General features: G+C 36.9%; 1 protein-coding gene across 1 annotated transcript; it reads right to left on the reverse strand.

Moving 5' to 3' along the window:
- Positions 1-23,808: 23,808 nt before the first annotated feature.
- On the reverse strand, positions 23,809-86,109 carry UBE2QL1 (ubiquitin conjugating enzyme E2 Q family like 1). Its single transcript, XM_007486798.3, has 2 exons — positions 83,933-86,109; positions 23,809-25,257 (listed from the first exon to the last, which is right to left on the reverse strand). Exons 1-2 carry the CDS (start codon positions 84,806-84,808, stop codon positions 25,126-25,128), a joined length of 1,008 nt encoding a protein of 335 aa, XP_007486860.2. The 5' UTR covers positions 84,809-86,109; the 3' UTR covers positions 23,809-25,125.
- Positions 86,110-144,179: the final 58,070 nt, after the last annotated feature.

A 144,179-nucleotide genomic window follows, 5' to 3' on the forward strand; every position in this document is an offset into this window, starting at 1 on the left:
ACACTGGGTAAGGTCCAGCTAGAGAACAGACATACAGAGGCAACACCAACTGTGAACACCGGAAGCAGCTATGATGGTGGTAGCAGCAGCTTTGGGAACTGTCAGGGTAGAAACAGTAAAGGAGGTAGAGTTAGACAACTAATCAGAAAGATATTATAGGGGACCTTTTCTGACACTGGGTGCAGCTGTCACTGATTGGCAACTCATAAGCCAAAGTTCCAAGGCAGAGAGGAGCATTCATACTTGTGACAGCAGAGGGAAAGGAGCTTTTCCTGGATAAAGACAAAGCACAGACAGGAGAGCTGTGACTACCCCTCTCCCTGGATCACCTTAGAAGCACTGAAAATTTGTGGACCCTTAGAACTAGGTCTGAGAACAGCAGCACAAAAAGCCTGAAACTTGGCACAGGACTTCCCTATCCCCAGATGATCAGAGTCCAGTTTTAATATAAAATTCAAAGTTCAAAAAACAGTCTGGGAAAAGGAACAAAATAGCAACAAAAAGAATTTGACCATAAAAAGCTATTGTGGTTGGGCAGCGAGGGCCATGACACAAGCTCTGTGAAAGACAATAACATGAAAATTATTATAAGCAAGGCTTCAAAAAAAGACCCCAATAACTAATTGAACAAAAGCCCAATAAGAATTCCTGAGAAAGTTCAAGAAAGAGTTAAAGAGTGGTAGAGGAAGGGGGTGACTAGGTTGCTCAGTGGATAGAGAGCCATATCCAGAAATGGGAGGTACTAGGTTCAAATATGACCTCAGATACTCCCTATTATGAACCTGGGCAAGTCACTTTACTACAGTTATCTAGCCCTTACCACCCTCTTCTGATTTTAAGATGGAAGGTAAAGGTTGTTCTTTTTTTTTTAATGGTAGAGGAAAAATGAGGAAAAAATTAGAATGATGTGAGAGAATTATGAAAAGAATTAATAACTTGCTAAAGAGGCACAAAATTCCCCTGAAGAAAATAACATTAAAAAAAATAGAACTGGACAAATGGAAAAAGAGGCACAAAAATTCACTGAAGAAAAGCATTTCTAAAAAATCAGAACTGAGTGAGTGGAAGCTAATTTCATGAGACATCAAGAAACAATAAAACAAAATCAAAAGAATGAAAAAAATAGAACAGTGAGATATCTCATTGGAAAAACAACTGACCTGGAAAATAGATCAAGGAAAGATAATCTATGAATTATTGGACTACCTGAAAGCCATAATTAAAAAAAAAAAGAGCCTACACATTATATTTCAAGAAATTACACAATAAACTGTGCTGATTTCTTAGATCTATAGGGTAAAATAGAAATTGAAAAAATCTATTGAACATTTTTTCAAAGAGATACCAAAACAAAAACTCCCAGGAATATTATAACTAAATTGAAGAACTCCCAAGTCAAAAAGAAAATACTTCAAATACCCATGAAGAAACAATTAAAATATCATGTCAGAATCACACAAGATTTAATGGTTTCTGTGTTCAAGGAGTGGAGGGTTTGAGCTAGAATTATAACCAAGAATAATTCACCTAACAAAACTAAGTACAATCCTAATGGGGGGAAATGGATACTTAATAAAATAGAGGGTGTTCAAGCTTTTTGGATGAAAAAGTCCAAGAAAGTCTGACATTCAAACTCAGGACTTAAGAGATGTTCATAAAAAGGTAAACATGAAAGCATGATCATAAGGGACTCAAAAAAGTTAATTTGTTCACATTCCTATATGGGAAGATGATACTTGTAACTTAACAAATTTAGCATTTTTTTAAAGTATCTACATAGATAAAGGCATGGATCTGAGTCAATTATATTGGTAAGGTTTTCAAAAAAGTGAAGGCATGAATGAAATGCACTGGGAGAAGAGGCAGAATGGGGAAAATTTTATCCCATAAAAGAAGTATTCAAGGCAGAGTTATTATAATAGGGGAGGAAACTGGGGGTGACAATGCTTGAACATTACCCTCACTGGAATTGGTTCAAAGAGAGAAGGATGTGTATACACACTCAGTCAGGTTTAAAGATCTATCTTATCCCATAGGGAAATAGGAGGGGAAGAGAACAAAAGAAAGTGGAGAGGATGATAAAAAGGAGATCAGATTAAGAGAAGCAGTGGTCAGAAACAAAAAAAAATACTTTTGAGGAGGGACAGGATAAAAAGAAAGAGAGAAGAATAAACAGAAAAAATGGAGTAGAGAGAATTATACAATTAATAATCATAAATGTGAATGTGAAGGGGGTGACTACACTCATAAAATGGAAGTGGAGAGTAGAATTGATTAGAAACCAGGATCCAATAATGTTGTTTACAAGAGATACTTGAAACAGAAGGATACACATAGAATTAAAATTGAGAGTTTGAGTAGAATCTAATATGCTTTAGCTGAATTTTAAAAAGGCAGGGGTTGCAATCTTAACCCCAGACAATGCAAAAGCAAAACTAGACCTAATAAAAAGAAATAAGCAGGAAAACTAAATTTTGCTAAAAAGTACCACAGAAAATGAAGTAATATAAAAAATGTTTATAGCAAGTTTCTCTAATAAAGGCCTCATTTTTCAAATTTTTAAAAATAAGAGCTATTCCCTAATTGATAAATAAATGGTCAAAGGATATGAATAGGCACTTTTCAGAAGAAATGTTCTATTGGGTAAATTTAGGTTTGAGACTGAATATATTTTAGTTGGGTGCTAGGGATTTAAATTCTAAATCCCAATGACCAACTAAAATATATTCAGTCTCAAACCTAAATTTCCCCCTTACATTATACCACTATTGTCTGGAGAAAAGCAAATTAAAACAACTCTGAGATACCACCTCACATCTATTAGAAATATCAAATGTTGAAGGAGATGGTGAAAAGAGTATACTAATGTACTATTGACAGTTAAGAATTAGTCTGGGGGCAGCTGGGTAGCTCAGTGGATTGAGAACCAGGTCTACAGATGGGAGATCCGAGGTTGAAATCTGGCCTCAGACACTTCCCAGCTGTGTGACCCTGGGAAAGTCACAACTCCCATTGCCTAATCCTTACCACTCTTCTGCCTTGGAACCAATACAGAATTGATTACAAGACGGAAGGTAAGGGTTTATTTAAAAAAAAAAAATTAGTCCAACCATTCTGAAAAACAATTTGGAACCATGCCTATATAAACTAGGCTATAAAACTCTGAGGGCAAATTCAAGTATATTTTTTCTCATTTTCTTAATTTTTCTTTGCTACTATCTTTTATACTATGGCTAATTTAGAAATGTTTTGCACCATTTCATATGTATAATTAGTATCCTATTACTTCCTTCTCAATATGGGGGTGGAGTGGGAGGGAGAGAAAGAATTTGAAACTCAAAATTTAAAAAGAAAAGAATCTTTAAAATGAATAGTAACATATAAAACCCTGTGGAATTGCATGTCAGCTACAGGAGGGGGTTAGGAAGTAGGGAGGGAAAGAACATGAATCTTGTAACCACAGAAAAATATTCTATATCAACTAATTAAATAAAATTTTCCCAATTAAAAAATTTTTAAAAAAATAGTAAGGGGCAGTTAGGTGGCTTAGTGGATTGAGAGTCAGGCCCAGAGAAGGGAGTTCTTGGATTCAAATTTGACCTCAGACACTTCCAAGCTGTGTGACCGTGGGCAAGTCACTTAACACTCCCTTGCCTAGCCCTTACCACTCTTCTGCCTTGGAACTAATACACAGCATTAATTCTTTTTTTTTTTTTAAACCCTTACCTTCGGTCTTGGAGTCAATACTGTGTATTGGCTCCAAGGCAGAAGAGTGGTAAGGGCTAGGCAATGGGGGTCAAGTGACTTGCCCAGGGTCACACAGCTGAGAAGTGTCTGAGGCCAGATTTGAACCTAGGACCTCCCATCTCTAGGCCTGGCTCTCAATCCACTGAGCTACCCAGCTGCCCCCAGCATTAATTCTAAGATGGAGGTAAAGGTTAAAAATAAATATAAATAAATAAATAAATAAGAAGCAGTTAAATCAAGGACTCAATTTGGTGTCTACAAATTTAAACACATTATTTTGATAAGTATATTTCAGCACAATTGGTTTTCTTTACTTATGAGAAAGAACACTATCCACATCCAGATGAAGAACTGTGGGAGTAGAAACACAGAAGAAAAACAACTGCTTGATCACATGGGTTGAGGGGGATATGATTGAGGTATAAACCCTAAATGATCACCCTATTGCAAATATCAATAATATGGAAACAGGTCTTGACAAACCCAGTGGAATTGTGCATAGGCTATGGGAGGGGGTTGGGAAGAGGGCAGGCAGGGAGGGAAAGAATATAATTTTTGTAATCTTGGAAAAATACTCTAATTAAATTAATTTAATTAAATTCTAATTCAATCTAATTAAAATCAAATTAAATAAATAAAAAAAACTTAATAAAATTAAAAAAATAAAAAACAATAACAAAAAAACCCAATTGGTTTCCTTTGTAATCCTATTTTATTTTCCTTTATGTGTTTAAATATATTATTCTGAGGAGGGATCCATAGGCTTCACCTGACTGCCAAAGGGATTCAGGACACAAAAAGTTTAAGAACACCTCCATTAGAGTTCCCCAAAGTGGAATGGGATACCACCTACCAAATGAATTCCCCAAGTGGATCAAGGACCTCTTCTCTGGGATTTTGTAGAAAGGATTACTCTTGAGGTACAGGTTGCACTTGGAGGGCTCCAGAGTTCCATTTGTGGTTTTGAAATAATGGATAGAGGTGGGGAGGGAGCTCTAGCCAACTGAACTAGCTTCCCAGATGCCTGTGTGCCATATTGGTCTTATCACATCCCCCCCCCCCTTCCTATTTCCTACTCCCACCAAAACGTACTTGTTATTTGGGAAAGGATTGGGGAGATGGGGGAGCAAAGCCTATCGCTAGCATCCCCTAAATCTTTCCTGTAATCCTCCACTTGCACATCCCCAAGGAGCTCTTTTCTCCAAGGTTCTTGCTTGATTCTTTCTCAAGTGGTTCTTTGGGGAAGATGTGTCCCCAGTGCCTATCCTGTTACCTGATGGTGACATATAAACAGTGTGTTCTGCCACTACTCGTCTTTCAGCTTCATTGATTGTGGTTCGCTCAGCCTGTTTAGTCACTGTGCTGGGCCAGCTCCCACCCTCCCCCGCCCCCCATTCCCTACCTCTTCAGCTGTCACCGAGGCTCCATTTCTCAAGCTTTGCTTCTTCCTTTTGCTAGCTTTGCTCCCGCTTCAAAGCCTGGCTCCCTGAAGGGGGTTTGTGTTCTCGTCAGCTTTTAACTGTGCTTTTCTTCAGTCTCTGGCATCCTTTGTGCTTTTGTGATCAGTGTCAAAACCAAGCAGTCATTATTTGCATTTAGTTGCTTTCTACCAACACAAAATACAACGATGAAAGAAGCCACAGCTGGAACACCCATCAAGCTTTGCTGGGTTCCTTCCTAAGGAACATGGTGACCTGTGATTCTGTTCCAAAGATTTTCGCCCCATAACTGTGGGTATTCTATAGCCAATGTGTCAATTTGTGGATCTGTTCACTTGCACTAGAACATGAAACCTCTTTCAACTAATAATGGGAAATTATGGAAGGAATGCTAATTTAGAAAAAAAAAAGAGGCCTCCATTGAAGTGTCATGAGGGTGAGAGAGGGGAAGTAGTCTTCTAGTCTCTGTCCCTTCATTTATAGAGAGCTATTGAAAATCCACTGTCCGGAGTGCAAATTTACATGAAACACAAAATAGAGATTTTTAACACAAGGCTAGAATTTGGCCTCAGAGATATTATTGACAGTTGATGAGACAAAGTTTGTGCCTAGTTTATGGCCATTATAGTTGAAGGATATTCTCTATTAAAAGAAATATGTATACTTGGAGGAATCTACGAGAAAAACCCCTATCCACATTCAGAGGAAGAACTGTGGGAGTAGAAACACAGAAGAAAAACAAGTGCTTAATCACATGGGTGGAGGGGAATGGCTGGGGATGTAGAATCTAAATGAACATCGGAGTGCAAACACCAACAGCATGGAAATAGGTTCTGATCAAGGACACATGTAAAACCCAGTGGAATTGCATATGGGCTAGGGGAAGGGTGGGGGATGGGAGGGAGGGAAATAATGTGATTCTTGTAACCAAGGAATAATGTTCTAAATTGACTAAATAAATTAATTCAATTAAGAAAAGAAAAGAAATATGTATATATTGAAAACTGATGATGTTCATCCTGTAGAAGAGGAGTCTTGGGGTGAGAGCAGAGAGGGGGATATGGACCCACTAGCTGAATCCTAAGTGATAATCAGTTCCAAATACCAACCATGATAGTAGTCTTCACACATGTAAAGGGCAACCATTGTAGAGGAAGGTTGAGACTTTTTTTCCAGTCAGTCACCAGATGGCAGAACTGGGGACAATTGAGTGGATATTGCAGAGATGTAGATTCATGTAAGGAAAAACTTGCTAACATTCAAAAGTGCAATTGTTTTTCTGTAAGAGCTGGTAGGTTCTCTATTACTGAATGTGTTTGAGTAAAGGCTAAATGACTACTTGTCAGGGATGTTGGAGAGGGAATTTCTCTCCTGTGTTAAGTTAAGGATTGAATCTAATATACCATGTGCCTTCTCTTCTTTTTTTATACTTTCCTGGAATGGGGGACTCCACAACCTTGGGGGGCATTTTAATGCTTTATCATAAATCTTCCGTAGAAAAACCTACCCAATATGTTGACAAGTAACTTCTCATTTTCTATCTTTAGGATGCCAATATATCCTGAGGCTGTCTGGATTATTTTTAAATTATTATATCATTCAGAAAAGGTAACTTATTACATTGTTTAAACCTAACTTCGCATGACTAGATATTATTTAAATCCAAAATGTCACCCTGACTGCAGTAACTCTCTAGGAATGCCAGAGATAGCTACAAAAAAAATTGGGTTCCCTTAGATCCTAGATTGACCCCAAATATTCTTGTTTTGAATCTCCATACCCAGGTCAGGTTTTAGGACCACCCAAGCTTGCATTTGCGGTTCCCTTGTGTTCTGGCTTCACTCAAATTTTATTGAATGTTTACATGTATTGATATTCATTTCAATCTACTTTGCTTTCAAATTGCGCTCTTTGCAAAATTATTTAATTTCGTCTGTGTTGTTTGTGTGCAGATATACTTATCTAATTTCGATACAAGGTAAACTTCCCAGAGCCTAGGAAAAGGGAGCAACAGCTCCTTTCCACTTTGCTCTCCTCTACCCAGTGACCTAGTACATTTTAAAAATTATTTCAGATTTGGGGATTTGTTCTCACAAATAACGTTCCTTTGTTTTTTGTTTTTTAATACATAGGATCAGAAACAATGATCTGAAAAGTACCTTAGAAATCATCGAGACCAACCTCCTCACTTTACAGACAAGGAAAGTGAGGGCCAGAATTAAGTAGCTTCCCTAAGGCCACCCAGGCAGAACTAGGATGTGAAGTCAGTAACTTGAACACCAAAGTCAGCACTCTTTCCACTGCATCACGCAGCCTGTTCTTTTAATTGTACATTTATTTAATGATGACTTTTATTCCATTTCTTGTTGGCCAAGTTGTCCTGTGTTATGGGCTACAACTAACTTGTATATCCACTGTGGAGCTTTCCATTGACTTGACCAACAACTCAACTTAGCCTCAACTCTCTTATCAACTCCCTTATAGAACTGAGATAATATTTACAATTGGGGTAGCTAGGTAGCTCGGTGAAAAGAGAGCCAGACCCAGAGATGGGAGATCCTGGGTTTAAATCCAGTCTCAGACATGGCCCAGCTGTGTGATCTTGGGTGAGTCATATAATCCTAACTGTCTAGCGCTTAATATTCTGCCTTAGAACTAATAGTTAGTACTGATTACATGACAGTATGTAAAGGTTTAAAAACAACAACACAAAAATATATATAATCCTGGGGGCAGCTGGGTGGCTCTGTGGATGAAGAGCCAGGCCTAGAGGTAGAAGGTTCTGGGTTCAAATCTGATCATAGACAATTCCCAGATGTGTTACTCTTGGCAAGACACTTAGCCCCATTTGCCAAGCCCTTACCACTCTTCTGCCTTGGAACCAATACACAACAGTGATCCTAAGACAGAAGATAGTTTAAAACAATAATGTGTACAATCCTTATGCCCTAGGATTATTGAGAGGATCAACTGAGACGACTGTAGTAAGGTGCTTTGCTAGCCTTTTTTAAACACTAAATCACCTGCTATATCTTAGTGAAAATAATCAGTATCCTGCAGAGAACTCTTAGCTTTCTCTTCTCTGTATTAAGCAACCTGAGTTCCTTTAACCTTTGTTAAAGAATTGTTCTCAACCCTTGACAACCACAGGCCCAATATCTAATGAAATATTTTGTGCTCCGGAGAAGAAGGACATTTCTTCTCTGCCTCCCATCGATTTGTTCTTCACCCACTGAGAACATTTCAGATCTGAGAGTGAGTAAAACGGGGTGATGAAGTAGGATAAGCAAAGGGAGTTGTAAGGCTCTAGCACTTACCACCCATGTGACCTTGGGCAGGTTGCTTCACTTTTTAAAGCCTCAGTTTCCTTATCTGTAAAATAAGGTTACTGAACTAGATGGTCTCTAACACTATATATATCCTCACTTCCTCCAAGCATCTTTCACTTTGTCACTCACCTCAGGCCATCATTTTTCCTTTTCTTACCTCTTTCTGCCTCATCTTTCTCTTTTTGTCTCCACCTACCACAAACACACACTCCTTCAAATACACATTGGCACCCTCCCCCCTGACACACACACACATAATATCTCCTTTGGGGTTTTCCAATCATTTTTCTTTGCATTAGTCTGCTTACATTTTATTTTTTAGGGAAGAAAATATTATAGGAAATGTGTGGCTGCTATTTTTTTTCTATGACAGGGAAAAAAACAGAAATAGAATGTTAGGAAGCTCAAGTGGGCAATTTGGGCTTATTCTGTGAAAATTCTATCATCTTCCCACCCACACAAACCTCCTTTCCCTGCCAAGGTCTCTTTGTTATGACAGTGCCTGCTGGGCCCCATGTGCATTGCAGATCAAGGCCAGGCAACAGCAAGCTGGAGATGAACCTTTCAAGGAGGCATCTTTCCACACAGGGCACTAGGGAGTGCGGGTGGGCATGGGGGAGGAGAAAAAAACCCCAGCACTTCCTTATGTTAATTTTCTCTCCACTGCAGAGAAAAAGTAAATTATAGAGGATAGATACAGACAGAGATATTTTGGAAAAAGTCTGGCTTAAAGGGCTGGTTCATGATCTATTTGTGAGGGAGAAATGTCTGCTTTCTAATTTTAATTCTGTCAAGTAAACGTAGACCAGAATCTCATCGCATGTAGTATTTCTGTATACAGATGTCGTTAGCTTCTTGTCTTCTGATGGTTCTGCTCCCAATGTACAGTTTGAATGAATAATATATAAAATGTGATGGAAAGCAAACTAGACAAGCAGCCAAAAGATCTGGTATCTAATGATGGCTTTATTCCCTTAGCCAAATGACCAGTGGCTTGTCATATAAACTCTCAAGAGTGTCAGTTTTCTATGCTTGTCCATCCACCTAAGTTATCAAAGGGTTAAGGTGAGAAACAAATGAGATATTCTGTATGAAAGCACTTTTTAAATGGTCAAGCTCTCCACAAATGCATTATTAATGAAAACCATATTAATAATGATCTGATAATGGAACGTTCTCAAGGAAGCAAACACAAACACTAGGGTACATCAGCAACTTTAGAGACAGTCAAGACCTCATTTCAATTATATAAACTGGTGACACATTTTGATTGTTTCAGAAATGAGTTGGTATGACATTTTTGGCCTATATTGGCTAACGTTTGAGAAGGAAAATAATTAATATCACCAGAACTACTTACATTTTTTTTCAAATGTAGTTCAGAGGCTGCCAACCATTTAAAATGAGAAGATATTTTAAAAATATTTTTTAAAAAATATTTTCTATTCCAGCTTTCTCCTTAATTTTCTACCATTTTTACTTAACTATTCTATTCAGGATATCTACAAAATTCTCCACATGGAAAGACAGCAATGGGATAACTATAAGGTAGCTAAATTCTGTTGGACAAAAATGTGACTGAGGATATGCTGTGATAAGAAAAAGCAGGAAAAAATGAGAGCAAAGCAAAGTAATTGTAATCATAGCCAAGGGCATGCGGCCTGTGCCTACAAGAGGGAACAATCAATTGAAAGAAAACAGAAATTTCTATGGAAGTGGAGAAGAGCAATTGAAGAGAGGGTTTTTTGGCTTTCTCTATTGTTCTTTTCTGAGAAAGATGCACATGACCCTTGGCCATGTTGGATTATAATGAAATCAAGAAGGTCAGTGGAAACAAGGTTATTTCTAACAAGCAAGCATTTCTATGTGATGAATTCATTCTTTTAGTTGTTTATTTCCCTGGGAAACCAAAGCATTTTCATAATACTAATCTTTTTTTTTATGTTCAGCTCCATCCTTTAATATTTGTCAAATGAACTGTGTAACTGCTAATAGGCAAGAGAGGAGCGAGATTTCGGTACCTGAAAAGTCATCACTAGAAAGGTAGCTACTGTGGCAAGGGATTGGAATATTTCCCCTCATTTGAAGGGCCTGCCTTGCTTTAATCAAGCAGAATATTTGAAAATCCATCATGAGAATATAAATTTGAGGGATGATTATTCACTTGGCAAGTTGATTCAAGGTAGGACTTCCTAAAATTACCCTCTTGGTAATATGGAATAGGGCCTTTCCTCTCGGTGGAATTTTGAATTTTTCTTTTCATAAGTGGACTGATGGAGAAAGAACCGTGGGAGCAGAAACACAGAAGATAAACAGCAGCTTGATTACATGAGTTGATGGGGATACGATTGGGATGTAGAATCTAAGTGATCACCCTAGAGCAAACATCAATAATATAGAACTAGGTCTTGATCAGTGACACATGTAAAATCCAATGGAATTGAGTGTGGGCTACGGGTAGGAGAGGGAAAGAATATGAATCTTGTAACTATGGAAAAATACTCTAAATTAATTAATTAATTAATTAAAATTTTTTAGATTATTAAAAGTAAAAAATAAATAAAAAAAATAAGCAGACTAATGAACTCATTTTGTCAAGCCTTCCTCCAATGAGCTCACTTGACCTAGGACAAGTTCCCTCTCTGTCTCTCGGTATCTCTCTTTAGGATGGAGATGCCACTGCCTTTATCACAGGACCTTTGGAAGTAATAACACATTAACATCTGCAAAACACTATGAAATCTGGAGATGAAAGCTGATGCAGAAAACCTACCATCTGCCTTCCCCTAGGGGATGTTGTGGAGATTAATGAGGGCATGTATATTGAATGCTTTGGACTTCCTGCATGGCAGGAACCATCAGAGAATAAAATGTAATTACATTAAGCATATTCCAGGGCAAAGTTCCAGTCACATCCCAGTTATTGTTAACCCCAGAACTGATCAGGTGCTTTTAAACCATCCCTTTAAGAACCACAGATGACAGATTTGGGATGAAAGGAATGCATGTGTCTGAATATCCACAGTGGCGATGCTAAGAACATTGCAGCATCAGGGATTAAACAGATGATTAAGGACAAGGCTTCTGGTGCTTTCGATTGTTAGTTATCTTTTCTGTTGATTTCTGTGAGTGTAGGGTCATGGCTAAGCAAGATTGTGAAGTAGCTCGTTTTTCTTTGGTTTCCTGTCTCCTCGACTGCCAGACCTTCTCTTTCTGAGTTTCCATCCTTTCTATTGTCTTTCCTCCCAAACGGTGGTGACCAGTGATTCGGATATTAATCGAGACCCAATTAATAAAATCAAATAAAATCAGACCACAACAATTGTATGTCCTACATCCTCATTCTTTAGCCCTATTTTTATCACAGCTGATTTTCCATAAAATCTAGCACAAGAGAGTAGATATGATCCAAGTGAGAAAAGAACTGATTTCTTTATTTTCCTCCTTCTGTATCTTTTCAGTGATTTTGTACTATTGGATTCCTCTTGCCAGAAGGAAAATAGGTCTTAAAAGTAATTAATAGCACATTAATTTAATATTATTCTTTCTAGATGTATTTTAAGAGAAGTCTAAGGATAAATGTCTACTAAAGAATGACGTTCTCTTGATAGAATTTAATACAGGTAAGTCAGTGGTGGAGATAGTCCAAGTAAAGGGGAAGAAGTAATCTCAGTGGCTTCAGATTTACATCATATAATAATCTTTCTACTTAGAGAATCATCTCCTTAGAACTGAAAGTAATCTTAAAGGTCTTTTAGCCTAGAGATGTCAAATTTGAATCCTTCAGGCTATTACTTGGCCCACAGAACTCCTGAGTGAAGCAAGAACTAGATCAGAGTTTGGGTGCCCAGAAGGCAAATTCAAGCTGTTTGAGAGCCCCTCACCCCCACCCCAGATTACCAGAGAGAATTGAGGAAGAAAGTGCTTGACTTGGCTTGTGGGTAATGCAAAAAATTTCCTAGGGTGTTGGGAAGAGGGGGGATGGCTGCTCCCCAGTACAAAATAAAGATTGTGATTTTAATTGTTGAGTTTCTAAGTCAGTACAAGAGACAGGGATTCATTTCTCTGATTCAGTCCATTCCCATTTATTTTAGAGTTGAGTTAACTGAGAACAAGAGAGGTAATAATTGTTCAAGACCACCCGTATAGTAAGTTGTAATGAGATTTCAAACTCTTTTAACTCCAAATCCGGTGACATTTCCAATTCACCACATCTATCCCATCCTTTGCGGGCTGTTGTTTCAGGATAAAAGCTCTTATTTTAGAAATGATATAAGCTAGAGAGCACCCAAAGAGAATAAGGGCCCAGAGAGCATAATGTATGAAGTTTGGCTGAAGGAACTGGAGAAATCCAGTCTGGAAAGAGACTACTATGGGGAACCTGAGAGCCATCTTCCCAGCATTTGAAGGGCTGGCATATATTATTAGTTAGATTTGCTTGGTTTGGCCCCAGACAATAGAATGAGGAGCAATGGGTGGCTATAATTACAAAGAGACAAATTTAGGCTTGACATAAGAAAAAACTATAATGATTAGAGCTATCCAAAAGAAATGCCTTGTTTCTGGAGGTGGTGAGTTTCTCCTTACTGGGAATGTTCAAGCAAAGGCCAGATGTAGAGGTCATTGTTACTTTTTGGACTGGGTACATGGCCAACTCTGAAATGCTGTGATCCTCAGCTTTAAATAGCAGCAGCTTGGACTTTCCCGCTACATATTTTGAGCAAATCATATGTGTAATACTAATTTTTAAAAAGCATTTAACTTATTATCTTTGTGACTAGATTGTTAAGAGGACAAGGGGAAAAATTAATTGAAAAGCAGTCATTTTCTTCTACTCTGCTTATTAGCTACATTTTAAAAGGATGTTATTTTAAATTACTTTGTTCAAAGACCCTAATAGGGAAAAGATAGTTTCGAAACTCATCTATCCTAATGGACAAGTTACTAAAGGACCCAGAATGAATGGAAAATATGGTGAACTAGTATATGCATAAATAAATGTTCTAGTTAATTCTCTTTTTCTTCTTTTATTTTTTGCTTTGCAGGCCAAAAGTGAATAGCAATTTAGACTGTATGGAACTTGAATTAAACACTCTCAATTCACTCAAATATCTTCAATGTTGTGAGCAACTACTTCACAGAATCTTTGTGGCTAAATGGGTTTCTTTCTTTTTCTTGAGGAAAAGAGGTCAATATATTTGAATATTTTGTGCTCTTGGCCTACTTATAATCATTAATTGTACCCTTGTTTCATTCACCAAGAGAGCTACTAATGGTCCCAATCTGGGGGCCCAATTAATAAAATCAGACCACAATCAATTTTGTGTCCTACATCCCCATCCGTTAGCACTATTTTATTACATCTGAGATTCTGCTTTAAATCTAGCATGAAAGATAGTAAAAACATATCTTCCAAGTGAGAAGAGAATCTTTTAAAATATTTTTTCCTCTATCCATACCTTTGGTGGAGAGGATTCATTGAAGTATATGTGTATGCACGACATATTCGTGAACCACAGAATTATTTGTACTGTCTTGCAAGGCCACATTGATTTATTCATATATAACTATATATATATATACATATATATGTATATAATTACCTATATATCTTGATTTAAAAATGCTTTTTCCACAGATCAAGCCCATATGTGAATGAAAACCATGGCTTAAATCATGGACTTTATCATGAAAATAACTTATGAAGCTTTAGCTTGATGACTTGAATTAATAGATTGACCCAAGTGCAGCTACAAGTTTAGAAATTAGAAATCTTTGGTTCTATAGGTACTAGGGTCTTGCTGAGGTCCTCTTCTTAGTAGCTCCTCCTCATGAGACTGTCCATTTATAAAATAGGGGAAAGATATTTCTTATTACTATCATAAAAGGAATGAGGGATGATAGAGACACATTCTATATGATCTTAATATGCCACACATAATCAAAGGTCTGGGGAGCAATTAGCAGTATATGCAGGGATATTGGAAATTTTAAGAATTATGTATAAGAGAATCTATTGCCTGCCTAAAAAGGAGAAAAAAAATGGAAGAGTGGAATTTGAGTAATACACGTCAATAAGAATAACAGGAATTGAGGTATTTTATGGGGAAAAAACCACTATGAAACAAAACAGGAGACCGTTTATCACAGAATGCTTATGATAATAGAATTTGGAGAGGGGATTTTTTGTTAATTAAAGTGGGAAGAAAACTGAGGAAGGAAATAAGCGAAAATGAAATTAGAATATATGAAAAGGTTAATATTCTATCTAAATGCAAGATATTAAGATAGGGTAACAATTTAGAATAAGATAGACTATATTCAGCTATCACCAAGCCCTGGGTGTTGGGGATTAAGAACATCTTTTAAGTTGATGAATGTATGTTAATGAAATGGAAAGGGATTTGGTCATGCGTAATTATAAAGTGCCCAGGTGAGTCATTTAAACTTTCTGAATTAGATACTATCATCATTTGTGAAAAAAGGATGATGTCTAGGTACCTTACTTGTCCCATAGGGTTTATGTGAGAATAAAATGAGAAAGTATCTGTGTCTTGTTTATCCTATTCCTGAAGGTGTGCTGCACATAGATACACAGCAAGTGTTTATTGCATGAACAAAAACACTTTGGAAAATTAAAAGTGCTATGAAAATATAGGGAAAAGAACCCCCACCCCACTAGAAGCTACAACATAAAATATACGTCTGTGTTTTTTTTTTTAATTACTTCTTTGAATGTCTAGAGACCAAATGGGAGGAAACACATATATACACATACACTACACACAAAAACTTGTTATGACTGAGATAAAGTCTTGAAAAATGCTGGGAGATAAACAGAAAACATGTCATAGTTTCCAAATATCATTAAAGCCTATTGTCTTCTTCTGGCAAGAGTCCTACAAGTTAGCAGAGATGGGACTGGCACAAGCTAAAGAGCTCTGGGGATTTTTATTTTCATAAGCAACTAAGAATTAAGATCTTTTCACCTTGTAATCCCCCCCCCCCCAACTTAGGGACAAAATGAAATTTCAAGTAAAGTGTGACATTCACTCTAGCATAGGGACTATTTGAAGGTTCCATTATTGAGACCTTTCTTTATTTCAAAAATTAAGTTTGCAATTTATAAAGTTTTATATCTATAATGTCCAATTGAAGTTAAAAAAATAGATGAGTTTATAAAAGCATGGTGCTTAGAAAGCAAAAGCCATACTTTCTATCTTTGTAGACTAATTGTTTTGATGAGAGAAAAATTATCTCTCATTACCAGAGATTAGACAGTTACTACCTGACAAATGTGAAGTAATGTTCAAAAGGAGATGAAAGAGCATGGATGGTTCAGGACTGATCTTGCTAAAGTAAAGAGAGCATGCCTCACTAATGGTGGGGAGGTGAGTCAATATTGTCATATTCCATATGAAACAAAGAGCATATATATATATATATATATATATATATATATATATATATATGACACCAAATTAACCCTTCTATAGTTGATGCAGTTTTCCTTCTACAGTACGAAAAGTCATCAATCTTACTGCACGACAGTCCATTTTGTTGATTGACTCAGTTTGGTAACATTGATAAAGCTTGAGAAAGTTTTGCAAGCAAGTATTTGAAAACAAGAGGAGACTGTAATATTATGTAAATATAATTATCCTAAATTCCTTTTTTTACCATTTGAATTTAAAGTATGTAAATGGAAATTTACCCACTCTTTAGTGTTTGCTGCTACATATTGGTTTTCCCAAAGAAGTCTTGTCCTAATTCAGTAATACATTACACTACAGTTTTGTGCTGAGCGCACAGTTTTCAGTTTTGTTGAGAAACTTTAATGGGAATCTTTGGCAAACAAGTCTACAAATCTTTTTAATGCAAATGGCAGCTGAAGGAGAGGTCTTCTAAATCACGCAGACACTTAATTAGATTTGGTTCAGTTACATTTCATTGATTTTTATAGAGAATACCCGTGACATGCTTCAAAGCCTCCATTTGGCAAACCACAAATAAATTAAAGCACAAAAGATCATAGAGTATCACATGACAAAAAACACGGCAACAATGGACCACAAAAGATAACGAATGTCAGGAAAACAGGCAAAAAGAACTGAATTTAAACCATGCAAGTATGTAACAAGTATTCGGCATAAAGTCATTGACTAGACTGATATTCTAATAATTTAAATGCTTTCCTGAATGACCATTTTTCACTTTAGGAAACTGACCCTTAGTCTTTCTATCTTTGTCACACTTACACTTAATATTTATACATGCAGACTCTTCCTGTATTACTTGCCACTATTTTTCCAAATTTCAGTTTAAATGGCATATTCTTCCCCTCCTACTCCACTGAGGATAACGTATGAATAACTTTGGAAACAGCATACTCCAAAGGTACCAATGGAAATTATAGTTGAGATTCCCAATCTTCACAACGATCCCATTAAGGTATATCAGCATTCTTCTACTGTAATTACCGTGTAACAGTTGCAAAATCAAAAGTCCATCAAAAGGCAAGGCAAGCAGAAATAAGACAAGCACATCCGAGTTATATCATCATTTCTATTTTAGCTTAGTTAATGGCATCACCAATGATTTGCCCAAGACTATAAAGAGATGAAAAGTGTTGGGGTCCACAAAATATGACAGTTGAACTCATACATAAGTGCTGTAGAAGAAAACACAATTTTAAGTTGTAAATTGACATTGCATACCCAAATGCTCGGAAACATGACTAAAATTCAAAGTACAGGAATATCGTACTCATGCTGCAAATTTCAAAGCATAACACAAGTAGTGAGTGACTTATTTACAAAAGCCACAATCATCGTATTGTCTTTAAATCACAAGCACATCTTTAAGCACCTGCTCGATTCCTTTTACATTGTTTTCTGAAACATATTAAGGAAACTTTATTCCTTAGTAGCGTGTCTGTGTGTACAAACTATGACCTCTTTAAGGACTGCCCAAAGTGGAGGCAATTTCCTATTAGACCCAGAGCAACTTAAATCTAGTGCTCTATATAAAATCTCTAAATTCTTGGACTAGAAATTTTTTTAGCATGTAAAATCCAGGATAGGTCAAAGTCTACTTCTCTACAGATTTGAAATGAGAATAAGATGAGGGTTTCAGTGCTTTTACAAACCAGTTTTCATTTTCCACTTATTTCTTCCTTGGGGCTTAAATGGAACAATATGCCTCTTATTTAATTATTTGTTAATTGAAGGAATGGAGAAATGATGTCCCAAAGTTAGGTAAGTCTAAGAAAGCTATCCAGCAATGGAAAACAGTAAATCTTTTTACTCCTTTAGCATATATTCATTGATCCCAAATGAGGTTTTGGGCATCTGGGTTCCAACAATTCAATTCATGATTTGTATGGCCCTGTTATGAGCAGGGGAAAATTCTATTTCTCTTTTGAATTTTACTTTTTATTTTAAAATATTTGTTTAGAAAACTTTTTTGCTCATGCTTTAAAGAACATCAGCTGGAAGAGATGTTCTGAACTTGGTTGCAATTTGCGGCTTTATTTAATACTAATATTGCCCAGCCCATTTGCTTGGCAGTAACTGCTCTGCTAATTTCTGAACTTGTATCAATAACTGTTACAGAATAAATCAGTAACCTTTTCTATTAAGTTCAGAGGCTATCATTTATCTTATCATGGAAGTAACAGTTAAACTACTACACTGTCTTTCAGAAGAAATAAAACAAAGCCAAAATAAGATCATCTACTCGAGGCTCTAAAACTAGCTCCATCACACACCAAGGAGGGTCTGCCATCTCACCTACCTTGTCTTTTCTAATGCACTCTTTGACACATGATAGGTCATTTTGAAGAACTCACAAAACTTTCAAGTTCACTGCTTTTCTAATGACATCAAAAAACGAGTTCTTATAGCATGATTCAGGTTTTAAATGCTTAATAGACTCGATCTGTAATTCCATTACAATTATAGGACTCTTTCCTTACAATTTTTTTTTCTGTATGATATATAAAAGGCAGGACCCCATTATAAGTTGACTTGGTGAGAATTTGGATCAAACATGGGTATAATAATAAATGTAGCATAATGAAAAACATCGAACCTGAATTCAGCAGAGAGACCTGTGTCCCAGTGGCCACAGTATGGCCTGGGCCTCACTTTTATTTGTAAAATGGAGACATTAAACTAGCTGATTTATAAATTCTCCTCTAGCTATTATGATCTAAGAGAATAGCAATATTTGGTTAAAAAAAAAAACAAACAAGCAAACAAACAAACAAAAAGTCCAGTATCACAGCTAGCCTATTAGATTGCATTTCTGTTTTTTAGAGAAAGATAAAGCACGACCTAGAGAGGAGTTATTACTGTCGCCTGTCATCAGCATTATAATAAATAGGATACTGCTATGCATTTTCTAGAAATGGTGTTAAAATTTTTCTCAATCTTGGAAGCCATCTAGTACCAAACTCATACATTTCACAAATGAGCTAACTGAGGCCCAGAGAGGGGAAAGGATTTTCTTAAATGCCACAGTCAGTGGCAGATTATGATTTGAACCCAGGGCTTCCGATTTTTAATTCAGCGTTCTTTCCAGTGTACCAAGCTGCCTCCCAAGGGATAATCATGTTGCCTCTCTTCTCCCCTCTATGCTGGAAAGGGCATCTTTCTTGAACATGGATGTCAACAGAGCCTTCACCATTCTTGTGTCCTTTATTGTGAAAGATCATTTAGCTATCCCCTGGGGGGCTAATATGACAGCATGATCAAACTACCTCAGGCTTAGCCCACCAAGGGAAAGTGGGAATGAGGTGGGATGCAATGTGTAGATGAAGGGAGAAAGTAGGAGAGTGAAAGTGATGGGCTGCATCCTTACCCAACCCTTCTTTCAGGAAGCCTCACAAATCTATTCCAGAATTACTCTAATCTATTTTCCTGTCAATAGAATGGGGGATTGGGTTCATTACTAAAATGCCAATGAGTGTTCCACAGGATTACTTCATAGTCGAAGGGGGTAAAACAAGACAAAAAGGTCTAGGCTGGGAGCGTGACAACCTAAGTCAACTATATATTTTAGTCTCTCTGTACCTTGGCTTTGACGTATGCAACAAGAATAACAGCTGCTTCTCCTTGCTTCGTAGGAATGCTGTTTGAATAAATAATGTCTCTATCCTTCCTGTAGTCACATCAAATTTTCATGATCCTTTAAAGACATCATTCTCATCCTCATTCCTATGTCTTTTACCATTGGCTGCAAGGAAGGAATGAGAGTTTTGATGGGGGGAAACAGGAAAAGGAAGAGAGAAGGGACATATTTAAATGGAGTAGTATCCTTGGGGACTCAGAACTCTGAGATGTATCTTGACTGCCAGGAATTTCAGGAGACAAGAACTAAAAAATGGGAGTTCTCTGCTGAAAGGGAGGAAGCAGAATTTTCACTCAAGTTTATATTCTACCTACTTTTTCCTGATCCCACATATTCCTCTCCCTTGTTCTAAACCCATCTCTACCCCAATCTCAGGTCCCAGGACTCAAGATAAGCTCCAGAATGGGCTGGTCTGGAAACCTAATCATCATTCAACATTATTTTCTTTTAGAAAATCTCACAAGGTTGCAGCTGTTTTGACATATGTCAAAGGCAGGCCTTCCTTGTCCCACATTCTACCAAGTATCTCAAATTTGGCTACTACCTGGCTCTTATAATCTACTACCTATTCTATCTTTCATTGTGTGGCAAAACTTTCTGTAGTCCTGGCTGCTGATTGGGTAAATGCATAATTGCTTAAATCACTATTAATTGGGCTCTAATTCAAGGACCTGTTATTTTTCCTTTACTTAGAATTTTTACACATAAGACTTTGATAGTCTATATTTCATCCATGAATTATTTTCTCTTTTATTTGTTTTTTTGTTTTTGTTTTTGATTTCTCTTGCCAATTGATTCATATACCTCATAACTCAGCCATGCATTTCTAAGTGATCCTTGTGTTTTTCAACACCCTCTTCAGGGGGGAATGTATTATTATTATTATTCTAAATTGTGAAGTTTAAATTCTTTTTGAGAGTAATTTTAGGATAAGAAACATGCTACTTCTTCGAATCCAGAAAGTGAACTGTTTAGAGAAGTCACCATCTGGGTTCCAAATTGATTTAGAAATTAATTTTCCAGGGGACAGCTGGGTAGCTCAGTGGATTGAGAGCCAGGCCTAGAGACGGGAGGTCCTAGGTTCAAATCTGGCCTCAGACACTTCCCAGCTGTGTGACCCTCCTTAACCCCTATTGCCTAGACCTTACTACTCTTCTGCCTTGGAACCAATATACAGTATTGATTCCAAGATGGAAGGGAAGGGTTTTTATTTAAAATAATAATAATAATAATAAAAAGAAATAAAATTTCCAAATGCAATGTTTTTTTAAGTAGGGGACTGCCTGTATATAGCATTTGGCTGAAGCTAGTGAGAGAATATTTTAAGATCAGAAAAATGGAGGCTCTTCACAGACTGGTTATTCCAATGGGAAAGAATTTGGTAATCAGGTGATCCACAAGTCAATAGTCATGTTTGTCTCTGTGTGAGGTTCCCCCATTATTCTTCCAGCCTAGAATTTGTGGGGTTTGCTGCCATTAGTTCATTTGTTACCCCAAATAAGTGAATGAATGGGAAGTTGTATCTAAAGAAAATTTGTATCTACTTTACTAGGTTTTCATTTATTTCCTGTTATTTGTGGGAAGAATAAGTTACTTTGTCTCATTTGGGAGCCTAAGAAGTCATCTCTTTCATAGGATTGGAATGAAGTTTAATGTTTGTAAATTTTTGGTAAAATTTGCTTTGATCAGACAGCCAGAACATGATTACTCATGGTAGTCATAAAGAAATGAGTCAATAGCCAGGTTCATAGCTTACTAACACTGACCACATTTGCCTGTATCCAGAAAATAAGCTCTGCTCAAAACCAAGTCAGCATACTCAGATCCTGGGAAAGGGAGGACATAGGGAGAAAATTCATGAATTAAATGTATTACATTACTTTAGAGCTAGAAGAAGCCCTGGAAATCATCCCATCTCATTTCCAAAATGGAGACACTTAAATATCTTGCCTGACCTTCATAAGGAGCCAAGTCAAAATTCAGATTCAGTATCTTGGACTGGATCATCCCCTTTCCATTGTACCATACTGCCTCCCAAATTTTCTTATTCAAAGGGAAAATAAAATCTATTTCAGAACAAAGAAAGTTATTTTCCTTCTAGTCTAATGCTATTCTTTTATTTAAGAAAAAGACAGGAAAATTCTAATAAACTAGAAAACAAGGATTCTTTTAAATTAAAATTCTTTCCAGGCCTGGACATATGATTTTCAAATAAGAAAACCACTTGTGCCAAGCATTTTTATTTACCATTAAGGGGAAAAAAACAATAAAATTTGCCAATGTTTATGGGAGCAGCTCTTTTCAAAAATTTATAACCAATACAATAAATATATCATTTTGTGCCTCAGTTGACAGTGGCTTTTTAGTCAAACCAATCCATTACTTGGTTTTCTTTTGGCATACTTTTCCTTAATAGTAAGAATGACACAAAAGAGACTTTCCTTGTAGAGAGCTTTGTAAGTTCAGCATACCTAACCCCTTCTCCTAGACACCTTCCATTCACATGTAAGGAAATTAGAGGCACGGAAAACCTAAGTGACTAACGTATATTATCATACTTGTAAGAATAATGAAGGGAGTAAAGGAACCTAAACTTGTGACCTGCAGCTATAGAAAGAGCTTGGTTGTTTGTGCAATACTTCCTTATTTTTTTAAAACAAATTATAATGAAGATAATGTGCATAAAACATACATAGATGTGAAAGAAGAGGCCAGAAATCAAACCTATTTCCTCTTTTCATGTACATAATTACTAGAAAAACAATGTTGAAGATAATGATCAAAACTCTGGGTTACAACTCTTTTTTACTTCACCATTTGTACAAGGTTCAATTTGAAGTGTCATACTTTGTTAAATAATCAGTTTCAAGAACTGATAATATTTTTAAAACAAAGTAATATGGATGATCTTTACAGAATTCTTGTGTTTAATTTTTGTTTCCTTAAAGCCTTTGAACTTGCATTAGAGGTCACAATTTTCAGGAGGAATAGTTGCCTTTTATTTTAAAAATCTGAATCTGAACCAAAATACTGAGAGGAAACTGAAGAAAAAAAAAAGTTAATCATTGTTTCTTAGGGGATAATCCCTAAGCAAGAGAGGCAGCATGGCAGTGGACAGAGAGCAGACCTCTAAGTCAAGAAGGCCTGCATTCAAATCCCATCTCTGATACATACTGACTGTGATCCTGGACAAGTCACAACCTCTTAGGACTCCAGGCAACTCTCTAAAACTATAGGTTGCAAAACAGTTGTTGAACTGGATTAGTAAAAGGAGTTTCTTTGAGAGTTCCTTATAGTGATGAAACCACAGATCTATATTAACAAAAATTCATTGAAAAACTTATCTATATTTGATCGTTTAAAATAAAAATCGGATATAAAGTAATTCCATTACAATGAAATCTTCTGCATTGCCTAACAATTCCAAGCCACTCCTAAAGTTGTACTTTTCAAATAGAATTTTGCTGTAGAGGATCAAATGTGACTTCCTTTAAATTTTATCACAATATAATTTCATACTTATTTTATACGAAGCAAGTGCTTTTGAGCAGAGAACTGAACAGGGCAAATTTCTTATCTCTCTGGAAACTGAATGGTCAGGAATTTTGACAGCACTTGGGATGGTCACTTTGGCTTGATGAAAGAAGATGGCAAATTCTTTTTAATGAGAAAAAGTTTTTTAAAAGTTTTAAAAAAGTTTTTAAAAAAAAGAGTTTTTAAAAAGCAAAAACAGCAGCAGCAAACATGTGACCACCTGAAAGCAAAGACTGAATTTTGAATTTTGTCACTGAATCACACTGGATAGCTCATAACCATCTGTTCTTTGCAGCACTGTCCCTATGAACTTTAAAATCCTTAGCCCAAATAAATGAGCTCCTCAGCGGCTAAAAATGCCTGAAGCATTATAAATAATTACTAAAGAGGATTCCCTACCCCCAACCTTCCAACTCATGATAAAAATGCAATGGGCAACTGCTTGGTGAATCTGATCAAGAGCACTGCCTTAAATGCGTCAGCTGGGATCAGTCTAGCAATGTGTTTTTGATAGGACTGCCTGTTACCATCACTCAGTTTTTCTGGTATTATGAATAAAAAATTCTAATAGGATAAATACTTTAAAAAGAAGAATATCCCCAAATGATTGAATTCTTGAAACAGTGTAACAGGTATGGGTGATTTTATTTAAAATGAGTCCAATAATATTTTCCATTTGAAATCACCATTTTAAACCTCTTTGCACAGATCACTATAAACATTATTTCTTGCTTTCTTGGAGTTTTTTTTTTTTGAAGAAAGTTCTATGTAACTTAACAGAAGAGAAAAATGAAATCCCAAAGATTAAATAACAGGACATTTATATACAGCAGTGGGTTCTCTCACATATTGGGATCAAAGTACATACAATGACTATTCAGTTAAAAAAAAAATCCAGCCATGCAAATCGTCTTACAATTCACTTATTTTTACTTTTTTGAAGCTCTGACTTTCACATCCACTGGCACATGATTTAAAATATCATATTAAGTTTTGTGAATGTAAATTGACATACTTTTTCGTGTATGGATTGCCGGTTGAAAGCTGACAGGCAAACAAACAAATCTGCTGTCATAGCAATACTGCAACATACCAGTAAAAGAACAAAACAACCCTATTCTGATTCTACTCTCATTTAATGACTTTGAATCCCATCCTGAAGCACAGGCTGCAGTTTTTATCATAAGTTATCATCAGTCTTTCTCTCTAATGGCCTCAGTTGGTTTGTGAACAACAGCATACCACAAAATCAGCATAGAGAGCACATTTTGACCAAATGGGCAAGTTCACCTCACAGATGATCCTATTCCACAAGGACCTGGCAATGTCAGAATTTTTATTTTTTCTTATGAGGCAAAAGGTCATAAAGATCACAAATGAGGTCTAAATTTAGTCACAGCAGATCATAGCTTCACATAAAGACAAATCTTCAAGTTACGTTGATTTGCTAGAAAACAAAATGAAGATAAAGAGCACAGCAAACATGTACCTGCAATGCACTGCTTTTCTAGTAAAGATGAACAGCTTCATTTACATTGAAATGGACTGAGCAGAAATGGACAGATTTTTCCATCCCTGCTCTTTGGTGCAGCTGTCATGGCAAGAAGGTGAAGACAATGTGGACTCGATGGAAGGAAGGGGAATGAAAGGAAATGATAGCGTCTCAACATTCACTCTACAGCGACTTCAAGATGACCATTTATTATTGAAACATAATCCTAAACAGTAGTTTTTCTACCCAACTCTCTCCCTCCCTTTTTCTCTTCCTGTAAACACATCTGTTCATAAATAACTTAAATGTCTCCTTGACATTCATGGTACAGTATCTAACAGAAGCTGACGTAGAAAAGGATGAGTGGATGTACAGCACTGAGGAGATGTCATAGTATTTGTGTGTTTTGTTTTGTTTTGTTTTTAAGCGTCTAATGCAAGGGTTTCAAACATCAGCCATCAGAGACCGGAGGGGTGACCCAACCATACTTTTCATGAGTCTTCACCAAACTCTTAAATGTTGCTTCCGCTTCCTTGCGACTGAAGGATTTTTTTGATTTGCCAGCTTTTCTACAGATTCGGCCCTGTGGGAGAAAGGAAGAGAGAAAGAGAGAGGGGAGAGAGAGGGGGGGGGGGGAAGAGAGAGAGAGAGAGAGAGAGAGAGAGAGAGAGAGAGAGAGAGAGAGAGAGAGAGAGAGAGAGAGAGAGAGAGAGAGAGAGAGAGTGTTAGAGATTTTATTTCCATTTTATTGTTGTACATATATAAATGTCATATACCAGAGGTAATTTTTGATGTCTAAATATGTCTAGTTTAACAGCCATTAGTAGCAACAGGAGATTTCTCAACCAGAGTAAAGCCCTAAAAAGCAGAGCAATTAGCCTAAGTATGATATAGAAAGGAATATTCAATTACCTACCAATCATTTAAGACAATGGTGTCAAAATCTAACAGAAACAGAAGCCATTAAATCATATATAAGGATCCCTTTAGGCCAAATACTGACAGTTTTAAAATGTAATATTATCTTTGTTTTATTGTATTTTATTTTGTTAAATACAGTATTTCCCCATTACATCTTAATCTGGTTCAGATTGCATTCAGAAGTATTGTGGTGGGGGCAGCTGGGTAGCTCAGTGGATTGAGAGCCAGGACTAAAAGATGGGAGGTCCTAGGTTCAAATCTGACCTCAGATACTTCCCAGCTGTGTGACCCTGGGCAAGTCATTTGACCCCCATTGCCCAGCTCTTACCACTCTTCTGCCTTGGAACCAATACATAGTATTGATTCTAAGAAGGAAGGTAAGTGTTTAAAAAATAAATAAATAAATTTAAAAAAGAAAAGGAAGTATTGTGGTAATGTTCTTGACAACTCTAATTTACAGCATGGAATGGTGAAAGCAGGGTAAATGGGAGTAGGGAGAAAATAAATTGTATTCTGAGTTCATACTCAAATTTAAGATCCTAAAAACTGGGGTTGGGGGGCTAGGGTTTGGGTTTATATATTTTTCTGATATCATGAGTTTTGAGTAATCAAACACAAGTTTCTCCTAACCCTTTAGAGGCTATTCTCTCTATTTGGGCTAGAAATATCAATAGTTTCTCTAGGGATAAACTATTAAAATATTTTCTTTGGTTACAGAAACTTCATTTCTTTTATACTGTAATAAAACCCCTCAAAGGGCTATTCTAATAATGAGGTATTGGAGAATCCCAGCCTTCTCTGGAAGCTGACGCTTCACCTTCCAAATTCTATACAGTTTATCATCTAGCTTGCTCTTGGAATCAGCCTTGGTGAAACCATTCTACAATGGCTTCAAATAGGTTAGGGATAAACTGCGAGAAACGAGGCATAGAAAATAGTCAGACTTTTGTACATGAGGGAAAATGAAGGGGAAAATCCCCATAGTTGGGGACAACTCCACTTTCTGATTTTCCCCATTGCAAGGAAAAAACTACTACTACTGTGACAACTCCAATTTGGCAATGACAAAAGTTTGCCCTTTCAAATTAATATCAATTTACGCATATAACATATTCCAAGAGGATTTAAAACAGAGATTGTCTTCTGTCTCCCAAAAGGAAAAAGTGGTCATTAATTTGAGTTCTCTTTTGATAATATAAACTTTTTTTAATCATTTTATTTAATTCAAAACCAATGAAAATATGCAAATATATTTTAATTGTCTTGTTACAAACTGAGGGAAATATGTGAACTGGAATGATCTCCAGGAATTGATGCAGAGTGAGAGGAGCAGAACCAGGAGAACATTGTTCACAGAGATTGATACATTGTGGCACAATCGAATGTAATGGACTTCTTGCAATGATCCAGGACAATCCTGGGGGACTTACGAGAAAGAACACTATCCACATCATGAGGAAGAACCGTGGGAGTAGAAACACAGAAGAAAAACAACTGCTTGATCACATGGGTTGATGGGAATATTATTGGGGATATAGACTCTAAATGATCGCCCTAGTGCAAATATTAATAATATGGAACTAGGTATTGATCGATGACACATGTAAAACCCAGTGGAATTGCGCATTGGCTACAAGGGGTGTGGAGAGGGAAAGAGAGGAGGGAAAGAACATGAATCATGTAACCATGGAAAAATATGCTAAATTAAATAAAACATTCTGGAAAAAAATTTAAAATAATAATACAAAAACTGAGGGAAATGACACAAAGGCCTTGATTTGGTGGGCCATGGCCCTCTTCCCACTCTAACACACTGAACTCCAAAGAAAGACAAAGTCTACCATCTAATCAAGTTGTCAGAGAGAGATAAATACCAGGGGTAAGACATTTTATAATCCTGTCCCTAGAGACCAATCAATCTATGAAATATGGTATCACTTCAAGTTAGTCAAAGGCTAAAGGAATTCTGGGGGGTGGGGGGCTGGTGAGCCAACACTGGAGTGAATGTGAAGGTTAATAATCCAATCTAAGAGGGTAAAAGAAAGACTCAGTAAATCAGAAACTATGGATGATCAGATCAGCCTGATTGACTAGTAATGGTTCAGGTTGAGCTGTGTCAAGATAAGAAAAGGTCAACCTAATCTTGTCTTTTCATCTACAAATGGAATAATTTAATAACTATAATAATATTAAAAACTAGTAAATAAAAATAAGTTTTACAAAACGTTTTACATGTCTTATCTCATTTAATCCTCACAACCCTGTAAGGAGGTGTTATTCCTATTTTACATATATGGTTAAGCAATTTACATAGGGTCTCATAGCTAGTGAGTAACTGGGGCAGAATTTGAATTTGGGTCTTCCTAACTACAAGTGCAATGTTCTAGTCACTATACCTATACTCTCTGGACAAATGTTACTTAATAAAATACTGAGATACATCCAGTGTTTGAAGACTGTTTACCTGTTGAATCCGTATCTCTGTCTTTTCTATGGAAATGCAAGGGGACAGAAGACCCATTTCTATTCTTATTCTTTCACCAGTTATAGAAGCATGGACAAGTTCCTTCATAACTGTGTCCCAGTATTCTTCTCTCTCAAATGAGGGGAATGATAGAGTTTATATTCATTTAACTGTGGGTTTTTTGTGAGCGTCAAATGAGATTATAGATGACGAGGTGATTCAAACTTATAAGTGTTTATTATGAAGAAAAATTATTATTATACCACATTCCTTTCTCATTTTTTCTGCCATACTTCCTTCACTATTTACAATTATAATGTTAAATGCTGTCTTTTAAAAAATTCAGTATTATGCTGGGGTGATTATTAACAATGGAAATAATTTGAATTGTTATTGAAAATTATTATTGGGAATAATAATTACTTTCACTTGGGTTAATGCAATAACCTTTAAAAATTCATGAACAGAGAAAATTTTCTAAGTAGAATAGGAAAAGAGTATTATATGTGAAATTCATTTTGTACAACTTGTTTTTTTTTAAATATGTAAGATGACACATGTAAAACCCAGTGGAATTGCTCGTTGGCTACAGAGGGCGGGGAGGAAAAGGAGGGAACATTAATCACATAACCATGGAAAAATATTCTAAATTAATTAAATAAAAAATTTTCCAGTCAAAAAAATAAAGAAAGAAACAAGTATGTAAGGGGGAAGGTAGGTGGCTCAGTGGATTGAGAGCAAGGGGTAGAGACAGGAGGTCCCAGTTTCAAATCTGGCTTCAGACACTTCTCAGCTATGTGACCTTGGGCAAGTCATGTAACCCCCATTGCCTAGCCTTTACCACTCTTTTGCCTTGGAACCAATACACAGTATTGATTCCAAGATAGAAGGTAAAGGTTTAAAAAAAACTAAACTAAAAAGGTATGTAATAAGTTTAACAAAGTAGTCAGGGAAAAGAATAGTTTAGTGACTTTTTGGATGTAGTTCCAAATTGTTTCACAGAATTACTATATCAGTTGAGAGACCCTCTATGAGTGCATTATTGTGCCTATCTTCCTATAGTGTTTCTAGCAATTATAATTTTTTTTGGTCATCTTTGACAATCTGATGTGAACCAGAATTTCAGAGTGGTTTTAATGTGCATTTCTGCAATTTTTAATGATTTGGAGCATTTAAAAATATGGCTATTGATTGATAGCCTGAATCTTTAAAAACATCTCATTCCTACCCCTTGGCTATTAATCTATTTGGTACAATCCTTACATATATTGGATAGCAGATCTTTTAAAGAAAACTTATTGCAAAAATTGTTTTTCTTCTCATTTTAACTGCACTAATTTGGTGCAAAAGCTTTTTAATTTCATATAAACGAAAATGTTCATTTTACTTTCTCTTATTCTAATTCTTTCTCTCATTGTAAATTCTTCCCCTACCTAGCACTGCAAGTAAATTTTTCTATGATCTTTTATAGCTAGGCCATGTATATCCCTTTATTGTGGCATATGGCTTTGGATATTAGATGTGTGACCCAGTGTAAGTGACTTAAATCACTCCTTGTATACTTGTGACACTAAAGTCACATCCTGTTTGCCTCTGATATTGCTTGGCTTCCTTCATCCTATTAAAGAAAAAATTTCCCTTTAGCATCTTGAGTATTTATTTCCCTCCCAATGAATTTAGTTATTATTTTTTCTAGCTCTATAAAGTAATCATTTGATAATTATTATTTTCCATACCAATTAAACTAAGCATCATTGTCATTTTTATTTTATAGTCATATTTACTCATTACTTAATAAAGTAAATGTTTACTTCATGTTGTCATATTTAATTTCACAATCAATAATGTATAGTTCTGACTTTATTTCTCTAAGGAATATTCTATACTCATTATTCATGTACATGTATTAGTAGGTAGACAAATATGTTATATATTTCTGTATAAAATTTTATATTTTGAATAGAATGTATTTTTATCTCTTTCTGCTGGATTTTATTGGTAATATGTAGAGAAAAGCTTATGATCTGTGTAGCAGGAGTTTATATTTTGCTGCTTTACTTAAGTTATTCATTGTTTCAACTAATTTTTTAGTTGACTCATTGGAGTTCTCTATGTCTCTACTATAAATTTATGCTCTATTCAGTTGCTAATATGATTTTTCTAAAGCATAGATGTCCTTATTCAATGAGCTCCAAGAGCTTCTTAATATCTGATGGTTGAAATAAAAATACTGTCATTTAAAATTCTTTATAACATGGTACCTTTTTACCTTCGCAATTTTCTTACATTCCCTTCTATCTAGTTCCCCAGACTCATTGCTAGTCCTTAAACAGGACACTCCACTTCCTATCTCTTGTGGATCCTTTTCCGGGCTGTCCTCTATGTTTAAAATACTTGGCACTCTCACTTGTTTTCCTTTAAGTTTCTGCTCAAATTCTATCTTCTCTTTCTTTAAAAAAAAATGAATTTTGCTTGTGACATTAAAAGTTCCCAGGTATCTCCCCTCCCCTCCTTTTTTTCCCTCCCCCTCCAGCACTAGCCGAGGCATCATTTGACAAAAAAGATATAGGTATACACAAAAATATTTTTTGCTTAATATCAATAATATAGAAATAGGTCTTGATCAATGACACATGTAAAACCCAGTGGAAGTGCTCGTTGGCTACGGGACGGGGGTGGGAGGAGGAAAGAGAAAGAACCTAAATCTCATAACCATGGAAAAAACATGCTAAATTAACTAATTAAATAAAAATTTCCAAAAATCTAAAAAAAAAAAGATTTGAACTAATATATATATATATATATATATATATATATATTGCTTGCTTCTGTTTGTTAATTATCTCTCAAGTTGGACATACCAAGTTATTCTTCAAATACCATTTCTGAAAGGATTACTCTTTTGAAAAAATGAATCATATGGAAATAGGTATCAAGTATTTGTATAACCCAGTGGAATTGCTTGTTGCCTCTGGGAGGGGGGAGGGAAAGAAAATGAATCATGTAAACATGGAATATTTTTTTAAAAAATTGAAATTTAAAAAATATTTCCATTACTATGTAAAATGTTCTCATGGTTCTACTTATTTTGCTCTTCATAATTTCATGTAGTTCTTTCCATAGTTTTTAAAAATTATAAATTTTGCCCATAATAGTATTTCATCATAATCCTATGCCACAACTTGTCTAGTGATCTTTCCAGCTTTCCCTAGATGCTATTTCTTTCCTTTTTGGGCTACTTTCTATCTACCCTATGTTATATATACCTAGTTATTTACATGTTGTCTCCTCTGTTAAAATTTAAACTCCACCCAGTGAAATTGCCATTGGCTCCTGAAGGGGTGGGGGGAGGGGAGGGAGGGAAAGAATATGATTCTTGTAACCAAGGAGTAATATTCTAAATTTAATAAAAAAAAACAACTAAAAAAACCCATAGTATTAAAAAATGAGATTTGATGATAAAATAATGGTAAAAAAATTTTTAAACTCCATAGGAGGTTTTTATTGTTTGTTTTATTTTGTTGTTCTTTGTAAAACCAAGGCTTAACAGTTTCTGGCACATAATAATTTAATAATGCCCACTAACTGATATAAATTTTCTTTTTAAAAATGTGTTTGTTTTTATTTTATAGAAGTGATAACCCATTTTTAATCTTCATTTTTTTTCAGTATACTAACCTCCATCCACAAAGCCCTTCTGTATAGTTGTTTTTTTTTAAAAAAGAAAAAGCAATGTAGCAAATCTAGCCCACATATCAACCAAGGAAGACAAGTATTTATCCACAGTATTACACATCCAGAATCCCCCACCTCTGCCAAGTGGAGGGAGGTGCATTCTTATAAAGCACTTTCCTCAAAGAAAACAAATGGAAGTAGTTGAGGGGAAAATGTATATCATTCTCATTTTACAAATTTACAAGATGACTTGTCTGTTGTCACAGAATAAGGAAGTGACAAAATAGAAACTGGAATTCATAAGTCTCTTGAAAGTATTATAAATAGCTGATAGAGAAATATTAAATATTAGCATGTCTACAAATATAATTTTCACAATATAATAGACCTAACTGAAGCATTAAATGGCAGGGAAAATGTAAGGAATTCCACTTAGGTATAAAAATGGAAATTTAATATATTTATTTATATAGTTTATAGAATGTATATATTTATATATTATGTATGCATACATACATAATATATATATAAATACATATAATATATAATTTGCATAACCAATTTTCATAATAATGAATAATTTTGAAATGTAGTACTTAGAGAGCTATTACACATAAAAGACCTATTTAAAATGATAAATATAAAAACTAAGAACTGTGGTAAGAATAGATCTCTTCCCTTACCCTTTGTGAAAGTACCAATTGTTTACCAAAAGAAAAAAATTGAACATATAAACAAACAGCTCTTTATTACTCCTCCTCCTTCTTTGAATGAAATGATGAAGATGGAGCTCCAACAATGAAGCTTCAGTTAATTTAAGCATCAGGATACAGAGTCTATTATAAACAAATTCGATATCTAAATTCATCTCCTATACAACTGTAAATACAAAACTGAGGTTTTATCTTCTGTGTCTTACTCTATGGCTCTATTCCAAACCTTTCATTTTGTTGGTTTATTTTAAACCATAAAGCTTCACAAAACTGTCCACTCTCCCTTCCTTTAATAGTTAGCTCTTTTACTACAGTCCAGTAAAATGATTCTTTAAAACCACGGTTTCTTTCTTAGCTATCAGCCTCACAGACTTGTCCTCAGTTATTGGAATCACTGATACTTTTGAAATATGCTACTACGTGGGCTCACTGTCAGACAGGCCTAGTTTTTTGCCATGCTCTAGTATGTCTATCCTGTGATCTTGTTATTTTTAACTTGACCAAATGCTGGTTTACTCAGTTACAAAATAGAAAAAGTAGTATTTACCTCAACTATCTGACAAAGAAGTTGTCAGGGAGATCGAATCAGTACTTTTGTTCACTATAAAATGCCATAAAAATGTAAGTTCTTCATGGCTTTCACCACCATCACTATTATTAGTGATGAACTAGAGGGTGAAGCCTTATGCTACCTTATTAAATATAAATTTGTTTCAGAATAAGGACATCAGGGGGGCAGCTGAGTGGCTCAGTGGATTGAGAGCCAGGCCTAGAGACGGGTGGTCCTGGGTTCAAATCTGGTCTCAGACACTAATTTTCTGTGTATGACTCTGGGTAAGTCATACTTAACCTTGTCTTCTTCAATTTCCTCAACAGTAAAATGAGCTGGAGAAGGAAATGGAAAGCCCACAAAAATATTTTTGCCAAGAAAAAGGCACCCAATGGGGTCACAGAGAGTCCAATAGGATTGACCAGAAACAACACTGACCACATGATGCACTTGAACTAGTAATGGCTGATATGAGCACAAGTTCCATTATTTTGTCACAGCAACAGGTCAGGAGAATAATATAATTTATGATTGTAAACATGAACTGAATTAGCATAATAGAATTATTTTAATAGTAACCCTTTTGCTTTGAATTTTATAAGCTCAATCACAACAGCTAATCAGACACATACATGTTCTTTTAAAGGCACAGTTTCCTATTACCAACTTCAAGCCCACTTTCATAAGCCTATTTTTACAAAAATAATTCCCATCCCCAATCCTGGACAGCATCATGACTTAGTAGCTCCTGTTTCTTTTGGGGATAGCAATTAATTCTCTGAATATTAACAAAATCCCATTTGCTTCAGGGTCAGGGAGGGGACATACAATTGCCCAGAACACCATCTTGGTATGCCTTAAAGACTTATTATAAGTCACAAAAATCCATTATACTAAAGTAGCCAATACTTGTGGAGGCAAATGACCATGCTTTTATCAATCAGAGATCAACCTAAAAGGTGGGTAAAATGCTTCATACTATGGGTGAAAAACTTGGTGACTTTGTATTTGCCAAGTTCTAGTCTAGTGAAAGGAAAACTGAACTATGAACTAAAAAAAAAAAGCAATTATTTTCAGGAGATGTTTTAAGATGTCTGGGATTAAAAAAATAAAAAGAACTTAAAAACCATATTATTCAGAATTTAAAAACAAGTGCATGGAAGCAATGAAAAGAGCTTTGGACTGGGATCCAGAAGAATTTGTACAAATCTGGGCTTTGCCACCATTTTAAGCTATGTGATCTCAATCAAATTAGGCCCTCTGCAGGCCCAGAGAAGCTCTAGCTTCAAATCTGGCCTCAGATATTTCTTAGTTATGTGACCCTGGGCAAGTCACTTCATGCCAATTCCCTAGCCCTTACCACTCTTCTGTTGTGGAGACAATACACAGTATGGAAGGTAAGGGTATAAAGAAAATTAGTCCCTCTATACCTCAATTTCTTCATCTGTAAAATTTGGGGATAACTAGATAGAATAAATGGACTCTGAAGTTTATTCTAATTTTGGTATTCTATTATTAAATGACATTATTATTATATGATATTTAAGAGTCACAAGACTCTTAAATATGCCACTAAAATATTTTAATATTATAAACTGTATAACAATGATTATGATAAAATATACCTGATAGGCACTTTTTTCTAAAGAAAGAGTTGCAAAGAATTTCATCTAGTGATCTATTTCAACCCTCATGGGACAGATAAAGAAACTGTAGATCAATGAAATTCAATGATTGGTCCTGGATCAAAAGTTTACTGGGGGTACCTAGGTGGCTCTCGGGATAGAGAGTCAGGCCTAGAGATTTGGATCAAATCAAGTCTCAGATATTTCTGTGTGAACCTGGGCAAATCACTTAACCTAACCCTTACCACTCTCCTGCCTTTGAACCATAACACCATATTGATTCTAAGATGGAAGTTAAGGGTTAAAAAAAGGAGGGGGGTGGCAGAATAATTTTCCAGATATCTTAATTCGTATAATTAGTTTTGATTGTCTCTGATAGAGGCAAATAGTGGCACAGAGATAGAGCACTGGAAGATCGAAGTTCAAATGTGACTTCAGATGCTTGCTAGCTTTGTGACCCTGAGCAAGTTACTTTATCTTCTGTTTGCCTCAGTTTTCTCTACTGCCAAAATGAGGGAAATAATAGCATTTGTCACTCAAGGTAGTTGTGAGGAACTGTAAAGATTAAATTTTAGGGAATATGGGAGGCTGAGGCAGGTAGAAATTAGTTTCTCTCTGCAAGGAGTATTATTTTTTTTTAGAGGTTTATTAAAGGTTAAAGATTAAAGAATATACAAGTAAGAAACATGTGCCTAGGCCAGAGGCCTAGACAAAATAACCTCACATCACACAAGAGACCGCCTGCTCCAAAATGGAAGTCCAAAAAGAGCCAAGAGTGACTCAAAAGCCTTTGAATCAGCTTAAATACCTTCTTGATCTTGGCCCAGGTGAGATTACAAGGCATTCTGGGGAAGTGGAGCAAAGGCTCATGGGGATTGTAGTCCTGTATTCGAGTCTATTTTTTACAGAACAAATGACATGATATTTTATTATTTATATAACAATTAACCCAATGAATAGTTCATGGGTGCTATATAAATGCTTATTTTCTCTTTCCTCCTGAAACCATTTTAAGGGATTGAAACATATACAAATTACTTGCCCCCGTATATTTTGAAATGTGTAAAAAATACTCAGAAACCATTAGTAAACAAGAATGATTGCAAACAGTGTTGTTTTAGGTTTTGTAAATGACACCATCACTCTAGAGAACTGGGAGGCTGAGAAATGAATTGATTTAAGGAAAGAAAAACAAAAACAAAAACAAAATCCAAATGGTTTCAGAAATCAGTAGTTCCTCTCTCCCTGGAGGTTCAATTTCCAAAACAAACAAACCCAGAAAAGATGAACTTGGTTCCTTTGGAAGAGACAACACAGAATCTTAAGAGATTAATCTCTTTGCTTCAAAAACCAAAACCAAAACAAAGAAAATCAAGTCAGCTTCAAGGGAAAATACCAGGTCATCATTTAGTGGCAGGTCAACAAGGCACTAAGTAGAAGAACAGGGAAGAAGAAAAACCAGTGGAATGGATCCTGTTGTCTTTATGGGACATTACCAAAAGTCTAGGGTGGAAAAAAAAGAGATATATCAAAAACTGGAAACCAACTGCCACCATTAAGAAATGGATACTTTTTTTTTTTTTGAGGAAGAAAGTTAAGAGAATCAGACTATCAAGAAGATTTAGAATATAAAGTTTATCTAGGCTCAGAGAAGCCCTGTGGTTTTTGACTTGGCTACTGAGGCATCTTGAACTTAAGGGAGTTCTTTAAAAGATTAAACTTCTCAAGCAACCAGGGAGCCAAACAACCATGAGCACCGGAGAAGGGGATGCTTAGAAAAACAGTCAAGGAATATGTGGAGACTTCTCAACCAGTGCTCTCATTCTCTCTTAAGACATTCCAATGAGAAATTTGGAGCCATTTTCTTAAGCTCCTCCACTTAACTAAAAATTCTTACTTAATTCCTTTCTTCAACTGTCAAAGTTCCTGTTCAGCCTACCTCCCATCCTTCTGATTTCCTAATCCCCTATATTCATTATTGCTGAAATAGATGAGAGAATGAGGAGTCAAGGATGATACATTTATGTTACAAGCATGGAAGACTGGAAGAATGTTTCTTCTATGTCATACATTTTCATATCTTCCTCTCCTCTTCCTTTTCCAGCTGCTTATAAACATGCTCAGCTATAACTAGTTTTAAAAAAGAAAAACAAATCCCTTCTATCCTATCTGGCTACCATTACAATCCAAAATGGCCTTTCAATACCAAATGTATGGAAAAAATAGTCTAGAGGGCAGCTGAGTGACTGAGTGGATAAAGAACCAGACTCAGAAATGGGAGGTACTGGGTCCAAATCTGGCCTCAGACACTTCCTAGCTATGTGACCCTGGGCAAGTCACTTAATCTCTTTCTTAGAGCCCTTACTGCTCTTGGAAACCAATACACAGTTGTAATTGTAAGATGGAAGGTAAGGGTTTAAATTTCACTGCCTCTACTTTTATACCATCAATTAGATTCTTAAGCCATACAACATATCTTCTGTCTTTCACTGGATTTGACATCTCAAGATTATCAATCACTTCATTATTGAAAAACCTAATAGTATTGTCTTATTTCTAAATTCTCCCTGACTTCTTTAGCATTTGAAACAACCAACTCTCTTTTTTATATAGTAAGTCTCTTGGTTTATGCAAAATCATATTTTTCTGGTTCCCCATGTTTGGAATCTAAGTCTTTTTATTTACTACTTTTACCTAGAATGACTTTTTTTTCACTTTTGCTTGTTGAAATCTTCACTATCCTCCCTCTTCTTCATGAGGCTTTTCCTGTTTCCCTCAGTTATAATGATCTTTTCTTTAACCTCAGATGAATAAGAAATAGTTTCAGGCTTCAAAAACCTTATAATTTGATTACAAGTGGAAAAGAAATTAAAAATAATTTTTTTCAGTGTCAGAAATATTTATTGCATTGTATAAAAATCAGTTAAGCCATCAAGCTATGACAGAACAGGAATATCAGAGGATCCCCCCACTTCCAGCTGCCTTTTACCTAATTTAGTTCTCCTCCTCAGACCCTGGTGAGAGGTTAGAGACAGCAGAGAGGACAGGAGGAGGAGGAGGAAGAGAAGAGAGAACAGAGTGTGACATAGGCGGGGTTGTATAGAGAATGAGGGCTCAATAGAATATTCCTCAAAGCAGCGACAAACTGAAAAGGATGCTTCTAATGAAGCCCAAGAAGGCTAAAGGACAGGGCAGTTTTCACAGAACCTCGGTGGAGGTGCCCAGCACTGCTCTTCCTTGACTCCCCTTCCCTACAAGTCAGAAGGTCTGTAGAACATTTGGAAAGGTGATGAAGTAGGGGTAGGTACTCTCTTTTTTGGAATACAGAATTCTGGCTAACTAGGAATCTTTTGTTCAAGTAGCACTTTGGCTAGTACCATGATATCTTTCTCAGACTAGCAATCTGGCATTTTACATGTGGATTATGTCCTGGTTTTTTTTTTTTAATTATCTAGCAACTCAAAAAACATCACCATAAAATAGGTCTTGATCAACGACACATGTAAAACCCAGTGGAACTGCTCGTTGGCTCAGGGAGGGGGGGTTGGGAAGAGGGGAGAGAAAGAACATAAATCATGTAACCATGGAAAAATACTCTAAATCAATTAATTAAATAAAAATTTTCAAATAAAAAATAAAGTAAATTTGAAGGGAAAAAAACCCACCATAAACCACAAAAATGATCAGTGCAGGAATATAGTCTACCTAAAAGTTCTCACTGTCAGAAATAATCAACTCAAATGGTCATTGTTAGACTTCAAATAATGAGTCCTAAGTGAGGGTAAGATAGTCATGAAAAATACAATTTTGTGGCAAAATTTTCATGGACATCATGTTGGATCTTCCTTCAGTTGAACAGTTGAACATGCTAGTTTTCGTGAGAACCAATCAGAAAATGTAAGAATCTAGCACTATTTTCCCCAGGTATTTGACTATACATGTTATTATATATTCTCTCCCAGTCTGTGGTGTTTAATATTACCATATCAACACCAGCTATTAATTGATAACTCAAGTTATGGGAGTTGAAAAGAGAAAGGTGGCCAGTTTCTTCAATAGCATAACTAGTTGTTAGTCTTAGAATCAAGTTATTTTGGGAACATTTACAATCTCTCCATTTGTATCTGTGTCCTCTCTCATCATGAAATGATGTTGAGGGTCAGGGATGTATTTTAGTTCATGTTTGTATCTGAAGTGCCTAGCAAAATGCCATGCAGACATGGTGACTAATAAACACTGAAAAGCTTCTTCTAGGCACTCCAAGGGTTTTCATTATAGATGATGCTGTGCTTTAAGCTTTCATTCATTCATTTATTAAACAAGTAGTATATACCAGGCCCTTTGAGATGAAAAGACAAAAATAAAACTAAAAAACTAAAGGAAATTACTTGGGGGAGAGGGGTGGCTTTGGAGACAGTGTGGAGGGAAAATGTCATGAACATAGAAAAATAAACTAAATAAAAAAACAAAAAAAAACCCACACAGTCATTTCCAGAGTGAGAACATTAGCAACAAGGAGACTCATGAGAGGCTTAGAAAGCACTTGAGCTAACCTGGGAAGGAAGTGGGGAATTCTGTGAGGTGAAGGGGAGATGAGAGTGCATCCCAACTAAGATGAACAGTGGAGACAAGAGAACATCACCTATGAGTGGCAAAAAGTAGACTGGTTTGGCTGGGATAGGAGAGAAAGTGCATCAAAGAAAGGGAGGCTGGAGCTGTGTCATGACAAAATAGATGTTTGTATTTGCTCCTGGAGGCAATAAGGAGCCACTACCAGGGAATAATATGGTTAGACCTGTCCTCCAGGAATATCAATTTCTGGTTTTTAGTAGTATAGTCAAATTGTGACTTTGGGAAAGTCAGTTAACTTTTAGGGTCTCAGTTTCTTCATCTGTAAAATGTGGGTATTGGACTTAATAATAGACCAGAAGAGTATTAAAAGATTAAAACTAATCTTTTAATTTTATAGTTCTTTAAGCTCTTTCCATGTTTAAAAAGAAAGCTATCCATCTCTTTGTTATCTTACTTAGAGTTGCTTTAGTAAGTTTCTTAATGCCATGAATATCAAGAATTTTATTTACATATAAAAATGCATATTGAGGCACCATGGCATCTAGTATTACCTAATAAGGTGAATGGAAGCAAAGATTAACTTTTAAAACCCTTCAATCCACAACTAGGTTTCCATACTTTCTTTCCTGATATAAATTTATAGCAACCTATTTACTAAATCTAAAATTAAAAAGAAATTATTATAAAAAGAAAAAAAGACAAGTTACTCAGCTTCTTCATCTGTAAAAGGAAGGAAGGGATTTGACTAGAAGATCTTAAGCATGGCTAGGTGAAAGTCAGGAAGACCTGATTTCAAAACCAGCCCCGGACACTTGCTAGCTATGTGGCCCTAGGCAAGTCGCTTCCTTTTTATTTACCTCAGTTTCCTCAACTGTAAAATAGGGATATTGATATAATAGCATATACTACTAGGATGACTGTGAGAATCAAAGGGATAACATTTGTGTAAAGTGTTTAACCAAGTTCCTGGTACATGGTAACTAGGCTTTTAATAAATTCTTTTTTCCTTCCCCCTTATGACTCTGGCTCATGCTGACCCCTATGATGGAATCAGATTCTATTTTTAATGATGAAATGATTTACCACTAAAAGACAAATCCTTCCACATCAAAGATTTACAATAAGCTATTTAAAAAGTAGTTCCATATTCCCAAAGGGCACTAAAAGACTGTCTGTGCTTTGACCCAGCCATAGCACTGCTGGGTTGGTACCCCAAAGAAATAATAAGGAAAAAGACTTGTACAAGAATATTCATGGCTGCACTGTTTGTGGTGGCCAAAAATTGGAAAATGAGGGGATGCCCTTCAATTGGGGAATGGCTGAACAAATTATGATATATGTTGGTGATGGAATACTATTGTGCTCAAAGGAATAATAAAGTGGAGGAATTCCATGGAGACTGGAACAACCTCCAGGAAGTGATGCAGAGTGAGAGGAGCAGAACCAGGAAAACATTGTACACAGAGACTGATACACTGTGGTACAATCGAATGTAATGAACTTCTCCATTAGTGGCAATGCAGTGATCCTGAACAACTTGGAGGGATCTATGAGAAAGAACACTATCCACATTCAGAGGAAGAACTGTGGGAGTAGAAATCCAGAAGAGAAACAACTGCCTGATCCCATGGGTCGATGGGGACATGATTGGGGATGTAGACTCTAAACAATCACCCTAATGCAAACACCAACAACATGGAATTAGGTTCTGATCAACGACACATGTAATACCCAGTGGAATTGCGAATTGGCTATGGGGAGGGAGGGATAAATATACTATGATTCTTGTAACCAAGGAATAATGTTATAAATTGACTAAATAAAAACAGTTAAAAAAAGTAGTTCCAGCCACTTACAATTAAAGTACTAAGAAAAATTTCATATGAACTTTCAAAGTCAAAAGTTCTCTGGGTTTATGCTAATATATTTTAATTTAATTATGAAATTTCCGAGTCAATATACTCCATAAAAAGCAACAAGATGAACTATAAGTCAAGAGACTAGTTTAAGTTTTGACTCACACAAGCACATGTTCTCTGTATGACCCTGGACAAGACACGAAACTTCTCAGTGTCTGGTTACAAATCACCAAAGGGAGTTTCTGCACTGTTTATTCTTTCTACTGATAAAATCACAAGTCTATTCCCCATCAAACCAAATATATATATATGTATATATATATGTAAAATATAAAATGTAAATTAAATATAAATAATTTTCTTTGCTTTAGTCTTATTTTTCAAGATTCTTTTACTTTGACATAAATAAAATGGATCCTATGATTCTGAAATACATTTAGCATATATTTAGACTTAATGTCAGGAAAATAATTGGAAGTTTCAAAAATGGAATGGGATGCCTCAGGCATGAATGAGAAAAAGCACTTATTTAGTACTTATTATATTCCAGACATGGGGCTAAGCCCTGGGAATACCAATACAAACATGATGCAGTCTTTGCCCTCAAAGACCTTCTATTTTAATAGAGCTTTAGAAGAGAGTTTTGGTTTGGGGAGTCACAAAGATGGTGAGTTGATCCATGGGGCAGCCAATTGGCACATCCTTTCCAGAAGCAATGGTACTACTGACTGGATTATTGGGTCCAAAGCAAGAGAATGTTCAACATGTAAAACCCAGTGGAATTGCATGTCGGCTAAGGGGGGTGGGGAGAGGGGGGTGGGAGGAGGGTAGGAAAAGAACATGAATTATGTAACCATGGAAAAATATTCTAAATTAATTAATTAAATAAAAAAATTTCAGTTAAAAAATAAACAGACATAAACAACAAACAACAAAAGAGAGAACGTTCAGTGACAACGGACAGAAAGATGGTCCAGGGCAGATCTCTGAAAGGGATGTAAAGCCTGGTCTGCTGTAGTACTGGCTAAACTCAGAGAGATTCCATTGACTGACTCACAAGTTAAGACTGGTTAGCCCTGGGGTCGGAGTTCCAAAGCTGAGTGAATTGATTCTTCCTGGCATGGTCTCTGGAAGTCACTAGCTGTCTTTTTGGGATGCTGTAAAGGAGATTTCTGTTCAGGTACAGGTTGTGTTACATGGTCTCTGAGGTTCATTTTAATTCTTAGATTTGGGATTCCAAGTCAATGACCATGTTGGAACCCTTTATATATGGAGAATGAGATGATATTACATAGTGATTTGCTTTTTTATAGAGAATAAGGGGGAGGAAAGATGAAAAAGGAAATATTAGAGGACAGAAGGACGTTTCATCCACCTTCCTCTGCACAGGGAATGCTTGTTTCTCGGAGCAGGAAAGAAAAGAGTGGAATATTACCAGTAGAATGAAATGTACTAAACATAGCAGTCCGATATCTTCTCTTTGCACTATTTAAAAAGCACACCTATATAGAGTAATAAAGACTTTACATTATAGAAATCTATTCTTAATGTGTGGCAGATATTTTGCTTCCAATCATTCTGGAGAACTGTGCCTCTTTTCTCCTATGGTATTTAACAAAATTTTTATAACCTTCAGTAATCTGTTAATCAGAACACTTAATTACATACTTCCGTCATTCACTATCGCTATGGGAAAAGTTTCCACTCATGTCATAAAACAGATAATAGTCATGGCAATGCAGTCTAAAGAAAGCCCCAAAGAAATAAAGGAGACCAAGAATGTCACCAGATAATGCAGCAGGAATCAAAGCTGGTAAATTAATCTGTCAAAACAGAGGGCAGTCATACACCACTCTTCTCCCCCTCTATCATTAGCTTTTATGAGTTTGACAAAATAATTCCAAACTCACTTGCTCTAGAAGAATAAAACTAGAATGTAAAGCAAGATTTTCTCACTCTAGCAAGCTAACAGAGGCAGAACCCATCAATTTTGGGGATATATTTCCAGGTAAGAGCATATACCAATCTTTACTATTTAGCATTCAGTAGGGAAGTACAGTTTCACTTCTGCCCCCAAATAATACTATTATAATAGGAGAAAAAAATACGTTCACATGACTTGAACATTATTACCACAGTAATTTTAAAATACATCAACTAAACTAAATAATTAGTTAGCACTAATTAAATAGAACTAATTTGACTTGGGAATCATTAGCAGTCAGAGATTTGTTTTCTGGGAAAAATGAACTGTGGAACATTAAGATATGAGGGGGGAGGAAATATTTATAATATGTGTATCTAAAGACCTGAATAATCACATGGTGATCTTTTTACAAAAAGGGAAAATAGCATTAACAGAACTATTTAATGAAATAACTTTCATAAAAGAACACAGAACTTACACAGAGTTCAGTTAATCTAAAGTTTTCATTTTCCAGGAGGAAATTTAAGCACAGAAACATATGACCTTACCCAAGGTCATTCAATTCTTGGTTTACTTCTATTTTCTCCAGCAGAAAATGACCTTTAGATTAGGAAAAAACCAAACAAATCAAAATGGTTGAGAGTTGACAAAAAATACATATCTGCACTATGACCCCCAAATCTACCATTCTTTCCATTTTATATATGGAAATAAACAATTCCAAAATAATTCCAAAAGACATGAAATAATAGCCATGAAAATGAAAATATTGCCAACATCAGCTTTCCCCTAATACCTGACTCCCTTCAATTTTGAGGAACATACACTTTGGGTTTAAAGGAGACATTAAGATTTATTTGTTCTGGCCACAACCTCCTTTGTGGGGCTCAAGAAAGTGATAGTAATGACAACTATTTTCAGAATCCAAGCAAATCTACTAGGAATTGCCTAAAACTACCATTTTGTTTTGTATTGAACATTGTATATTCTGGACTAGGTCAAGAGTGAGTCATTTCCTCTATCCTAATTTTCTCTGTGGATGATTCTTGGAATCTTTTTAACTAAACCACATTTATTTCCCAAGTTATAGCTTTATACCACCAGTTTTCAACTATACATTTCCACATGGATGCTCTGGTAATAGCTAAACCTCAAGACATTTAAAGTTAGTCGGTCCTTCTACCTAGCATTTCCTCCTGACATCTCTATTTTTAGTAATGAATAGAGTAGCTATTCTTCCAGTCATCCAAGGTCTAAAAGTGGGAGTTAAACTTAAACATTGCCCTGGGGCCATGCTATTGATTGGTGAGTCAGCCAGCACAAACAGCTACTTGTGACCCACTCGATCTAGTCAGCTCCAAAACAGAGACCTGTGTTGTCTTCACATCTTTAGATCTACTCTTTTTGCAGTCTTCTACCTCATCCCACTCCCCCTTATATCTCTTGCTTTGGGAACAGTGACTTAATTATTACTACTGTTGATTCTGGAAAGAGGGTTGACTACCCTATGGTTTCATTCATCATCCCTGTGGCTGCCAAAAACAAAATATCTGTCCATCACTCCCTTGTATGCATACATGATCTCCTCCTCTGGAACCCTGAATCCTTAAAAATAGGGACTCTCTTGCTTTGTATTCATGTCTGCATCATTTAGTATGATGGTTTGGCAAAAGGTAGTGCTTAATAAATGCTTTTCATTCATTCATTTGATATTATATTCCATGCAAACTGACAAGATCTATGAAAAGCTGCAGTTTCCTTTCCCTACTCCTTTTTCTCTTTCTCTCTTCACTTTATATATTTCTATATATCTATACCATATATTAATTTGTTTCTTACATTAGAATTCAGGTACCTCCCTCCCTTTCCAGCACTACAGCAGGCATCATTTATATATATTTTATTATTATATTATTTATATATATATGTAAAACTATCTTGTTTTATTTCTATTCAATATCAGTTCTGTCTTTGGGGATGGACATATACAAGTTTTCTTGTTTCTGTTGCTGTATGTAATATTATCTTGTCATGCCATAATTTCATGTAGGTCTTTCCATGTTTTTAAAGATCAACCTGCTTGTCATATCTTCTTGGGATTATTCCATCACAATAATGTCAAAACTTGTTTAGCTATCCCCCCACTGATGATTAGCCCCTTGATTTTCCAGTTCCTTGCTAGCCCAAAGAGACAAGTTGCTATAAATAGAACATATAGCTTCTTTTCTTTTTCCCCTGATTACCTTAAGGAGCAAACCTAATTCTGATATTGTTAGGTCAAAAGGCATGCAGATGGTTTTATAACTCTGGGCATCATTCCAGATTGCTCTCCAAAATGGTTGGATCAATTCACAATGATCTTTTTGGAATCTTGTCCACCTTGAAGATCCAGACCAAATCTTTCCTTTTTTCATAAAACTTTACTACTTATTCCAGAGTACCACTTGTTTGTTCATTCATTCTAAAAATTGTGAGTAACGAGGTGCAAGGCACTAAGAGTCCTTCCTCCTCAGACTCTCCGAGCATCTTTTGTCTGCACTCCTCCTCTGCCCCTCTCTCTTCTCTTATCTCACCTAATGGCTACATGATTGGGGGAAGGCACTCAACCTCTCCAGTTTCATTTTCCTCTTTTGTAAAATGGGGATAGCGTCTCCAGTACTCCAATCATAATACAAGTGAGGTAACATGTGTAAAGTACTTTGCAAACTTTCATATTATGTAAATGTTGGTCATGTCTATTGGCCAGAAGGTCTTTCATGCCTTTATCTCATTAAGCATGTTATAAAGTCCTGATGGTAGACGCTGTCCTTACCATCATAAACACCTGATAAATATTTGTTCATGATGATAGGGGTGTGGAGAACATACTTATTTTGCAATTTTGCAATGAACCAAACACAAGAAAGTTTTTCCTGAAGTCTTTGCAAGGGGCCCTAAATTTCTCTACAACTCAAATCTACAATCTAGCTCTAAAATTTATGTTGAAATCTAGTTCCACACCAAAAACCAGTTTCTGGACATCTCCATCTATTTGTCTCAACAGCACTTCAAACTTATTTTGTCCAAAATGGAACTCAATTCTGACCCTAAGAATCCATCTATTTCCATGAAAGTCCATTTAGTTCAGTATAATTCATTTTAACAAACATTGATTAAATGTCTACAATGTGCATTGTCTTCTCCTAAGTGGTTGAGATACAAATTGATTTACGCAATCAAGGGAATTATTTCTATCAAGGGAATAAATACACTGTGATCACAGATGACATCATTTGAAAGTAAGAGCTTTCCTTTCAATGGGACATTAGAAAAGTAAATTTAAGAGATAACTCTTGAGTTAAGTTAAGGATTCTAAGTGAAGGATGATGTGCATTTAATTATGGGGGGTTCAAGCAAAGGTTTCTTAGTTCAGTTTGACTAGAGAGCCATATTGTGGAGAGCCTTAAATGCCAGGCTCTGAAAGTGGTATTTAATCCTAGAGGAAATAATAGGGAATCACTTATGATTTTTTAAAAATAAACCCGTACCTTCCATCTTGGAGTCAATACTGTGTATTGGTTCCAAGGCAGAAGAGTGGTAAGGGCTAGGCAATGGGGGTTAAGTGACCAGGGTCACACAGCTGGGAAGTATCTGAGGCCAGATTTGAACCCAGGACCTCCCATCTCTAGGCCTGGCTCTCAATCCACTGAGCTACCCAGATGTCCCCAACTTATGTTTTTTTTGAGCCAGTGAATAAACTGGTAAATTCTGTACCTCAGGTGGAAGGGAAGAGAATAAACACTTATATGGTACCTATTAGGTTTCAGGCAATGTGATGAGTACTTTAAAATATTATTTCATTTGAAATAAAATGAAAGTTGGCAAGGGGAGACTAGAGTCTGGGAGACCAACCAGGAGTTTTGTAAAATAAATAAGAACTGATGAGGGCCTGTACTGTCACTGGAGAAAACAGGGAAGGATGCAATGATGAAGAATCAGCTAAGATTCATTCATTGGCTAGGTGTTATTTAGAGCAGGGGTCCCCAACCATTTCACACAGGGGGCCAGTTCATTGTCTCTCAGACCGTGGGAGGGCTGGACTATAAAAAATACTATAAACAAATCTGTATAGCACTGTCTGGGATAGCAGAGGCTGCAGCACTGGCTGTGATGGGCCTGTCGCACCTTGCACAGGCCCCTCACTGCCCCCACTATACCAGGCAGCAGTATACACAGTGCAGAATCCCCTCCCCCAGATCGCCGCTCACCATCTTCCATTGTGCAGCCATATCATCCTTTGCAAGGCGCCTCGTTCTCATTCAGTTACTCTCAGAATAAGGCTCCACCCAAAAGATTATGTCACCGGAAGTAGTACTGTACGTGAGTGACTCTGCGCTTTGTGGCACCACCACATACAGTGCTCCTCTCACTGACTACCAATGAAAGAGGTGCCCCTTCTGGAAGTATGGTGGGGGCCGGATACGTGGCCTTAGGTGGTCACATGTGACCCACCGGCCATAGTTTGGGGACCCCTGATTGAGGGTGATCAAGCTTTTGTCTCAAGGCACCAAAACATTGCACTTCACTGGGTAGAAATAATTGAGCTTCACACCCAGTTATTGAGAAAACGAATGTTTCCAGGAATGTTTTCAATTCCTTCTAGAAACAGCTAAGTGGCACAGAACCTAGACTTGGAGTTAGGAAAACATGAGTTCAAATCCTGCTTCCACACTTACTAGCAGTGTGACTCTGGGCAACTTATTTGACTTCTGGTCTGCCTCAGTTGCAAAATGGGGATAATAATAGTACCTACCTCCCACAGTTATTGTAAGAATTGAAGGAGATAATCCTTGTAAAGCTGCTTAGCACAGAGTAGGCACTATATAAATGCTTATTTCCTTCTTTCTCCAGGTGAGCTCTTAGACAAAATGACCTATATGGAGAAGATGGGGATCCTGGGACCCTAGCTTCTATCAGAGGCCAGCGAACATAGAGAGTCCAATGTAGAACAATGGAGGGGCTAGATCAGAAAAAAATCAAAAGGGAACTGTTTTTGGAGTTGCTAAAGAATGAACCTTTTTGCTCTCATATCTGCAGAATCTACATAATTGGCAGGCACAACATATATTTTTCTCTTCCATTTTGTGTCTTCATCTTCTGTAGCTCTCCTCTAAGCTTATGGCCAGATGTAGTCCTTTTTCTCTAGAGGAGGTTTGGCTTTTAAGAATTTCCCTTGTTGCATAACTGTTTTTTACTGTTGTGATCCATGAGACCAGTTATTCTTCTCTCCTGGAGCTATGTGGTTCCTCGCTCTAATAATCAACCATATTCCTGCCTCCTCAAAGCAAATCTATCCCAAAGCTCTGGCCTCTATTACTGTTCTCCTTAGTTTCCTCCACATTCAATTATTTTCAAAAGGCTCCACTACCCAGAGCACAAATACTTCACAGGGAATCAAGATGTGACCAAAGTCTCAAATGAGGTGACAATGAAAATATTCACACCTTATGTAGGGAGATATCTTCAAGGTGAGAACAGGCTTCTTGCTTTAAATTTAAATTGATATTTTAATATTTAAAATTAAATTAAAAATAAAAATATTTAATTGATATTTTAAGTTATTGATGCTTTAAAATTTTTTATATACAACTCAATTTCATATATATCTTTTCCCATCTCTGCCTTTAACAGAAAAGGCCAGTTCATTAAAATAATCTGTGTAGAAACCACACCTGCTTTCTTGTGAAACATGGCACACCTATGACCCTCTACCTGTCTAAGTCAAGAGATCCATATGTTTCATCATTGGTCCTTTGGGACCAAGAAATGACAAGATTTCTCAAAGCACTTTCTCACATTCACTGCTTTATGATTTCAAAGACCAGGTTTGTAAATGCAGATACTGAATTTGACATGAGCTTTACAGCTCTTTTGCTTCATTAGGTTTCCCCTTTCCTGACACTTCTCCCATGCTAATAGCTAGGAGATAAAGAATATTGCCCCCCCACCATTATTTTTAAACTTCAATTTCCCAAAGTAAGAGATTGTCTTGACCTAGAATACCAACAAAAGAGCTATTTTTTCTTTTTTTTTCCAGGTACTGGTATACACATATATAAATATATGTAAATAAAAACTTTCATTAACTAAACACCTCAGGCTAGACAAGAACCATTGCTTGCCTAAAGGTGTATGTGAATTCTCAATTTTGATTGTTTTGTGCAGAAGCTGCTAATGAGGTGATAACAAGGTGCTAAGGCTGTGGATGCAGAATGGATCCAACTCAGCAAGAAAATAATTACTCCTTCACCTCTATTTCATTAGAATACTGGTAGGCAGAATGAAAAGGACCTGAATAGTGACCAAAATCATGAGTTGTTAATCTATTTCATCAAGCTGTGGTGATTTCTATCCTGTGACTGAAACACCCTGAGAATATGTCCAATTATCCCAAGGAGTGTCACAAAATTTTCCAAAACAAAATTAATTACAATTTACTTTACTTTTAGAAATGTCAAGACTTTTTTTTTTTTGGTGGCGAGGGTGGGGAATTGTGATGGAAAATTTTGGAAATTAGTGAACCAAATTGTCAGTGCTATTCCTACGTAACTAAGCAGGAAGAAACAAGCCAAGTTCCTAAAAGAAAGCTAGGTATTAACTGAGTTAGGAAATTTGAGTTCCTGTTATTAGTCTGATCATTGCACTGACATTTACCTTAGCATCTACAGTCAGTTCTGCTATAATGCTTATTTTGAAAATGCAGATTTGTTCCAATGAGATTGCTATGTTGGGGAACAATTAGAGCATAACTTGAATTTCAGGTTTTGTTTATGCAAGATTTCATCCACAAGAAATGGCAAAGAATGCAGAAAACTCGACTCTCCTTCACAATAACTCATCCATTTTTACAAGACTTCAGGTCTTTTTCAGGTAAAGTAGGTATAATTGGAAATCTGTTACCCTAAAAACTGCATTTCCCAGGAGTCCACTGACTTCCTGTTCTTATGTACTTCCTGTAGATAGAGGGATAAATTCAGTGGGGTTCCTGGTCACACTCTCTGCTTCCTGGGTTGAGACTGTGGTCATAAGCAGGGGTTTTGAACAGGTTGATTAGCTGTGGGCACGTGGTTTTATTTTGTTACCTTTTTATTCCTTTATTTCTAATGATCATTAATAAATCCTTTAAAATATAACTTTTTAATTATTGAGATGAATTTTAATTTTTAATAAGTGCCATATTTATTAGATATCTTCTGGTGCAATAAGAGCTCTGGTCTCTTATTGTGGTTCACATCTCCCTCCAAGGCTGGAGACTCCATCACAACCCTGGTGCCCCAGCTTTACTGCCTGGGTATAACACTGATGAAGGGGCCATCCCACTGGGCAAAGGAGTAGGGCTATGGGAATTCTCTGCTTCAGAAGGCTTTGGAGCACTTCCTTCTACGGCAGGGTCAAGTGAGTTTGACCTCTGACATTAAGGTCAAAGAATTGAGTTCTAAAAAGATCTAAAAAGTGTCTAAAAATAGGGGAGTATAAGGGGAAAACTGATGACAGGTTTTATCTATAATACATAATTATCATTTACCATTTTTGACAATTTAAGGCTAGAGTGTTGGTTCACTGATAATCCCAAGTCTAGTTTCTGCTAAATTTGGCAGCAGTGGAGAACTTCAAAAGAACAGTTATGTGATATATATACCATATACCAGCCTGACACTATCATTTCTATGCCATTTTCAATAAGAATCTGCATCTGTAGAAGGAATATAAACACTGACAAAATCACAGGTCTTTAAAGTATTGAAATAATTATCTGTCCAGCTATAATAATATGCCTAGAACATAACCAGTTAAGTTATTTTAGCCATCTTTAATAAAAGCAATTTGAATGGGTGCCCAGTCAATGTAATTATACAACAAATGGCCACACAGGGAATCAAAACTATGATTCAACTATATATAATGTGCTGAATAGATAATAAAGGTCAAAGGTTGCACATTAAATGGACCCATAAATATAAGGAAACAATGAGCTTTCTTAAATTAGCACTGCTGTTAGGGCAAAGAAAACCTGGATTTGGATTTAGAGACATAAGAAGTCCTAGGACACTTCCTGGGCAAGTCACTTAAGCCCCACTGCCTAGCCTTTACCACTCTCTTCTTCCTTGGAACCAATACACAGTATTGATTCCAAGACAGAAGGTAAGGGTTAAAAAAAAAAAAGAATATTTAACTTCCTGTTGAAATTTCTTATCACAAATTAACTTACTGATCAACTATTACCTTGAGTAATGGCTTTATCACAAGAACTGTATTATGTATTTTTTTTTGCATGTAATGGAAATAGCTTTAATCATCAATAATTCTAAAATCTAAATCTTTCAAACCCTGAAAAAAATAGTTTTGAAAAAACATACATTTTTATGATAGACAATGCTTCATTTTTTTAAAGGGCTACATAACAGATCTGCACTATTAAGGCAAACTATGCTAGTACATATAAAACATTAAATGGGCATAAACTAGGGGCATCTGGGTTGGATCATGATTGCACAGGTCAGAACTTGTTAGCAACTCTGCCCCATCCTCATATCAAAACACCTATGGAACAAGAAACAGTACATAAAATCATTTTTCCCTCAATTATTTATTTTACCTTTTAGCCTAAATAGAAACATACACATGGCAGGTCTAATGTCCCTATAATAGTCAAGTTCACATTTTTTTTGTAATGAAAAATCAGGATATCATCAATAAACATACATTTCAATTAGTAATAATTTGTGAAATGAGGCTTAGCAAATATATATTTTGAGATTAAAAGCCAAAATTAAAAAATCATTAAAGAAAAACCAAATAAAAAAACATATAAAGCATTTTCCCAAAATGGTGAAGAATGATGACAAGATGACTGTGCATTCAAAAGATATACCCATGAGAGGTGATATGATTTTCACCAATGTGGCCATTTTAGGAAAAGTTGTTGTTCCAAGTTTGAGACTCTTACGGCTCTGAAGACTAAAGTGTTACTTATATTTTAGTTGTAATCTATAAATAGGGGAAAAAGAATATGAAAAAAAATCCTCTAAAATTCCACCCCCTCACTATCCAAGCTGCTCCTCTCCTTATAAAGGGATATACAATTCTGAGAAAATATTTCACATTAAAAAAAGTTTATCATGAGAACTGTATTATGTGTTAGAAACGTTAGGTCATTGATACCAATGTATAATTATTAGAACTAGCAAAAGGAAACAGATCACAAATAATAACCTGCTCAATTTCTCAGAATATTAGTTCTGTAAAAGTGATGATGCATCCAGAAGGTACTATTTGCAATCAGAGAAAAGAGACTAATTCTTAAGACTTAAAAATTCAATCTGACCTTTGGCTAAGCATCACTCAGAGACCTTAAGAACGATCTTTAATGAACTAATAAAAACTTTGGAGGACGGGGGTTTTGAAAACAAACTTTCAGTTAACTATTCCATCTTTTATAGTGTGTAGAATAACCTACATGACAATATTTTCATGAAGAGTGAACTAATTTAACATCCCCCCATGTTTTCTCATATTATAAAAACCTTATAAATTAGATTCCTAAGATCATACTTTATCTAGGTCCCATATTCTACATGGTAAAAATGTTCCATGATGGTTTACATTTGCTTCTTTATATGCTATTAAACTCAGAATCATAGGAGAAGATAACTCTTAAGGAAATATTTTAATACAAAAGTGTTGGAACTATTGTGAAACTTATTCTGAGCCCCCAATGTAGACCAAGACATACTGTAAAATAAAGACAAGGGACATGAAATTGGTCCAACCATCCTGGAAAGCAATGAGGAACTATATACAAAAGTTACTAAACTGTCCACAGGCTTTGGTCCAGAGGTCCTCCTGGCTAGCTATTTAGCCCAAGAAGGTCAAAGGTAGAAATATTCATAGAAAACTTTTTTGTTTTGTTTTGTTTTCGAATGAAGAACTCTAAACAAAATAAATATCTATAACAAAGATAATATTGTATATGACCCACAGGAAAATGATGAACTCAGAGAATCATAGGAAGATTCATGTGAATTGATGCAAAGGAAACAAACCAAAACAGGAATATAAGCAATGAGTACAACAGTACAAGGTAAATTAAAAAAAAAAAAGATGCACAAGTAAAACCAAGCCCTGGATAACAATCAATCTTCATCTTGAAGAACAGAAGGAAAAATGTACTCTTCCTTCCTTTTTTGCTGGAGCAGGGGATTATAAAGTATGTTAACCTAAGACTTTGTTGATATGATTATAAATTGCTTCATTTTCTGTTTTTTATTCTTTCAGATAAGCTTGGGAGGTGAGTGAACATTCAGGAATGAAGGTGAAGGAAAAATTATAAAACAAAAAGTCTTATTAAAAAAAAAACAATGTGGGGGTATATTTTAGATAGTATATGTATAGTTCCTGAATCTTAAAATCAGAAATATTGATCCCTTTTTTCACAATAATATTTAAGTACAAACAAGTTAAAGCTTCCTTTGTTTTGGATGGCTTTTCCAGCACAAAAGATTTTAACAATAACATACCATTTAATTTAAAAAAATATTCTCCATTGATTTTATTTGAAAAGTCAATTTTTACCCATGCCCTAGCATCAATAATGACTTCCTGGGAAAATTGGCTTCATAGAATATTTGTATTAGAAGTCAAAGAATAGACATTTGAAAATCCAAGCTACAAATAAATGCTTTATATTGGTGTATTTATTATTCAAATCAGAGCTTCAAACAGTGGATAGAGTTAATGAGAAGGAAATGTTCTTTTTTGTCTTTGTAATAAATGGTAATATGTCACAATTTTTTTTTTAGAAGAATCTTATTATCGTCCGACAGTGGAAAATCTCACTTTCCATAAACTAATTTTCTTTTTTAGGATTTATTTCCCAAAGGAGCTATGTGTACTCTGACCAGCAAAAGCACAACTTTTTATGAAAATATTCAAGTGGTGATAATATTTACATTAGAGTGATTCCTATGCTACCTTTATTTTTTTCTACTTTTCTTTCCCCCTCTCCAAGAATCTATCTTACTAGATTGTGTTCCTGGACAAATCACTCAATTTTCCCTGGGCCTTAGTTCCCTCATCTGTAATAGTAGAGTTGGATTAGATGACCTTCAAAATTCTAAAATCCTAATAAACATCAATGAGGCCTGCATTCTCATGCAGCCACTTAGGTAAATATATAAATGCCTCATTTGGAAGAAAATGCCCCAAAATATGTCTCTTGACAACAAGAACAGTAACTCTTCATTTATTTTCAGGAGATTTCATAAATGATGGAGTCCAAGGACATGTGTTTGGGTCCCAGTTTCATGGCTTACCAAGAATGGATACTGACATTCACCTTCCTCCTTGAAAATGAAGATAATATTGCTTGTATGCACTTTCTGTAGGAGAGTTGTGATGAAAATACTTTAAATTGCCACACGTTTATAATACTATCTTATAAAAATTATAATTATTTCTGATAAATTCTTTCTAACCTTCAGAAGAAGAAAAGAAATAAGAAACATTTACTAAACACTTAGTATGCAGCAGGCATTAAGCCAAGAACTTGGCAAACATCTCATTTAATCCTCACAACAATCCTGGGAAGTAGAAACTGTTATTACCACCATTTTACAGTTGAGGAAGATGAAGCAGATAGAAGGTAAATGACTTGTCCTGGTTCACACTTCTAGTGAATGTCAGAGACTACAGTGAAATCTAGAAATTTAGGCATCTGAGTCTTTCCATGGTAGGTATCTAACATTTTGATATCAGTTTCCCTTTCAATCAATCCATAGTTAATATGAAATTCTAAGATTTACCATATATTTGCACATATAAAATGAGAAATTAATTTCAATAGTATAAAATAGTTTTTTATCAAACATTCTCTGTACCTCTCAAAAAGCATCTGTCCCCCATGCTGATTTCTCCACTGAAACTCTACTGATGAAAAAAAAAATTGACAAATATAAAAATCCAAAGAGAAACCAGCAGATAAGCCATATGGTGCAGTAGACAGAACAAGACAGAGATTCAGGAGCCTAGATCCTAAAACCAATTCATTCACTATTTAACTATGAGTTTTACATTTGACTTTACATCTGTGATATCAGAATATTAAGGCTGTAAGGGAACTTGGAGATAATTTTATCTATCCACTTCGTTTTAGAAAGAAGGAAGATGCTGGCAAAATTAGAGAGATGATTTGTTTAGGTCAGATGGCTACTTTGTAGAAGAACTGGATAGAAGATCATTGAATATTATACTTTAATCAATACTGAAGGGTTTCCAAAGACACCTACATTTAAAGGGAAAAAGTCCCTTTATCCAATGGGACTCAAAGATTAATCTAGAAGATCCACTTAAACATTAAGAAGTTGCAAACAGGAAAAAAAAATTCTAGTAATAAAACTCAAGATTTGAAATAAGGGTGAAAAAATACCATTTTTCCCCAATACAGGACATTATTTTAGAATTATATTTTATACAGATAAGAAAATAAAGCCCAAGAGTTAGGAAAGTGACTTCACATCTAATAAGATCAGGATCTGACTCCATATGAAATAATCTGGGCTCTATACCTTGCTGTCTCTCAAATAGTGCTTTGGTTATACAGGTTCAATTTAAAATAGTGATTTCTTGGATGAACAAATTTAATGCTAGGAATATTTTTATGGGAATTTAGGTTAACCAATCCTATTTTGTAAATTTAGGGTGACTTTTTGTTTATTTTGTATCTTATTATATTTTGTCATCATCATCATAAAACAGTTAAGTAGTATAATAGATACAGCACTGGGCCTGGAGTCTGGAAGAGCTGGATTCAAATTTGGCCTCAGACTTAATAGATGTGTGACATTGGACCAAATCATTTAACTTCTGTTTAAACTCAGTTTTCCCATTTGTAAAAATAACACCTGCCCTCCTGGGTTGTTATGAAATTCAAATGAGATAATACTGATAAAGTACTTAGCACAGTGCCTGGCAGAGTAGGCACTTAATAAATGCATATTCCCTTCCCCCTTTTTTCCTTAATAAATGAGAAGCAAGCCTAAATAAACTGTAGTCACTACTGATTGCCTCTGTTCCAAATTAAGAAATATTTCAAATAAGTTAGCAGGCAGATCTCTTGAAAAGAATGTATCTGGACAAACATTTTATGTTAAAATAAGAGATGCCATGAGTATATTGACATTTTAGGTTCTTGAATTCTAGAGAATTCTTTCAATTCCAATTAATGAAATTAACTTGAGAGAGAAGAGATTGGAAAGGGAACAACCATCTAACAGCCAAGTGAATTGCTTACTTTAACAATGCCATTTATTCATCTAAAACATTACAGTGGGTTAGTTTAGGAAGAAGATTGTTTGCAATTAGTGATTTATTACATGTTTCACTAATCAAACAGGATAACAACATAAAGTTACAAGTTTTTCCTTCCCTGCAAACTTTCTGAATATCAAGACATTGTTCTGCACTGAACTCTATTAAAATAGCGTTTGCAAGGAAAGCAGAATGATTTTTTAAAAATCAGACTTCAGCACAAGTGTTTAAATATTCCTCTGTGTAAAAAAAAATGAAGTCCCAGTTGTCCTGGAACACTAAAGGAATGTGACGGCTGATTCAGCTTTCTCTGACAAAGCCCTTCAGAACCTTTTAAAAAATGAGAATGCAAGTACTAAATTTAGATATATTAGAATTGATTGGAAGATATTTCCCATTTCCTTTTCTACTTATGTAAGAAACATGCCACGTCACAGTCTTGGACATTTTGTATGAGATGTGCAAATTTTACACAAAGCTGCACAGCACTTTCGTTTCCATTGTGTCAAGGTCCCAAGCATGTGTCCAATTTACAGATGCAGCTGCAGCTGCAAAGTCAGAACATGGTAAAGAATTAGAAGCCCATTTCTACTTTCACTGGAAATGAGATGGTAAGTGGTATTCTTCTTCAGACCTTTCCAGAAAACCTGATTCATAAATGGTCATCAAGGTCATGTTTATACATTCTAACTATATTTGTTCCTAAATAGTTGTTTTCAAGGAGCAAAAAACACTTAGCCCCTTGTGGCTAACTGATACAATATTATGGAGCAGCCCCCCTCAACTGAGTCCTGGGTGACCTGAAAAGTGGGGTCTGAATGAAGACATTGGGGTCATCTTTCAGGTCACCATGCCAACAGGGGAGGAGGTAATAGATTGCAAGCTTACACTGTTTAGCTTGTGTATATGCAGCATAGAAACACGATGGCCCCAAACCTCCTGTTAATTCATTGGCAATGCCTTGGCTTAAAAGAAACATTTTTTTTAATGATCATTTATTAGGAAGGATCATTCTTTCTCGTTAAGGCACTATTAACACTACACTTGTATTCCTTGCTCAAAGCATGTTTGTCAGAAGATGACAGTGTTTAAAATAAAAATATGGAATCTGCTTTTGAAATTCTCAAGAGGGGTTGGCTTCAAAAGATTAGTTTTCTCAAAATACATTTTAATACTCATAAATTTTCCTCCAGCATAGCTTAAACCATTTCCCCGAACAATCTATTTCTTAAAAAAAAAATATTGTGACCTTATTGTCTAGTAAAAAATGTAATTTTTTTTAAAGTAGAAGGAGCAAGGACTGAAAGCAATACGAATGGGATACAATGACTACCATTATAATTATTATCATGCAGAAAATAATCTGCATTTTCAAATATCCAGGATATCCCTGAATTTTTGGTGCAATATTAAAGCTTAAAATAACATTAAGACTTTGGGAACATCTTAGATATGTCAACTGATGATCCTGACTATATTTTCATAAATTTCATTAAGAGGTATGAGGTGCTTTTAAAAACGTCCTCACCAAAGTTCTTCTCCAATGTATGATTATGATGACTGGGGTTCTCAAGGGTTGTACCAGTGAAGTGTAGACTGTAACAGGTCTATCAAATGAGACAGGCTTGAAGTTATGGATTGTGTGCCTCTCACCGGCACAGATAAATTTAGAGAGGGCCCAAAGGTCATGAAATGACCAACCATAGCAAATTATGTCTGTGCTAAGTTATAGAGTAATTGAGATCTACAAGAGAGAAGTATTATTGATACTGAAAAAAGTTTCAGCATTTGACTTAATGAAATATATTATTTAAAATATTACTTTAGAAGGAATTTCACTTTTAGTCAATTGCACAAATCAAGTCTTGACTATCAAGGTCAACTGAATGTCACTGTATTTCTCTTAAACAAAATCTATAATCTTTTTTCTTATCTTCTTAGGAGAGAACCTTAAGAGTGCCCAGAATTCTTTTAGTATACAGGATCTTGATTTTTTGTTTAATAATTTTTTTTAATAAATTGTTTAATAAATTGTGAAAGTGAATACATGAAATGAGATCGCGAATTCCCCTTAATAGTTTTAAAGCAAATACTAGTCTTGCTCTGAATTATTTGTTAATATTGTGCTAATCTCTTATTTTCGCATGTCAGGTAGAGCAACTTCATAATCCTATTTTTGTTGGTTCTTTAAGACTGTTTTCAAGCTCATATTAAGCTTCTAAGTATGCATAACAAATATTCATTGTTGGTGGCTTATAAAATTATAAAATATTAGAAACCGAAGAGCATTCTAAATGGAAGGAGGAGGAAGAGAAGAAAGGAAGGGAGAAAAGATGATATTTTTGTGGTGCTCCTTTCATTCTGGAGCCACTAATTTAGGAAAAAAGAAAAGTGGATTAGCAGAATGCAAGACATAATCGGTAGGCATATAGCTCTTATCAGGAATGGAATTATTCTTTATTCACTTTACCTCATAAAGGGTAGTTTATTTACAATCTGCAAAAATGAAAGAAAATTTTGGATCTCTTTTTAAATTATGAGGCATATCTAACTGAAGTTATTTCTTTACAATTGAGTTCTTAATTGAAGTCCTTGGGTTACAGGTGTCAAATAATGGGCTTCCACTGTTGTTAAGGACCCTAAACTATATAGGGAAAAGTGGCATCCAGAATTTTCTCCTCTGAGTACTTACTCCATACTTCCACCACTAAAAGAACAAACAAAAAAAACAAAACAAAACAAAACAAAACCAAATAAAATTTTTTAAAAATCCAGGAAAACTGCTTATCAGCTCTGGGAGGGGAGGGAGAGAAAATGAAATGTAACCATGGGGAAATTTTTTAAAAAGTTTTTTATTGATTAATTTAGAATATTTTTCCATGGTTACATGATTCATGTTCTTTCCCTGTTCTCCTCCTTCTCCACTCCTGGAGCCAATAAGCAATTCCACTGTATTTTACATGTATCATAGATCAAAATCTATTTCCATATCATCAAATCATGTGATGGATCTTATGTTTTTCTTCTGCATTTCTACTCCCACAGTTCTTTCTCTGGATGTGAATAGCATTCTTTCTCCTATGTGAATAGCATTCTTTCTCCTAAGTCCCACAGAATTGTCCTGGGGCATTGCATTGCTGCTAGTAGAGAAGCCCATTACATTTGATTGTGCCACAGTGTATCAGTTTCTGTGTACAACATTCTGATTCTGCTCCTTTCACTCTGCATCAATTCCTGGAGGTCATTCCAGCTCACATGGAATTCCTCCAGTTCATTATTACTTTCAGCACAATAGTATTCCATCACAATCAGATACCACAATTTGTTCAGCTATTCCTCAATCAATGAACACCCTCTCATTTTCCAGTTTGTTTGCCAGTACAAAGTGTGCTGTAATAAATATCTTTGTATATGTATTTCATGGGAAAATATTTAAAAATAAAAATCATGAGCATAGTTCTCATATCCATATACATCCCAAAGGTAATCACTGTGAGAAAAATACCTCAAAATTATTAGAGATGGTCAAGATTATGTGACTATATGAGAACAGAATAAGTGATTGACTGCCATGGCTCTCTTTGGTATACAGCCACCAACATGTAATGTCTAAATGTTTTGTTTTGTTCTTTGCTATAATCTGTCTTTCAAATTCAGTAAACAGGTAAAAAAAGAAATTATTTCTGCCCTCAAGGAGTTTATATAGCCTAGGAGTGGGATAGGACTGATATATAATGTAGGATGTGGATAAGGATAAAAGGGAGGGTTTAAACTGATGACAGAAGAGTGTTTGGGAGAAATCACTTTTAGTGATGGGGAAGGAACTGTAAGAAAAGATTTCATTGAGGAAGTGGCTCCTGGGCTGGTTCTTGAAAGAAGAAAAATATTTTAAAAGGAAGCAATAAACCTGGAACTCATAACCCAGTTTGACTGGAACTTGAGACTATGTGAAAGGAAGAGAAATAAAATGAAAGAGGCCAAAAGGTAGATTGAAGTCATTTTTAGAAGGGTTTAAATACCAGGTTGAAAAGCTTGTGTTTATACTGTAAACATCTGGGAGATACTAAAGATTTTTCAACCAGGGAGTGATGTGATCAGACTTGTCTTTTACCATATTTACCATATTCTCTGTTGAGAATACATAATCTCCATAAGAGAGGTGAAGCTTTAAACTAATGGAGTCATAGTGGGAACAGAAAGAAGAGACTGAAGAGGAGGTATATTGTAGAGACAGAATTGGCATCTGAATCAAAATGGGAGAAGATGATGAAAAAGCCAACAATGGCTTTAGGGTTTCTAGGATGTGTGGCAGGATAGTGGTGCCATCAATAGTAATAAGAGGGTCAGAATACAGATATATTTAGGAAGGAAAATGAATCCATTTTGAACTTAGCTAAATATGAAGTATCACAATCTAATGTAATGGACTTCTCTACTAGCAGTAATGCAATGATCCAGGACAATTCTGAGGAACTTAGGAGAAAGAGAGCTATTCACACCAAGAGGAAGAACTGTGGGAGTAGAAACACAAAGGAAAAACAACTGCTTGATCACATGGGTCAATGGGGATTAATTGGGAATGTAGACTCTAAATGATCACCCTAATGCAAATATCAATAATATGAAACTAGGTCTTGATCAATGTCAGATGTAAAACCCAATGGAATTGTTCATCGTCTATGGGAATGGAGGGAAAGAACATGAATCATGTAACCATGGAAAAATATTCTAAATTAATTAATTAAATAAAAATTTCTGAGTTTAAATGAATAAATAAATATGAAGTAACAATTCCTAAACACATTTTCAGGAATTATTTCCAAAAAATGCTGAGCCTTTTTGCCCCAGACCTTGCTGTTAAACATACCTAAAATAAATTTAACTCTGGTGATCATCCTACTTCTTTTTCTATCTCAATATGCTTAAAGTTTGTTCTCATTCTTTCCTCTAGTTTTTGTTCCATTTCCTCTCCGCTATTTTCCCCTATTACAGTATCTCATAGGCCACTGGCATCCATGAATACTTGTTTGGCCCACTATATTTATTAAAAACTAAAGAAATTACTTAATCTTGTGCTGTTTAATGTATACATTAGCAAAAATATTCACAATATGACCAGAAAAAGTGAACTGGTCATCTTGTAAAAATTAGAGGTAAGAGATCCCAAAGTGGTGTACTAGCACCTGCTAAAGATACTAAAACAGGAGTTCTTTACCTGAGGTTCATGAATTAAAAAACACAAACAAACCTGTATTTCAATATAAGTAGTTTCATTTGTGATCTGATATAATTTATGCATTTAAAACATTATCATGAGAAGGCATGCCTAGACTTCACCATTCTTACAAAGGAATCCATAAGACAAAAAAGAACTCCTTAAAATTGATGGGTCCTAGCAAATTTTACAAATCATCAACTATTTATACAAAAATCTGAGCAAGAATCAAAGGGGATAAGAAAACAGAAAAAAGCAAATCTGCATCCACATCAATTACAGGAATTCAGACACACATGATATTACAAATCCTTCAAAGAATGAACTAAGCCATTGTTAGTTCTTCCAAAATAGTTTGGTAAGAAACAGTTTCCTTCTTATTTTTCTCATTTCCTTCTTCCTGTCCTTTCATTATGCTTTCTTTTCCCTAATCTCCCTCTTCCTATTTTTCCATCTTTCCAATTGGAAAGATTTTTCACTTTCCTATCACACTACCCCACTTCCCTGATAGCACAGTAGGATGTTTTTTACTTTATAGAGACAATTCCAACAATGTTTCCACGTCTCTCCCAACATCATTCCCTCCCAAAAGATATTACTGTTTATTCTTGGAATTTGTGGGGGTGAGCAAGTTAATGGTGTTTCCCATTATTTTCATAATAATCATCATTACTAATGAAATAAGTATTGTTTAGGAGACAGTGCAGAGTCCATTGGTGACATATGTGTGATGCCCAACAATGGAACAATTGAAGTCCTTCACAGATCATAGATTTGTATCTGGAAGCTCCATTCTTTTCCTGGGTTTTCAGAGAACAGAAAAGAACAATTGGAGAGGCTATGTCTCACTCTGTGCCCAGCTAAAAAGAACATGATGTTTATACACTGAATCAAAGTATGGCAATGTGGAGAGTCTGCTGTCATTCTGACACTAAGCCTGTTTCCCTATCTTACAAATCTGTGTCAATTGACTTGTGTGCATAGACTCCAGTTTAACCTGGCATATTGGTTGGTGTGAACTCCAATTAGAACTTTATCTTGGTTTTGCACATATTATAGAGAATTTTTATCTTAGCTATTTATGTCTCTGTTTAGGCAAACTTCCAAAGCCACAGAAATTGGATTAGGCTTTTCTTAGGCAAATAGGAGCTTACTTATATATATATGCTTACATATTTGTATATTCTTATGTAAGTAAATATTGTCCCCCACAAGGAATGTAAGCTCTGGTGAGACATGGTAAGACAGTACTTACTAAGTGCCAAGAACTTAAACATTAGAGACACAAAGAAAAGGAGGGGAAAAAGTCCTTGCCTTCGAGGAACTCCAGCATGTAAATAATAATGTACAGACAAGTTATAAGCAGGGTAGACAGAAGGTAATCTCAGAGGGGAAGGTACTGTATAAGTGGAAATTTTATATTCTTTGGACTTAATCTCCCATCATTCTTTCCTCACCCCCAAACTACCTTTACCCTTCCTGTTTACATGCATTATGGTTTTTAAATTGTAGGTAACACCTTCTTCTGCCCTCTTTTCCACGTGGGAGACTGGTGAGCTTTCTCTGAGTTATCTTGGTTTCTATAGCCTTTTACTTTCCCTTTGCTTCAAGTTAAATATTAATAAATATTACTAAATATAATACTTGGAGTATTGAATATTAATTTTTAAAATTTACAGTACCAATAGCTGAAGGAGCAAGGAAAGACCTTGAGACCCTAAGTATTAGTGTAACAATATTTAAAGAAGCAGATAGATGTTAATTATAGCCCAGTATCCCCCCTTTGACAATTAGGCACACAAGTAAGCTTCTGACCCATTAACCTCCTGCTTCCCTTCCTGGCACAAAATACAATTTCCCTTAGATAAAGATGGGAGAAGATATACCTGTCTTATTTTATCACTCTAGGAGCCATATAAAAACACTCCTATGTTTCCTGTTGGGAATAGCTCTTGTTATATCTAATTTGAAATCTTAGAGGTAGCCAGGGGGCTCTGGACCTGGAATCTAGAAGAACTGAGTTCAGATTCTGCCTAAGATACTTATTAGTTGGGGGCAGCTGGGTAGCTCAGTGGATTGAGAGCCAGGCCTAGAGATGGGAGGTCCTAGGTTCAAATCTAACCTCAGGCAAGTAACTTAACACCCACTGCCTATCCCTTACCACTCTTCTGCCTTGGAGCCAATACATAGTATTGACTCCAAGACGGAAGGTAAGGGTTTGAAAAAAAAAAAAGATATTTATTAGCTATATGATCCTTAGCAAGTCACTCTATCTACCTCAGTTTCCTCAACTGTAAAATGAGAATAATAATACCTACCTTCTAAGATTGTTGTAAGAAATGATACAATTTATGAAGTTCTAAGCATAATGCCTAGCAGAAAGTACAGGCTTAGTAAATATTTGTTTTTTTCCATCCTTTTATAATTGTCTCATTTTTGTTTTTGTATCCAACACCTAACAGTGCCTGGTACAAGAGAGGTCCCTAAAAATACTTGTTGAGTGATTGTTCTATCCCTTTTCAGGAACATAAAAGAAAATAACTTTGGGACAAAAATTCAAATTCTTGTTTCTGGTGTGAATTCTTGTTTCATTGTATGTGAGGTACTACTACTAAAAGTGTCTGACACCTGATTTCTCTGGCTCTTTGCAAGGATTATCAAGTTATTCTGTAAGCTGAATAATATCTTGGTTGCTGGTTCATCTGATTTCTATGGCTGACTGTGAGACAAGCACCTGCTCTCATCTTGAGATTCTTGAGGATTTGGACCTAACGAGATTGAACCCTCTCAAACAATAGGGTTCTGTATCAAGATCAACCAAGGGGGCAGCTGTGTGGCTCAATGGATAGAGAGCCAGGACTAGAGATGGGAGGTCCAAGGGTTCAAGTCTGACCTTGGATACTTCCTAGCTGTGTGACCCTGGGCAAGTCACTTGACACCCATTGCCTATCCCTTACCACTCTTCTGCCTTGGAACCAATACACAGTATTGATTCTAAGCCAGAAGGTAAGGGTTTAAAAAAAATAGAATATCAATCACCATTGTTTTTCATTAGACTACCAACTAGGGACAATATCAGAGGATTGGGTAAGGTTGCCACAAAACTGTGTCCGTTAGGTAGGGAATTCTCAGAGCCTGAGATGAACCCTAGATTGATTTTACAAAAAGGGGGAGGCTCTGTTTTCAGAACTCTGAGCGTGCCTATTGTGGTTTTTAACTGCAATTATGAGGTTCCAGGAGCAATGCTTATCAACTGCTCTGGACTGTCAGCATAAACTACAGCTTTGGCCATCAGAATCTGAGCTGCACATAACTTTCTCCCTAGAGTTCTTCCCACCACAAGACAAATGGAAGAATTCTAGCTACCCAGTGTGGGTGGAAATTAGTAGTACATGTTCTTACAGGAGCAAATATTTTATTCTTGTACCAATAAGGCAGTTTATTAAAGTTTCTTAAAATATACAAAGGTATGGAAATAATCTGGATATATAGTGTACAGCCCCATAGATAGTCATTTAGCAAATGAGCCAAATTTTCTCAATTCATTAGGTGTTAATCAATTAACCAAGGAGCATTTTTTAAGCACCTGCTTCATGGCAGGCACCATGCTAGGGTCTGGGGATACAAATACAAAAGTGATATAGCTCCTACTCTTAAGGAACATATATTATAGAACACTTAAACAGATTAGAATAAGAGATATCTCATGGATAAACCATTTAGCCCCACCCAAGGTGCCTAAGTGCCTAAAAATTATTAGCTTCCAAGTTTAAATGAGGATAATAAGTTTAATTACTAGAGAACAATGTTGAAGCAACCCTAAACCTCAAAGGACAAAAGATAACAAAGGGATGGGGCCTTTTTCAGGCATTTACAGATGAAATCATGGGATAAGAACTAGTAGCTGGAAGTAAGACATGAGGAAATAAAATATGACCAGAGAACAGTAAAGGTTCCTTTCACAAGATGTTCATAAGAGCCCTGGCCTCTTGACCTAATAGCTGTTACATTTCCTTCTTCCTGGAGGATGAGACAGCACACACTTCTTCAAGAAACCCAAAGTAACCATCTGGGTAAAGGAGAAGAAAAAAGGCAGGGTGAGAAGAATGCTAGCCCAAGAAGTGTATAGAAACTAAATCTCAAAGAAGATAGTCACCCAAGAGAAAGCCAAAGTCACAATTCAAGGAATCTTATAAAAAGCAGCCTCTTGTATCTTATAAAAATCTTATAAAAAGTCTAATCCCACAGGATTGATAATGGCTAAGGAAAGAGTAGCAAAATCCTTAGAATGGACTGAACTCATCCTATGTCCATGGAAGAACATCATACATATTTCATATGGAATCAGGACCATCCCTTCCCAATAACAGAGTTTTCAGATTTTTGGATGATAGAAAAAGATGGAGAGATGGATTTAGAAGACTTTGGTTTAAATCTCATCTCTATCACTTCTTTGTTTCCTTGGGGAAATAATTTATCTTCCTTAGACCTAAGTTAGCACATGTATAAAATGAAAGGGTTCAACCATATGACTAAGAATTATGGAAAGACTCTGATGACTGGACATCCTAAAACCTCCTACGGACATAAGTGACTCACATCTCCACCCACTGGAATAACAGAATTATGACAATCCACTGGAACAATGAAGCACAACTTCTGGTCAAAGTGATGGAAAAGGTAGAGTGTCCCACCATTCTGTTTCCAACCTTGTCAAAACTATTATTTGTGGATCAGGTAAGAAGTGATAAGAATAAGAATAAATAAGAATAAGAATGATGACCAGCACAATTAAATGACCTAACATTTTTAACTCTAACCCCTCAATTCTTCAACCAATATATTTCTTTGTACTAAGAAAAATTGCTTCATTTCAAAGATTCATAGTTGGGAGATTGAGGAAAGAATTGCATGAATCTGATATATTCCTACAATCCCCATGCTAGAGTAAGAGTGGAAAAATGGCATGCTTGAAGAGTAACTAACTTTGTGAACTAGAGGTGTGGAGTGGCCTGGTGGGATGGGGAATATTAGTGGGAAGAGAGTTCAGAATCCAAAGACGGAGTTATGATAGTGTATGATATGAATGATAGTGTACTGACCAATGAAGTCATCTCTTGGGAAAAAATGTATGATGAAGAAATACCATGCCATTTCTCTTCAATAGAGATTAGGAGGCACAGTGGATAGAGTACTGGATCTGGAGTCAAAAAGACCTTAACTGAAATCCAGCCTAATACTTACTGTGTGACCCTGAGGAACTCACTTAACCTCTGTCTGCTTCAGGTTCCTCAACTGTGAAATAGAGACATGCTAGGACCCACTTCCCAGGGCTTGTGAACTTTAGATTATTCCACCCTACTTAGTCTAACAAAAACAGGAATGTCTACACCCATACTTAAGGATTAAGTATTTAGGAGGATGACCTATGACAGAAATGTGCTAGCAAATGACAAATTAGAAACAACTGACAGACCTCTGGGCTGTCCTAAGTCAAGCTTAAGCTACCATTGATACATGTGAGATGCAAGAAAGTGATGCAAAAACCGTCTATATATTTCTCATCACTTCCTCTCTCTGGCCTCTTTGTCAGAGGAGAGGTGGTTGACAGAGCATGCTGAGTGTTTTAGCATCTTGGGTGGCGGCTGCTATTGTCCAGGTTTAGCAGTGAGTTTTCCTTGATGCCATACTGGAGGAAGCTGAGTAGCCTAGTTCAGGTGAAGCATCTTTACTGAGGTCTATCAGAGTTTAGGCTGATTCTTTCTCCTTTACCTTCCAAACACTACCCAGTTAGAAAGCCACTAATCTTCAGAGACCTCATGGCAGAGGACTTTGAACTCCCCCTGGCACAGGCCAGGCGGGAGAAATCCCACACCCTTTCCCTCTCCCTTCTCCTTAATTCCTTCCCTCTATATTAATTAAGCCACTATAAATTTCCAAACTGACTTGGATATTTTATTTGGGATATTCCCTGGTGACCAAAATTAATTTAGATTAGGTCACAACCCTAAAATTATCCTTACAGTCTATAATGAGGATTAAATGAGATTATATTTAAAAAGAACTTAGCATACAGCCTGGCAGATAGTAGATTCTGAATAAATGCTTGTTTTCTCTCTAATTCCTCCTCTTTTTTCTTTCTTTCCTCTCTCCCTCATTTCTTCTTTCCTTCTTTCTTTCATTTCTTCCTTCCCTGGAACCAAATATATCTCCTCTGGAGGCTTATAGAGTCTATAATGACCTTCTATGACTCAGAGAGAGGATGGGATAGTAGAATCAAAGAGTAAAAAGGAGATGGATATTGGGGACTATATCAAAACAATGATGTTATGCAATTTACTCTGTGCCATCACAGCCTGTCTTAATTAAATGGAATTAAATGACTGTCACCAAGCTATCATTACTTACCAGTGATCCTGATGGATTCAAATGCTATAGAGCTAACAAGTCTATGTCCTAAAGGAAAGGAAAACTAACAAAAATAGTCAGTCACCCAAAACATCCCCTTTCCAAGTTATAGCAATGGATAGTCTTGACCCTACTCAAAAAGTATATAGTGTATATTAACTCCCCTTGGGAAAGGGGACAAGAGGTAGACTTCTGGCTACATATAGAGCAAATGATGGTTATTAGATAATTCATTCCATCACCAATTATGTCTAAGAGAGAAGTCCTTAAGAGGCAACTTTAATGAAAATGGTGGCTTGGCTGTTAATAGAAGCAGAACAATAATAGTATTATTCCTGCTACTGAAGAATTGAAGAGAACTACTGGTATTAATAATTCATGACAGATATAGTCCCAACACCAGTGAAGTATGAGGTCATTCCATGCTGAGGATAGAAATAGCCCTTGAAGAGGAAGAAGATGAATATGGCATCATGAGGACTATGGCTATGATGACTTGGACCCATTTGATGGTGGTCTACCGCCAATGGAATAAACAATTAAGGCAGAGGTAATTGGGAACATACCAAAAGGAGGATTTGATAGGGATGTTAAAAAATAATGAAATGACCCAATTACAATTAGGAACCAGATGAGACAGGAAAAACATCTGTCATTAATGCCTGTACCATAGCAGGGTTAGACAGAAAGATGGGAAATATCCTTTCTTCCCTGAGGGCAATAATTTTTTAAAAAAATCTCTGAAATCATTACTTCAGATATTCAATTATACAGTCGGCACCAGTATAACATCCCTAACACCGATGGTAAAACTATTACCCATATTGTCTTTGTATGACATGCTACTGTTAGCACCAAGTATCTGACTTCCCTGGTTTCTGTAATCCCAATAAATGCTAGTGAAACTGATATTCTGGTGAGGGTCAGGTTGTGAGACAAATTTTTTATCTTGGAGCTTCCTGAGGATCCAGACCTTAATGGATCCCCCAAAACCAATAGGATTGTTCTATACCAAGAAAACCACTCCCTATGTTTGTCCATTAGACTAAAATCAAAACTATAAACTTGATCAAGGTATTTGCCAGACAAGAAGTAATAGAGGGAGCAGCTAGGTAGCTCAGTGGCTTGAGAGCCAGGCCTAGAGATGGGAGGTCCTGGGTTCAAATCTAGCCTCAGACACTTCCCAGCTGTGTGACCCTGGGCAAGTTACTTAACCCCCTTGCCTAGCCCTTAACACTTTTCTGCCTTGAAACCAATACACAGTACTGATTCCAAGACGGAAGGTAAGGGTTAAAAAAAAAATGAAGTGATAGAGTTTGAATTTGTCTGTGGACCAATAACCTAACTAAATATAAAAAAAATGGTATCACTGGGATATTGGCTTTTTTTAATAGCTCAGATCAAACTTTTGGCAAATAAAACTTGTTTCATCTTTTTGGTACATTTTATTCATTTTGTAGTTGTTTAAGAAGCAACAAAAAAATCTTTTAAATTTTATATAAATTGAGGGAGTGACAAATCTACATGTATCCAGCCAAAAGCTCTGGTAGAAAAAAATTCTTACATTTAGAAAAAACATTAAAGGGAATTATTAAGGAATCAAGGCTAGATGAAAAAAGGAAATCCTTTCATTCACTAAAAATGTGCTTGTGCTATCTATTTATGTTAATTTAATTGGTTGCAACTAAAGTCAAAGTATGTTCCTTAATCTTTAATTTTAAAGATTTTCTTAAATAAAGATCATCTAATAATCTGATTCAAAATAATAGATTCTTCTTCCTAAAAGAATGAATGGAGCTGGGGCAACTTGATGATTAAGGATTCCAAGACCCAATTTTTTTCCTTTCAATGTATTAGAATAACTTAGAATAAATAAAATTTACATGAGAAGGAAGATGACTGTCCACTGTCTGTATGCTGTGATTTTCCTTTCAGTACTGGTCTGGTCCAGTATAAAACAAACCTATTTAATCATCAATAGTGAAGCCCAACTAACCCCACCTTCAGGATCTTCACATGGGATGGGGTGGAGAATATTCTTGGGTTCAGCAGCTGAAACATGGTTTACTCTAATAAAGGGAAAGGTAAAATTGGAAAGAAAGAAGTTATTATTCAAAGGTAATGTTTGATGAGAGACAAATCATATGATACCTTATCATGAAGTAAATATATCAATTAGATTTATTAAGAATTTCCTATGTGGGGGGCAGCTGGGTGGCTCAGTGGATTGAGAGTCAGGCCCAGAAATGGGAGGTTCTGGGTTAAAATCTAGATTCAGACACTTCCTAACTGTGTGACCCTGGACAAGTCACTTAACCCCCATTGCCTAGTCCTTACCACTTTTTTGCCTTGGAACCAATGCACAGTATTGATTCCAAGACAGAAGGTAAGGGTTTAAAAAAAGGGGGGGGGGAGGGCTCATGAACTGTGCTAGTGTCAAAAGACCATGGTTCAAGTCCTGCCTTTTAATACAAGATTACTGAGTGACCCCCCCCCCCATCTCTACAACTTCAAATTACAAAGAATTTGCTAATATGCATCACTTGCAGGAATTCCCTACCAGTTCCTCCAACATACCAGCCTCACCTGCCAGTCTTACTCCAAAGTTCAATGCAGCCTTGAAAATATAACTGGGGCAGCTAGAATAACAGTGGGTAGAGTACTAGGCTTCAAGTAGGGAGGACCTGGGTTCAAATCTACTCTCAGACACTTCCTAGCTGTATGACCCTGGACAAATCAGCTAACCTTGATTGCCTAGTCTTTACCACTCTTTGTCTTGGAATTGATACTAAGGTAGAAGAAGGGGATTAAAACAAAAAGGAAAGAAAATTAAAAAAAAAACTTTTATACCATAATAATTATGATTTATTGGAAATTAAGTTAAATTCTTGATCTACAGAATTAGGAGTTGAAAAGACCTTAAAGATCATCTAGCTTTTTGGTGTTATGGACTCTTTTGGTAATCTATAGAAAACTATGGACCCTGCCTCAAAATAATGTTTTTAAATATATAAAATTAAAAATATAAAAAATAAAATATATAAAATAAAAAAGGTTACAAAGAAAACCAACTATGTTGAATTTCAATTATCTTTTTCTTTTAAGTTCACAGGTCCCAGGTTAAGAATCCTTGATTGAAATCTTCTTTCTCAAGGAGACAACTAGGTGGTACAGAGAGAATTCTGGGCCTAGGGTTAGGAAGATCTGAGTTCAAATCAACTTGTGTGACAGCAGAAAATCACTTACCCTTTGCCTTCCTCAGTGCTATAAAATGGTGATAATAATAGCAGCTTCCTCAAAAGGGCTGTTGTGAGAATGAAAAAATATTTATAAAAGGCCTGGCAAATAGTAGGAACTTTATAAAATTAACCCCATTTTATGAAAGCAGGAAGGTGAGTCCTGGAGAGGTTGTCAACTACTCAATATGTAGTAAGTAGCAGAATTGTGTAGTTCAGAAATAGAGCATTTTTGCTCAAGTAAAAATATGGACTTGAATGTGTCCTTTAACAAAATATAATAAATATATTATACATTATATATAATTACATGATATATATTACATGTTATATAGTATAAAGGAAAATCACAGCATTATATATATATAAAAATAATAAAAATTAAAGGAGTTAAAGGAGGTAGAAAATGAACAAAAGAAAAGCAGAATATTGCTTCTATCTGCTTGGTGTGTCTCCTGGATTCTTTAAATGTCACACACTTTATAGCAGTATTTATGGCAACATTTACCTGGCTCATAAACTAATTTTGACAGTCTTTTTTTATTCCAGTTGAAGGTAAAAGGAATTTTCCTACCTTGGGGATATAAAAGGCTGACAATGAAAAACACTCACGAGTTTCATAGTCATGATTATAAATTGTGATATTTTAATGTGCCTGAACAATGATGATACCATCAAGCACTACATAGCCAAACTGAAACATACTGGAGAAATTAACTACAAAAATTAACTATGTAGAGTTCTTTGGGACCTCACTTTTACCAGAGAAAGGATCAGAATCTTAAGAATGATAGAAGCCTCTACGGGGAAGATGTTTTGGAGATTTACTAGCCCAAACTCTTGTTCAGTGCAAGAATTACTTTGTAACATCCTTCCCTCATGGTCTTCCCACCACCTGCTTAAATTCTTTCAGTAATGGGGACTCACTACTTTGCAAAACAGTCTATCCTAAGGCTATTTGGCTCCAATCGTTAGAAAGCTCTTCTTGTAACAGATGTGTTTAATAGAAAATTCCAAGAGCCTCAGCAAAATAGAATGGTCATTTCTAATACGTTTACCTTGAAGAATTATCTTTAAAGGCAAGAAGGGTCTTCTACAAAGGTTCTGTTATTCCATTCAGAGATTGTTAAACTAGGGATCTGTAAACTATTTTTTCTTTTCAATATTTTGATTACTGTTTATCAAAATAATTGTTTTCCTTTCAAATCATAAGTATTTTGTTTTATGCATTTAAAAGCATAATTAACATTACATAATTATATGTATATAATATTACATTATTTATTTTAAAACATAATTATAGAGTGGAGATCCTATAAGCTCCACCAGACTACCAGTGAGGTGCCAGACAAAAACTTTAAAACTTCTGTTCTAAAATGATTGACAAGTGTTATAACAGTTTTTACCAGACTGTGAAACATTTTAAATCTATTTTATACCCTTTAAAGAAGTATACTGATTTTCACAAAATGTGGTACATTAAAATTATTTCAAGTTTGCTAAGGATGTCTGCCCTAAACTTCATTACAAAATGGTAGCTAATCAATTTCCAAATGCATATGATATTCCTCAATTTTTAATGGGTATTGCTAACATTTGTTATTTCAGCAACATTCATTAAAATATTTAGTTACTATTTTAGCATAAAGGAAAATTCTAGTGATCAATTCCAATGTATGTGGCAGTTTCCTAAAACAAAAGTTTAAAGCTGCTAAATATTACAGGATCTTAACATGAAATATATATATATATGTATTTTTAAACCGTTACATTCTATCTTGGAATCAATACTGTGTATTGGTTCCAAGGCAGAAGAGTAGTAAGGGCTAGGCAATGGGGGTTAAGTGACTTGCCCAGGGTCACACAGCTGGGAAGTGTCTGAGGTCAGATTTGAGACTAGGATCTCCTGTCTCTAGGCCTGGCTTTCAATACACTGAGCCACCCAGCTGCCCCCAACATGAAAGATATTTTGAAATATGTTCTAGTATCCTCTAGTTTAGTCCCTGGTTTTATAGATAAGGGAACTAAGATCTAAAAGTGTGTGTGTGTGTGTGTGTGTGTGTGTGTGTGTGTGTGTAATCATATATGTTATATGTAATTCTAAGTGTATATATTATCTTGTGATATGGATTATGTATAATTATAAGTGCATATGTTATATATGTATGTATGTATTACATTATGTTACATATTTTATAAAATTATAAATTATATTATTGATGAATATATATTTATTATCTATATAAATATATTTTATTATTAAGTTTATATAATTAAATAAGATTCATATAAATAATACATATATTATAAAATATATTCTTGGTTATATGTAAGTATATATATACAAGTAATATATAATAAGTTTATAGTATATGTATATTCTTATATACATATAAGTAGCAGACCCAAGATTTGACCTCAGATCCTTGGGGTCAAAAATACACTGCTTTTTCCATTATGGCAACAGCTGTCTGATTATTCAGATTATCCATTCAAGAATACCATAAATAAGAAGATTGACTGTAAAAAGAAAATGCAATTTCAAGAAGGAGGCTTACCAACCAAAGGTAACTGTAATTTATGAGATCTCCAATTTACTGTTTCTCGTGTAACCTGTTTTAGAGGAAGCAGATAAATGCAAACCTTAAATATTCTAGTGCAAAAAGCAGCTGACCAGAAGTGTTAACACCTGATTGTGAGCCCCAGCTAGGCAGGGTCCAAGAATGGACAGCATTTCTCATTCAAAGAAGAGTCGGGGAAGCAGGCAGAATGTGCACAACTGTCATCAAAGGACACACAGACAGCTGTGTGCTGAACATTTTCAGAAGAACCCTTTAGCTGTCATCTTAGTTCTCCGGGTGTTAGATAGCCACAGATCCCCTGAATTGTTTCTTGGCCTTGATGATGACTCAGTTCCATTTCTGGTCTTGGCGTAGTGTTCCTGGCCTTTTCTCCCAGCCCTCTGACTTCTCCTTCCCTCTAAGAGGGAGGCTTTGATCTTGCTGGGATTGGATGCTACTTCATACCCTTCTCTGAGCACAGGACCCATTTCCTCTTGTACCCGCTTCAGACAGGGTCTTCTTCATGGGAAGACCTACAACTTATATACTGTGTGACTCTGGGCATACCTCTTAACCTCTCTGATACAATTTTCTCATTTTAAAAATGGAGGTCATGATGTCTACCCTGTATGACCCACAGCGTTCCTCAGCCTGAATCTGGGTCAAGATTTGGAGTCAAGAGGATATAGGTTCAAAGTCTGTTCCTGGCATTTAAAAGTACACAGCGTATACACTTTAATTCCCTGCAGCTTGGTTTCCTCATCTGCAAAAGGAGGTTTAGATGATCTCAAAGGTTCCCTTCATTTCTAAATCTGTGAGTCTATAAATGTGAACTCAGAAGAATCACATAAATGTAGTATTATAATAACAGCTGACATTCAATAGCACTTTAAAAGGTTGGCAAAGCACTTTACAATTATGATCTCTTTTGATCATCACAACCCTGCAGTTGGTGTTATTAGCCTCACTTTACAATTGAGGAAACTGAGGCAGGGGTGAAGTGACTTGCCTAGGATCACACGCTATATATCTGAGGGTGGATTTGAACTTGTGCCTTCTTGACTATAGATTCATCACTCTAAACATTGCACCACTTAGTGTGGCTTGATAATATCCGCTAACATTTTTGGAATGCGTTAAGGTTTGCATTTATCTTTTAACTCATTTTATATTCACAACCTCTATGAGGTAGGTATTATGATTACTCCCATTTTATATATGAGGAAATATGAGGACCTGAAGCAAAGAGAGGAAAAGTGATCTGTCCAGGGTCACACAGCTAGGGAATGTCTGAGGCAGGATTCAAACTCAGGTCTTCCTGACTCCAAGTGCTACACTTCTTTATCCATTGCACTCCCTAGTTACCAATATTATAAGCCTTTACTATATAACATACCTACATTATAAGAAGGGATACTGAGGGCAGCTGGGTGGCTCAGTGGATTGAAGGTCAGGCCTAGAAACAGGAGGTCCTGGGTTTAAATCTGACCTCAGATACTTCCCAGCTGTGTGACCCTGGGCAAGTCACTTGACCCCCATCGCCTAGCCTTTATCACTCTTCTGCCTTGGAGTCAATACACAGTATTGGCTCTAAGACAGAAGGTAAAGGTTTAAAAAAATTTTCTGCTTTATGTACATTTGATAAGAAATTCAGAAAATAGGGGGCAGCTGGGTGGCTCAGTGGATTGAGAGTCAGGCCTAGAGATGGGAGGTCCTAGGTTCAAATCTGGCCTCAGACACTTCCCAGCTGTGTGACCCTGGGCAAGTCACTTAACCCCTATTGCCTAACCCTTACTGCTCTTCTGCCTTGGAAGGTAAGGGTTTAAACAAACAAAAAAAAGAAATTCAGAAAATAATGCCTGATTATACACAATTGGTAAAATAAAATATTTTTAAAAAGAAAATGCCCAAATGGTTATAATTATGTACAATGATTACTTTTAAATTATATGCAACATGAAATATTTCATATTTAACCTTCCTTGGAGGAACATTTAAAAAAGTTTTCTACTATATATATTTAGTAACCTATGTAACTCTTCATTCTGACATACGATAGACTTAATCTTTACCAGATTGAAAGTAAAAATAGATCATAAATCCTGAATATGGAGCCCTGAACTTCATTCATTTTTCAAGTCATTTTCTTTATTTGATGGATCTTTAATCTCATGGATATGGGTACTCCTATACATTTAAATATAATCTAAAACAGTATGTTATAGTGATAAAAAAAAATTTTTTTTAAATAAAAACACCCTCAAGCAAGAAACTTAAGAAATCATCTTGGGTAGCAAGTGAGAAGATCCAGGTCTCTAAAATCAGAAAAAGCATGCCCTAAGCTCCTACAAAGTATCTGTATTTAATCAAAGGAACCTGGAAACAGTAACGGATTGGCCAGTTCACAGCCGGTTTTCAGATAGGACATGGGTTGCAGGAGATGTGTAATTGTCAGAACTCCTTGCATCAATCTTGGGATTCAATTGAGTTTTGATCAACATAACCCAGGTCCTTACTTAAGGGTTTCTAAACAACAGGTAGAGGCGAGTCCAGCTTCCTGGCCACGTAAATCTAGGTTCAAACAATGCAAAGTTTTCCCACAAGATAAAAATTAGATTAGACTCATACCTGAGTAGAAAGAGAACTGAATTAGATCCAGAACTGAGTCACATGATGGAGTCAGTCAATTAAATCAATTCCCATAATTCCTTCAGAGCTCAAGTGATATTTTACGTCAATAGCTTGTCCACATAATTGGAAAAAAGCAAGTTTAAATGTTATTTCTGTTGGCAGAACCTGCCTGTACATGAACCGGCCCCATGGATTCCCAACTCTACCCAAGGCTGCCTCATTGCACTATGGGCTGCTTCATCAATGAATATCCCTAATAGCGATGCTTGCCTGCTTTGACTATCTCCCTTACAGCCTACAGTTTATTCTAACTCCTGCCTTCTTTCTTTATCTTTCTTCTGACACAAATTTTATATACTGTCTCCTCCATCTTGTATTCCTGAACCCCATCACTCAATATTCCCATTTTCTCTTCTTTAGGTTTCCTAGTGGATAGATAAATAGTATTATGGTCAGTGTTGGAAAGGGGGCTTCACTAAAATAATTAGTGAAAAAAGTCAAAGGTAAAAACCAAAACTAAACATAAACTATTTAAAGATTGACCATATTTAGGTGCTCTCTACATCAATGTTCTTTTCCATGTGTCTAATGAAAGTTTTTAATGAACCTTCATTATTGCCTTCTCCCAAAGCTCACATTCTTTCATGGCACAAGGAGACCCAATGATCAAGGACTTGACTTTGTCTTGTTTTGTTTTGTTTTTTCCACAACAGTGCTTACAGGTTGTTGGGTGAGATCAAAGTACAAATGGGGAATGTTAGAGATTTTAGGAAGAGCTGGGCATTCAAGGTGGAAGTGTGAGAAAGATTAAATAGGAATTATTTTTCAAAAATTCTTTGAATATCAAAGACTACAGTTGCTTAGAATTATACCTATTTCTGTTGACTTTCAAAAATTTTACATCTGGCACTGTCTCTATCAGATTAAGACAGTATACCTTAGCTAATCTACTAAAATTTTTCTACTGTTTGGAAAATTTTTATAAATAAAATTTAAACTGAACATTTGTTCTCTCTTGAAAAAAAAATTCTTTGACAGATCCAATTTTTTCTTCCTTCCATATTTTCTCTTCATTTGTTTCCTTTCTCCTTCTCTAGACTCCAAGTGGTACATGCATAAGGAGTTGGTAGAGGGCAAAGAAAAACACAGATACATTCCCTTCCCCTCTCTAACCCTGGACATTACTCATTGTACCAACAAATATTAACCAGCAGAAAAGTATTAGAGCTGTGACTAGAGCTCAAGAATGATTTTTAAGGTCATCCCAAATTTTACTATTAATAGCTGTCATCATTCAAATATGGCAACCCAGCCAAGAGATGTCTCTGCAGCATGGAAGCAATTATCTTTTTTTTTTTTAACCCTTACTTTCTATCTTAACAACTCAATGGCAGAAGGGTGAGGGATAGGCAAATAGATTACGTGACTGGCCCAGGGTCACACAGCTAGGAAATATCTGAGGCCAGATCTGAACCCAGAAGCTCCAGGTTTTGGTGCTCTATCCACTGTGTCACCTGGCTGCCCCTAGCAATGTCTTTCAATTCTTTCCCTATCCCATATGTTCTGCAGTAATAAGAAAGCTTTCTCACTAGATAACACCAGCTATTTCTGAGGCTCAGAAAAGAGAAGTCAAAAAAGGGTCAAGAAAGCCTGAGAAGTATGTTAAGTTTGACCATAACTTGGGTGATGCACTGTCAATTTACCACTCACATTAGTATTTTCTTTTTTAAAATTAAAAAAAAAAGATGCTAGCAGAAAAATTATTTCTTTGATATTTCAAATATAAATGCATAAATTTAAATGACAAAAGTACAAATCTAAATTTTTCATTCATACCTTGTGGCTCCTCTAAAGTAAATTAAATATAAATTTTAAAGTAAGTTACTACTATTATTAACTATTTGTTAGAGAAAGCAACCCCTAGAGACTCAGCTATGTCAGAACAATAGTCGGTAACTATTTTTAGGATGCAAAGTCCTATCTACATTTTTATGCTGCCCTACTTGACATAAGAACAAGTAGCTATTTTTCTCCCCCAAACAAGCAAGCTTATAGATACCACAACCTGCCCAGTCATCAGTTAGCTGGTAATTAACTTTGTCCCCTATACTGAGGTGGAGAACAAAATGACAGTGACTTATAAAAAGCAGTACTAAAAATCAACATCAGGTCTGATCTGAAAAAAAATTTTTTTTTTAAATCAATGTCTTCACTTTTACCCTCAACATGTTTATAATTCTTTGTAAGATTGTCTCCTAACAAAATGACTTATCAGGATGACATTGTGCTAATATAAAATGTCTTTGTGTTAATTTCACATTGTAAGTAATATCATTTCTATAGATGAAATTCTGATTAATAAAAGCAAAACTTGGATCTTTAAAAATTCAAGCATCAATTGCAACTGGTTAGCATCCTTTGATTTGTAGAAATACTAATGTCTACTCATTCTGCTTTCTGATTAGTTCATATAATTTGTGAAACCGAATAAAATTGTTTGATGTCTTCTTTAAGGACAATAGTCAATACTCTAGAAAAATATTGAAGAAATGATATTTCTTACTGGCTTTTTCTTCAAAGACAAAGTGCACATGATAAGAATTGCTTTAACATACTTATTGATTTTAGTCATGCATATCATTTAAATAAAACTGAACAATGGACGCCAGACCCTGTGAAAATCTCTGGCAGCATTTCCAGTTTCCTTTATTCAAAAACACAATTAATAGTCAAATAATAACTGACTTGCAATCACTGACACATTTTTACGACAATGAGTAAAATCTGCAGTTTTAAAGTACCTTTTCTTCTTCAGATTCTTTGCTAATGTTTGAGAGGATGTTTGTTCTGTGTGCACAAAACTGATAAAAAGAGCCATGATTGATAGAGGGGGGCATTGAAACAATCCAAAAAAATCAGTCTGGCTTTTCTCTGTCAGTAATCTGATGCTACACTTCATTTCATGATAAAGCCATCACAGATCAGCCACAATTATTGTTGATCTTCTATGTCATTTGTTAGACATTTCATTGGAACACCAAGTTCTAATAAAGGTTTATCTCCATTGGTACATGGTCCTGGGACTGGCTAGGGCATAACCATGACCAGAATTCAGTCCCAGGGCCAGCCCCTTGACTGTTGGAATGCCTGATCATCAAACTGTTTAATGATCTGAATGAGTTCACTGAGTTGATTTGACCACACAAATGCTTTCAAACAGTGGGAATTTATCATAGGACAATTTGGATTAAGTATGTCAGTCCAAATAGGTATATTTTTGGAATTAACTTACTTTTATCATTTTAAAGACTCAATTTCATGCCAATCAAATCTGTTTGGGTTGTAAAGAGCATACAATGTAAGATATAGGCACAAACTCTTAAAATAAAGTGCCAATTTGTATGTTTTAAAATCACATACCAAAAAGTTGTTTAAAATTTAATTCTGTGATCATAGAATAATCAATATTCTTTTACTATTGAGTATCCACAATGTATAACATGTTGTTCTGGGTTCCATAATATGTATTGATTTTGAGGGGGCAGTATGAGATAATGGAAAGAGTAAGTCTTTGAAAAGTTGTGAGTTGGAATTAAAACTGTAATTTATTAATCATGTGACCCTAAAAGTCACTCACAACCTACCTATAACTAAGCCTCATCTTCCTCATTTGTAAGGTAGGAAAAACAAAACTTGCCCTTTTTGTCCCTCATATGATGGTGAGGAAATTCCATTTATGGAAGTCTATACTCTTAGCTAAAATGCTCCCCCCCACAGAAAAAAAATATATATAGTAGGCACTTAATTAATGAACTCTTGACTTTATTTCAGGTCTCACCTCTGAAATATGCTGGTGTGTGACCCTGGGCAAGTCACTTAACCTTTTAGTGCTCTGGGCTTTCTAAGATCACAAATTGAAGTAAAAGTGTCAACCTTCATTAGTAGAGGGAGTTCCCTCATCTGAGCCTTCCCTATATTAACGTAGTCATAGGGCGAGTCCCAATTTTTGTCCCTATCCATTAATTATTACTCTTATGATTCCAAAATGCTAAAGATGCTGCCTAAAAAAAGAGTTTACAGGAGAAAATAAGAGGCAAAAAAAGCAAGGTATGGACATTGACATTCTAAAACAACTTAAATTACTGCAGAGAGCATGCACTATATTACTACTAAATAATTAATAAATTGCACTACATTTACAGGTCACATTTTTAAAATCAAGTAAATGAAAACCTTTACAAGTAATAAGCAACAGAAGCCTTGTCATGTGAAAAATTTAAATTTTCTAATTTAAAATCCAAAATTTTGAACCAAATTAAATTGTTTTTCTTTTCTTTTTTTTAAACCTTTACCTTCCATTTGGGAATCAATACTGTATTTTGGTTCCAAGGAAGAAGAATGGTTAAGTGCTAGGCAATGGAGTTTAAGTGATTTGCCCAGGGTGACACAGGTAGTAAGTATCTGAGGCCAGATTTGAACCTAGGACCTCCTGTCTCTAGGCCTGGTTCTCAATCCACTGAGCCACTTAGTTACTCCACTTAAAGCAAATCTAATAACAATTGATATTTTTAGAACAATGTTCAGGGCATTATTATTAAATACTTAAACAGAAAAATAAACACAAAGCACCCTTCAAGAATTTCTGTGGAGGACCAGACATAGAAGCACAATTCTCAAGCTCTTAAGAACCAGAAAATTAATGCTTTCTGGTTATAAAAACTGATAGTGTTATTTAATTTTCATAAAAGTAAAGAAAACCATTGTATTAATAATATTATGTACTTTTCTATGCATTTTCTTGAAGGCCTCTGGATTATTCTGCCTGTATACTTTTAACTCTCTATGGAATTTAGTAATTAGAGCCACCTAGAGTAAATGAACTCAGAAGCAGTATAACAAAAGTAGGATGCGATGCCTCAATGATCCTTATGTAATCTGTCACATTATCGAATTAAGGCATAGAACCCTAGATGAGTAATTGTCATTTATTTCTTCCAAGATTTTTAGCCACATATTTAAATTTTTAATGTTTTATGTATAACTTGAACAATTTGTTCCCCACTCAATGTATAATAGTCGCAGGGAACTAGAGACCAATAAGATATGAAAAAAGTAAAATTAGAATTAAAAACTATATTGTAGGCTTAGATCTGTATTCACCTATATTACACAATAATTGAGCTTAAGTAATAGAAAGATTCTAATCCAAAATGTGCCTGGATACAAGGCATTAGGTCCAATTAAGTAGACTGTAATCCCTCATTGACCATTTTATTAACTAAAGAAAATACCTTTTAATTATTTCCACCATTGACATCATGCTAAGTACCAACTATTTGTAAGTTTTTTTTTTACTTTATTCATTCACTGCTACTCACTGTCACCTTTACAGATATGTACCTAGTTATAAGAATATTATTATCAGTATGAATAGAACTATTACTAGCATTAAAGAGGTATATTTGAAACTCTTGTTTTGAACAATAAGAAAAATCTCTTAGTGAGGAAAAATACATTTATTTTCTAAGAAAATGTAGCCATTCCTATGCCCCACCCCTTAGAAATCTTTACCATGACTAATGAAAAGTACCAGATTTTTCTAGAGTTCTGATATAAAGATTAGTATACCAGTAGCGCAGGTATTTCTGTATACTCTTCCACATAAATTCCAAGTCTTAAAAAATTGACTCCTTTGGTTAATAATTTCCTCTCCAAATCCTTTCTACTGAACCACATACCTCTACATTCCCATATACCATTTAACTCTAGAATTAATGATCTGCCACTGGTATTATTTCTTCTATCAGTTAAACACATTCTTGCAACTAATCCAGTCCTGTCTTAGTTTTTATTCAAGGAATATGACAAAAACAAATCCCACAAGAGATGGAATGGAGCACCTAGAATTGGTAGCTTCATTAAAAATGACAGATCTACTATGAATCAATGAGTCTTTTTTGTTTTTTAAGACTTTAGGATGCTATTTGTTTAGAATCCCAGATGCTTTCTGGAACCTGATCCTTTTTTAAGATAGAGAACCAACTGAAGCAGTCAAATAGTATGGTAAGGATTGGGGGGGGGGGGATCTGTAATATCACTAAACGAGGGCCTAAAAAACATCCCTTCTATATGAATGAAAAATAAATGAAAATGTTGTTAAATAATATATATCCAGTCAAATGTTCAGTGAATACACATCAGTACATAACTCTATACTCAATGAAAGGAAAATGATTTCACACTTACTTAGCAGTGAATATGAAGGTGAAGGTTAAGAGGGTTGTAGAACACCTCTCAAAAGATACATTCATCAAATTGTCATATAATCATTGCCCTAGATTTTCTTTTAGGTAAATTACCTATCAAGATTTCACAGGTAAAAGGAAGCCATTCAAATAGCATGTCCCAGTTTTAGATTATTTAGCTAAAACCTTCCATCAGCACAAAAGGTTTTAGCCTTCTTAGGATATAGAGGGAACAAAATATACAGGAATGAAGAGGAATGAGAGAGGCCCATGGAAATCTGTTCTCAGGGTTATTCATTGAAAAGCGAAGATCCAAAAGTGAGAAAGAAAAGAGTATTGAAAAATCAGGGAAAAAGGAAGCTAGTTTCTTATTTCAATTAATTCAACAGCTTTTATGGGTTTTCCCACATCAGGAAGACTTTCATCACTAACTTCCTAATGATATTTCCGGTTAGTAAAATTGTTCACCTTTGGGAGGCACCAGATTTCTCTGAGAATGAGTGAGAAAACAAATAGATTGACCAGTACTTACCACGGATCTTATCCCCAAATCTGCAAATGGCTCCATCTGAAATGTTTTACAGAAGGAACAGATTTCCTGGGGGCTGCTAAATTACAGTTTCAATACTCACAATGATTTTTCAGAGCGACAAAGAGAAGCAATCAGAAACAGAGACAAAGACAGAGAAGCAGAGACAGAGACAGAAAGATAGAGATTTATAGATGGAGGGAGACAGAAAGAGAGGTTGAGGAAAAAAGGAAACAATCAAGAGATAGAGATATCAACAGAAGGCAAGCTAGCCACAGAAAATGAGACAGGTAGACCACGCACAAGAGGACACAGTACATGTATGCTCTTAGGGAGACGAAAAGGACTCGGGTTGTGTGTGTGTGTGTTAACCAGTGGACAGCCTCCTCTGGTAGAGGATTTTAAAAGAAAAGGGAAATCTGGTGGAAGCTGACGCAACTCAAGTTTAGAAACGGGAAGGGGAAAGGTGAGAAGGAAAGTTCTAGGAGGTCGTCTCCTAATTGAAGCTGGATGAAGTACCAAAAAGCAGGATGCCCAATCTCCTGCACCTGGCGGGTGAGAAGCAGGGAACCAATAGAAGGTGAAAGAAAAGGTTTTCCCCCGGCTCTCCTTCCCCCTCTCCCCTTCGGTCTGTACCTAGTGTCCCCAAGTGCCCTCCGCCACCACCCCCGTCCTCTGCCCATGCAGAGGCCCACTCCTTCCCCTCACTGACCGCCCGATGGGGCTCCACCTGTGCCCCAACCTCCGCCTCCCCTAGCATCCTCCCCTGTCCTCCCGCCTTACCTGGCCCTTCACCAGACTGGCAGCGAACTGCCTCATGACAGCCTCGACAGTGTAGGCGCTGGACCAGCCCCGGGGGGTGAGCAACTCCATGCAGATGGCTCCCCCGTCCAGCACATAGCCGTTCTCTAGCCGGGGACTGAGCACACGCATGAAGGGCGGTGAGAAGGGGAAGTTGTCAGGGAAGGTGAGGTTGAGGAGGATGAACTCGGTGTTGGTCTCCTTCATGTCCTGCCACAACACCGAGTCCTTATCCACCTGGTGCAGCTTCACGTTCCAGTCGTAGAGGCTCTCGTCCACCAGCTCCACAGAGATGAAGCGATCGCTCAGCCGGGAGATGTCCTGCAGCTCCTTCATCAGCCGCCTGCTCCTCACCTGGGTGCCAGGCTGCCCCCGCCCCATCGGCGCCAGGCTGCCGGCCGCTGGATTCTGGGCCACCTGAGAGGAGCCCTTCCCGCCGCCACTGCGGCCACCTCCCCCGCCACCTCCGGGCTGCTGCTTGGATTCCTTAGTGGACTGGTTCTCCCTGGCGCTTGCCTGCTTCTCCTTGTGGCCCCCAGCGCTGGACTGCTGCTGCTGCTGCAGCTGCTTGTCCTTGTTAGCCAGCTCCAGCGCTCTCTTGTTCTTGGAATGCCCTGGGCTGCCTTCGTTACCGCCACCGCTGCTGCCGCCGCTGCAGCCGCCCACTCCTCCCGGAGCATTCTGCTGCTGCTTGTTACTGTGGTTCTTCTGGTTGCCTTTGCCCCTCAGCGAGGAGCCGCCGCCGCCGCCGCGGCCGTGCTGGCTGCTGCTGTGGAGATGGTTGTGGTGATGTTTGGGGTCCTCAGTGTCCCGGTTGTGTAGCCGGATAAGCCCGATTTTCCGGAGTAGAGTGGCCATTTTAATCTTCTGTGGCTCGGGAGAGCGGAGAGAAAAGCGCCCACTCTTATCTAGAGCCGGGCGATTGACTTGACTTCTTTTCCGGCTGCGGACCTGGAGCAAGCAGCACCAACAGCGGAGTCCGCGCTAACCCAGTGGAGCTGTGTAGGCGAGGGGAGGTGTACACGCGGCGCAGCGCGGCGCGGAGGGGCGGGGACGCGGGGCTAGAGGACTGACGGGCGGCTAGAAGCTGGACGTCTAGCTGCCTTGGCTGCTGCTGCTGCTGCTGCCACAGGACAACTTGCGTCTTTTCTCTCTGCTGTTAGCCAGCCGGGAAGGAAAGCAGCTTGCGCTGCAGGGCTCGGACGCCCAGGGGAAGAAAGCTGGAGCAGTGGTTCCTGGGGCTGCGCAAGAGATGGGGGCCGGCAGTGGCGGCTCCCTCAGAGACTGCCTCTCCCCACATTCAGAGCTGGCAGCATTGCAGCATCTGAGCTAGCAGGACAGTCTCTCTTCGGGTTATTTATTACCACGGTCATATGATTATCTCTCTTCTCTCCTCCCTTCTATTTCTTTCCCCCCTCTGAGGGGAGAGAGAGGATGGCTGTACTGCAAGCGAGGAGTCTCCTTCCCTCTCAGGGCACTCAGAGGTTGATCAATAGCTGGGCAGCCCAGACGGGAAGGAAGATGGGGGCGAGGGGTGAGAGAGGGTGGAGGGGAAAGTGTTGCTTAGCGGGGGTGGGGGCAGAGATGGTCGTGCTATCTTCTAGTCTCTGCAGCGTCTACAGGCAGGTTTCCTGTTTCCTAATTCCTGACTCTTCTTTGTTGTGCGATCCTCGGGGCTCTTCGCCGGCTTCCGAGGGAGAGCTTGTCTCAAGAGTGGGCGAGCCGGAGGAAAGGAGAAAGACTGCGGGCAGGCGCTGCCGAGGAGGAGGTTGGGTGGGGGAGAGGTGGGAGATTCCGGAGCTGTTCCCCCTCCTCCCTGCAAAGTCGTGCTTCCTTCTGCGGGGTGTCCTTCGGGACAGCCAGACTCCGGGGGGTCACGTTGTCTCCTGGATGAAAGGAGGAGATGGGCAGCAGGTTGGCTAATCCTAGCCCCAGGGACAGCTGCGTTCTTCGGGGGAACCTAGCTGCGTGACGATTTCTGGGCTTTGGTCGGGGTTCTCGCTGCTGCTGCTGCCGCCGGTGCGGCCGCTGACATTGCAGAGGCAGCCGCTCTGTCTGTGCCCTATGCTGCGTTGAGGCGGAGGCACTATAGAGTCTGGAGAGGGGTGGGAGGAGCAGGGAGGGGAGGAGTCCGCCGGGTTGCAGTTCACATATAGGCTGCCTCCCAGCAGCGGTAGCAAGAGTAGCAGCCGCTACCGTACCCTCTTATCCCACCCCATCCCATAGTTGCCAGCGCCACCACCACCTATACCGCCGCCGACTGGAGGAGAAGGAAAATGTATGCCCCAGAACGCTTCATTACTTACATCCTTAATCGAAGCTCTCAAACCACCCAAATCTCCATAAGAGGGGACGGCTAGATACTAAAGAAAAACTCGATGATTCGAATTCCTCCAAATCCCGGAATACAAAAGCCCACTCACTACCTGAGGAAGGGAGTACTAGGAAGCAAAGGGGTGAGAGCAGAGCTTTACTGTCAAAGGAACCACACAAAGATGAAGATTCAGAGTTCGAAGACCTAAGATCTCCAGTCCAAGCTCATAGCTACTTTAACCTAGTTAGAAAAGGGAAAGGCATATGTTAAGAGAATTATAACGACCTATTTATTGACCCCTCCCCCCATGTCTCCTATGGTGCAATATAATCCCGAACAGAAAATTGAACAGACAAGGAGAGGGAACCTGGACACTGAAAGAGACTTTTATGAGAATTAATTAAAGAATCATTTGGATCGAACTGGGGAGTGAGTATGCTGGGAAGAGTGTCCACTACAATTCCATTAAATAAAATCCCTTTCAACTAATTACTCGATGATAGAATAAATCTGTTACAGTAATTGAAGTCCCTGCTGCCTCTCCATGCTGCATCCTGAAAAGGTCTGCCCTGTTTTCCGAAGAGTAGTCTAGCATTTGAGAAGGGACTACTTACTGGACGTTTCATTCTAAGCCATTTCAGAAAGATTGCAGAAAGCAAACTGACTCCTTCCCTGATAAGTGCATAGCATCAGCCTAAGGTTTAGAATCACTGAATGAACCCTTTTTTATTTGAGTAACAAATTACAAGAAATTTTGGAGAATCCTTTTCCACTTTTAATATGTCCTAACCATTCAGCTGCTGTAAGTCTACCAAATCTCATTTTTGTCCATTGAATTTCAGTTATAAATTGCATTTTTTATAGGTAGTTGAAATTCCTGGTAAAATGGGGCAATATATAGGAAATCTCTCTCTCTCTCTCTATATATATATATGTATATATATGTATTTAGCATTTTCACAAGTACTCAATGCATGTCACATTGCTTATGCACCAGGTTGCTTAACAAAATGACTTCATAATGAACTACAATACTAAGGATTGAAGTATAATACAAGCAGTATCATAGAGAGCAAATTGGATTAGTGGTCCAAATTCTATTAAGATTTTCACAGTTTGTGGAAGCTTGACTATAAATAAATTACTGTAATATAATGTTAGTTTCTTCAGTGCTATGGCATTGATTTTTTTAAAACCTCTTTACTATTTTCACCTGCTTTCCAAATAATTTAAAATATCAAGCTCCCCAGATTATCTGATCAAGCCACTTCAAGAAACCATGAAGATATGCAATTGTTAAGATTCTGTTTTCTAATTTCTCAAGTATCCTAAAATAAGAAATTGTCACCTTTATTATAATGAAAAAAAGCATTGATGACATCCACTTAAAAAGAGTTATTAACCACCCAGTTGTGCCATAGGGGAAAAAAAAATCAAAGAATCACATTTCTAATTTGGCCTTTGCCCTCTAATATTCTATAATCCCCAGTAAGATTATAAACTCCTTGAGGGCAGATACTATCTTTAGCCTCTTTTTTGCACCACTAGAGTTTAGCATAGTGCCAGGAACACAGTGGGGACTTAATAAGTATTAATTACTTGATAATCCAGCCCATTTCTTATTATTTTATTATGTTGTTGACAAAAATACACAGAGGGCAAAGATACACAGGGCATATATGAAACATTGTTCTCTCTATCATTATCTTTTGTGGCACCTCATATCTAGATATGTGCAAATATATTAATAACATCCATCATCTTCTATAAGTTATTTAGCTTAATAAATTTAATTGATAAAATTTCCCTTTTACATCAGTCATTTCCAAACCAAATAACTAGGGACCACCGACCCCTTCCTCTTAACAACAACAACAACAAAAATTAAGCAGAACCAACCACAGTGACCACCTCTGACTGTGTATGGAGAAGTTTACACCCATAATCACTATTGCTCTGACTAGAAAAGGGAAATACATTTTTAATTATCCATTCTCTAAGACCAAGATTAGGCATTATAATTAATTGGGCTTAGATTTCTTTTAGTGTTCTTTTTGTCAACATTATTATGATACTTGGATATATTCTCTTGGTTCTGCTTACTTCACTTTGCAAATAATTCTTTATAATCATCAGAATTATTTCCAGTTCTTTGCTGCCACAAAATGCTGACAATCATTTTTCATAAGATATTGTCCCTCCACTGATCTTTGAATTGTGCGGTTCACCAATTTATATTTGAGGTTATATATTAAATAAAACTTTAACTGTAACTGAGGTTGGTAAAATAAATGCTTGTGATAATTTATAAGCTTAGCCACTTTTCATTTATGTATTCAATTAACAAACACTTCTTAAGTGCCCTGGTGGGGAATAAAGGGATAATTAAGAAAGCAATCCAGCACTATTCTTAAAGGAAATAGTCTGTAAAAAACAGAATCATAATTTATCAGAGTTGGAAAGAATGTTAGAGGTCATCTAGTTAAATTCATACCTAAAGCAAAATTCTGAAATATGCTGACATATTACATGATGTGTCTTTATTTCAATTCCTATTCTGAGTACTTTTCAAAGAGTTAAAAAAACATGGCATTATTATATAGAAGGGTTTAGGGTCTAGTCTCTTTCTCCTTGACAGTTAATTTTCAGGAAAGAAGTCCTCTAAATCCTCTCTCTTTGTGTCTCACATAGTCTCTCAACATGACAGTTGATTCTGCAGCTAAAAATTAAATTGTCTCTACTTAAGATTCTGTTTCTTGTTAAAGATACAGTAAGTTGAGGTTACAATTATATATCTTTTATCAGAATATCTTAAACATATTCATCCATCATTATCTTCTTATTCGAGGAAAGACATAATACTTTCTTGAGTATTATTTTCTTAGTAGCAGACCTAGATACCAGCAAGTTATTGTTCTCAGATGGTTCAGGAAAATTTGTCCAATTCAATCCAACACATATTTTATTAAGCATCTACTATGTTCTAGGTACCATACAGTGGTCCCTAAATAGGACCCTGAACTAGCTACAGTATTAGTGTAAAAGACTAACTAATGAGGGCCCAGTCCTTAGACCATCTACAATTTGCCTTTCCTGTTGGTAAACAAGAGTGTTTGTTTATTACTTTCCTTTCTGGTTCTAAATAAAAATGTGGAGATTTCATCTAGGACAAACTTTGGATCTTTTGAATTTTCATAGATCCATTGGGAGAGATCTTCCTTCCAAGACCCTCTTTTATGGGTATCTGTTAAAGAAAAGTTAACATTTTTCTTTTTTGTTTTAGACTATAATTTTACAGCTTTCTGATGTTTCCTTCCAAGTCAGACCAATTTTTTTGTGATAATTTTTGCTTGTTTGATGCTTAAGTACTAATATCTCTCTATTTATTTGTTTAATATTACATGTTGCCTTGTGGTTCACCTTGAGCACAGTACAATAGTTTATGAACCATTTTTTTTTTAACATTTGAAATGGACCTAGGCTGCTTGCCTTACTGTGATATAATTATATACTCTGGGACCATAGTTTGCCTACTGACCTATAGATCTTTACTATCAACCCTAATGACAGTATCTCTTTGGAACCCCACATATATTTAGAGATTTGATCATGTTTTCTTTTTTCTCAAACTTATCTTGCTTTTCCTGTTATCTTGTGAATTTGGAATTCCATTCAGATTGTCTTGTAGTTGAGACTCATTGAGGAAATTTAAGGCTACCTTTGGTATAGGGACCCAGAGGAAATTTATTGGAATATCCAGAAAGAATTAACTATGGTATAGGGACCCCTGGAGGAACTTGAAAGTTTTGACTGGACTTCCAGTTGAATTCCATCTGTTTCATGGTTCTTTGGGGGGGGGGGGAGGGAATTGACAAATCATGGAAGATATTAATGTGCCCTGTTTGGGAAGGAACACCTGAATATTTTGTCTGAACCTCCATTTGGATTCCCTCTGTGATTCAGTGATCTCTAGAGAAATTTTGGGTGTCCCACATTGTAATCGGAACCTATAAGTATGAATACAAGTTGGTTTTATTTTTCACCTGCCAGTGAAGGGATGACTGTTAGTCAACCTTAGGTTCAAGATCCTTTCAGGGAGAGCCCTACATTTTCTGAGAAGCTCTCTAGGGAACAAATTTCCTTCTGAGACAAGATTGATTTTCTTTTATTTTTTTCTCTTCCTTCTTGCCTTTGAGTTGAAGAATGTCATTTCAAGAACTAAAATAGGCCCTCATTAAGGGCCAAGAAAGCAAGTAACCTCTGATAAACTTTGTAAATCATTCATTTGTTGAAACTGTATAACTCCCTATTTAGGACTCAGTTGACATTTTTGACTATCTATCTATCTATCTATTTATCTATCTATCTATCTATCTATCTATCTATCTATCTATCTATCTATCTATCTATCTATGGGGCTGTATAGCATTGGCATATTATTGACTGTTCTGATACTTTTTCCCGTACGACACTGGGGAAGCAAGTGAAGGAAACAAACCATCTAGTCAATTCAGTGAGAAATCTGATCCATTCTGTAGATTTAGCAGGCACATGCAATTAATACAGGTGAGATAAAAAAAGCCATGTAGGGCCAATTTACAATATATTTGACTTAGCCTCATATATACTTTGGCTTAGTGTTTTTAAACTTTTTTTTTAATTAAGAATCACTTAAATGAGGGGAAAAAGTCTTCAGTGCCATCTAAATTTCCATTTCTCACTGTACCACAAAATCTCAACTGAATTATTAATTCCTTCCTCCCCTCATGTAAATTCCTAGAGGCCGTCTTCATATCCCCAGCACCTACTAGAGTTGTCTGGCAATATTTGTTGAATGATTGAATGCTTTTAATCAAATAAAGTGGTATCTGGTTTTTAAAATAAGCATTTAAAGTAAGTGATTTATCATATCAGATGAAAAGTATAGAGATTATAACTTTAAATTCTGCTTTTGACTTGATTGTGGGATGAGACAGGCTGGGACAGATCATCTGCCTCATTAGCCTTTCCAATACCCTCTTATTTTTTGATGTCCTTTTTAAATCATGATGCCCAGAACTGAACCCCATACTTCAGATGAGGTCTGATAACTGTAAAGTACAGTAGGGCTTTTATCTTCCTATTCCTGGTAGCTAAGTCCCTCTTAATACAGCTCAAGATCAATTTAGCTTTTGGGCACAGCTACATCACACTTCTGACTTCCCATTGAGCATGCAGTCCACTAAAACCCTTGAATCTTTTTTTGAAAACAACTGCTGTCTAATCATGCTTCATTTGTCATACTTAGGAAGTAGATTTTTTTTTGTACTCAAGTACAAGACTTTACATTTATCCCTTTTGAATTTCATCTTTTTAAATTCAATCCAATACTTGTCAAAAAAATTTTTTTAGGAACTTGACTCTTTCATCTTATCCCTTTCAGCTTATGTCATCTGCAAATGTGATGAGCATGTCCTCTATGCTTTTATCCAAGTCATTCATAAAAATGTTATACTGCACAGGATCAAACACATGTAGTTTGTGAATGCTTCCCTGAATTCCCCTTTCCCCTTTGGTGTTGGGCCATTAACAACTGACCTTTGAATCTATCTGATCCAGTTCAGAATCCACTAGATTCTATTATAATCCACTCCATATTGCCATCTTCTCCACAAGAACGGAATAATATATTTTAAGAACTTTCCTGAAAACTAAGCAGTATTTCTCTCATATATGAATTTATTTTTAAAAAGCATTTAAGATTTGTTTCGTATAACCCGTTGGCTATTTATAAATATAGCATACTTCTCTAAATGCTCACTGATCATCTCTTTAATGACAGGCTCAGCAATCATCTCAGTCATTTTTTTTCAGAATCTGAGAATGTAGTACAACTGGGTCAAGGGAATCAAACTGAATAAGACCAAGTACGTTTTCTCTTAATGTGTCCTTACTTATCTTCATTTTTTATTCCCAAATAGTTATTTTCATACTCCAATTTCTAGTATAAAGACCATTCTCTTTTTCAGAGAAAACAAGCCAAATAAGAGTTGAGGGAGCAGCAGGGTGACTCAGTGCATTGAGAGTCAGGCCCAGAGATCAAAGGTCCTGGGTTCAAATCTGGTCTCAGATATTTCCTATTGCCTAGCCCTAACCTCTCTTCTGCCTTGGAACCAAAGCACAGTATTGATTCTAAGATGGAAGGTAAGGGTTAAAAATAAAAATAAAAAGAGTTGAGTTGTTCTTCCTTCTTTATCACCACGACAACCTGAAAAAAAAAAACCTAATAGAATTGCCAAAGCAGTTACAAAAGAATATGTTTTTAATCAGGATAAGGGAGACACACAACACCACACAGAGCTAACCAGCTATAAGAGTAGAGGAACATTGTCTTCTGGGGAAAAACACCAAGAATGGGAATTTCCATCAAACTAAAGAACTTTGGGTTCCATTTATACCTTAAGGAATATAAACAAAGAGAAAGAATTGGCTAGTTACATAGGGACTTGGGAAAGAGGTTGTCGTTCAGTTTGGTACAAGGGTCAGTCAGAGTGTTTCTGGAAGGCAAGTTCCCATAGGACAAGAGTAAATTCAGGGTTTCCAAAACTGGGTGCATTTTGTAATATTTATTGGGAAAGGAAATGGGATTGGAAAAATGGGGAATAAATGGGAGGGTTGTATGAGGTATGGAGGAGGTTGAGGGGAGAGAGGGAATATTGCTTGGTGAGGCAAGGGAGGGAGATGCCCCCTGCTGAGAGGAAACAGCAGGGGTCTGATAAGGTCTGTTTTGTCTAATGAATGACTGAACTGAAGTTCAGCTTCCTCTATGACCAGAAAGATAGTCCACTTATCTGACTGTGAATTCAAATAATATAAAGTTTAATAACCAGTTGGGATTGTAGTTTTTCTCAATTTCAGACCTGAGGCCAGGCCCCAGAGGCTGACGAAGGGTTGTCCCACTCCCGTCTACTATATATCAGTCCTCTTTTTTTTTTTTGTTTATTTTTTTTAGAATCTTAGCAGTAGACAGAAAGCAAATAAGAACAGATCTAACCTTCAGAAGCGACTGGGCCTGAATCTTCTGGCTGAACCAAGAAGAGCATGCCACTCCAGACTGGGCTGAACAAGCTCCTCTCTCCTCCAACACCAGGAAGGAAGTCACTCCCCCCCCTCCCCCCGGCAGGAAGGAAGTGCTAGTCACAAGACCCAACTGCCACACCTGGCAGGAAGGAAGTACTAGTCACAAGACCCAACTGCCACTCCCAGTTGGCCCCTTCCCCCACAAACTGTCAGTCTAATTTCCTTTCCACAATTTTCACTCTTACCCTACTCTCCACTCATTAATTATAGCAAGCACCTCATTGCTACTTTGAGACTTTCCTACTACTATATCAATCAGCAATCTCTCTTCTTTTGAAGTTCACCATGACAACCTTATTTTCTGTAACTCCAAGGGTGACCCTTATTCATGATAACCTGTTCTTCAAGAAGCTCCCAGACAGATCCTTGTCCCAGATTTAGCTAACTAAATTAATTATGAATAGGTCTCACCCAGTTCCCCTACCTTGTACCTCAGTCCTGAAGAACTGAATTTATAAGAAGGTACTTAACTCCTAAGCATCCCTTCATCATCCCAGATAGGATTTGCAGATAGAATCAAATCTTAAATACTCATTTTTGTCTGCTTAATTTCTCCTGTTGTAGCTAAGCTGCTTCCCTAGCACTCAAGCCTTTCTATAACCAGCCAGTTGTCCTTCCTTTCCTATACTTCCTAAAGTATATATGAGACCCCAAGTTCTTTAGTACAGTAAAAATTCTCATTTTTGGTGTTGTTTCCAGAAACAGTACTAATCCCAGTCCATGGCTATGTGATAACTTTGATCATTGTTTCCCTCATGAAGATTAAAGATATGTTCTATTAAAACCACTCAGGTAGTTATGAGTTATTTTTCAATTTGACATTATAATCCAAATTTATCATTAATCCAGATTCCAATACCAGGTCTCTTCCCAGGAAGACATTATTCTCCTTTCTCGGGTCACAATCTTCTCCACTAATTCCTGCCCCCATTCTAAGGGACTTCAGATGAATCAAGAAGCCAAATAAGTTCTGGAGGTATAAAGAAAAGCAAACAAAAAACAAAATCCTTAACCAATCCCTGCCTTCATGGTGCTTACATTCTAATGAGGAAGAGAACATGTAAATAACAGGAATATACAAGATGATATATTCCAGTACATAAAAGGTAAATGACAATGGAAAGGACTAACTGCTGGAGAGACTGAGAAAAGCTTCCTGTAGAAGGTGGCACTGAAGCAAAAGTGAGGAGGCGAGCCTGGGTCTAGGTCAGAAGATGGAGCATTGTAAATGAGGAATAGCATAAATGCCAGTTTAATTGGAAAAGGGGGAAAAGTCCCAGGTTCTGAAGAGCTTTACATTCCAAACCAGGAACAGATAAATTCTGGAAGCTATAAGAAGCTTGTGGGACTTATGGAATAGGAAGGAGTATGGTCAGACATGCTTTAGGAAAATCATTTTGGCAGCAAACAATGGATAGAAGTGGGAAGGGAATTGAGGGCAATTAGAAGTTCAAGGACTACCTCTTGTAACCCTTGTCTCAGCCCTACCTTCCATCTACTCTGTATTTATCTTGAATGTACCAATTTTTGTATATTGTCTTTCCCATTAGAATATAAGCTCCATAAAAAATGATGAGCAGGTTAATTTTTTTAAAAGCTTGGAAAGAACAACATGAAATAATGAAGAGGAAAATGAGTAGAACCAAGAGAACATCATATACAGCTACAGAATTAATATTTGAAGAATAACTTGGGAATGTCTACCTCCAGAGAAAGAACTGATAAATAGGAATATGAAAGACAGAATTTATATACATACTTTTTGGACATTTGATTCCCTTCTATGGCCCAGGGAGGAGGGAGAAAGAGTGAAATGCCTGGGAATTAATTTTTTACAGTACATAATTAAAAAAAAAGGATATAAGTTCTATGCAGGCAAGAACTAATTTGCCTTTGTATCTCCATGCTTAGCACCCTGCTAGGCACATAGTAAGCAATTAATAGGTGTTTATTGATTGACCAATTGGAGAATGCTTTGAAACCACACATTAGTATTTATAGGTATTTTCCTAGCTTCCTTATATACATGGCAAAGCAAAGGAAAAGAAGGCACTAGGACTGACACAGAATTGAAAAGTCCATGTTTCCTGTTGAAATTTAAGTGTAGCTTGAAATAAAGGGAACTAAATCATGCATATCTGAAAATGAAAATACTTCATTCCAGGGAGCTCCCTAGAGAAAGTAATTCTCATTTCTTCTGCCCCTTCTGAACTTCACCCAGGGTATAGAGAATTACCTCTTGCCTGGTTGTACAGAGATGCCAAATGATTGACAACTTATGCTAAGTGGCAAAGAAGTAGATTTATTCTGTGCCAGCTTTAACTATCCTGGTTCTTTTAATGAAATATCTAAATATAGATCCATAGTGCTATACATTTAAACTAATGAAAATTCTTTGTTCTCTGTCATAGTTGAGGAATATTATATTAACTAAATAATATTTTAATTAATAGTTACTATGTATACTTTTTATGGATTACCAAATACACTTAATACTAATTCTGTAGTGAACATAAGTTAATATGTGGGCAACTAGGTGGTGCAGTGGATGGAACCCTGGACCTTGAATCAAATAGACCTGAGTTCAAATGTGGCCTCACACACTTATTAATTATGCATTCCTATATAGGTCCCTTACTCTCTGTTTGCCTCATTTTTCTCAACTAAAGCGGAGATAATAATAACACCTATGCTTAGGATTATTATGAACATCAAATGAAATTATAACTGTAAAATGTTTACCACAATGTCTACTAAGTCTATATAAATTTTAGCTACCATTATTAATCCTTCTATAATTTTTGGAAAGAAAATGAGACTTTTATGGTGATTCAAAATCTTGGAAAGGAAAAAGTTTAAGCTCCAGATTTTCATTTAGAACACTTGGGTTCAAGTTCTGGTAATATAGATTACTCATTCTTTTTTAGTCTCAGTTTCCTTATCTGCAAAATGAGGACAATATTTTCAGTGACTACTTCATAGGATAGTTGTGAGGAAAGCACTGTAAACTAAAAAGTGCTATATAAATGTGAGCTTTCATTGTTAGGAAAATCATGAAAGTTTCAAAGATCATCCTCCAATATCAATTTCATATCAAAGAGCCACAAAAGTTATGTTAACAACATTATACACACTGAATGGTACCATGGACCTGTTAGCTAATAGAACATTTCAGTTAATGAAATGACAAATGGGAGAAATTTTCCTGTAGGCAGTGCTCACCAGTCTTCATTCTAGTGAAAACTCCTGTCATTTTTTGACTAATTACTGATGAAAATGTTTTAAATCTTTTGGAGTTTGGAAATTCTTTTTTTTTAAACCTTTACCTTCCATCTTAGAATCAATACTATGTATTGGTTCCAAAGCAGAAGAGTGGTAAGGGCTAGGCAATGAGGGTCAAGTGACTTGCCCAGAGTCACACAGCTAGGAAGTGTCTGAGGCCAGATTTGAGACTAGGACCTCCCATCTTTAGACTTGGCTCTCAATCCACTGAGTCACCCAACTGTCCCCCTGAATCTGGAAATTCTATTGCAAACCAATGATGCCACAAAGACTAAGGAATTTTTTAGGACTGAACCATGTCCACATCTCCTCCAGGAGTCTACAGTAAGATAAGGAGATACTTCTAAACCAGGGCTACTTCACAGATCCACAACCCTAAAGACTCTCTGGCACATGCTTCTTCCTCATCAACCATAGCATGAAGTAATAGATGGATTGTTGGACTTGTAGTCAAGAAGATTTGGGTTTGAATCTCATTTCAGACATCCTAACTGTTCAACTCACATTACCTGGCTGAATCTTTAGCTACAAGACAAAAGACTTGAAATCAGTGATATCCAAGGTTTCTCTTTCAGATCGAAATCTTCTGTCCTATGATCTCTGTTCCTATTCCACCTACTTCTGAATGACCCATTTGGTGTGGAGGGCAAAGATCAAAGTATATTGAGCAAATGTTTATTCTTTTTTGTTGAGTGTCATAGGACATTCAGCAACTTGATGGTGGTGGGGACAAAGCATCTAATATCTCTTAGTAGGATGGTTTGGCCTTGAGAGATTTACCTTCTATTGGAAATTCACATGTTCATAAAATATAAATTGAAATAATTTGCTTGAAGAAAATTGGGAGATGGCAAGATAGTGCATCTGATTTTCATGTGTAATGTCTCAGGTTTCTCATTGATCTTTATTATTCTCAAAGATGTAGTCAATAGGTTATCATGATCATCATCAAAATGATTGCTCTGATACCATGGTGAACAAAAGTCTAGTCCTTGCCTTTGATAGCTCTGAGACAGGAAGATACATACATACATGCCCTGTACATACATGATATAAAACAGAAACACTAAATCAGTTGGTGAATATTCAGTAAGAATTTATGTTATACTCATTTCAAAGGTAAATTCATTTCAAAGATGAGAGAGAAGAGTAGAGCCTATTCTAACTTAACAGTGGGAACCAAAAAGTATTTATGGAAGTTCTAAATCCAGATGGGCAGAGTAAGTGAAGCAATCAACTCTTCTTTAAGCAATTTGGGAAGGTATGTAATTCCTATGGCAAATAAACCTTCTTAGCAGCCTACAAAACCAAAATATGTTCTATAACAAATTTCTGGAATGATGGCAGGGTAGAAAACCAGGATAACCAAAGCACCTGTTGATTTATTTTCTTTTTTCAGTTTTTTGTTTTCTTTTTTTTCCGAATTGAATTAATTTATTTAGTCAATTTAGAACATTATTCCTTGGTTACAATAATCACATTATTTCCCTCCCTCCCGTCCGTCCACCCATCCTTCCCACAGATGATGCGCAATTCCATTGGGTATTACTTGTGTCCTTGATCAGAACCTATTTCCATGCTGTTGATGTTTGCACTAGGATGTTCATTTAGAGTCTACATTTCCAATCATATCCCCTTCAACCCATGTGATCAAGCAGTTATTTTTCTTCCATGTTTCTACTCCCATAGTTTTGCTGATTTATTTCTTGAGAATGAACATAGTGCCTATACTTAAAATCAGGATTTTGAGATGGTTAAAAAAGGGATCATAATATATCCCTCCTCTCTCTACCTCTACAGAATTAATTATCCTTTGCCTTCTTTGGCTTTAGGATAAGAGAACAGGAAATAGAAGAAAGAAAAATGGTTTTGACCAGGAAGAGAACAGTATCTACGTGTGGGAGTGGAGGTCTTAGGGAAAGGATTGACAGGCAGTTGGGGTGGTTTGGGCTCTCCAGAAGTAAGGAGTGCCAAAAAAGCAAAGTATAGTACTATTTCTACTTTGCCCCTCAAACAGCTACCCCCACATTGAATCCTTTCCTAAAATCTAATCTTTGTAAAGAAAGGATTGAACACTCAGAGAATATTTTCCTTACATTTCCAAGAATTTGTCTTAAAAGCTATACAACAGACCATCTGTCAATCTGTGTTCTATCAATCTTTAGCTACATGCTATTTTTATTATAGTGTATTTTAATAAAAATCCAAGATTTTGAAAAGTTTTTTTTGTTTGAGAAAGATCTTCAAGGAAGAAACTTGCTAACTCCTAAATCCAGAGAATGAACTTTTGCAGAAAAATGCCAGAAAACCTACATTACATCACGATCGAGAATGAACCTTGGGGTGTGGTTGATTGAACTAAAGGTTGTTTGAATTTATTTTGAATGTACACTCTTCTGCCAAAGGGGACTGCCCCTAATCGGTTTTTGTTAATGCGCCCAGCAAAACATTGGTTTTGTTGTCTCTCTCTCTATCTTTCCTATTTTCCCCTTATCTATAACTATTGTAATTTCATAGCTGGTATGTTTACAAGACCCAGAGAGACTAGAGAGACTAGTCTTCCTTGGGCCTCAGGGGGGAAATTGTGAATTTCAAAACTACTCCACCCTATTCAGACCATGATTTAGAAGATCAGATTTAGCTATTTTCTGATTAATAACAATAGATACTTGGAATAACAGAATCAGGTCTTGGAAACTACAATCTCCACCCTAAGTGTAACAAGATTAGGAAGGGCTTCAGCAAACTCAAGATTTAATTATTTGAGAATATGGTCTTCAACAGACATGTGCAAAAAAAGGACAGACCTCTGGATGGTCCTAGGTCAAGCTAGAGCCACCATTGGCACATGTGAGAAGCAGGAAGTAAGGTAGAGAACAGCCTCTGGTGCTCTCGGGACTTCCTGTGAGGAGGACTAGAGTCAGTTGGAGGCTAGTGCTTGGAGTTGGAGGAGCCCCGCGGACTGCTTTCCTTCAGATTGGTCATGTGAGTGATAAGGACTAATCCCTTTCCTTGCCTTGGCTATCCAAGGCCTTAAAGCCCACTTTGGTTCAGCCTGAGCCAGAGTGGATCTGGGTTAAACTTCTTTCCTTCTCTCCTCTCTCTCTCTCTCTCTCTCTCTCTCTCTCTCTCTCTCTCTCTCTCTCTCTCTCTCTCTCTCTCTGTCTGTCTTTCCCTCTAATACTTTTCTTCCTCCTGTTTGTAATTAAAACACCATAAAAATTTGGCAGCTGACTTGAATGTTTCATTTTGGAATTACATAAGTGAATTCCTTGGCGACCTTAAATTAATATATATCAGCCTTTTAAAGTGATTTCAATATCACAATAGTACACAGAAAAGTACAAGAAAGTAGCAATAATTTTGGTCATATATATATATATAGTTGAATATTATATAATGCCTAAATTGAGCACCAGTTCTCCTTCCTGTTAGGATCTCATGTGCCTGTGTGTGTTCATAAGCCTCCTTTGAAGTCCTGGGAACTATACAAAGGAGAGATAAGCATAGTTTGGCTTAAAGAAAAGGGATTCAGAGCCAAGTTTCAAGGAAATTAAAAACCTCAAATAGTGTATCTTTTATAATTTAAAAAAAACATATTTAATTTAATAAGAGATTCTCAAATGGGAATGCTTACTTTCTGATCATTATGCCTACAGGAATTTAAAAGGTAGGATTACTATATTTCCTATTTTCTGTACAAGTCTGTTATTTTAATGACTTGTCATGACTTTAATTTTAAATATCAACAAAACCAATTAAACACACTTTATAAATATTTAGTTTTGGATAAGTGCATTTCAGCAAATACAGCCTATATTAAAATTTATCAGTTATTTCCTCAATGTCCCATATAATTTTCTCTTTGCCCTAAAGTGTCTAGAAAGTCCATCCATAACCTTTTGGTCTAGAGATTCCATTGCTAGGCATATACCACAAGGAGGTCATTAACAAAAACAGAGATTACCTATAAATCAAAATATTTAAAGCAGCACTTAAAAAAACAACAACAAAGGAACCCTACCTTCCATCTTTGAATCATCACTATGTATTTGTTCTAAGTTAGAAGAGCAGTAAGGGCTAGGCAATGGGGATTAAGTGACTTGCCCAGGGACACACAGTTAGGAAGTTGTCTGAGACCAGATTTAATTGAGGGCCTCTCCTCACTGGGTTTAGCTCTTAACCTTAGGAATTTCCTAGCTGCCCCCAATAGCAGTACTTTTAGTGGCAGCAAAACATTGAAAATAAAGTAGTTGTTCATTGATTGGAGAATGGCTAAACATTGGAGAATGGCTAAACAAATTATGGCTCATTAACATAATTTAATATCATTGGGTTGTAAAAAATATTAGAAATGACTAGGAAGAATAGAAAGACACACAAGAGGGGCAGCTGAGTAGCTCAGTGGATTGAGAGCTAGGCCTAGAGACAGGAGGTCCTTGGTTCAAATCTGGTCTCAGACACTTCTCAGCTGTGTGACCCTGGGCAAGCCCCTTAAGCCCTATTGCCTAGCCCTTACCACTCTTCTGCCTGGGAGCCAATACACAATATTTACTACAAAACAGAAGATAAGGGTTTAAAAAAAAGATACAAGAAATAATGTTAAATGTAGTAAGCAGAACTAGAAAAGCAATATACAAAACTACAATATAATAAAATATAATCAAAAGTTAATATTGAAAAATTGTAAAGAATAAGCAAGGTCCCAAAGAAGATTTGTGAGAAGACACTTTCTTCAATCCTTTGTAGAGATATTGGGATGGTGATGGGGTGGGGATATGATATGTACATATAATGACACCTCCCCTCCCCCCACAATGTGTTGGTCTGTGCTGTTACTTTTTCTTCTTTTCTTTCTTTCCTTTTTTTTCCCCTTTTTTTCCTTCTCTTTGCTCTAAAGGATTATTTTCTGAGAAGGTAGGGGAAATCTAGGTTACATAAAAATATAAGATATCAATAGAAATTGATTTTTGAAGATGGAAATGGGGAGAGGCACAACAAGAAGACAATTAAACTGAATGTCAAATAGCAAAGTAGGTGCCATAGAAAGAGACATGAAAAGACCTACCCTTCCTCTTTTCAGAAATGGGGCTCCATTGATATGCAATATAGCATAATAGGGTTTTTTTTTAATGTAGTGATTGTTCTTAATTTTTTTTTTACAGTTTCCTCTCCCTTTAAAAATAAATTCTTTCTTTGTTATAAATGATGGCTCTTTGAGAGGGAAGATGGGAAATATAGGTTATGCAAAAATAAAAGAAACCAGTACCAACATCATAGCTAACATTTATATAGTGCTAATATTTGCCAATTGCCTTACACATATTTTTATCCTTACAGCAATGCTGAAGAGTAGGTGCTATTATTATTAATATTATTATTACTTATTTTATTTTAATTTAATTTTTATATTATTTTGAGGAATGAGTAAATTGAGACAGATAGCCTAAAATCACATGACTAGTAAGTGTCTGAAGCTGGATTTGAACTTAGGTCTTTTTTTTTTTTTGTAAATACAGTTTTTAATAATTGTTTTCTGACATTTTGTGATCCATTTTCTCTTTCTCCTTACTTCCCCCACCACTCCAAGAAGGCAGGTAATGTGATATAGGTTATATATGTGCTATCATGTAATATATATTTCCATGTTTGCCATGTGAAAGAAGACATGTTACTTACATAAGAAAATATTTCATGAAGGAAATACAGTGATACGTGCTTTGTTTCAATTTGCACTCAGACTTTATCAGTTCCTTCTATGGCAGTGGATAATCTTTTTCATCATGAGTCCCTTGGAACCGTCTTGGATCCTTGCATTGCCAAGAATAATTAAATAATTCCAACTGACCATTGTGCATTATTGCTTCTCTGTGTACAATGTTCTCCTGGTTCTGCTTGCTTTATTTTGTATTATTTCATATAAGTCTTTCCAAGTTTTTTTGTGATCATTTTGTTTGTCATTTTTTATGGCATAATAGTATTCCATTACAAGCATGCCACAACTTGTTAAACCATTCCCCAACTGATGGATGTCTCTTCAGTTTCCAATTCTTTGGCACCACAAAGAGGTTCTATGAATATTTTTGTACAAGTAGGTCCTTTCCCCCTATCTTTGATCACTTTGAGATACAGACCTCATAGTGGTATTGCTGGGTCAAAGAATATGCAGAGTTTTATGGCCTTTGAGCATGGTGAACTCGGGTTTTTTCAGGCCTAATACTTTATCCAAGACACTACCCAGTTGCTCACTTCAATAAAATCTGTTAATTTTATTTTTTCTCTTGGCTTACTTTTCTCTTTATATCTATGACACGTATCCTTTAGATCCCTCACCCAGAGCCACACATAGTGCATCACCCTCTTCAGGGGTCTAGGGTACCTTGAGGAGTTGAAATGTCTCTACTGATAACAGTTTGGTCCCCCACCATCTGTATTCAACGCCATCCCCCATCCCATTTATTAAGAGCTTGACTAGTATCTGAGACCCATTTAATCAATTAACATCAACTGGCTTTTACAAAGAGTTATTTACTTTAATCATAGAGTAAGAACAAATACATGAACCATTCTTCAACACCTCGTGGTGTTCTCCCCTCTAGGGGTTGGTCCTGAAATTTAACTGAGTTCTTAACAAGCTTTGGATTCACCAAGTTCATGTATAAGGGAGTCCTTCCATTGGGTCGGAGTCTTGAAGGCTATTGTCAAAGACTGCTCCTTGATCCTCAGAGTGCCAGTATTGGTACTGGTCTAGATTCCCTAAGCTCATTCTCCTGGCTATTCACTCTCATGGTCAGAAACTGTACTTTCTGCCCCAAAACAGAAAAGGGGGGATGAAAAGGTCAGGGGAGCCTATTTCTCGGAAACCATATGAACTCAGAAGGGGAAAGACCTACACCCAAAGCTATCACACCACCAGAGCATGACTGAAGACAATGAGAAGAAGAGCAGCAAGGAGCTTCCTCTTCACCACTTGGGTTAGCAGCCCAGAACGAGTTATTTCGTTTCTACACAAGCTCCCGTCTTTCCAAACATACTTCCCTCTCCCATAATCACAATTCTCTTAGAAGCTGTCTCTTTAGGGTCCTCCTCATAGAGAGATGCCATTACAGGCCCCCGAACCCCATTCTATATCTATGTGGGCATTTAACTTTTATATTATTATAATGTGTATTCTGTTCTGGTTCTGCTTTCTTCATTTCATTCTATTTCAAATAGATCTTTCTATATGTGTGAATGAAGGAATGAATGAATAAAAAACATATTAAGCTATTAGTGTGTATTTAGCATTGTGCTAAAAACTGGAGATTCAGAAGCAAAAATGAAGATAGCCCCTCCTCTCTTGGAGCTTACAGTCTAGTAGAGCAAGATATTAGATAAAAGAAATAGTAGCTAGGGAAGATGATCTAAGAACCGACGGGAGGTGAATGGAGAGACATAAGGGAGTTGAATGACATGCCTTCAAGTAGCAATGACAGAATTGACTTGATTATGGTTCTCAGAGGACGAGGTGGAAACTGGAGAGTGTGGTGATGTGTAGGAGAAGGTGCAAGCTAGCTGGGGTTGGACCCAGGAATGTGGTCCATGGAGGCCAGAATTCATACAAGCTGTCCTGTCATGGGACTGGAAGGAATGCCCTCCCCATCTCTTTCCTTAACAGGTCCCATTTTTCTGTGAAACCTCCTCCCGTCTCAAGCAAATTCTCTCACCCTAATTTTCTGCAGCACCTAATCTATGACTGTCCTGGCAGACAGGCTCACCCAGGTGGAGGGTCACCAGCAGATCCCACACCTGTCGGTGAATGAGCAGGATGTTACCCAGGCATGTGAATACTTCCCCCTGGTGGAAGGGGTGGATGAAAACAACTTCTTCCAATAGCCATGAAGGCAGTGGAGGCAGGTACAGTGGTGCACTTGCAGCTTGGTGAGACAATGAGGACTCCTCAGTCATCCTCTGCATCCCAAGCCTTCACCAGTCATCCTGACTTTTGTCTTGCTGCTGGACTTTGTAACTTTGGAAGAGAGTGAGGCCAGTGACTTTGTGCAACTCTGCCTCACTTAAATCTAATTCATACACACGTCAAGACATCTCCCTGTGATATCAGTGATCCTCTTAGGAAAATAAAGGATGAACAGCAATATACTTACATTTACATAGACTTTAAAATCTGCAAAGCACTTTACTTGTTGTCTCATTTGACAAAACAACCCTGGGAATTAATCAATCAACCAGCATTTACTATGTGCCAGGCACTGAGCTTTCCAATGGGATTCAAAAAAAGGCAGAAACAGGGTCTGAGGGCTCAAGAAGTTCACATTCTATTGGAGGAGATAATGTATTTACAAGATATATACAGAGTCCATGGAAAATAATCTCAGAGGAGGGCAGTAGCAGGCAAGAGGACTTAGAAAGGTTTCTTGCAACAGGAGAGACTTGAGTCTTGAAGGAAGTCAGGAGGTAGAAGTTAGGATGTTGTGGGGGGCTTGAGGTGAACCCTCTGGGTTCAGGAAAGGTACCCTTTGCAAGAATGCAAGACTCCAAAGCTTAGCTTAAAATAAAAAAGAGAAATTTATTCATTTAGAAGGTAATGTTAAATCCAGCCAGGAAGAGAGCATAGAGAGAAAGCTGCCTCCTGGGCTTTAAATGTTTAAACTTACCAAAAATGAGTTTTTGGTTAAAATGATCATAAATGGTTTTCATCTTAGCATAATCAAATTGACTAACGTCCTTCCTGATCTTAAAAATAGATGACCATCTGCTTGTCAAAAGGTTTGCTTTAAGGTTTATAGCATTTAAAAGGTTAAAAAGCAACTAAACAAGACAGTGAACAACTTATAGTAACAAAAGACTGAGTAAAGAGCTGATGAAGCCCTGAGAAGTTGTGCAAGTTATGAATACAAGGTAAAGAGGAGCTCTTGGGACAATTTCTTCTGGTGAGCTCAGAAGACCATAGCACTGACAGTTCCCTGGGTAGGGCACTTACTTAAGCCATGAAATCATACTGACTGACCAATCTGACCTTAGCAATTGAGAGAATTTCCAATGCGACAGCCGTGGGTCTTGAGGATTTTCAGGAGTCTTTGGATTCCATGGCAAATATGGTGATGGACAATAGCATTGCCTTAGACTATCTGTTGGCAGCAAATTGAATTGATACTGTGTATTAGTTCTAAGGCAAACGAGTGGTAATGGGTAGACAATGGGGGTAAAGTGACTTGCCCAGGGTCACACAGCTAGGAAGCATCTGAGACTAGATTTGAACCTAGAATCTCTCAAGTATTTTCTTCTCTAAGCTATATTTCCCTAGTTGTTTAAATTAATTCTCATACTCAACTATTCACCATTTTGGTCACTTCTCTCTACCCACCTATTTCCTCTTTGCCATGGACAACCTTCAGCTTATCAATGTCCTTGCTAAGATGTGGCACCCAGAACCAAATCAACATATGGTTTTGATGGAGTCTGACCTAGGCAGAGAATGAAGCACTTGTCCCCATCCTTGTTCTGTATGCCATGCTTCTCTCTCTCTTTTTAAAATTAATTTTTCTATTTTTTTTCCAAATTACACGTTGATATAATTTTCAATAAGTTTTCTGGCATTTGGGGATCCATGTTTTCTCCTTCTCTCCCACCCATTCCATCTCCCTCCTCCCCAAGATGGCAGATAATGTGATTTGGCTATACATGTGCTCTCTTGTAATACAATTTTATATATTCATCATGATGTGAAAAAAGATGCATATCATGTATACTAGTGAAAAATTCATGGAGGAAATGACATTAATGTGAATGTGTGTATAATATATCTAAATATATAGTCATATAAAGATTATATTATGTATATATATATATTAGATGAACATGCTTATGTTAATAGATCTGTCAGGACACTGAATCAGGATTAGGAAAAACAAGTTATTCTTATATGTATATGGTAACTCATATGTTGGTCCTCTGATGTCAACTGAGGTAGATCAACTAATCCACTCTTATTACTACCAAGCTTATTTTTTTTAAACCCTTACCTTCCGTCTTGGAGTCAATACTGTGTATTGGTTCCAAGGCAGAAGAGTGGTAAGGGCTAGGCAATGGGGGTCAAGTGACTTGCCCAGGGTCACACAGCTGGGAAGTGTCTGAGGTCAGATTTGAACCTAGGACCTTCCGTCTCTAGGCCTGACTCTCCATCCACTGAGCTACCCAGCTTCCTCACCCCTCCTTTTTAAAGCCCTTACCTTCCATCTTAGAATCAAGTGAGTGAGTACAGATTTGAACCTGGGACCTCCCATCTCTGGGTCTGGCTGTCAATCCACTGAGCAACTGAGGTGAAAGGTAAGGGTTAAAAAAAAAAAAAGAAGGATTTGCCTGGCTGTTAAGTGGAGAATGGATTGGGTTTTTTTTTTTTTATCTGTTTAATCTCAAGGGGTAGAATTAAGAACAATGAATAGAAATAAAGGAAACTAAGAGAAATAATAGAGAAATAGAGAAAACTAAAGCTAAGGGGGGGGGGGATTTTTATTTTTTATTTTTATTTTGCAATTAGAGTTCATCCAGAATATGACGTACTCCAGAAGGTTAGAGATTCCTTCTCAGTAGAAGTCTTCAAGCAGAGGCTGTATAAGGGCTTTTCTAGGATATTGCAAAAAGAATTATCATTTAAGTTTGGGCTGGCTGGATTACTTTTAAGGCCTTCCCAACATGGAGATATTGTGATTTCATGACTTGGTGGAGTACAATAATCAATGGAGAAGTAACTTTAAACTTGAAGAAGTTGTTTTAAACCTATTTAAATGTTAAAATGAACAATAAACAAAACCCAACACACACACACACACACACACACATATATATATACATATATATATATATTTTCTTATGTTATGTTTCTATGTTACTAATAGATATAATAAAGAGTTCTTTTCTTTATGTTCTAGAAGCACCTAGAAGAATTAACATGATACATCTTCACTGTGAATGTAAACCCTACTTACAAGCTAATGTTGAGGGCATTGCCCTTGTTAATATTAAACATCTCTTTGTATACTTTTATTTTTTATTAAAAAAATTTTTTAAACCCTTACCCAGTTCCCCTTCTTTGTATTCTGTTAAAAGTATATCTGCTATAGAGACATTTTTTAGTTACCAGTAAAGTCTATAGATCTTTTTTTTTTTAAACCCTTACCTTCTATCTTGGTGTCAATACTGTGTATTGGTTCCAAGGCAGAAGAGTGGTAAGGGCTAGGCAATGGGGGTTAAATGACTTGCCCAGGGTCACACAGCTGGGAAGTGTCTAAGGCTAGATTTGAACCCAGGACTTCCCATCTCTAGGCCTGGCTTTCAATCCACTGAGCTACCCAGCTGCCCCCAAGCCTATAGATCTTAATGTGGAAGATATGTTTGTTTTAGTAGCTATTTTGCAGGAGTCAGAACAATACCAAAGAAAATAAAAACTCAAGTTTGGCCCCAGAGCCAAACTGGAAAGGTTGTGAATTGGTCTGATAATGGAGGTGAAGGGGAGATCCATTGAAGAATTTGTGATCCTTGTCTTAGGACTCTGAGATGACCAAAAAACACAGATATACTTTGGGAAATTTAGGAAATTCCTCACTCTCCAGACTTGTGGCCTAGGGATAAGGGGAGGAAATGTACTCTTGGCAGAATCCCTATGCCACTCCCAACCAATGAGTATACCAAGACAGACTGACTACACACTTCTAGGCACACAGTCCACCATGTTACAGAATAAGGTTTAGTAACAAGAGAAAAACAAAACAAATCTTTGAATGAGCTCTTATAAAATAGATACCCTCTTTTCCCCAAGACTTGCATAGAAGCCTTGTTTGTTTTATTAGAATTAAACAAGGTCACCAACAGCATATTCTCCTTAGGTTCTGGTGGCATTAGGCAATTCTCCATGTTAAAAAGTCTCAAGCAGTTAACTACATCACACTCCAGGATAACTGATCGAAAAAAATAAGTTTCCTCCCCTCACATTGTAAGGGGTAAATTTTGGGGGTTTTGATTGAATATATTATACTGGTGGTTGCCACAGATTTAATTCAATCCCAATAAAAATACTCGTCAGTTTAGAAAATTTATGGTGGTTTAATTAATATAGAGGGAAGGAATTAAGAAGAAGAGAGAGGGAAAAGGGTATTAGATTTCTCTGGCCTAGCCTGAGCCAGGGGGAGTTCAGAGACCTCAGCAATGAGGCCTCCTCCAAGATTTAATCTAGCTTGGCTTCCAGCCACAAGGTCTACTCCAAAATTAGAGGCCTCCTAGGAGGATTGCATTTTAGGAAGGTAAAGGAAAAAATGAATCAGCCTAAACTCCGAGAGAGCTCAGGGAAGACACCTCACCTGACCCACGCTATTGAGCTTCTCCCATTCACTGCACCAAGGATGCTCACCACCAAAATAGGACAGGAGTTGCAGGCATGCCCAGCATGCTGCCACTAGCCACACTGCTAGTTGAACCCAGCATCTCAGAGAGAGAGAGAGAGAGAGAGAGAGAGAGAGAGAGCCAGAGCTCAACTCCTCCACTGCCAGAGAGAACCTGACAAGAGGAAGTGACTCAAATATATAGACTTTTTTTACATCACTTCCTGCATCTCACATGTACCAATGGTAGCTTAAGCTTGACTTAGGAAAGCCCAGGGGGTCTGTCAGTTGTTTCTGATTTGTCAGTTGCTAGCACGTCTGTCATAGGCCATCCTCCAAAATACTTAATCCTTAAGTAGGGGTGTAGACATTCCTGATTTTGTTAGACTAATTAGGGTGGAGTAATCTAAAGTTCACAACATCTAGTTTCTCTTATGTCTCAAGTATTTTCTTCTCCAAGCTGAACATCCTTAGTTTCTTAATGACTTAACTCTCAGAGGGCATCACTGGCTTTGTTCTTCCAGGCTCCCAACTGTGGCTCTTGGGAGATCACCCTAGTCCTGCTCTAAGGCAAAACGCCTGGCATTAGGGAATTCAGTTTAAGCAAAAGCATGAGGACAGGGAGAGCCAGATGTTCTAGCATAACTGAGCACATCTGTTCAATATTCTATACACAGCTATGGCAATGAGTGAAATTGGGACAAAAGCCAAGGGAGGCTAAAAGAAATGGTGCAGAAGTACTGCTTCTACTTCCACCACCCCCCATCCCTATTCCTACCATAATGGCTTGACAATTCCATGTTTTCTCCTTTTGTTCTGGTGCATGTACCAAGTGCCAGGGTGCTAGAGGAGGTGAGCAGAAGCACAAGTGTGCCTATTCCTGGTGTATTTGTGGGGATCAGCAGTTGGGTACCTAGACAGAAAGAGGATCTGAGCACTAAATTGATGGATTCAGCTTAAGCTTTGCATATCTGATTCTGATCAGAGGAGCTTGCTCCCTCATCCCTTTGAAAGGGTGCTGGCAGCACACACTGGAATGTGTCACAAGGTAATTGTGAGGATCAAATAAGTTCATATTGAGAGCACTTTAAATTATAAAGCACTATACAATTGTAAATCATTCTCAGTAACCAAAGCCAGAATTTATGACATTACTTCATAGGAGGTAAAAAGCACCTTAAATTATTTGTGGAGATCACTCCCTCCCCCAACATACATGTACCTGGATCCATAATGACTAGAGGAATTCTATTGCCAGTTTGAGTCATCTTTGCCATTTGAGCTAAATTTCACACTGCCAAAGCAGTCACAGATTTTTTAGTTTTCAAAGAGAGGTGCTAAGACAATCATAATGCAACATTAGTTTCCAACACTCACCTCTGGGCTCTATTACTATCTAAACTGGATATTATTGCGCCTTGAAAGGATAAATCAGTGCTGATTATGCTGCAATGGGATGCTGTCGTGACTGCTGTTTGGCAGGCAGCACAGATGCTGTCGGCTCTGTCATGTTCCAAGTTCATGCATTGCCCTGATATCCAGGGCTTGAGTTTTAATGAAGAGCTTATTCTTCTCTGTGGCACATAAGCACCTGTCACAGGCAGATCACCGGGAGGACAGACCATGGTAGGCTGTCGTATAAACCAGAGGGGGTTGAACAGTAAACGAACACATTGCTTAACTAAAATTAAGCGATACTTGAATGAAAAAGAAAAGGGAAAGAAATGAATGTCAGTCAAATGTCCTGAATATTTTGATGGATACAGAGGTCATAATTAAGGCGCACTGCTGTTACCATAGCACTAAAATTGTAGAATTCGATATATTCCCACAGCTCTTAGAGACTATTTGTGTAGCTGAATTAAAATGTATTGTTTTGGGGTATGGTGGAGTGGGGTGAAGAGAACAAACAGTCATTTAAGGGACAAACGGCCTTTTTAGGCTGACTGTGCTCAGTGGCTATCAAGTGGTGCTCCTAACCATATTTATTTTTTCTTTAAATTTAATTCTATTTTTAGTACCCTATTGAAAATTATAAATTTGATTAGGAAATGCCCTAAAAAAATAAATTATTCAAGTTTTGAGATTTTTGTTTCCTACAGTAGAAATCACTATGTGAATATAACACAGCACTGGCACTTCTGGGTATTCTTATCTATAAATATCCCTCAAAAACACATTCTAAGTAAATTAGGTGAACACAGAATAGTATACATGTCAGATCTTTGGGAAGGGAAAGATTTTAAAACCAAGCAAGACTTAGAAAGAGTCACAAAATGCAAAATAAATAATTTTGACTACATCAAATTAAAAAGTTTTTGTACAAAAAAAAAACCAATGTAACTAAAATCAGAAGGGAAGCAACAAATTGGGAAAAATCTTCATTACAAAAACCTCTGACAAAGGTTTAATTACTCAAATTTACAAAGAGCTAAACCAATTGTACAAAAAAATCAAGTCATTCTCCAATTGATAAATGGGCAAGGGACATGAATAGACAATTTTCAGTTATAGAAATCAAAACTATAAATAAGCACATGAAAAAGTGTTCTAAATCTCTTATTATCAGAGAAATGCAAATCAAAACAACTCTGAGGTATCACCTCATACCTAGCAGATTGGCTAACATGACAGCAAAGGAAAGTAATGAATGCTGGAGGGGATGTGGCAAAGTAGAGACACTAATTCATTGTTGGTGGAGTTATGAATTGATCCAACCATTCTGGAGGGCAATTTGGAACTATGCCTAAAGGGTGATAAAAGACTGTCTGCCCTTTGATCCAGCCATAGCACTGCTAGGTTTGTACCCCAAAGAGATAATAAGGAAAAAAGACATGTACAAGAATATTCATAGCTACACTCTTTGTGGTGGCAAAAAATTGGAAAATGAGGGGATGCCCTTCAATTGGGGAATGGCTGAACAAATTGTGGTATATGTTGGTGATGGAATACTATTGTGCTCAAAGGAATAACAAAGTGGAGGAATTCCATGGGGACTGGAGCAACCTCCAGGAAGTGATGCAGAGTGAGAGGAGCAGAACCAGGAGAACATTGCACACACAGAGACTGATACACTGTGGTACAATCGAATGTAATGGACTTCTCCTTTAGTGGCAATGCAGTGACCCTGAACAATCTGCAGGGATCTATGAGAAGAAACACTACCCACAAGAAGAGGACAAACTGTGGTAGTAAAAACACCCAAGAAAGGCAACTGCTTGACAACAGGGGCTGAGGAGACATGGCTGGCGATGTAGACTCTAAATGAACATCCTAGTGCAAATACCAACAACATGGAAATGGGTTCGGATCAAGGACATATGTGACACCCAGTGGAATCACATGTTGGCTATGGGAGGGGTGGGGTGTGGGAGGAAAAAAATGATTTTTGTATCCAATGAATAATGTTTGAAATTGACCAAATAAAATAATGTTTAATAAACAAACAAACACATTCTATGTGGTTCAATAGAAAATATGGGTAGTTTTTGTATGTATGCCTAATCTCATGTCTGAATTTAGAAATGTGATGCTTTCCAATACCCACTGATACCAAACATTCATCTGCTTGTTCCCCCTTTTTTCCCTTTTTGACCTTTGTGGCAGATTTGCAGCTTCCTTCATTGAAAACAACTCAGAAATGAACAAGCTACAAAAACATTGTGTGTTTGCTGTTCTATTGACAGATAAGGAGAGACAATGCAGTTTTATGATTCTCTGGTTCTATCAGATATGACTGTTAGGGACTTGCTCTAGTCTGATGTTTATTCTGTTAAATCATCCGCTAGATCTTCACATCACCTACTCCCTGAAAGTGAAATTGGCATCTCTGGAGAAGCGTTAACTCTTACTTGCCTGGGTGTAAGGTACCACTTAGGCACTTACCACAGCCATTTCTGAAGTTCTTGGCCAAAGAACAAAACAAAATTTAAATGCCTTTCAGAAAATAAATGGTAAGGACAGGCATACCTTAGAGATATTGCCGGTTCAGTTCTAGATTATTACAATAAAGCAAAAATTGAAATAAAGTGACACGTAAGTATTTTGTTTTTCTAGTGCATATAAAAGGGATGTTTACATTGTACTTTAGTCTATTAAATATCCAATAGTATTGTATCTAAAAACAAAAAAAAATGTACATGCCTTAATTTAAAAATATTTTATTGTTAAAAAGTGCTTCATCTGAGTCTTTAGCAAGTTGTAATCTTTTTGCTGGTGGAGGGTCTTGCCTCACTGTTATAGGCTGATCATGGTGGTGGTTGCTACAATCTAGGGTGGCTGTGGCAATTTCTTTTCTTCATTATTTTTTAAATTTAGAATATTTTTCCATGGTTACATGATTCATGATTTTTTCTATCCCTCTTCCTTTCCCCCTCATGAAGCTGACAAGCAGTCCCGCTGGGTTATACATGTATCATTGTTCAAAACCTATTTCCATATTATTCATATTTGCAATAGAGTGATCTTTTAACATCAAAACCCCAATCATATACCCATCAAACTACATGATCAATAATAGGGTTTTCTTCTGTGTTTCTACTCCCACAGTTCTTCCTCTGAATGTGGATGGTGTTCTTTCTCATAAGTCCTTTAGACTTGTCCTGGATCATTGCACTGCTGCTAGTAGAGAAGTCCATTGTATTCAATTGTGCCACAATGTTCTCCTGGTTCTGCTCCTTTTGCTCTGCATCACTTCCTGGAGGTCGTTCCAGTCTCCATGGAATTCTTCCAGTTCATTATTCCTTTGAGCACAATAATATTCCACCATCATCAGATACCACAATTTGTTTATCCATTCCCCAATCAATGGGCACCCCCCCCCCATTTTCCAATTTTTGTGTGTGGCAATTTCTTAAAATAAGACAATGAAGTTTGCTGCATCAATTGACCTCTTTCAGAAATGATTTCTCTGAAGTATGTAATGTCATTTGATAGCATTTTACTCACTTTTTTTCACAATTAGAGTCAATTCTCTCAAACCCTGCTGCTATTTTATCAACTAAGTTTATGTCATATTCTTCAATATTGTTGTGTCTCAGGAAACAGGGAGTCTAGAGGAGAGAGAGACTGGGGAACAGTCATTTGGCAAATAATCAGAACCTACAATATTTATTGATTAAGTTCAACATCTTATAAGTACAGCTTGGGGCAACTCACAGCAGTTACAATAGTAACATCAAAGATTGCTAATCACAGATTATACCAGGTATAAAAATAATGAAGAAATTTGAAATCTTGTGAGAATTACTAAAATGTGGCACAGAGACACAGTGTGAGCACATACTGTTGGAAATATGGGGCCAATAGACTTGCTCAGTGCAAGATTGCCACAAACCTTCAAAGTAGAATAAAGTGAACCACAATAAAACAAGACATCCTTGTAGAAGGATCTGGTGAAATGGTAATGCTGCTCTAGAAACAAGAATGAGTCTTGGAATCACTTTTTTAAGATATATAAATTAGGGTTTCATTTTTACCTTTGAAAATATACCAGAGTGGCTAGACAAGCATCAGGAGTCTGAGGCCACTAGGACTGGTGACTTTCTCCAAACCTTATCTGCCCTCAGAGTTTACCCTTTGGTTCATTCATGTGTGTTTGACTTTTTTGATCTAGTGGGAAAACTAGGGTCTCTAGGGCTTTAATCTTACTATACACCCCCACTTCAGATTTTTGAAGAACAATTGTTTTTGAGGATCTAGACTTAAAGGATCCTTGACAGAAAGTAAAAAGGTACCTAGAATACAAATATAAATCAATTATGGACAGAAAAGGCAGTACTAAGGAAAAAAGAATCATAGAATACTTTCACACTTTTGATGATATCTAAGACTCATTTGGACAATTGCAAATAGTTTTTTTGTAAGTATTACATTTTTTTCATTTGACTTCCATTGAGTACATCCTGATCCCAGTGGGCTCATTCTTTCTGATGATTCCTGTCTTTCTAATTTGCTTGTGCGCCATTCTGACTTTGCTATTGTTGCTATTGCTATTGGGCTGATAGGTGATAGATATTCTGCTGCTCCAGTGTTGAAAAAGGGGAAGACATTATCCTTCTGCTTGAGATCTCACAAGACCCTATCCTAAAAGTAAGAAGACATAAAAGGGAGTTAGCAGTTCTAGGTTATATCAATTCTTAGTCATTTCAAAAAATCATTAAGCAACTACTATGTGTAAGACACTGTGGTGTGCTAGCCAATGGGGAACCAAGATGAAATACAACATAATTCCTAACCTCAAGAAGCTTATAACCTAAGGAGAGAGGGAATCAAACATGTATGTAAATGACTATGATGCTGTATGATAAGAGCAAAGGAGGAATCTAGACAAAAAGCTATAGCTATAAGACAAGGTAAGGAAGCTGGAGGATCAGAAAATATATTCAGGAAGGTTATGTTCATAAGTAGTCTAATTCAGTTCAGTTCAGTTCAACCCATATGTCCTGGTTAGTGTGAAACACTGTACTAAATTCTGACAAAGTATACTTCTTTTGTACCTCTATGGATTGGATTTCTTTGAGGTTGTTTCTAATGGTGCAGGTCCCAACCCACCCACCCTTTCTAATCATGTGTGTGCCCCCCTAAATCCTCCATCAGCATCTCTTTCCTGTTCCTCATCAACTCTCCACTGAAAAAATATACAAATGAGTGTTATCTATATGGCATATATCCAAGTAACTATAATACGAAATGAAGCAATATAAATGCATTGTAAGATGCACAAGAAAGAGTTACAATATTGGCTGCTAAAAAGGTCATTATTACCAACTATAGAAACTAGAGAAGGTTTGGTAGTAGAGGTGGCCTTTGAATTGGGCTTTAAAGAATGGGTAAGGATCAGCAGGCTGAGAGGGAGAGGAATATTTCCCATATATTTTCAATATTTCTATTTATTACCTGTGCCATGAATAGGATGGATAAAGGCATGGAAAAGGAAAAATGTAGCATTTGATAGTAGAACAAAGAATAATCTAGAATAGCTTAAATGTAACATACATACATAGAAATAAGAAATATGCAGGTGTGTCCTGGAGACAGATACAAGCAGTTAGGGAGAGGAAGTTATTAAATTTTCAGTGTGAGCACTTGCATTTCAGAAATTGGCAAACACTACAAATATGGACCTGATTTAATATTTTTTTTAATTACCTAGACAAGAAAGTGATTGAAAAATCTTAATAAAAAATTATATTTATAACTATAGCCAAGGTTTGTTTTTTTTTTTCAGAGATGATTGTTAATTGTTTACTAATATAGACTTGCTCAATGCGGAGTTGCCATAAATGTTTTAATGGCTTGAAATGGGAGGAAATAAAGCTGAAAAGACAGTCAAAAATTTTACTTCAATAGATATTTACTGACTACCTACTCTCTGCAAAGCATTATGCTAAGCTTGGAGATACAAAGTAGGTCCTGCCTTCAAGGATGCACATTCCACTATAATCAGACTACAGATGTGTATCTATTGATCCCAGACAAAGAATAAAAGGAAATGGGGATCAAAGACAAAGATTAGGAAATTAGCCTTTTCCTAAGCATTTCCAAAGAAAGAAAGAATGGATGATGTTACTCAGAAGAGGCTAAGAAAGCACCAATAAGATGGCCTCAGCCTTCTCCATCTTTATGCTATCTCCATCCATCAAGGAGGAGCAGAAGAGCAAGGTAATAGGAGAAATAAACTTAAATTCATACTCTCTGAATCTCATTACTATGCAATTTCATCTTCCCCAAGAAAACATTCTATTTTTATTTTGTTTTGCTTTCTCTCAGTCAGCAATATCCTATTTTGAGAAACTAAAAGATTTTCTTCATAGCTGTTTTAACCTCTGTTGAATAAGCAATTAGGCAGTTTTAAAAGATAGATAAGAAAATCCTAGAATATCAACTCAAAAGCTAGTGGAAATAATTAATAACTTCAGCAAAGTTTTAGGATTCAAAATAAACTCATAAATCATCAGCATTTCTATATATTTCCAACAAAAATCAGCAGCATGAGTTAGAAACTCCATTTAAAATCACTCTAGGCAATATAAAATATTTGGGAATCTCTCTGCCAAGGCAAACAAAGGAATTATATGAGCACATTTCCAAAACACTTTTTCACAAAAATAAAACTAGAACTAAACAATTGGAAAAAACATTAATTGCTCATGGGTAGGACGAGCTAATATAATAAAAATGACAATCCTACCTAAAATAATTTACTTATTTATTGCTATATCTATATATAGTAGTAGTCTCTCGGTAACCGAGGATGACGATTGTCTTTGTGAGTTTTCATCTATGATAGATGAGTGTGCACAAAGACACTTGTGTGTGAAGGAGATTTAAGTGGAAAAGTCAATGCACAGAGACAGTCCCACTCTCTCGGCGTTGGAAGCCTGGGTCCAGTGGCATGAAAAGTCTTTACACCTGGAGACTTCCTCAGCTGCATTGGATGGCCGTGTTGTATTTTGTGCTCCAACACGCCCTATATCTATCAAACTACCAAAAGACTATTTTATAGTATTAGAAAGAATAATAACAAAATTCATCTGGAAGAACAAAAGATCAAGAATATCAAGGGAAATAATGAAAAAAATGTGAAGGATAATGGCCTAGCAGGACCAGATCTTAAACTGTACTATAAAGCAATGGTCATCAAAACAATATGGTACTGGCTAAAAAATCAAGTCATTATTCCCCAATTGACAAACGGTCAAGGGATATGACTAGGCAGTTTGCAGATGAAGAAATAAAAACTATCAATAATCATATGAAGCAATGTTCTAAATCCCTCCTGATTAGAGAAATACAAATCTGAGGAATCACCTCACACCTAGCAAAGTGGCCAATATGACAATAAAGGAAAGTGATAAATGTTGGAGGGGATGTGGCAAAATTGGGATACTAATAGTGGACTTATGAATTGATCCAATCATTTCTGCGAGGCAATTTTTAATTATGCCCAAAGGGCTTTTAAAAATGCATGACTTTTGATCCAGCAATACTACTGCAAATTTTGTACCCCAAAAGAGTTTTTAAAAATGGAGATGGACCTGTGTAATAAAATAGATGATCTGTGTGACACTATTGTTCTAACTGGAATGTACTCTGGCTTTCTAGAGAGAGCTGTTGCTAGTATGGGGACACTTGAGGGCTGCTTAGTTAAAATGGGGATAGATGTACTTTGAGAGACACTGAGAGTTGCAGTTACAGGGGAATGCTCTGAGATTTGCCTACTGATCTCTACTGATGGCCAATCTATTTCCTAACTTCCTCCTCCCTTTACTCCCTCCCTTCTCCAATCCTTTCCCTCCCAGTTTCTTCTGAAGTTTGTGGCTTCACCCCTCCCCCTCCAGTGGACTATGATATTTATGAGAAAAAAACTTCTTCCTTTCTTTTCTCAGGTAAGGGATTTATTGGGATAATAGGATAAGGAAACTGAGGAAGGAGGGATGAGGGTTTCCCTAAAGTATAAGGAGAATTTTGAGGGTTTGGGAGATCAGTCCAGTCACAACTGTGACAGAGGGACAGTCAGAGAGCTGTAGGACAACTGTTATTCTTCTTTTCTTCTCCACAAAGCCACCAAGGTCTCTCAGCCTAATTTCAGAAGCCCCCCCCGCAAGGGTCCTTCAGCCTGAGACAGAAGCTAATAATATTAGTTCTCAGCTTCTTCCCCCTTCAGCCAGGCTTGCCTCCTTTGGTCAGAAGATCAGAGGTTTCTCTCTCCTTTCTTGGTTAGTCAACCCCAGAGAGAGAGAATCAGTTCCTCCCCCTCCAGCTTCAACTGCCTCCTGGGAATATTCCATTTGGAATCTTCATCTTGATTGACAGACAGGTCCCCAGCCTTGATTCTTACATGACTGGATTGTCCTGCAAATCCTTTCTCTCTTTATTTCTCTTCCACACCTGTTTGTACAAAAATATATATAGTTGTGCTTTTTGTGATGGCAAAAAATTGGAAAATAAGGGGGTGTTCCTCGATTGGGGAATGGTTGAACAAATTGCAGAAAAAGAACTGTGAGAGTAGGAATGCAGAAAAAATTTATCACTTGTTTATATGGGTATATGGTTGGAGATTTGGGTTTTAAAAGATTACATTACAAAAATGAATAATATGGGGAAAACATTTCTATATTAGACAAATTTTTTGTTGTCATTGTTATCATTGTTATTGTGATTGCTGTCATCATCATCATCTTTATCCTTTTTGTCATAGTTATTTTTATTGCTGTCATCGTTATCCTTGTTGTCATTGTGGCTGTCATTGTTGTAGTTATCCTTGTCATCAACTGTGGTTGTCATTGCTGTCATCATTGTTAGTTGTCATTTTGGTTGTTATTGCTGTCATGTTATTGTTTTTGTTGTTCTTGTTTTTGTTGTTGCTGTTGTGTCATGACAGAGGTAATAGAAAGTAGAAAAGGTAGAAACATAATCTTGGAGTTTCTAAATCCTTTTGGTCTCTATCATTTGGTGTATTTGCCTGGTAGATTTAAATTGTGTTTTCTGGAGAATTTGCTTGGCAGCAAATCTTACTTTAGAGACCTGATTTGTTGGAGCATCTGTAACAAATAAAAGGGGATCTGGCCAGTTATAAGCATTTATTAATCAAAAGAAAGAAAGAAAAAAATTTTAATAAAAAAATAAAAGATAGATAACTCTTACTTGATACAGATAAACTAAGATATAGACTGTATATTTTTTTAAAATGCAATTACCTCCTGCCTGATAAAGAAGAATAACTGTGGAAATTGAATTTTATTGCATAATTTTGAAATTAGGATGCATATGACCAAAATACTATCCTTATTGGGATTCATGGGTAATATTTTCTTTCTCATTCTTAGTATGAAAATAGACAATGATTTTTTTGGATTAGAGAAATTTATATAGTTGTCTTTCAAGAAATAATATAATATTATAAACATTTTATGTATATTTATGAATATATGCATATATTCATAATATATTATTCTGTGAAAGGCCACAGTCTAAAATTTTCTTTCTATAACCCAAGGGTGTTATAAATGAAAGAATTACTTGAGGTCAAAGAAGACTAATTTATGATTGTTATTAGTCATTGAACTTACCATCAAATTCCATTTACTACAATAGACATATGCCTCAATTAAGATAGCAGGATGACCCTCTAGGACCCATACTCTTCCTCTACCCATTAATTCAGGTCTCTGTCAACTGCTCTGCAGAAGGATGTAATAATATCAGGTGCTTCTCTGTTCCCCCATGTCCAGATCATGTAGCATTCAATTTATTACTTGAACTCAAATGCAATTTCAGAGTCTTGATAAAAGTAAACAATAATAACTTTGTTTTCATTCCTTTTTTTTTTTTGAAAAATCCATTTACCTCACTTGCCAAGAACTAAGATGGACCCTGTAGAAAATAAAGTGACCCCAGTGTACTGTCCAAATATTTCAATTATCTCTGTTGGCTGACTAAAGCAATAAACACATTAAAGTGAAAGGAATTAGACCAATAATCTTAATCTCTAGAGAAGGTATCAGCCTTGGAAGGGGACTTTTAAACCCACTGAACTGGTGGAATGAACAGAAATAATATTTCTTAAAGAGGACATATGGTGGTCTTAGTTTAATCTTAGAAATGAGATGCTGTTCTATCTTCTTCCATTATCTCTGTGAAAGAGGAATTGGGAAGACATGCAAAAGGACAGAAACAATGGCTGAGAGGTGACTGTCAATCAAATGAAGATTCTGATTTGGAATGTTACTGGAAAAGGCAGTTTGGAGCAAAACCAACTGCTGGTAGATTTTCTGGTGGACTTGGGGGATGGGGGTTGCCTTTGAATCAGGGTCCTGACTGATTTCCTGGTTGCCTTTGAATAAGGGAAAGAAGAAGCTGGGTTTATCTCTGGGACTTGGGATAATCAAGCTGGAGGTAGTCTGGTGACTTTGAAGGCAGAAGAAGGACAACAGTCCATATATCTCTCTGACTTGCTCTGTTGATGATAGTGACTGAAATACTAGACCTATCAACCATTTCTCTCAATATCCTCCAATCTAAGACTAATTATAGAATTAGGAAAACCCAAACCCACTTACCTCCATCCCCCATCTTTCCTGTCTTCCCCAAATAAACCCTTTCTTGAGACAAAGAAGAGAAAAATTATTTTCATTTGAGACAACATTAACTCACTTTGACTGATTTAGAAAACCAGAGAAGAACACCAGGAAGCTGAAGGGAAGAAGAGGGGAGGAAGGGAGGCTGGAAGAGGGAGGAAGAGAGGTATAGAGGGAGGAGGGTAGGCAAAAGAAGATAACTACCTGATTTATTAGTTATCATTTACCCATCAAATATACCCCCTCAATATTATCTATTACACCTCCCAGAAACTAGTTCAACCATACAGGGTATCAATACTATTTAGTAGCAAACAGTCCCTCTTCCTCCCATCTTCCATGTCTTTGGGAGTGGTTTTGTTTCTCATGGGTCTTATTAAAAACAAAAAATAAAAATAATCATGGAGGGGAGGAAAAGAGGCTTGTGAAACTGATGGGCTTCTATATTTTGATAACCATTAACAATTCAAAAAATAATTTCACAGAATTCAATAAATAGGACTTATGATTTAGAGCTGGAAAAGACCTTTCTCACATATCATCCATTCCAGCCTCTTCATTCTAAAGACAAAGACCCTAAGGCCCGGAGAATTTGTCAATTGAACAGTCACAGGTAATAGAAGTCAGAACCAGGATTGAAACCCAAGTCTTCCAACTCCAAACCTGGCATTCTTTGTGCCACATCATGGTTGCCTCCTATTCCAAATCATTCAACTATTAATCCTTGATTAGCTTTCTCCTTTGAAGTATCCTCCTGGCATTTAAGTGACTCTTCATCCTCAAAAGCAAAACATATGCTTTGACAGGACCCAAAGGGAAATGGCAAGGTCTTGGCCAGAGACTGCACAGATGACCCATCTACATAAACTTAGAGAAGATCGATTAACTTCTAGCTGGCCACTATTGGAAGATTTTTTTTTTTTCAGTTAGAGCAACCTCCTAAAGGTATTTTTCTAAGGGGGCTATTTAATACCAATGAATTCATGGATTCTTGAAGGAGATAGATAGATAGAAAGAGAGAGAGAGAGAGAGAGAGAGAGAGAGAGAGAGAGAGAGAGAGATAGCAATTGAGAGAACATTTACTAATCACTTACTATGTGCAAGACACAGTTTGAAGCCCTGGAATGGAAATATAAGCAAACAAGATAGTTCTTGACCTCAAGGAACTTGCATTCTAATGGAAGAAGATAACAAAAAGGGGTGCTGGAAAGGAGAAGAGCACATGGGATGAGAGGGAGGTATGATGCCATGGTCTAGAAATGGTAAGGAAGTAGAGTAAAAGGTCTGAATCTGGACAAGATAAAGCAAAATCCCATCTATCAAAGCCAAGAGTGATTTCAGGGGCAAAGACCAAGTTTCTGATAGGGAGGGGATGTGATGAAAGAAAGCTGTAGTGGAGGCCATGTTGTCTGGATATGACCTGAAATTGAGATGAAATCCTCTCATGACTCATGACCCCAGGCATCACTTTCTTTCTTTTGGGGAAGTGCCCACAAAGTTCCCTTCAATACAAAGAGGTCTCTTACTAGCTGAGTGGGCTTCTTTCAAGGGTAAATTGCCTCTGCTCATGGAAACATTCATGGCCTGGTGGTCAAACAAGCCCCTCAACAGCTGAGCTAATTCCTCATTAGACTTGGGACTTGACTGCAGCTGCTACCAGCTCCAGTTGCTCATGGAAGGCTCCTCTGATTATTGTGATGGAAAGTATTAATGTAATGATTTCTTATCAAACTTTCTTTCCATTGGTCTCCATTTTAACAAAGGACTCTAAGAATATAGTGCTCCAAACTAAAAGACACAGTAGCAGGTCAATGAGAGAGATATTTTTTCAACTTAAGAACTTTTTTTTTAGGAGAATAATAAATGTTGGAGGGGATGTAGCAAAATTGGATCATTAATGCATTGCTGGTGGAGTTGTGAATTGATCCAACCATTCTGGAAAGCAATTTAGAATTATACTCAAAGGGCTTTAAAAGAATGCCTGCCCTTTGATCTAGCAATGCCACTGCTGGGTTTGTATCCCAAAGAGGTTTTTAAGAAATAGGGATGGACCTGCTTGTACAAAAATATTTATAGCTGCACTTTTTGTGGTGGCAAAAAATAGGAAAGTGAGGGGATGACCCTCAGTTAGGGAATAGTTAAAAAATTGTGGTATATGATGGTGATGGAATACTATTGTGCTATAAGAAATGATGAACCAGATGATTTCTGTAAGAACTGGAAAGACCTCCATGAACTGATACGGAGTGAAATGAGCAGAACCAGGAGAACATTGTACATAGTAACTGACATTGTGGGATGATCAAATGTAATAGTCTGCTACTAATAGCAAAGCAATGATCCAGAACAAAATCTGAAGGATTTATGAGAAAGAATGCTATCCACATCTAGAGAAAGATCTATGGCAGTAGAAATGTAGAAGAAAAAACATGATTTATCACTTGTAGATATGGGTATATGATTTGGGGTTTTGGTTTGAAAAGATTATTATAAAAATGAATAATATGGAAATAGGTTTTGAGAGTTAGTACATGTATAACCCACTGGAATTGCTTGTCAGCTCCTGGAGGGGGGAGGGGAGAGGGGAGGAAGACAACATGAATCATGTTAACCATGGGGGGAAAAAAGAACTTTCTTTCAGTCTTCAAATCACAAAACATAGGTACCCACTAAGATTCTACCTATATGTGAAGACTAAATTTGCTCCAAACCAGATTGAAACTAAAAACTGATATCTGCCTTTTTAATCAGAACCATAAATAGAAATTCTTGCATGAAGGGCAATTTGGGGAATTTACAAATCAAATCCTGTTCCCTATTTAAAGATTGGAAAAAGGGATCACCCATGCTTCCACATCTGGCTACTTATGCAATCTCTACCCAAAAGGAAGCTCTCAAGCTCATCTTAATTGGTTCTTTCTTCCCATCTCAGACACCTATCCTATTCAATTATTTTTGCTTTGGGCACAGAAGTGGGAGAAGGTGGGCCCTGGTAGAGTATATCCTAAGCAATAACACCTTTGGGGTGCTCAGGACTATCCAAGGTCACCCTAAAGTTGGTCAGGCTAAAGGGAGCACTGTTGGGAAGAAGTGCATTTCCCTCCCAAATCCTCCCTAATGCTCTAATATCAGATGAATGACCCAGGCTCACCACTTCCTTACATCTTCCTTTATCATACTTCTGGGATTTTTTGTTCTGTTTTGTAGTGATGTTGAAGGTTATACAAATACAGACCTGCAAGGGAAAGGGTAACCAACATTAGAATTTTGGCATATTTCCACTATGGTGGCCACTATAACAATGCTTGGGTTCAATACCAACAGGGCAGCCTGAACTCTGGGAACTGCCTCATTGTGAAACAATATGCTATGTTGGGGGAACCAGAGGCTGTTAGATTACCTGTGCCACCCAAGTCAAGGCACAGGAAACCTGCCCATATTCAAGGAGGTACACCTGGCTTCAAACCACTTGCTGGGCATTGCCCAAGGTCAGAAGGACACAGGGTCATTCAGAACCAAAACAAACTCATTTTCTAAGAAGTAATATGTTTGTACAAATGCCAGATTACCTCCCACTGGAGAAGCAGACAAAAACACAAAACAAAGTATGAACCCATTTGAAGATAACCGTGAGATTTTCCAAGTCTGAGAGCTTCATACTTTGAAGGGCAAAGCAAAGAATGCGAATTAGTTCCCCCTCCCTCCCCTTATTTGGATAAAGTTTATTTATTTGGTTTTATTCAAGTCAACAGGTAATGGTCACAAAGGTTCTGAATGAACCTTTAATGCTTCTCTTCTTTGGACTGTGTCCATCAAGCTGTCTAGAAGTGCTGCCTATGTATGTGCAGATATTCCCAATGGGCCATTGTTTGTGATAGCATTAGGCAGTATATGAAAAAAGTACAGAATATACATTTATAGTCTAAAAGCTACATTATATTTTGAGTATATTCTCTCTCTAGAGAAGGTAGTCAATATACTTAGTGGTGTAAAATTTTAATTTGTCTTTCATTAGTATTAGTCACTTGTGAAAATTAAATTGTGTTGAGAATCAAAAAATTAAGGTTATTTAATTGACTTCAAGAAAATAACGTAGTTGCCAGATTTCAGGGGTTTTTTTAGTAGTTAATCCTGATTCCTATAACTGGGTGGTGCAGGGGATAGAGTCTTTAAGTCAGGAAAGCAGAGTTCATAGTCCTTCCTCAGACATTTACTAGGTATGTAACCCTGGGCAAGTCACTTATCCATCAATATCAATTTCCTCATCTATAAAATAGAGAGAATATTAGCATCTAACCTCTCAGGGTTGTTGTAAGGATGAAATCATATTTATAAAAAGCTTTGCAATCCGTAGAGTGCTATTTAAATGATAGCTATAATTATAATACTTGCAATCCATGATGTTTTAATTCATATATGGAAAAAATTTTCAAAGTGCTATAAGGAGCTTTTTTTTAAGAGGGGAAACTTCTCCTTCCGTCTTTACCCTTAAAAAGAAAACTATGCATATACCTCTTCAATCTTGGCATCAGCATGTCTCTCCAGTTTCAGCCTGACACATCCTACCCTTTGCTTAAAAGGCTCTGATTGTCCAAGTTTCAGTTAACCAAGAGGCTACTATAAAAAGGGATATTTAAAGTCAAAGTGAATTCTACCTTTGGCATGCAGAAGCAGCAAGGACAACAGAAAGAAGAAAAAACAAACAAACAAGTGGAACCCAGTATACCAAATGGATATTCAAAGTTACAAATACCCTTTCCTTGGAAACCCTATACTGGCTTCCCATTTTTTAGTTGCTCATCATTTTCCTAAAAATATAGTTTATAGAAGCAACTCTCCTCTTTCAATCCCATTGCAAACGCAAATTACTTTGGTTCATCTGAGGTAAATGAGCTCAGCTGTTAGTTAATTTTGCAGGTGTGAAAAACTGACTCTTCTCTTTTAACCCCTTCTCCTTTCTTCCCATTGGCTCATGTGAGTTTATTGCTGAATTCAGGAAGTGAAATTTGGTAGGGTAATAATATGCCAACACAGAAAGAACGAATTTGATATTTAAAAGTTTGTTCTTATCACTTGTCTATTTGGGTCTAAGAGTTGGGGTTTTGGTTTTAAAAGATTATTCACTTTAAAAATGAATAATGTGGAAATATGTTTTCCATGGTAATACATGTACAAACCAGATGGAATTGTTTGTCAGCTCCGGGAGTAGGAAAGAAGGGAGGAAGACAATACAGATCATATAACTTCAGAAAACTTATGTGGAAATTTATTAAAATCAAAAATCAAAATTAAAAAATTAAAAGTTCATTCTTCCTAAACTTTCTAAAAGTTTTTAAATCATACATCTTCACGTTGGCAATATTATACATTTTATATTTGTCAACCTTGAAAAACAGAACCACCAGTGGTAAGAAAGAACAAGTCTTTAATCAGGACAAGGAAGACAGGGCTCTGATTAGCCACTACACAGAGCTAACAGTGCTAGATACTACACAGAGAGAAAGCTCGGAGACTCAGAGAGCAATGTCTCCTAGAAACAAAGACACCTTGAAAGGAGATTTTCCCAATGAGCTGAAGAACTTGGGGTCTTATATATCTTTGGGCAATAAAGGACATGAAGGTTCAATTGATTGACTATACTTAGGACACAAAGGAAGGAGGACTTACCAGGTGGAGGGTGATGCTTTTACAATGGATACAAGGGAAGGATGATTCCAGCCAAGGGTTGGATTCTCTAGGAGAGGCCTCTGATACAATGGGAGAAAAGACAAAAGGGTACTTAAGATTTGATTATACCTAATAATTCTATCTAAACTGAGCTCATTGGGTACTTTAAAGTTTACTATTCAGTCTAAGACAAGGTCCATCTGGGATTTCCCTTAAGGCAAGTTCCAAGGGACTGGAGCAAACATGGGGTTCCATAAACACAGTTTCAGAAAAGTTGAGTTTTTAAAAATTGTATACAGTTGAATGTAATGGACTTCTCCATTAGTGGCAAGGCAGTGATCCAGAACAACTATGAGAAAAACCAGTATCCACATTCAGAGGAAAAACTGTGGGAGTAGAAACACAGAAGAAAAACAACTGCTTGAATACATGGGTTGAAGGAATATGGCTAGGGAGGTAGACTCTTAATGAACATCCTAATGCAAATACCAACAACATGGAAATAGATTCTGATCAAGGACACAAGTAATACCCAATGAAATTATGCATTGGCTGTGGGAAGGGTAGGTGGAGGGGAGGGAGGGAAAAATGTGATTATTGTAACCAAGGAATAATGTTCTAAAATGACTAAAATTAATTTTAAAAATAAAATAAAATAATTTAAAAAAAAATTTAAAAATTGTAGATCTTGTGTGTGTTCTTTTTCTGGGGTAAAATATGATAGCTGATACCATGTTTCCTTACAATATCTTGCTTGGTAACTCAGGTACTAGTGAACCTAAAGTCAAGTTCAGTCTGAAGATGGGCATCACCACCTCTTAAGGGTCACAGAATGCTAGCTCAACCCCTACAAGTTTTCTCAAAAATGAATACTTTTGGTTATCTGGGGAATTAGCCCAGAGAGGAAGAATGGTTTAGTATAAATCCATCACTGCTCCCAGGAACAATTAATTAAAGCATCTGCCCTGAGGGAAGAGGCAAGGTCAGCAGTACTGGCCTTCTCATATTATCTTTGTAAGAGATAGTGCTTGTATCTGTGTTCACTATAGAATACATTCATAGAATTATAGAATCTTAGACTTGGAAATAACTTTTAGAGATTGTGTAGTTCAGGCTACACCTAGAACACGAATGCCCTCTAATCTTGCCCACTTAAGTGCCCTTTGCCCTAGCTTTATTTGATTTACAAAGGTATATTCCTGGGTATTTCTTGGGTTACCCAAGAAAAGCAATTGGTGAGAAGCCCCTCAATGAGTTTATTAGTATCCTAACTTTGAGCAGACTTGGCAGCTGACAATGGGCTAGGCCCAGAACCAAAAAAGAAAAAACAGTGGGTTGGCATGCATTTTTGAAATATTGCAGCATTTTCCTACCATCCTGAGATGCTTCTTAACCCCCAAATCCATCTTTTAACATCAGTCTACTCTCTCTGATGCTTCTGGCTAAGAATCATGGGATACTATGATCTTTAAAGAAACAAACTTGGTGGTGACCCCAATAGCAATGGAAAGACCCATGAAAGACATTAATAGGCATCAGGATAGTAATAATACCTAATAGCTAGATTTTATATAGGGCTTTAAGATTTGAAAAGCACTTTCTATATTATTACTTTTCATCATAAAAATGAGTGTAAAATGCCATAAAATTTATTATCAAGGAAATCTATGATTAGAAGAGGAAGTGGGTCAGTTCTGTAATAGGACCAAGGGATACTAAATAGACAGAACAAGTGCTTTACTAGAAGATTGGAAATATTAAAAAGTCTAAAAGAAGTCCTCCAGCATACTGGTCAGATCTTTTATAGTGGGTCTATTGGAGAACATGAACAAGAATTTCAGAAGATGGGGAAAAGTATGGTAGGAGGGTGATATGCATAGCTGGAAGAAGTGCCCATAGCACTGAGGTGCTATATATTCCATGGAAATATTCAAGTTTTCTTGATCTGGGGTGAAGAGTTCCAATCCCTCAGTGGTTTACATATTACTAGAACATTAGAGGTAGAAGAAAACTCTGAAATTATATGTTCTAGCACCTTCATCATACAGATGAGGAAACCAAGGCCAAAGTGAATTGTCCAGTGTCACAGGACTATTTCATTTTTTCTCAAATGGCAATGATTTGTCCCCTTTGGACCTACCATTACATTTTCCTTTGAAATTCTCTGGAGTACTTGTTATGAAATAGTGCATATTACTGCAGTGGGTAATCCTGGCATTGACCTACTTCCTCTCTACCTTTACTAATGAGAACATTCTGGTATTGCCCCTGCCTCCTTATAAGGAAGGAGTAAATTCAAAGGATCATAGATTTTAGAGCTAGGAAGGGCCTTAGAGACTGTCTAGTCTAACTCCTTCATTTTATATATGAGGAAATTGAGGTTGAGATAATTTAATTGTCCAAGGTCACATATGTAGGAAGTGAAGAGTTGACATTTAAACCTGTGTCCTATGATGCTTGGTCCATCTTAATTTTCTTTGCATTTTGCTTGTTTGCCATCCATATCTTGGGATGGCTAATACTACACTAAAGATAATTATTGCTCTTTTCATTTACATTGGTTTGTTCATTTTTTATATTGTTTTCTTAATTTTGCTTAATTTAGTTCACATCAGGTTTTATCTTCCTATGCTTCCTGGCATTCTTCATATTCATCAATATTCATCATCAAGCAAGAATATTACTAGTTTCTTTTCAGATCAGACCTTAACTTCTTTGATACTCCAGATCTGCTTGAGGGAAAGCAAGACCAGAATCTTTGGATTATAGTTTGTGTGAATAAAGGAGTTCTGTGTTAAAAAGACTGGAAACATAGATGTGGGCCAGGTTTTAAAGGGCTGTGAATAGCAATAAGAACATTTTATATTTGATCTTGGAGGGATTTGAATGGGGTGAGAAGATGCAGGGATATTGACCAGAAGACTATTGCAATAGCCCATATGTGAAGTGATGAGGGCCTGAATGGCAGCATCAGAAGAGAGAGGGGTTGTCAATGGGGAATCTAGAAGCCCCCAAACTTATAGCCTAGAAAGATTTAATGAGCCCCAGTGTACTTAGCTTAAAGGTCAAAGCCCCAAGGTTGACATCTGTGAGAGATTTACAAAGGCAGAATGATAGGACCTGGTAATAGGTTAGAAATGAGGAATGAGAAAAAGTGACAAAATAAGTATGACACTTAGGTTTTGAGACTGGTTGATTAGGAAGATGGGCAGACTTTGAATATTAATTAGAAAAAATTAAGAGGGAAGACTTTTCTGGGAAAAGATAATGGATTCAATTGAATATTTTTTTAATTTGGAAAATTTTATTTAATTAATTAATTTAGAAAATTTTTCATGGTTACAAGATTCATTTTCTTTTCCTCCCCTCCCTTCACACCCCTTAGCTGACCTGCAATTCCACTGGGTTTTACATGTGTCAATGATCAAGATCTATTTCCATATTATTGATGTTTGCACTAGGATGATCATTTAGAGTAAGAGAATGACAATTCCAAAGAGCCATTAAAACCTGGGAGTTTAAATACCTTTCCAGATGAAACCTTGGGACTTGGGATGAGAGGGACAGTTGATTGACTTTACAATGGTAAGAAAAGAAAATGAGGAAAATGGGACAAAAGAGATACTTAACATCTGATGGTATTATTTATTTCTACCCAAACTACTAGGATGTCTATTGTTAGCCTCAGACCAGTAGAGTAGGACCTTCCCTCAGGGAGAAACTCTCCTGTGACAAGGTCAAAACCTGGGGTTTCTACCTCCCAACTAAATAAACTGGGGATCTCTAGATGCCACGTTGACATTATATAGTTATATATTAGAATCCATCTTTAGTCAGGACAGTGAGGAAAGACAATGATCACAGTCATCACACAGAGCCCACCACTCTGGGATGACCAATGTCATCAATACTCCAATAATGGGAATTCTTACTGAACTGTAGAACTTGGAGTCCTCTATATACTTTAGGGAGTATATGAAAGGAAGGACAACTGACAGGATAACTAACAGCTTGGGAAAGAAGATGTAGTCAGAGGCTACAGTGCCTTGGAGCAGCTTGATATAATATGAGAAACTAAGAAGAAGAAAACTAAGAAGAAGAAAAAGGTACTAAAGATTTAATTCTTTCTGCTAATCCTGTCTAGAGTGATCTAGAGGTCCTTCAGAATTTATTTGTCAGTCTGGGACAAGGCTCAGTCATTATCTGTGACTAGGGTCAATTTGGGATTTCTTAAAACAAAGTTGTCTACCCACATAAGTAGATATATAAGTCATCAGAATACAGAAGATAACTGAACCTATTGAAGCTGATGAGATTACCAGGTGAAATCATAAAGAAGTTGAGAAGAGGCACAGGACCGAGTATTTTGGGATATCTATAGTGAATAGGCATAACCTGAATTGAAGATCCAGAAAAGGGGACTAAGAAGGAATAGTCAGATAAGTAGGGAGGAGAACCAAGATTATGTATACATATTTGTGTGCAACGTTTTTTTTTCAAATGTATGTAGATGCTGTTGTAATTGGTGCAGCATATATTCATTTTAAAGTATTATTAACTTCAAAGTAGTTTTTGTCATAGATTTTCTCAATGGATACTAAATTTATTTTTATATTAATTAATTTAGACTCTTTCCATGGCTACATAATTCATGTTTTGTTTTTTTCCTCCCCTCTTCCCTTCCCACTCCTTAAGCTGACAAGTAATTCCACTGGGTTATAAATGTATTATTGTTCAAAACCCATTTCCATATTAGTTTGTTTTTTATAGAATTGTATCATCTTCTAATAAAAAATCAGTGAATATTTTTTGACACAAAAAGGGATCCTCATACTTGAGAAAGACTGGAAATCAATAAACTCGATAATTCTCTAATTCTGGCCCTGCTAGATAAAGGACATCCCTCCCTCCCTTTCAAGGGCTGGGGTGGGCTATTTCCACTTTCAATTTCGGTGTCCAATTTCTTTAGAGTTAGGGTTCTCACTGCAAAGTACATCAACTCTGTCACCCTACATCTTTGATGGAGTGAATACTTAGGTGTGGGCAGTGGAAAGAGATCACTAGAATGTCTCTTCTTCAAGAGTTTGCACTTTGTTTTCCAGCTGGAACAGAGATTTTGCCTTCCAGCTTACAAATGGACAGGTCCACAGTTGCCACTTCTTCAGAGAAGGCTCCATGGAATCCAGTGCCACACAGAAGAAAAGTTGCAGGGTTTAGAAGGCTGGAGTAGTGGATGCCACAGAGAAGTGAGGTTTTCAGTCTTTGTAAATGAATGACAGACTCTCCTCCAGTAGAGTAAGGAGAAATGAAAATGACCCATTTGTGCCAAACACTTGGGAAGTTTCTAGAAGAAGCAATGGCTTTGCATTTCTACCCACAAGGTTGAATCAAAATTCAGAGGGTTTTCCCCTATTTCATTAAACATTTTTTTCCCCATATGGTGAAGGCTCTTGGTACTTGGGACATGGCTTGATTTTTATATCCCTTTTTGCATTGATTATATGCCATAAACTTGTTCTAAGTTTCACCCTTTGTTAACAGTGCTGGAAGGGAAGGAAACTGAAGACAATTAGATGAGGCAAAATTATTTAAATTTTAACATTCCCAGAGGGGAAGCCTTGGGTAGAGGCTGAAAAGAAAGATTTGTAAATGTTGTTCCCTTAAGATTGAACCTAGACCATATAAGCTCAGAGCATAGGTACTGACTGGGCTATCATTGTAGGATTTCAGTGTATACCTTTATTTTACTTCCCTTCAAAGAGATTTTATTTTAGGATTATGGTCTAGATTTAGAGCAACTTAAATTCGAACCATATAGCAGTACTACTGAGAGTATTGCAACTTCTCAAAGTCTCAGAATGGGAATCTACTATGGAAAACTATTGTATAAGATATTTCTCTAATTAATTCCACTTAAACAAATATTATATTAATTGACTTAATTAATATATTATAAAATAATATATTAATGTGCAAAACATTGCTGGAGCTATAAGAACAAAAGGTCTCTATCTTCTACTAGAGAATATGAGACAGATATGAATAAGTATAAAGCAATTTCAAGAGGGAGAAAGTACTAATAATTGGGGGGCATCAGGGAAAATTTTGTTTGGTAGGGATACCAGGGCTAGGCATTGAAGGATACCGCAGAGCTACTGTATAGAAATGATGTAGGAGACTATGCAAAATCACAGAGTTGGAAGATATACAGGGAACAATCAATTCACCCTAATATTCTTCCCCTTCCCCCCCTTAAGCCCTTACCTTCCATCTTGGAATCAATACTGTATATTGTTTCTAAAGTAGAGGAGTGATAAAGACTAGGCAATGGGGGTTAAGTGACTTGCCCAGGGTCACAAATCTAGGGATTATCTGAGGCCAGATTTGTACCTGGGACCTCCCATCTGTAGGTCTGGCTGTCTATCCACTGAGCCACTTAGCTTTCCTCTGTAAAAATTAAATTAGTCTCTAGTAGTAGAAATATTATATTTTATGAGGTTTATTAAGGATTATTAGAAATCAAGGAATAAAGAAAATACAAACAAGAAAACCACATGCCTAGGGCTGATTAGCCCATTCAAATCCCCTTGGTTATCTTACTTACTACATCATTGAAATGACAGAGAGGAGTGTGGGAGGTGTTACTGCCAGCTAAATACTAATTGTGATCTCGCCCAAGTAGAGACTCAAGTGAGATTATAGGGAATTCTGGGAAACACCAAGGACTTCTGGGGATTGAAGTCTAGAGTTCAAATGTGCATTTTACACCTCCTAATGTTCTTTGTTACAAGTTTGAAGTGGAGAAATATGAAATAAAAATGGAAAGGTGAAACAAAGGCATGTGGAGACCATAGCCTTGCCATCTTCTTTGCCACCCTACATACCCCACTAGCTTTCTGCTTCTTACTTCTAGAAAGGGAGTACTGATTAATATCCCTATGGCTTCATTCACCATTCCTGTAACTTCCCAAACCAAGATGCCCCTTCCCTGGACACTAACCTATATAAGTTAACTTCTCATACTAACCCTTGAGCCTAAGGACTGTCTTGCTTTTATATTTGTACTCCAGCACTTAGTGCAGTAAACTCTTAAATGCATTTTATTTATTCATTTTCATTCCCTCTGCCCAAGCTAGGACAAGACATTTGTTGTTCTTGTTGTTGTTCAGTTGTTTCAGTCATGTCCCCATTTGGAGTTTTCTTGGCAAAGATCCTGGAGTGGTTTGCCATTTCCTTCTCCAGCTCATTTTACAGATGAGAAAACTGAAGCAAATAGGATTAAGTGACTTGCCTACAGTCATAAAGCCATTACAGATCGGATTTGAACTTGAATCTTCTTGACTTTGGGTCCAGTACTATATCCACTATGCCCCCTCATTTTACAGGTAAGGAAACTGGAGGCTATAGAATTTAGGTGACTTGCTTAAGCCAATATAGGAAATAAATGGTAAAGGCTGAATGTGAACTTAAGTCTTCTGGCTTTTAAATGAGCCTTCTTTCTACTGTATTGTGGAAAAAATGTAAATAACCTAAAGTTTGGAGCTAAATTGCCATTCCTTTACATTTTTATTAGTTTTGTCTATAAACAGCCTAGAACATCTTGAAGGCTGGGAAGATGTTTTACTTTGGTATGGCAGCTGAATTTTTTTTTAAAGAGGAGTTTTAAATATGTCTGTGACATCATGTCCTTTAACAATGTATGGTATAATTATATGATATCGCTGTGCACTGTAAAATGCAAGACTAGAAAAAACATATAATTGGTAAATTGGTGTCTACTACCTGTGTATAATTATCTGCCTCTCCTTTGATTCATACTATATATATATATACTGGGTGAAAGATGTCTAGATTGTTGCTATCATTGCTCAAATGAAATAATAATGATTAATATGCCAAGACTACAATGTCACTGTAAAGAAACAGCGAATTTTATTGCTTGGATGTTTTTATTTCTAGTTTGATGTGATATGAATAAATTTAACCAATGCTATTTGCAAATTTTGCTATTGATTTGCCTTCTTTCAAGTGATTTGTTTTTCGTTTGTTAGTATTTTTTGACTAGATCATTTTGTTCCAGAAACATCATTATTTCAAGACTTTGGCAAGAATGGCTGAATAACTCAAAACCATGCTCAATTTCTAAGATTTCCTCTAGAGCTAACTTAAAAATACTGTCTTTTTGAATTCTTTCATTTAAGACCCAGAATTTCTAGGTCTTATCATTTTTCTGTTTAGGGTTAGATTAAGAGGCTAATAGACTAAGCAAAGTTTTTTGATAAAAATTTTTGAGATAAGGTAGATTTAGTGTGAAATCTTTGCATTTTGTGCACAATGGAAGTATAGACTGGTACTTGTTACAAAGAATGTTAGATCTGAAATGCTTCATTTTCTAAAGTCACATACACCTGTGGTATTATTTATGTTCCCAAGCTCACAAATTGGAATGGTATACATAAAGAAGAAAAGAACCCATACGGTTGGATACTTTTATTTTTACAATAAAGGAAACTACGGTCTAGAGAGATTCAATGACTTGCTAAAGGTCACTGGGGTAGAAAATGGGAAAGCTAATGAACTCTGAACCTCTGATAATCCATCTAGTGCTCTTTTTCCTCCGCTATACTGTCTCTTTAGCATAGCTCAACTCTACTGTCATCCCTGTCAATAGCGGCAGAGTGATACAGTTGAAAGAATGTTGAATTTGGAGTTGAAGGATCTGAGTTCAAATCCCAACCCTGCTACTTTCTACCTGGGTGACTTTAATTTTTAATTTTTGAAGGATCTGAGTTCAAATCCCAACCCTGCTACTTTCTACCTGGGTGATTTTAATTTTTAATTTTTGAAGGATCTGAGTTCCAATCCCAACCCTGCTACTTTCTACCTGGGTGACTTCATTTTGTTAATTTCTTGTTTTTAAAAAATCCTTACCTTTCATCTTAGAATCAATACTATGTATTGGTTCCAAAGCGGAAGAGTGGTAAGTTAGGCAATGGGGGTTAAATGACTTGCCTAGGGTCACACAGGTAGGAAATATCTGAAGCCACATTTGAACCCAGGACCTCTACCTGGGTGACTGTAGTGAAAATCATTTAACCTCTTTAAGTCCCAGTTCTTCATCTATAAAATAAGAGGGTTGACTGTATGACCAGTAAGGTCCCCTCCAACTCTAACTGGACTGTTTGCTTTTCATGAAGGAAATATTTATTCATTTTTATTCTATAGTTATGTTTTCTGACATTTTAGGATTCAGATTTTCTCTCTCCCTGTCCTCACCCCTCATCCCTAACAAATAGTCTGACATAGATTTTATCACTGTTTTCATACAATACATATTTCTTTATTGCTCATGTTGTGATAAAATACATATCACATATACAATAAAACACTCATGAAGGAAATAAAGTGGAAGATGGCATGCTTTGATCTATAATCAGATGCCAACAGTTTCTTCTTTAGCTGTGGACAGCATTTTTCATCATGAGTCCCTTGTGGCTATCTTGGAAACTTGGTTTACTGATAATGGTTTAGTCCTTCATAGTTGATCATTGTATGATATTTCTGTTTCTGTATACATTGTTCTCCTGGTTCTGCTCACTTCACTTTGCATCAGTTCATATAAGGGTTTGTTGTTTGTTTTTTTTTAATAACTCCTCCTGTTCGTCATTATTTTATGGTCAATAGTATTCCATTACAACCATATACCACAATTTGTTCATCCATTCTCCAAGTGATGGAAAACCCTTCAGTTCCCAATTCTCTGCCACTACAAAAGAGCTATTACAAATATTTTGGTATGGATAGGTCCTTTCCCCTTATCTTTGATGTCTTTGGAATATAGACTCCGTAGAGGTATTGCTGGGTCAAAGTGTAGGCATAGTTAATGCCCCTTTGAGTGTTGTTCCATATTACTCTCTAACTGGACTATTTGTGTAAGGACTTTTATTAAATATACATTTTTCTCTTTTACCCTTTCCAGTTAAGTCACACTTGTTAGGGATTTGTCTTAGGTTTTTCAATAAATGGTTAGGTTCTTCCTGGAGTTAGTAGCAACCTTCCTTTGGGTAATTGTTGCTATAGTGATCCAAGATGATTCAGCTGGATTAGATAGCTGAATGCTGTATTTGGCCTCTCTTTGACTGTTCTTGGTAGCCTCAGTCGTAAGAGAATCTCAAAGATTAGTTTGTCCTTTATCCCATACCAAGGTTTAAGATTCGCATTCAATCAATTTCAACAAATGTCTGTTGAATGTGTATTATATACGGGGACTGGGAAGGAGAAGGTGGTAACCAAGACAAAAAAACAAATTGCTGCCCTGAAATGCTTCTATTCTATTAGGAGATATGCCATGTACCAAATATCTATAAGAATAGGCAGGGCAAAGGAGAGATCCAGATATGGTGTCTGAGGAATAGGTGAGGAGGGAGGTTAGGAAGGTTTGACAGAAGAGGTGGCACCTGAGCAGAGACTTTAAAGAAGATAATGAATATGAAAGTCAGAGATGAGGAGGAGGAGGACATTCCAATAGAGAGGACAACGCGTGCTGAAACACTCTCCCTCTTCACCTAACCTCTAGGAATCCCTTGTTCATTTCAAAGCTCAGCTCAAGTACTTCCTTCTTCAAGAGACCTTTCTTGTTTCTCCCAGTTGTCAGGGCCCTCTCCACTCAGAAATCATTTTGTATGTTGTACTCAGTTGATAGACAGCTATGGATTAGAAGACCAGTTACTGCATTACAACAGAATTGAAAAAGAATTTATAGATTTTTAATTCAGATTATTTTCAAAAATCTGCCTTTGAGAAGGAAGGATAGCTCAACTCAAGGACATTTCTGAATGTAAACAAAAAGATACTTCTAGAGAAAGCATAACAATTATTATAGTTTAAATTGATTGGAACAATATATTGTGATTTAAGAAAATGTAGACCACATTAGTTCTGTGATAAGAATCTGTGTTAAAGAAAAAAATGAAAGTAAATATGTTTCTAATGCAAAAACAAACATATATGTATGTATGCATGTGTGCATTATGTATATACATGTGTGCATACTTTCTTATGTGTATATTGTATTTTACTTCCCTCTTCCCTATAGAATGATAGCTTCTTGAGTGCAAGGATTATCTCACTTTTAAGTTTATATTCCCAGAACTCAGCATAGTGCCTTGTATGTAGTAAGTGCTTCATAAAGATTTGTTAATTGATTGTGTAAATTCATAGAAATAGAATTTGGAATTTCAGATTTGGAGAATAAATTGTAGTCTATTTGTGCTCTAACATGTAAAGGGGACACAGTAGAATCCCTTAAATGACTGGCTAAGGAGATTCTATTTTATTCCCGAAGCAATATGGAACCACTGACTATGTAAGAGAAGGGAAATGACACAGTCAGACCTTTTGTATGTGGAGGATGTGTTGGAGAAGCTATAATGACTATAAATCTCTTCTGTTAAAGAGGAACAATAACAACCAACACCTTTGTGTGTTTTAAGGGATGGGGGATGAATTCTGTTTGAAGATTAGCAGAAAGTCTAATTGATTGATAATCAGAAGACCTGGATCCCAGCTACTTACCAGCTGTAAGTAGCATCTGTCAGACAAGTCATTTTATCCCTCTGGCAATGTTTCCTCACCTCTAAAATGAGGGTCTTGAACTAAATGATATCCACTGAACCTTCTAGCTCTAATTCCTTATTATCCTTGGATGTTCTTAATAAGGAGACATCAGTGAAACTAGCTTTAATGCTTTCTTGATGTGTGGAAATGTAGTAAACAAAATTAAAGGGCTGTAGTTTAATAAGCCCTATTAATAAGACCTATGTGCCATAGTTCTCTTTCTCTCCTCTCCGAAAAGAAAGCACAAAATGAATATTTCCAGGATCACTATAATCAAATACTAGTTTCTAGGTCAAAACAAAAATAATACAAGCAGCTAGAAAGAAAGAACCCAAGTACCAAGGAGTTACAGTCAGCATCACACATAATTTAACAGCCACCACTATAAAGTAGAAAACTTGGAATATGATATTCCGGAAGGCTTATAGCCAAGAATAATCTACCTAGCAGAACTGAATATAATGCTACTGGGGGAAAATGGATTTTTAAAGAGATGGAGGATTTCCAAGCTTTCCTGATGAAAAGACCAGAGCTGTGGAGAAACTTCGAAGTTCAACACAAGAGTGATGAGAAATATAAAAAAAAGTAAACATGAATGAACAATAACAGACTAAACAAGAGTAAACTGCTTGTATTAAAAAATGAGGAGATGATGCATGTGTTTCCTTTGAACCCTTTTAGCATCATGGTTTATATTAGGAGTCCAATTAAACAACTTCTGAGAATAGTTCTGTTGTATCTTAAAGATCATAAGAGTGAAAAGAGAGAGCTAAGGGAATAGAATGGCTTAAGAGAGAGGAGGTAAGGAAGGAAAAGAAGGTAAGGGGAAAGTACCTCACATATCAAGGTACACAAGTAGACATCTATGCAAATAAGGAGGAAAGGGTCAAGAAGGAATAGCTAACATTTGAATCTTACTCATCTGAAATGGTCAAAAAAAAGGAATCATATACATGCCAACACAGAACTGGGTACAGAAATATGTATTTCAACAGGGAAGTAGAAGGAAAGGTGGTAATTGGAGGAGGACAAGCATTCGAGGGTTAAGGTTGGTTATGGGAGGGAGAAGTACCAAGCAAAACAAATACTAAGTTATACAAAAATATTTATAGTTCTTTTTGAAGTAGCAAAAATGGGAATCTGGGGAGAGTTGCCCATATATTGGGGCACCAGTGGATGAACAAGTGATATATAAATCTGATGGAATGCTATTATATTGAATTCTTACTAGTGTAATGGCCAACCATGACCCTAGAGGTAGTAGTAGTGGTAGTCTCTCGGAAGCTGAGAATGACGATTGTCTTTGTGCACTTTCATCTACGGTGTACCCTCATGTGGCTTTGGAGTCCAAAGGCTGAGGCACACAGTTTGTGGCACATGGGGCCTGGGACGCCAGTTGTTACGGGAGGTGCGGGTGTGGCCTGGTGTTGGCGTTCACGCGCAGCGGCAAGACGTCGACGTCGCTCATCTTCAAAGGAGGTGGCGGCATGGTGAATGTGGGTTCGCCAGCTGCTTCTGACAGAGGCAGTGAGTTCTAGTTGCTTTGGTGTAATGCCGCCCACTTCAGGTTGGACTTTAGCTGATCCTTGAATCTTTTCTTTGGTCGGCCTTGTTTCCTGAGTCCAGCTGACAGTTCACCATAGAATACCTGTCTTGGTATTCGCTGTGGGTCCATGCGGATGACGTGTCCAGACCATCGTAGCTGGGTTTGGAGGACCAGGACTTCGATGCTGGTGGAGTTGGCTCTGTCGAGGACTTCCTGATTCGGTCCTGCCATCGGATCCTCATGATTGACCGGAGGGAGCGTTGGTGGAATTGCTCCAGCTGTTTCATGTGCTTCCGGTACAGTGTCCATGTCTCACAACCGTACAGGAGCGAGCTGAGGACCGCTGCTGAGGACCGCTGCGTTGTACACTTTGAGCTTCGTCGCAGTGCTTACACCTCTGTGTCGGAGGACTTTAGAGTGCAGCCGCCCGAGTGCCTGGCTGGCCTTCTGGATCCTGGCATTAATCTCGTGGTCTAGGGACTCGTCGTTGGCGATGGTGCTGCCCAGGTACTTGAAGGTGTTGACGTTAGAAAGCTGCGTGCTGTCGATTGTAATGCACGGCTGGTTCGTTGGCCTCCCGGTGCAGGTTGGAACAGCACCTCTGTTTTGCTGAGGCTGATAGTCAGGCCAAACAGTTTTGTTGCTGTAGAGAACCTGTCCACAATGGCTTGGAGATGATTTTCTTGGTGGGCCATGAGAGCACAGTCAGCCATCTGTGAAGAGAGCTTCCAGGATGAGTCTCTCTGTTGTCTTTGTTTTTGCATTCAGGCGGCGAAGGTCGAATAGTGAGCCATCCAGTCGGTATTTGATGTAGATGCCCAGGTCTAGATCCATCACAGCATGTCGTAATACTTGGGTGAAGTATAGGTTGAATAGTACCAGAGCGAGGACACAGCCTTGTTTCACACCATTGGAGATGTTGAAGCGATTGGAAGTCTCTCCACCAGATAGGACTTCCCCTGTCATGTCGTCATGAAAGAGCTGGATCAGTTTGATGAATTTTGCTGGGCAGCCGAGCTTGCTGAGGATCACCCACAATGCATTACTGTTCACTGTGTCGAACGCCTTCGTCAGGTCTATGAAGACAATGTAAAGACTCAGGTTCTATTCAAGGCATTTTTCCTGCATTTGCCTCACCGTGAAGACCATGTCGATGGTGCTGCAATCTGGTTGGAAGCCGCATTGTGATTCAGGCAGGTTCTGCTCTGATGTATAACACGGGCGAGGATCTTTCCAGCAGTGAAGAGTAGTGAGATGCCTCTGTAGTTGCCACAGGCTGCTGGTGGGTCTTTGTTCTTGTATAGAGCTACGATGGAGGCATCTCTGAATTCTGGGGGCATGTCTTCCTCTTCCCATATGCTGGTCAGCACTATGTGGAATGCCTGAAGTGCCTAGAGGACTAATGATGAAACATGCTACCCACCTCCTGATTGAGAGTTGAAGGACTCAGAATGCAGAATGAGACAAATTATTTTAGGACATGGCCAATGTTGACATTATTTGATTGAATATATTTTGATATGTTTATAATGGATTTTGGTTTGTGTGTGTGTGTGTGTGTGTGTGTGTGCGTGTGTGTGTGTGTGTGTGTGTGTGTGTGTTCTAATTGGTGAGTGGGAAGGAGGAGTAGCAATCATAGAGAAAGTGAGAAGGTAAATCTTTGGTGGCTAAAAAAAATGAAAAAAAAAAAAGGAATTTGGGAACTCTTCAAAATAATAACTAAACACAGTTTTGTAAGACTTAGGAGGAAGCATTCTGCCTACCTCCTGACAGGGAGGTGATAGGCTCAGAGTGTAGAATGAGACATATTTTTTTAGACATGATCAATGAGAAATCTCTTTTTGCTTGACTATATGCTATAAGACAGGTCTTGTTTGTCCTGCTTTCTTGATTGGGTTGGGGGAAAAGGAAGAAAGAGAAGGAAGGCTGATTTTTAAAAATAATATAAAATTTAATTTAAAAAGGAGGAGGGGAAGAAAAACTGTTGCTAGGGCTTTGTACCCACCCACTCTCCCTATGAGACTTTTTTGCACTAGGCCCAGGCATATAATCTGGACCAGGTTGGGGTCTAGAGGAACCTTATCAGAGCTGGGCTTGGCTCCCTTGTCTCACAGTCCTTGGAACTTTAATCTGTCCCTACCCCTTGCACTATAGAAAAATTATTTAAAGCTTATATTTAAGCTCACAGCTAGGGTTTCCTCAAAAGGGAAAGCTAAAAAGTGGACTTTTTGTACTCAGTGACTATTGACTATTAATCAGATATGGGGCAGGTAATTATTTCCCACACACTAAAGAAATGCTAAACCTAAACCACTCATAAGAGTTCATTTGACAAAACAGGATGCAGTACCTTCACTTACAATTACTCTTTTGGCATAGTAATAGTTATGCTTCATCTAAACATAAAGCAGTTTGGTGGAATTGCTAATTAGGCATTTTAGCTCCATCACTCTACTGTCCAGACAACTCTGAGTACATGTCTGCTGGTAAAATGGCCAGATTCGAGTCTTTTTGCCTCCAGAAGCTTCTGCCATTGTAGCACAGCTCCCTTCAAGGATCAAACTCGGAACCTTCATCTTATGAGACTGATGAGCTGCCTACTGAGCTAAGAAAGACTCAGAGTTTACTTAGCGCCACCTAACTAGGATGGTCATTTGCCTTAGGTCTATTATTTGGTCTGAAACTACCAATCTGAGATTCTCTTCAGGGTAGAGTCTCAAGGGAACAGGGACCAAGTACAAACTTTGGGGTCTCCACCTACAAGATAATCCTAAAACTTGGGATTCATCAGATCCTACAGGGCTACAAGTTTGGGGTTTCTAGATTTCATGCTGACAACAGTCTTCTCCCAGAAGCCAGCTCTACTCCTTGGATCTGAGACTTCTAGACCTCATATTCACAAGGTCACTTCCATGACTAAACAAGTCCATTTCAGGTCCTGCTGTGAAATCATACAGAAAAGGAGAAAAGGGGCAGGGGCTCCAGTAAGGGAATGAGTTTCAGCCTGTTGAAGTAAATTCCATCAATTAGACCTAGATATAAAAATATTGTTCTACCTAATGCAAAATATTTCAAATATATTATTTTTAAAAATTTCAAAAATAATGCAAAATATGCTCACTTTATTCTCAATAACTCAGTGTTGCACTCAAGTTAATTCAAAGCTATTTATAAGGTGATAATTTGGAAGTCCAAGAATCCAATATGTTTCAAATTTAAGGAAAAAACAAAACAAAACTACTGGGCAAATCACCCTGTGTGTTCCTTCTAGACTCTTCCCACATACAGATAAAATAAGTTAAAAACAATATAATTATCAACTATCACCTTGAAGGGCAAAAAGGAGTAGCCACCAACAGGCAACTTGAAGCAAAGGTTTGAGAAGTAGTTCAAAGCTCTTTCTTCTTTCATATATAGTTGTTGGATGGAGGGAGAGAGGGATTCCTTTATTCCTAGACTGTGTTCATCCTTCATGTAAACCCAGGCCTTTGTAATCTCAAATGCTATTTGCTTTTTAAATGTCATCTACCTCTCTGTGTCTCATTTTTCCACCTATAATTTAAATGCTTCAATATAATAGACTTTGCCAGTTTAGCCAAGTAGCAAGCAATGAATTACCTGAAAGAACTGCAAGTCATTTCCTATTAAGGGTATATAAACCCATGAGTGAATTGTTTGGCAAATCATTGGACCTTGACTTGAAAACTTCTCATGTTTCTAAAGAGAAAGAAAGAAGAAAATATCTTTCTTAGTACCGTTTGCTTGCTGGTACTCAAGGAGATTGGTGCCTGGGTTTCTAGAGAGATAATGCTTGGCACTTTAACAACACTGTGCTCTGACCTTTCATTGTAAGATCTCAAGGCACTCACTTACACTTCAATTAAGTTTCACCACATACCTCTGAGGTAGCTGATTATGAGCTCCAGGACATGCCCAGTGTTGCATAGCCACTCTGTGACTGAGTCAGAACTGGAAGGGATGACTCTCAGACAGAATTTCACGTGAATCCATGTGACTACATTACCTCATGATGCTGTCTCCTCATTAAAATTTTGGGATGTGTATACCAAATCCAGCACCCCCTCATTTTTTTCCCTAGTCAGTCAGGAATTCTGCTTAGATCTCTTCTTTGATCTGGATTATTCTTAATTATGAAAGGATTATTTCTCAATGAAGGGATTGGAACAGAATCACCCAAGGAACTAATATGATAGAAATGCAGAGTTTCTAT

This window comes from Monodelphis domestica, chromosome 3 (assembly GCF_027887165.1).
Source record: "Monodelphis domestica isolate mMonDom1 chromosome 3, mMonDom1.pri, whole genome shotgun sequence".
Classification (NCBI taxonomy): Eukaryota; Metazoa; Chordata; class Mammalia; order Didelphimorphia; family Didelphidae; genus Monodelphis; species Monodelphis domestica.

Bases quoted from the DNA above. Each gene is read 5' to 3' on its own strand.
- UBE2QL1 (XM_007486798.3), bottom strand. From the start codon at position 84,808: ATGGCCACTCTACTCCGGAAAATCGGGCTTATCCGGCTACACAACCGG. The intron at 25,258-83,932 runs GTAAGGCGGGAG...TTTCTCCCACAG, and splicing joins CCAGTCTGGTGAAGGGCCAG to GGCCGAATCTGTAGAAAAGC.